The sequence below is a fragment of the Gymnodraco acuticeps genome, unplaced genomic scaffold (genome assembly GCF_902827175.1).
Source record: "Gymnodraco acuticeps unplaced genomic scaffold, fGymAcu1.1, whole genome shotgun sequence".
Classification (NCBI taxonomy): Eukaryota; Metazoa; Chordata; class Actinopteri; order Perciformes; family Bathydraconidae; genus Gymnodraco; species Gymnodraco acuticeps.
Genome location: NW_022991350.1, coordinates 52,993 through 197,171, shown reverse-complemented (window position 1 = coordinate 197,171; position 144,179 = coordinate 52,993). Strand labels below are relative to the sequence as shown.

The following is a 144,179-nucleotide window of genomic DNA, read 5'->3' as shown; positions in this document are numbered from 1 at the left end:
CTGCCCAGCCAAAAAAAAGTAACTACTTTGATTTAACTAGGCCAGTAGGTAAGGGCTTTCCACTGGATAATAACTGAAGTATAAAAGAATGCATGACTGAATTGATGGAGACCATGTTGAAGGCAAACAAAAAGAGGAAATAACAGGTCAAATCAAGCAAATCCCCCTCTCAGATTCCACAGCAACCAGAAGAACATACATACTGGCTGGTGATTTGATTAATCAGCTTTGTGATGGAATAAAAAATGCACAGTGCATTTCCTTAGCTGTGGGTGAGTCCACTGACACCACTGACAATGCTCAGTTGCTGGTGTTTGTGAGTTTTTATGATGAGGCAAAGGGGGAGTTTGTTGAAGATGTGTTGGGCCTGACGAACCTCAGTGGACACACAAGGGGGCAAGACATTTATAAAGCAATAATGGGAATGCTGAATGAAAGAGGGTGCAGCTGCCTTTATTCATAACTGTGCAGCTCTTACACTGCGACTCTGAGGGGTCAAGCACAGACACAATAACAATGAAAACTGCTGCATACAGATTATTTTTGTTTTTGCAACCTCGTGTTAAGAATCTTGTTGCAATTGTTTAAAAGTTTGAATGACCGTAATAAACGGACCTTTGTCTTATTGAAACATTTATTTTGGACCTTTAAGATTTGTATTTGAGTACCCCTGATCTAAATGCTCTCTAGCAGACTTCAGACGGGCCTGGACATGTACTGGCTTCAGCAGGGGGACACGTCTGACACTGCAGGGTTTGAGTGCCTGGCGGCGTAGTGTGTTACTGATAGTAGCCTTTGTTACTTTGGTCCCAGCTCTCTGCATTGACTAGGTCCCCCTGTGTGGTTCTGGGATTTTTGATCACCGTTCTTGTGATCATTTTGACCCCACGGGGTGAGGTCTTGCGTGGAGCCCCAGATCGAGGGAGATTATCGGTGGTCTTGTATGTCTTCCATTTTCTAATAATTGCTCCCACAGTTGATTTCTTCACACCAAGCTGCTTACCTATTGCAGATTCAGTCTTCCCAGCCTGGTGTAGGTCTACAATTGTGTTTCTGGTGTCCTTTGACAGCTCTTTGGTCTTGGCCATAGTGGAGTTTGGAGTGTGACTGTTTGAGGTTGTGGACAGGTGTCTTTTATACTGATAACGAGTTCAAACAGGTGCCATTAATACAGTTAACAAGTGGAGGACAGAGGAGGCTCTTAAAGAAGAAGTTACAGGTCTGTGAGAGCCAGAAATCTTGTTTGTTTGTAGGTGACCAAATACTTAGTTTACAGAGGAATTTACCAATTCATTCATTACAAATCCTACAATGTGATTTACTGGATTATTTCCCCCAATTCTGTCTCTCATAGTTGAAGTGTACCTAGGATGAAAATTACAGGCCTCTCTCATCTTTTTAAGTGGGAGAACTTGCACAATTGGTGGCTGACTAAATACTTTTTTGCCCCACTGTAAGTACATCAGGTTTCATAGAGCCAAAACATCTCAAGTGCTACTCAACTGGCTTTAGATAAGCCAGTCCTTTATTAGTATATAAGTGCTTTGTTAGTAATTCTATGGCTGGAAGTGGAGTCGAAAGAGATGAGTTTTCAGTCTGCGCCGGAAGATGTGTAAGCTATCTGCTGTCCTGATGTCAATGGGGAGCTCATTCCACCATTTTGGAGCCAGGATAGCAAACCCACGTGTTTTTGCTGATGGGAACTTGGGTCCCCCTCGCAGTGCGGGTGCAGCGAGCCGTTTGGCAGACACACTTTATACACACTTTATTCTACACACTTTATCTTCTACACACAGCACAATGTCTCCTATTAGTCCAGAGGGGAACATTTGTAGACACTCTATATATGTATAACGTTAGATCTTCCTGTTATAGATGACTATGTGTGACCTTCAGAGGTCCCTCACCACGCCGCGGTCCCAGACGACCGACAGCCTCTCCTCGATGCCGCTGGTGCCTTCAGGGATCAGCGTGAAGTCGTCTTTACCCACGGCCTTCTGAGCCGTAGAGAAGCTGGCCTGAGCGCTGGACGTCACCTGGAGGTCTCCACTGCAACCATGACGACAGCTTAGCAACCATGCTAACAGGCAGGTACTAATGCTAACAGGGAGGTCAGGTACTAATGCTAACGGGGAGGTCAGGTACTAATGCTAACAGGGAGGTCAGGTGCTAATAGGTACTAACTATGCTAACAGGTACTAACTATGCTAACATGTTCTAACCATGCGAACAGCTGCTAACCATGCTAGCAGGTTCTAACCATGCTAATAGGAGCTAACCAAGCTAACATGAGCTAACCATGCTAACAGGTACTAACCATGCTAACAGAGAAACCAGGCTCTGAGGCGTTGAGGGGTCTGGGTTGAGGGGGGGGCTCATGACGAAGGCAGCAGCAGTGGCCCAGTCTTTGGACCAATAGTGAGAGCCGTCAGTGGCCAGGCCGGCTGTGATTGGCTCCCCGTAGACCACCATACCTGAGGACAGAAACAGGAAAACCTTATTGCAGTGAAGGGACCTGGAGCTGAGGGGGGGGGGGGGGGGTCATTTATCTTTAAATATATTTTTTAATATACAGGTAAATCTCACGATGACCTCACCTTTCTTCCTGGCCTTGGCAATGATGTCAGCGGCGGACTTGCTCATCACCTTGGTAACGTACAGCGGGCAGTTGGCCTGTTTGGCGATGGTGATGGCCCGGTAAACCGCCTCCGTCTCCACCTGAGGACCATAATATATACAGGTGTCTTACAGGAGTAATGACAGGTGTGATGGAGCTTTAATAACAGGTGTGTTACAGGTGTTATACTGGTGTGTTACAGGTATTATAGAAGTGTTATACAGGTTTGTTAAAGGCATTGGTACCTCCTCAGGGTGAGATAAAACGTGTCCTTCAGGTCCGGTGATGCCGAGACAGAGCAGCTTCTTCTGCTCCTGATTACGGAAAAATGACTTTACTTCCTTTTACTTTACCTCCCTTCCCTTGACTCCCCTTTACTTTCCGTTGTGATTACCTCCTCTATGATGTCTCCGTTCTCAGCGTGCACCTGAGCGATGGCTCCGAGATCCCGGAGGACCCCGAACGCCTCGTAGAGCTGAGAGCAGGAGACAGGAAGTGGATTCAGGCAGAATAATAACATGGTTTATATTACATTAAAGATATTGTTTACTGAAGTGATCTGAGCGTGGCTCACCTGTGAGTCGGAGCTCTGGTATCTGTCTTTGTAGGACATGAAGAACAGGAAGGAGTTCACACCTGAAACAGAGGTATTTACCTTTTAGTAAATCTGAGATTCAGGTGTCTCACCTTCCTGCAGATAAATTTGAGGTCACGTGACTCAGCAGGAAGTCTCTCTCTAAAGCCCCTGTCACACTGTCCCGAAATTGACACCCGATGGACACACGATAAAGGAAATGTTCAAATTTGGCTCTGATCGTAGCAACATCGGGCCATTCGTGAGGGCATCTTAAGCCATCGTATGACCGCCGGTGGAGTTTCTCAGGCTCCGTCAGTAACTTCGTGAGCGGCAACTTCGTAAGGCACTCGTGAGGGCATCTTGTCAAATCGAGTCATCTTCATGTTATCATCGGTGCCATCGGGCATTCGCCCTCACTCTGATCGGGGTGAATGCCCGATGGCACCGATGATAACAAGATGCCCTCACGATGGCCTTACGAAGGGAAAAATTGACACACAAATTCAACACGAAAAATGAATCTTCGCAAGGTCCTTCGGTAATTTTTTGGCATGCCAAAGATTTTGCCACCGCTCACGAAGTTGCTGCCGAAGCCTGAGAAACTCCACCGGCGGTCATACGAAGGCTTAAGATGCCCTCACGAATGGCCCGATGTTGCTATGATCACAGCCGAATTTGAACATTTCCTTTATCATGTGTCCATCGGGTTGTTTTATTGCACAACAAAATCATGTAAATATATTATGTAAATAACCCAATTTGTGTTCTGTGAAACTAAAAAGGATATAATATATTATTTTGAAGGACAGTTGACAGGAAGTTGTTGTTGTTATGGAAACAACATTACGGAGAAAACGTAATATTTTCTACATATAACGACGGATAAAGTAAAGAACAAAGTCTGAATATATCAGTACAGTATCATAGTACTGTAACATAATTGTTTGTGTTACTTTCATTGCAGTTGTATGTCTTAAATGTAATGTAAATGTTGCCTTCGTGTGTGGTTCGGGGCCATCTTCGTGCAAAATTCACAATTCCATATTCGTGTGTCCATCGGGTGTGAATTTCGGGACAGTGTGACACGGGCTTTAAGGTATGATGGGGACCTCAGGTGTCCTACACCTGTCCAGGGACCTACAGCAGCGACGTGCAGTCAGGTGACACGGAAAAACAACTAAAGAAAAACTAAATAATAATAATAATAAAATGTCTCCACTGATCTGTGATGTAAATGTGATTTCTGTATGATTCCAATCGCTTTTTATAGTCAAAATTGGCAAATTTGCCGAACTCCGCAACAACTACATGGGAGCGATGAGAAGAGAGGCAGGGACGAGCTCTGCCTCACGTCACCCCACAGAAACTGGCTGGAGCACGGACACTAATTTAGCGCGGGCACTTATTTTGTGAGCGCGCTCCAGCCAGTTACTGTGGGGTGAGGTGAGGCACAGATGAGCTCTGCCTCACCTCAGAATGCGTCACCCCACATAAACTGTCTGGAAAGCGGTAGGTCACCAATGTAATGTTTGTAGATCCCTATATTACATTTATCCTCGCCATCCATAGTCTCTAAATAACTTATTTCACGTATGATTGTGACGGAGCGGGTCACAGAGTGACTGACTCCGCCACTGACAGCCGACACACCAAACATTTCCTGCTCTCTTCCGTCAAATGAACCATGCAATTTCTTATTTATTTTTACTTTTGTTAATTATGGGGAATGATTGTATTAAGAGGTGGTTAACCTGTTTTATGTTTGGGTCGGATTTTTATGTTGAAATGTGGTTTTGAGCTAATTGTGTCACCTGTTGACGGTAAGCCTGTGGGAGGGGCTATGGGCTCATAAGGGACGGGTTTTTTTGGACTGTGGCACTCTGAAGAATGTTGCAGTGAAGGCAACAGCTGGGACGTGTTCGGGGGTTTGTTGCAGAGAAGGCAACAGCCAGAACACGTTTACTCTGAATGAGTGATGGACGGCCTGTTTTTGTCTTTTATTTTGTTTGTTTAAGGTATGCTGGTTCGTATATATTTTTTTGGAGCGTAACCCAACCGACTAGGCCAGTGTTTGTGAACGGACAAATAGAGCCCCGTCACAATGATATTTAGGCTCACTGGTCTCATCATACAACGGCAATGAGAAAGCACCAGGGGAGGCAGCCATAACCTGTGCCGCACTGAAGGGGGCGCACGTGAGCCCACAGGTTCTTGTTGCTACTGTTATTCTACGCAGAGACGGTAGACGCGAACAACAAACTAGACTTTTGAAACTAGAGGAAGATAAGGAGGACTTTTACAAAAAAGTAATAGAGATTGTTGTCGAGAAGGATAGCATGGACTTCAAGTCAAGTCAAGGTAAGACCACCATTGTAATGAGAATGGGATCTTACTTTTTGGGTATCCTTTTGTTGAACGGTCTGTTTAAAATGAATCATAGCATCAGACTAAAAAAGCTTTTGAAAATAACAAAATATTTCGATTAAGGTCAAAATATAATATTTGTAAATCTGACTGAAAGGCTCAGTGCGTCACCAGCCATGAACCTCACCGCAGGTCATTGCTCTACAGGTATGATGGGGACCTCAGGTGTCTCTACAGGTATGATGGTGACCTCAGGTGTCTCTACAGGTATGATGGTGATCTCAGGTGTCTCTACAGGTATGATGGTGACCTCAGGTGTCTCTACAGGTATGATGGTGATTTCAGGTGTCTCTACACAGGTATGATGGTGATTTCAGGTGTCTCTACAGGTATGATGGGGACCTCAGGTGTCTCTACAGGTATGATGGGGACCTCAGGTGTCTCTAAAGGTATGATGGGGACCTCAGGTGTCTCTACAGGTATGATGGTGACCTCAGGTGTCTCTACAGGTATGATGGTGATCTCAGGTGTCTCTACAGGTATGATGGGGACCTCAGGTGTCTCTACAGGTATGATGGTGATTTCAGGTGTCTCTACAGGTATGATGGGGACCTCAGGTGTCTCTACAGGTATGATGGGGACCTCAGGTGTCTCTACAGGTATGATGGGGACCTCAGGTGTCTCTACAGGTATGATGGGGACCTCAGGTGTCTCTACAGGTATGATGGGGACCTCAGGTGTCTCTACAGGTATGATGGGGACCTCAGGTGTCTCTACAGGTATGATGGGGACCTCAGGTGTCTCTGCAGGTATGATGGGGACCTCAGGTGTCTCTACGCAGGTATGATGGTGATTTCAGGTGTCTCTACGCAGGTATGAAGGTGATTTCAGGTGTCTCTACAGGTATGATGGTGATTGCAGGTTTCTCTACAGGTATGATGGGGAACTCAGGTGTCTCTACAGGTATGATGGAGACCTCAAGTGTCTCTACAGGTATGATGGTGATTTCAGGTGTCTCTACAGGTATGATGGGGACCTCAGGTGTCTCTACAGGTATGATGGTGATCTCAGGTGTCTCTACAGGTATGATGGGGACCTCAGGTGTCTCTACAGGTATGATGGTGATCTCAGATGTCTCTACAGGTATGATGGTGATTTCAGGTGTCTCTACAGGTATGATGGTGACCTCAGGTGTCTCTACAGGTATGATGGGGACCTCAGGTGTCTCTACAGGTATGACGGGGACCTCAGGTGTCTCTACAGGTATGACGGGGACCTCAGGTGTCTCTACAGGTATGACGGTGACCTCAGGTGTTTCTACAGGTATGATGGAGACCTCAGGTGTCTCTACAGGTATGACGGGGACCTCAGGTGTCTCTACAGGTATGACGGGGACCTCAGGTGTCTCTACAGGTATGACGGTGACCTCAGGTGTTTCTACAGGTATGATGGAGACCTCAGGTGTCTCTACAGGTATGATGGTGATTTCAGGTGTCTCTACAGGTATGATGGGGACCTCAGGTGTCTCTACAGGTATGATGGTGATCTCAGGTGTCTCTACAGGTATGATGGGGACCTCAGGTGTCTCTACAGGTATGATGGTGACCTCGGATGTCTCTACAGGTATGATGGTGATTTCAGGTGTCTCTACAGGTATGATGGTGACCTCAGGTGTCTCTACAGGTATGATGGGGACCTCAGGTGTCTCTACAGGTATGATGGGGACCTCAGGTGTCTCTACAGGTATGATGGGGACCTCAGGTGTCTCTACAGGTATGATGGGGAGCTCAGGTGGCTCTACAGGTATGATGGTGATTTCAGGTGTCTCTACAGGTATGATGGGGACCTCAGGTGTCTCTACAGGTATGATGGTGATTTCAGGTGTCTCTACAGGTATGATGGGGACCTCAGGTGTCTCTACAGGTATGATGGTGATTTCAGGTGTCTCTACAGGTATGATGGTGACCTCAGGTGTCTCTACAGGTATGATGGAGACCTCAGGTGTCTCTCCAGGTATGATGGGGACCTCAGGTGTCTCTACAGGTATGATGGGGACCTCAGGTGCCTCTACAGGTATGATGGTGATTACAGGTGTCTCTACAGGTATGATGGGGACCTCAGGTGTCTCTACAGGTATGATGGGGACCTCAGGTGTCTCTACACAGGTATGATGGTGATTTCAGGTGTCTCTACAGGTATGATGGTGATCTCAGGTGTCTCTACAGGTATGATGGTGACCTCAGATGTCTCTACAGGTATGATGGTGATCTCAGGTGTCTCTACAGGTATGATGGGGACCTCAGCTGTCTCTACAGATATGATGGTGATTTCAGGTGTCTCTACAGGTATGATGGTGACCTCAGGTGTCTCTACAGGTATGATGGTGATCTCAGGTGTCTCTACAGGTATGATGGTGACCTCAGGTGTCTCTACAGGTATGATGGTGATTTCAGGTGTCTCTACAGGTATGATGGGGACCTCAGGTGTCTCTACACAGGTATGATGGTGATTTCAGGTGTCTCTACAGGTATGATGGGGACCTCAGGTGTCTACAGGTATGATGGGGACCTCAGGTGTCTCTACACAGGTATGATGGTGATTTCAGGTGTCTCTACAGGTATGATGGTGATCTCAGGTGTCTCTACAGGTATGATGGTGACCTCAGATGTCTCTACAGGTATGATGGTGATCTCAGGTGTCTCTACAGGTATGATGGGGACCTCAGGTGTCTCTACAGGTATGATGGGGACCTCAGGTGTCTCTACAGGTATGATGCTGATCTCAGGTGTCTCTACAGGTATGATGGGGACCTCAGGTGTCTCTACAGGTATGATGGTGACCTCAGGTGTCTCTACAGGTATGATGGGGACCTCAGGTGTCTCTACAGGTATGATGGGGACCTCAGGTGTCTCTACAAGTATGATGGGGACCTCAGGTGTCTCTACAGGTATGATGGGGACCTCAGGTGTCTCTACAGGTATGATGGGGACCTCAGGTGTCTCTACAGGTATGATGGGGACCTCAGGTGTCTCTACAGGTATGATGGGGACCTCAGGTGTCTCTGCAGGAAGTGTCTCTCTACAGGTATGAAAGTGAATCTGACCTTGGTCCTTGACGAGCGCCTCCACCTCCTCGGTCAGACCGTCGTGCCAGCGCGTGATGTCCAGGTGAGCGGAGAAGTCGCAGCACGCCTTCTGCTCTGCCATATCCCTCCACTGCTGGAAGGCCGTCAGTAAATTAGTTCCTGGCTCCACCAGCACGTGGTCCACTACAAACAAAGCCAGGTGAACACCAGCAGGTACTGTGTTTATATACAGTTGTACCTACAGATGGTGCAGTGTTTATATACAGGTGTACCTAGAGATGGTGCAGTGTTGACAGGTGTACCTACAGATGGTGCAGTGTTGACAGGTGTCACACAAAGTCACGTGCACTCGCGTGAGGCAGTCACAGTTTTTACAGGCTCCCACTACCTGTTAGCATCTGGCATCTGTTAGCATTTAGCTCTCCTGCTTACAAACTTTTAGCCATCCCTGCAAGTAGTAGTTTTAGTTGTCTGCGATCTGCGGAGGCCTACTCCCACCTGTAGAGTACGGCTGTGCTGAGGTGTTTTTCCCCCGGAGACGTCACGAAGAGACGGAGCGGCTCCAGCTATTGCTGCCTGCGATCTGCGATCTACGGAGGCCTGCTCGTCGCGAAGAGACGGAGTGGCTCCACCTGTTGCTGCCTGCGATCTGCGATCTGCAATCTACGGAGGCCTGCTCCCACCTGTAGAGTACGGCTGTACTGGAGAGGTTTTTACCCCGGAGTCGTCGCGGAGAGACGGAGTGGATCCACGCTTCGGGCTTGGCCTGCTTCCACCGGGCGTGTGCTGCTGTGCGGAGGAGGATTTTACCACGGCTGGGGCGTGCTTTCCACCTGTCCTGGTTCTGCTGTTGCAGAGGCCTGCTTTCACCCCGGGGTTACCACGGAGGGACCGGAGCCCTTCCACGCTGCTGTTTTTGCCTGTCCTTTGCTGCTGTGATGATTTTGCTCCAGGAGCATCGCGGATACTGTGTGCTGGTCTGGGAAAATGGCCCATATCGGGATTCTGCTGTGCCTGTTAACTGTTTTGGACTGTGAGAAGATCTCTAGTCATTCTGAGAAGTCTACTGGACTCAGGTCTGTTCTGCCACCCGCAGTGGGCATCCCTTGCAAAGGTTCGGATGTGTTGCTCAAACAATTACCGGTTGTCTTGTCACAGACACCGTTGTCTTTTTTGTTTTCCTGCGATGATGGTTCTTCAGGACTGCTTCTTAAGCTCAAATCACACTCTCGCTGACATTTCCGGTGTTTCTAAAGTAGATGACAATGTATGTGTGTCGCTTAAGAGGAAAATATGCCTTGTTTTGTTGTTGTTATTACTGTCAGGAAATGTACAACCTAACCCTGGTCCGCCCAGTAGTAGTAGTCAGATTGCTACTCCTGCTGATTTTAAAGCTAGGTCTGGTTTGGGTTTCATCCACTTGAATGTGCGCAGTCTGTTAGCTAAACTAGATTTTGTCCGCATTTGGGCGAGCTCGACTGACGCTGATGTCATTGTTTTATCAGAAACATGGCTAAACAAATCTATTTTGGCCTCTGACATTGCTTTAAATGGTTATAATGTGTATCGTTCCGACCGGCCTCATAAAGGTGGTGGCGTTGCCATTTATGTTAAGAACAAGTTCAGTGTAACCACATTAGTTTCCAAATCGATCAGTAAGCAATTCGAATTTTTAGCCTTAAATATAGAAGTGGCAAAGGGGCAACAGGTCATGGTGGTGGGCTGTTACAGACCCCCCTCAGCTGTCAAAGACTCCTTGTCTTTGCTCGCAAATCTTTTATCGCAGCTAGACTACAAGGAAATAGTGCTACTTGGAGATTTTAACTGGGACTGGTTAACTGCAGTGTCAGAGGATTTAAAAAACCTTTGTATCTCTTTGAATGTTACTCAGATTGTTGACAGTCCAACTCGCCCTAACATTAAGTCCCCTAATAAATCCTCCCTAATTGATCTCATTCTAACTAATGTTCCCCATAAATACTCATCTGTGGGAGTATTTGCGAATGATCTGAGTGATCACCGTGTTGTAGCCACAATTAGGGACACTAAGGTCCAAAAGGTTAAACCTTGTATTATTATTAAGAGAGACATAAAACATTTTGTTGAGCAGGGTTTTGTTCATGATCTGTTTGGGTTTGATTGGGGTAAAATCGATCTGTGTGCTGATGTAGAAATTGCATGGTCTTATTTTTATCTTGGTTTTATGGAGATCATTGATAGACATGCACCCCTGCGTACATTTAGAGTGAAGGGACGATACACTCCTTGGTTTTCTGCTGAATTATCTATTCTCCTACATGAGAGAAACAAGGCCTGGGCAAAGGCTAGGCAATCAGGACCAGAGGTAGAATGGCTGCGTTTCAGGCAGCTAAGGAATAGCTTCACTTCACATGTCAAAAGTGCAAAGTCGAAGTACTATCTGTCAGTTACCACAGAAAACCTGAATAATCCTAGGAAATTTTGGAAAGCCATAAAATCGATATCCACCAGTGAGATCCGTAATGAGCTACCTCCGTGCCTTACCACAGCATCTGGCACTATATCGGACAGGGCTACTATGTTACATTTCTTTAATGAGCATTTTGTGTCCTGTGGCTCTCTATTTGATTCTGTTTCTAACTCTGCTTCTGTGAACACCCTAATCCGTGACTCTGAACAATGTGGTCTGGAAAAGCCTTTCAGTTTTACTCCTTTTACTGTTGATGTTGTTCATGAAGCCTTAACCAAGTTACATCCTAAGAAACTGGCTGGCCCGGACAACGTAGAGCCTTTCTTTTTAAAGATAGCTGCAGATTTTATTGCTCCACCTCTCACTACTCTTTTTAACCTCTCCCTCAGCTCAAATGCAATTCCAAAAGTATGGAAGTCAGCGTATGTCCTTTCTTTGCTAAAAGGAGGGTAGGTCACCTTATTAAATAACTATAGGCCAATCTCTAAATGATCAGTTCTGGCTAAGGTTCTTGAACGCTTAGTGAGTGAACAGGTAAAGGAGTTTTTATGTAAGAATGACATCCTGTCTAAAGATCAGTCAGGCTTCAGAAAGCCACACAGCACCATCACTGCCACAATGAAAGTGGTGAATGATATTACGAGTATTTTAGATAATAAGCAGAGTTGTGCAGCTCTATTTATTGACCTGTCCAAAGCGTTTGATACCGTCGATCATCACATTTTAAAGCAGAGGCTACTCAGTATTGGCATATCCAGCCATGCAGTGGGTGGTTTGTGAACTACCTCTCTGAAAGGTCCCAATGTGTTCACTTTGATGGGCTGTCTTCTGAGTGGTTAAACATTACTAATGGTGTTCCTCAAGGTTCTGTTTTAGGTCCACTTTTATTCTCCATATCAACAGTTTAGGTGAAAATGTGAATGAAGCTACTTTACATTTGTATGCGGATGATAGCGTGATGTACTGTGCAGGTCCCTCCATTCAGGAGGCTGGTGTTAAATTACAGGCTGTTTTTAACATTATTCAGACTCAGCTCTCTGAACTTAAGCTTATTTTAAATGTTAATAAAACCAAGGTAATGCTATTTTCAAAAGCTAAAAAGACTCCAGAGCATGTTTTGGATATTGTTACTATGCAAGGACAAAAAAAAAGAAAAGTGGTTACCTGTTACAAATACCTTGGTATCTGGCTTGATGATTGTCTCACTTTTAAAGTTCATGTCAATAACCTGCTTAAAAAGCTGAGGGTTAGACTAGGTTTCTTTTCAGAAACAAGTCCTGTTTCTCGCTTGAGGCCAGGAAAAGGCTCTGTGACCTTTTGACCTGTGCTGGACTATGGTAATCTGGTCTATATGAATGCACCTGCCCATTCATTTCATTTCATTTCAAACCTTTATTTAGACAGATAGGTCCCTTGAGATCATGGATCTCTTTTACAAGGGAGACCTGCATCAATTTAGTTCCACATGAAACATAAAAACAACATAAAAAGAAACAATAGAGGACATCATATTTACCAACACTTACAAACACCCATAGTGTCAGAAAGCATCTTGTGCAGACGTGCCTTAAAAACATTCAGAGAAATAAAATTGCTCAATTTCAATTTGGACTGTAGGCTGTTCCAAGCAAGTGGAGCTGGGCACATAAAAGCTGTCTGACCTAAAACAGTCCTTACTCTTGGTACATCTAACAAGACTACATCCTGCGATCTCAGACAATAGCTGCTTGCAACTTTCTGCTTTACCAGAGAACAGATGTAATACGGGAGTTTGCCCAACATAGCTTTATAAATAAAAGTACCTGTGACTGAGCCTCCGTACAGAAAGTGATGGTAAACCTGCCTTGGTATACAGTGTACAGTGATGTGTAAGCGCTTTACAATTTGTGACAAATCTCAGAGCACTGTGATTCGCAGCATCCAATTTGCTCAGGTAATTGGCAGGTGCATTCATATACAACAAATCACCATAGTCGGGCACAGGTAAAAAGGTCACAGTGACTAGCCTTTTCCTGGCCTCAAGCGAGAAACAGGACTTGTTTCTAAAAAAGAACCCTAGCCTAACCCTCAGTTTTTAAAGCAGGTTATTGACATGAAGTTTAAAAGAGAGACAATCATCAAGCCAGATACCAAGGTATTTGTAACAGGCAACAACTTCAAGTTTTGTTCCTTGCGTAGTTACAATATCTAAAACAGGCTCTGGTGTCTTTTTTGCTTTTGAAAAGAGCATTACCTTGGTTTTATCAACATTTAAAATAAGCTTTAGTTCAGAGAGCTGAGTCTGAATAATGTTAAAAACAGCCTGTAATTTAACAACAGCCTCTTTAATGGAGGGACCTGCACAATACATCACAGTATCATCCGCATACAAATGTAAAGTAGCTTCATCCACATTATCACCTACGTTGTTAATATATATGGAGAATAAAAGTGGTCCTAAAACAGAACCTTGTGGTACACCATTAGACATGTTTAACCACTCAGAAGACAGTCCATCAAAATGAACACATTGGGACCTTTCAGAGAGGTAGTTCACAAACCAACCCACTGCATGGCTGGATATGCCAATACTGAGTAGCCTCTGCTTTAAAATGCGATGATCGACGGTATCAAATGCTTTGGAAAGGTCAATAAACAGAGCTGCACAACTCTGCTTATTATCTAAGATACTCGTAATATCATTCACCACTTTCATTGTGGCAGTGATGGTGCTGTGTCTCTTTCTGAATCCTGACTGATGTCTAGTCAGGATATCATTTATACATAAAAACTCCTTTACTTGTTCACTCACAAGTCGTTCGAGCACCTTAGCCAGAACTGACAATTTGGAGATTGGCCTAAAGTTATTTAAAATAGTTGCCTCCCCTCCTTTCAGTAAAGGCAACACATAAGCAGACTTCCATACTTTTGGAATTGTATTCGTGCTGAGGGAGAGGTTAAAAAGAGAAGTAAGAGGTGGAGCAATAAAATCTGCAGCTATCTTTAAAAAGAAAGGTTCTAAGTTGTCCGGGCCAGCCGGTTTCCTAGGATCTAACTTGGATAATGCTTCATGAACAATACCAATAGTTAAAGGAGTAAAACTGAAAGGGTTTTCCAGACCACATTGTTCAGAGTCACATACTGTAGCGTTCACAGAAGCAGAAGTACAGTCAGTGACAGAATCAAACAGAGAGCCACAAGACACAAAATGCTTATTAAAGCAATTTAGCACAGTAGCCCTGTCTGATATAGAGCCAGATGCTGTGGTAAGGCACGGAGGTAGCTCATTTGGGATATCACCAGTGGAAATCGATGTTATGGCTTTCCAAAATGTCCTAGGATTATTCAGGTTTTCTGTGGTAACTGACAAAAAGTACTTTGATTTAGCACTTTTTATTTGAGATGTGAAGCTATTTCTTAGCTGCCTAAAGCATAGCCATTCTACCTCTGAGCCTGATTTCCTAGCCTTAGCCCAAGCATTATTTCTCTCATGAAGTAGACTGGACAGCTCAGCAGAAAACCAGGGATTGTTTCGTCCCTTCACTCTAAATGTACGCAGAGGTGCATGTCTATCTATAATTTTCATAAAACCAAGATAAAAATAAGACCATGCAGTTTCTACATCAGCACACAGATCGTTCTATTTCGTCCCTACTGACCGCCAGAGGCGGTGCTTTAGCACTGGATATGTCCATCGCGCGCATGCGCAGCTCGAGTACCAATAACAACAAAGTCACCTGTGACCCACGTGACACCGGCTATATCAGCCGGTGTCGTCAGAGGATCTGTTCCTTTCATCTTCTCGCTGCGCGAGAGTACCGTGGCTACATTTTTGTAGCCTACAGCGTTCGCTCGGTTGGAACATTTGTCAAGGATTCTCTGCAAACAGCTGGCTGCGTGCAGCTTCGCGACTCATCCAGTCGGGGCCGCGGGCTTACCCGTCCTCCAGGAGCTGTGGCTGGCTGCGCAGAGACTTCGTTCGGACAGGTTGGTGTCGGCTTGGTTGGTGATGGCAGTGTCTCCGCTCCCTCTCCCAGCCTAGTTGTCCTGATTACTGTCTGTTTGCTTTTGGGCTTGAACTTTTTTGGTGACGGAGGTGTTTCCGCTCCCTCTCCCAGGAGTTGCCCTTGCTGTACTTGTTCTGGCCGCGGCGTTGTGCCAAAATTCATTAGCATTGAGCTGTGTTTCTTGTTTGGCTAGTTAGCAGTAGCGTCTGCAGCCACTCGGCTGACGCCGGGTTAAGCACCGGAGTTTCCCGTGCTGTGTTTTCTTTATAAGTTACCCAGCTAGGTGAAGGCAGTGCTCTCGCTCCCGCTCCCTCTGCCGGTAACGTGGGTGTAGCTACATCCCTTTTTCTGTTCGGCGAGTAGCAGCACCGCTCTACTCTTCCCGTTCAGCAGGTAGCTGGTGAAGGCTGTGTTCCCGCACCCGCTCCCGGTTACGCTGCATCTGGCATTCGTCTTTAATTTAACCAGTGAAGGCAGTGTTCTCGCCCCCACTCCTGGTAGACGCTAAACTGCCTTGTTTATTCCGTTAAGCAGGTAGCTGGTGAAGGCTGTGTTCCCGCACCCGCTCCCGGTTACACTGCATCTGGCATTCGTCTGTAATTTAACCAGTGAAGGCAGTGTTCTCGCCCCCGCTCCTGGTAGACGCTAAACTGCCTGGGTTCCGTTAAGCAGGTAGCTGGTGAAGGCTGTGTTCCCGCACCCGCTCCCGGTTACGCTGCATCTGGCACTCGCCTCTAGCTCAACCAGTGAAGGCAGTGTTCTCGCCCCCGCTCCTGGTAAACTGTCTTAGTTATTAATCCAGCTAGGTGAAGGCAGTGCTCTCGCTCCCGCTCCCTCTGCCGGTAACGTGGGTGTAATTACATCCCTCTTTCGGTTTGGCGAGTAGCTCATTCATGTAGCGCCTGTATGGCTTCTCTTGAGCCCGAGGACGGCCACGACCGCTGCCCCTCTTGCCTCGGCCTCGAGCATCTAAGGGAGGCTCTCACGGTAGGTGCCTGCATGAACTGTAGCTGCATGCCCCGGGCACTCAGAGTGGCTAGAATCACTGAGGTGGAACGTCTGGCGGCAGCCAACGGACACCTCTCCTGGTCACATCCTCCTCCAGATCAGTTCGGCCGTCCCCGGCGACTTGAGGGAGCGATGGCCATGGGGGCACCCCCCAATAGGAGGACTAGAAACAGGCTGTCCTCTAAAGTGGATCAGCTAGCTACCGACATGGACACGATGAAGTCGCTCCTCTTGGCCCTTCAGCCAGGGCCCGGTATAGGGGCTGCAAGTGTGCCGCCTGCCCCTTGTTTAGAGTTGGAGAGGTCCTGATAATTTATTCCGGTAAATTACTCTGACCTACTAATTGACCTGACCGAAGTTATTGAGTCTATGTAAGGTTGCTGCTTGGCTCAGATCCACCAACGTCAGCAAGATCTCACCTCTTCCTAACCCCCCGAAGAACCAGGTTCAATTAACTGCTGTTTCAATTCAGACAACTCTTTTTTAATCTGTTTAAGGGATCCCGAAGGATTTTGATATCAGTAAATGGAGTGTGCTCCTACCTAAGTGTGTGTGTCAGGGTGCAGTCTTACCTTTTAAGCAGGAGAGGAGGGCACAGGTGTCTTTTAAATGATCTATTATCTAGTATATTATGTTTTGTTTATACTGTAACTATAGAAAAACCTAAAATATGAAGTATTTTTCATTGTGGGTTATACAAAAATATAATTGATTATATTTGATTATAACTAACTTTCGTTTTAAGTATTAAACATACTATGAAAACTCACAACACCCTCCTTCGGTTGCCGCCCCTCCTTCGGTTGCCACACCTCTGTATGAGGATGCCTGGTCGCTAGCGGCTTCGGCTAACCCCTTCAATGAATAGACGGAGGACGAGGTCCCGCTCGAGGAGGCTTCCCTCTCCTCTGCTCAGGGGTCTCTGCAGGGCGTGGAGGATGACTCCATGGCGGCCATTATTCGTACGGCCCTGGCGCACCTGCAGATTCCGGTTCCGCAGGCCGACTTGGTTCAGGCTAGTGCCTTCTTCAGGCGTAGCCCAGCCCCTGTCCCCCTCACCGTTCCTCCTTCAGAGGAGTACCTGAGGGAGCTCCAGGCATGCTGGAGGGACACCAGGGTCCTCTGCCGCACTGGCTCTGATGCCCGGACCTTGGCTGCCATGCAGGACCCGGCGAGGGTGGGGCTGGGTGGCATGCCACCCATTGAGCCTGCCATCGCCTCCCTGATTCTGGCTCCTGACGAGGCTCTAAGGCCTGAGGTCAGGTGCCCTCGGCCTCAGTGCAGGGTCACAGATGGGCTGCTCTGTAGGGCCTACGACGCAGCGGCACGCATGGGTCGTATCGGGATCTCCCTCTCCCATCTAATGCTGGCCGTCTCCACCTCGCTGCAGCAGGCCCCGGCTGAGCCTTCTTTGCTGGGCCTCAGTGATGCATCACTGCAGGCCTTTGCCTTAATGACTGGGGAATTGGGACGAGTTATGTCCTTTCTGGTACAGACTCGTCGCCAGGTTTGGCTGGCCCAGTCACCACTAACGGAGACATGTAGGAGAGTTCTCCGTAGCGTGCCAGTCGAGCCAGGGGAGCTGTTTGGTTCATTTGCCCTGGAGGCGCTGCCCAAGCTAGGCAGACCAGGCAGCAGCTCTCGGGTCAGAATACCTCAGAGGAATCAACAGATTCCTGAAGGTATTGCCCTTCCATATGCTAACCACAGCAGACACCCTTCGTGTTGTCGCACAGGGGGAGTGGTTCACAACCGTGGACTTGAGGGACGCCTACTTCCACGTGCCAATTGCATCCCATCACCGGAAGTTCTTGAGGTTCGCCTTTCAGGGCCGACATCAGTTCCGGGTGCTTCCCTTTGGTCTCTCCCTCTCTCCAAGGGTGTTCACCAGGGTTGTTGCGGCAGCGCTCGCTCCCCTGCAGGCACAGGGCGTGAAGCTCCTGCCATATCTGGACGACTGGCTGGTTTGCGCGCCGTCCCGGGCCCAAGTGGCCCAGGATACGGCGCGCCTCTCATCCCACGTAGCCCGGTTGGGCCTAACAGTGAACACCGGGAAGAGTTGCCTGGTCCCTTCCCAACAGGTCACTTACCTGGGGATGGTCCTAGATTCGGTCGCCATGAGGGCCTACTTGACACCTCGTCGTGTGGACGACATTTCCCACCATCTTCGCATCTTCAGACTGGGCAAGAGGGTGCCTTACATCCAGTTCCTCCGGCTCTTAGGCAGACTGACAGCTGCCTCAGCCGTTGTGCCCTTGGGCCTTCTGTCACTGCGCCCCATGCAGATGTGGCTGAACAACTTTCACTTGGACGCCAAGCGGCACAGGCACAAGAGAGTCAGGGTGTCTCAGCGGTGCCTCCACTCTCTGTCCCGCTGGAGGGACAGGGCCTATCTTCTGATGGGTGTGCCCATGGGCGCCATCCCATCCCGCCGGGAGACTGTCACTGTGGATGCGTGTCTCTCAGGGTGGGGTGCGGTGTGGCAGGGCAGGACTGTGCAGGGTCAGTGGTCTGCCCAGGTAGGTGCACGCCATATCAATGTGCTGGAGCTTCAGGCGGTGTTGCTCGCACTCATGCACTTTTTACCCCAACTGGCGGGCAGGCATGTACTCGTTCGTTCGGACAACATGTCCGCCGTTGCCCAAATCAACCACCAGGGGGGCACCAGGTCCGCACAGCTGCTCCGCGTTTCACAGAGCCTCTTGCCTTGGGCGCTCCCCCGCCTCGCCAGTCTGCGGGCAGTCTTTCTGCAAGGAGACCTGAATCAGGTCGCAGATTTCCTCTCACGGCGCAAGCCTCCACCGGGGGAGTGGAGGCTTCACCCAGAGGTCGTGGAGACAATTTGGAGCCTTTTCGGCAGGGCAGAGGTGGACCTCTTTGCCTCGGAAGAGTCGAGGCACTGCCCCCTCTGGTTCTCCTGGACGGAGGTGACCAGCCCGTTGGGTCAGGATGCCCTGGCGCACGACTGGCCGGACACTCTCCTGTATGCCTTCCCGCCGCTGCCTCTGATACTGCAGACGCTTCAGAGGGTCCTTACTCAGGGGCACAGGCTCCTTCTGGTCGCCCCCTGCTGGCCGGGGAGAGTCTGGTTCCCACTGCTGCGCAGTCTCTGCTGCAGCCCACCTTGGCGTCTCCCCGACAGGAAGGACCTTCTGTCACAGCTCAAGGGTCAGATTGGGCATCCCGACCCTCACCGCCTTCAGCTCTGGGTTTGGCCTCTGCAGGGCCGAACCCACTAATGAGCGGTGTCACGGCATCTGTCAGGGAAACTATCCTGAATGCCAGAGCTCCATTCACTCGGGCACAGTATGAGTGCAAATGGAAGCTCTTCTCCCACTGGTGTGTGAGTAAGGCTGAGAATCCGGGACATTGCTCCGTGGCCACCATTTTAGAGTTCCTGCAGTCCCTTCTGGACAGTGGACGTTCTCACTCCACTTTGAAGGTGTATATGGCTGCTATCTCTGCCCGACATGTCGGAGTCGATGGCGCCACAGTGGGGCGCCACAGGTAGGTGTCCCTCTTTATAAGAGGGGCTCTACGGCAGCGTCCCCCTAGCACCGCAAGGGCCCGGCTTGGGACCTGCCCCTAGTGCTGGATGCCCCATCATCTCCTCCCTTCGAGCCCCTGGCCCAGGTCGGGCTTAAGTGGCTGTCCCTGAAGGCAGCATTTCTGCTTGCCATAACCTCAGGGAAGCGAGTCGGAGAGCTTCATGCCCTCTCCGTAAGCAGTACATGCCTGAGGTGGAACTCCGATGGCTCGGGTGTCACCCTCTGGCCGAATGTGGCGTTCCTGCCCAAGGTGCTTCCACTAGCCCACTCCAATCGGCCTATCCAGCTGGCACGCTTTAACATTCCACAGGAGAGCGGCACACCTGAGTTGCTGTGCCCTGTGCGTGCCCTGAGGGCGTATATTGATGCTACGGCCTGTATACGGCAGTCAGAGCAGCTCTTCGTTTGCCATGGCGGCACTAGGAAGGGTCGTGCTCTCTCGAAACAGCGGCTGTCCCACTGGGTGGTTGATACCATCACATGTGCCTATGGGGCCAGTGGCCGCCCCCCGCCATCAGGGGCCAGATGCCACACTACAAGAAGCATCTCAACATCGTGGGCTGCCCTAAGAGGGGTGCCCCTGGAGACCATCTGCGCCGCGGCGTCATGGTCGTCTTCTGGCACATTCTCCAGGTTATACCGGGTCAATGTCGCCACTCCTCACCCTTTGGGTGTGGTCCTGTGGACAAGCTCCGCTGCTTCCAGCTAGGTGAGTGCTTGGATTCTTCATGACATGGTTGGTATAAGTCATCCAGTGCTAAAGCACCGCCTCTGGCGGTCAGTAGGGACGAAATAGAACGATAGTTACGGCTGTAACTACGGTTCTATGAGTCCCGGATGACCGCCAGAGTATCCTGTCACTCAGAATTATTGTGTGCTCGCGAGAAGATTCTGGGAACAGATCCTCTGACGACACCGGCTGATATAGCCGGTGCACGTGGGTCACAGGTGACTTTGTTGTTATTGGTACTCGAGCTGCGCATGCGCGCGATGGACATATCCAGTGCTAAAGCACCGCCTCTGGCGGTCATCCGGGACTCATAGAACCGTAGTTACAGCCGTAACTATCGATTTTACCCCAATCAAAATCAAACAGATCATGTAAAAAAACCTGCTCCACAAAGTGTTTTTTGTCTCTCTTTGTGATGATACGTGGTTTAACCTTTTGGACCTTAGTGTCCCTAATTGTGGCTACAACACAGTGGTCACTCACATCATTAGCAAATACTCCCACAGATGAGTATTTATGTGGAACATTTGTTAAAATTAGATCAATTAAGGAGGATTTATTTGGGGACTTAATATTTGGGCGAGTAGGACTGTCTATAATCTGGGTAAAATTCAAAGAGGTACACAGGTTTTTAAAATCCTCTGACACAGAAGTTAACCAGTCCCAATTAAAATCACCAAGCAGCACTATTTCCTTGTAGGAAAGTTGTGATAACAGTTTTGCCAATGACGATAAAGAGTCCTTGACAGCCGAGGGGGCCCTGTAGCAGCCCACCACCATGACCTGTTGACCCTTTGTTACCTCAATATTCACGGCTAAAAATTCTAGCTGTTTACTAACAGATTTGAAAACCATATTAGTTACACAAAACTTATTTTTCACATAAATGGCAACGCCACCACCTTTTTTAGGCCGGTCAGTACGATATACACTGTAACCATTTATGTAAATGTCAGAGGCCAAAATGGATTTATCTAGCCACGTTTCTGATAAGACAATGACATCAGCATCAGTCGAACTCGCCCAAATACGGACAAAATCTAATTTAGGTAACAGACTACGTACATTTAAATGAATTAAACCTAGCCCAGATCTAGATATAAAATCAGCAGGAGTAGCTATTTGACTAATACTGCTAGGTGGACCTGGATTTGGCTGTACATTTCCTGATAGTAACAACAACAAAAATACCAAGCACCTTTTCCTCTTAATCAATACACATACATGGTCAGCTATTCTAGAGTCACCAGCAAACTTCGCGAAAGTGAGATTAGAGTTTAAAAAACAATTCTGAAGGACCATCGTGGCAGGCAAGTGAGAAAGACAAACATTTTCCGAAATGAATGTCCGCGACAGTGAAACCAGCAATTGTTTGTGCAACACCTCCGAAACTGTACAGGGGATGTCCACTGCGGGCGGCAGAACATACCGAATCCAGTAGATTTTTCAGGATGACTGGCGATATTCTCCTTGTCCAGCAAAGCCAAAAAAAGGCACAGCAGAAACACGACACCCGCCATTCTCCCAGTCCAGCACAACAGTATCCACGCTGTTCCCGGAGCAAGAACCACGCCAGGACAGCAGCAAGAACCAGCAGGGAGGCAGCAGCGTAGCAACTCCCCAGGTTTCTCCGCAGTATCTCAGATCAGGCCTTCGCACCCGTAGAAGCAGAAACAGGCAGGAGCAGGCTTTCACACCGGAACCAAGACAGGTGGATGACCATTGCCTGAACAAGTTAGATGCCAACTATCACAGCGCACTGAGATTTGTCACAAATGGTAAAGCACTTACTCATCACTGTACCCTGTATGCCAAGGCAGGTTTGCCATCACTAACTGTAAAGAGGCTCAGTCATTGGTACACGTTTATCTATAAAGCTTTGTTGGGTAAACTCCTGTATTATATCTGCTCTCTGATAACACGGAGAGTTGCAAGCAGCTATTGTCTGAGATCGCATGATGTAGTATTGTTAGATGTGCCAAGAGCAAGGACTGTCTTAGGTAAGACAGCTTTTATGTGCGCAGCTCCACTTGCTTGGAACAATCTTCAGCAAGAATTGAAACTGAGCAATCTCATTCCTCTGCATGTTTTTAAAGCTAGGCTAAATGAAATGCTCGTTGATACTATGGCCACTTGTAAATGTCTATAACTATGTAAATGTATCCTGTAAATATAATGTATAATGTCCTTTATTGTTTTATGTTTCATGTGGAACCTATATGCTGCAGGTCTCCCTTGAAAAAGAGATCTATGATCTCAATGGACCAATCTGATTAAAGAAAGGTTTGAAATGAAATGAAAAAGGTGTACAGATGGTGCAGTGTTTATATACAGGTGTACCTAGAGATGGTGCAGTGTTTACAGGTGTACTTAGAGATGGTGCAGTGTTTACAGGTGTACCTAGAGATGGTGCAGTGTTTACAGGTGTACCTAGAGATGGTGCAGTGTTTACAGGTGTACCTAGAGATGGTGCAGTGTTTACAGGTGTACCTAGAGATGGTGCAGTGTTTACAGGTGTACCTAGAGATGGTGCAGTGTTTACAGGTGTACCTAGAGATGATGCAGTGTTTACAGGTGTACCTAGAGATGGTGCAGTGTTTACAGGTGTACCTACAGATGGTGCAGTGTTTACAGGTGTACCTACAGATGGTGCAGTGTTTACAGGTGTACCTACAGATGGTGCAGTGTTTATATACAGGTGTACCTACAGATGGTGGTGGTTCCTCCACACAGAGCCGCTCTGGTTCCTCGCTGCAGGTCGTCTGCAGGCTGCTGGCCTCTCTGGGGGGAGAACAGGCTGGTGTTAGCATCGATGCCTCCAGGAAACACCAGCTGACCATAGGCCTCCACCGTCTGGAAACCCCCTCCTGGGACCAGGAGGCTCTCCCCCATCTGCCTGAGAGGACAACAGGAAGTCAGAGAGGACAACAGGAAGTCAGAGAGGACAACAGGAAGTCAGAGAGGACAACAGGAAGTCAGAGAGGTCAACGGGAAGTCAGAGACATATCTGAAAGAACAACAGGAAGTCAGAGAGGACAACAGGAAGTCAGAGACATATCTGAAAGGACAACAGGAAGTCAGAGAGGACAACAAGAAGTCAGATAGGACAATGGGAAGTCAGAAAAGAAAACAAGAAGTCAGGGACATATCTGAAAGGACAACGGAAAGTCAGAGAGGACAACGGGATGTCAAGAGACATATCTGAAAGGACAACAGGAAGTCAGAAAGGACAACTGGAAGTCAGAGAGGACAACAGGAAGACAGAGAGGACAACAGGAAGTCAGAGACATTTCTGAAAGGACAACATGAAGTAAAAAAGGACAACAGGAAGTCAGAGAGGACAGCAGGAAGTCAGCAATTCATAATAATGAAGGTACTTGATGATCCCGTCCTCAACGTAGATGTCGGCGTAAAACGACTGATCATCGTTCACGACTTTCCCTCCTTTGATGAGCAGACGGTCACCCTGGAAACAGAGTGCATTCTGGATAAAACATCAAACATCTGTATTTAATGTGAAAATAAAAACTGGGGGGGTAGGGTTCGATCTGACAACACTGGCTGAACAACATTTGCTTACAGTTAAATGCAAAAAAAACAGTATGCATGATGTTCAGTGAATGACCAGTCAAAATCGAAGGATCCAATGTGTTTTTAAACGGAGCAGAATTAGAACTAGTCCCCCACTTCAAGTATCTTGGAGTCATACTCGAACTTGACTTTTAAGAAACATATTAAGAAGGTATCCAATACCATTACATTTGCAACAAATTAGACCTTTCTTAAAGGTGGGGTAGGTAATTTTGGAGAAACCAGCTCGAGTGCGCTAGAATTTGAAAATACACAACCGGAACAAATCTGCCACTTCCTTACAGAGCCCCTCCTCCAACACACACGTACGCGCACATGACCAATGAGGGCATGAGATAAGTTTGTGCACAGATGGAAGGCTGACAGGCAGGTAGGCCATCCAGTTACTTTAGCCGGGCCGGCTAAAATGATTGGTCGTGCTTTTTACAGCGCCACGGCTTCCACAGATGACATTTTTTTATGGATTTTTTGTCAAAGCACTTCAGATATTCATTGCTATCGGGATGTTAAGAGCATTCCATGCAATATAACAACAAGTGTATCTCGAGCCGGTTTCTCAAACTTACCTACCCCACCTTTAACTGTCAATGCTGCAAAGTCATACCTCCACTGTATGATTCTATCCCACATGGAATACTGTTTGACAAATTGGTCGTTTGCTTGTGCCACAAACCTGAACCAATAGAACAGCTGTACAAGAGAGCTATCAAGGTGTTTGACAGAAAGCCAAATTCATACCACCACTGACTTAAAATGGTCAAAACTCAAGAAATGGTGTTTCTCCCTAGAGAAAGACCATTTCTTCAGTTTTGACCATTTTAAGTCTTTTAAAAGTGTTTGTTTTATTTATAAATGTTTACATGGACTGCCCCCCCCCCCCCTCCCTAGGGGAATTCCTCCACAAAAAACCCACTGGACGCTGCACTAGGTCAGAAACCAGAGGAGACTGTGAGGTCCACCGCAGACGGACCACTTTTGGACAACATGTCCTCTTCATTAAAGACAGCTCTTTGTGGAACAGCCTCCCAACTGAGATACGGGATTGTGCCACTCTCAATAGTTTTAAAGGACAACTCAAAGAATGGTTAAGAAACAAACAGACGTGCAATCACCGCTAAATGCACTTTAACACAGGGGCATCTCCTCTTGCCCTTTGTGTAGCTCTTTTATCTCCTCCTGCACTTTATATGTCGTAGCTGCTACATTGTACTGCCATGTGTTTAATGCATGTATGCTGCTCATGCTCTTTCTGCATGTCATGTATTTATTTTTGCAATGTATATAAATGTCATGTTCTTATATGTTGTATGTGACGGGACTCCGGATGGAAATTAGCTTAAAGCTCAAATCCGGCTCATTTACGCTTGTAAGCATTATTTTGTTTTAAAGTGTTCATCGATGTGCACTGTCCCGGTTCAAATAAATGATTCAAATGGGCATCGCAGCCATTATATGAGGGTGGGATAAGTCCCCCCCACGTTTAAAATGATTAGTTTAGACCCCCCCAAATTTACTATGCGGAAAGTCTGTGAATCGGTCTATCCACTCGCTCCTCTATGTAGAGCGCTGTGTCAGAGCTTCATTATCAAATCCATTCCACTTGCTTATTGTGAGAATGCCCAAATCAATGAAACTCCGTACCATGTTTTCACTGCTACTTTGTACCAAGGCAGATTCTCAGAGCCGTACACATGAGCCGTGCACATGAGCCGTGCACATGAGCCGTACACATGAGCCGCACACAGGCTGCGTTTTTTGCGTAGCTGTGTCTTTAGTTGTAAAATTATGCGGGCCACAGTTTCCCCGCTGCGAGGCTCCGGCGCTAACAGTTCACGATCGTGCTCCACTAGCACCTGGATATAAGGCGCTGTTATTAAAGAGGTGGAGGGGGAGTCCTCTCCTGTCAGACTGAGAGGCAGATAACTACAGCTCAGTGAGGTGAAGGACTCTCTGAGAGGTGGAGGGAGAGTCCTCTCCTGTCAGACTGAGAGGCTGATAACTACAGCTCAGTGAGGTGACGGACTCGCTGAGAGGTGGAGGGAGAGTCCTCTCCTGTCAGACTGAGAGGCTGATAACTACAGCTCAGTGAGATGAAGGACTCTCTGAGGGTTTAGAGCAGGCCCGCTTCTACGGGGGTGCATAAGGGTGCATTGCACCCTCAGTTGAGTCGTTATGCACCCTCATTTGAAAAATGAAAAGTGGAAACAAATATTTATATTAAAAATGAAAAAAATTAAAAGTGAAAAATATTATATATGTAATAATAATTGCAGTAATAATAATAATAATTAATTATTATTATATATAATAACAAGAAGAATATAGTTGAAATAAAATAAATTGTAATTGTGGTTAAATAACATTGTAATAACGTTATTATGTCAGGTGCACGTGACCGGTGCCGCTGCGCGCTCCTCATCTGCAAGGTGCTTACACAGCAGTCAATGATGGATATCAGACAATGGTTAAAACAACCAGCCCTTATCACCAGCAGTAACACTGCATCTACTGCAGACCAGTTCAGATCATGGGGACATTATGTTACCCGCGGCCACTGTCGTTGACACTAACGTCCTCCCGCCCGCCTCGCCGGCTTTGCCCGCCTCGCCCACGGAGGCGGAGCAGCCGCAGCCGTCTTCGTTGCCCCAAACACTGCCACCCCTCAGCGGCCCGCAAGTGCCAGAGGACCTCGGCAAAACAGAGCCTGCCCAGGTATATTTAAAATTATAATTCGCGAGCTATTTAGTTTTAATTGTTTTAATCCATCCGCGAGCACGACGGCATCTGCGATCCCTCGCTCTACCCCTCGCTATCGCGTGAAGGGTCTGCTTTATGCGCTCCGCACAGTAACACTGCTGCGTGCTCACTATCTGACGATGGCTGTCCTCTGTCTCCTGCTATCTGTATATTTTGCGCAGTCTATCTCTGCTCACGCTGTTGCGTCGGCGTGTTCTCCTGCGTGTTGGCCATGTGTTGCACTGGAACCAGACTGGAGCACACCACAAAGACTTCAGCCGAGCACGTACGAACTGCGCATGCGTGAGTGGCAATAACTCTCCTTACCAGCAGGCGGCGGTAGTGTGTATTCGTCATTCAAAACAGGCAACAACCGGAAAACAGAGAAGAAGAACAGACTACGTGATATAAACAAACAACAAATAGCTGTGCGTTAGCTTCACCTTAGCATGTGTTCTTTGCAGGTGTTTGTTGAGGTTTGATGATGACTGATTTTAGTAAGTAACAAAGTAACGCGTGTCAGGGCAATGTCACTAACTGTAGTGTGATTACTGAATTATAAAAGTAGCGCGTTACACTATTCCGTTACCGACAAAAGTAATATTATTACAGTAACGCGTTACACCCAACTCTGAACATAAGTATGATTAAAACGAGCTACGCCATTACCCTCTCAACAACAAATACATTATTATTAGGGCAGACAGAACAGACGTGACTAGGAACTCTCAAGTAAACACGTGTTTAGTTTAAATAAAGCCTCTCATTTTTGGTATAGACCTTTGAAATAGGGCTTTGAATTTGAAACATTAAGGCTTCTACACAATTTCTGAACACACGATGGCAGCAGTTAATGCAGAAAAAAAAGAAAAGGCACAGTAAAGCTGAGAGTCATTCACATCCCTAGAATGCGTGGGGGGCGGGGTTCATAACCCTTTAGGAAACGCCCCCTATAGGATCCGCCCCCTTTAGGATCCGCCTCCTTGCTGCGGTCTGCATCCAGACCCATCTCCTCAAAAGGTCCGGTTTATTTCATTTTAAGGATGCGCACCAAGCAACATCTCCAGGTGCTCCTTTGAGAACCAGGGCAAAAAAGTGATGTGCACCCCTGTTTATATGATCATTATAGTTATAAACAATAAGAGAATAACAGGTATGAAATAATTCCAACTCCTACTATAGGACAGTAACACAAGAAAAAGTAAAAAAGTCAATCTGTTTCCAGGTCTGTTTCATCTGGGAGTTGAGAGATGTTTCCATAGATCTCTAACGTTGCTCTCAAAGTGGAGCAGATTGATGCTTTAACTTCAATATTTAAAACACATCTTCCCGGGGGAGCATGCCCCCACACCTGCTGTCAACTTGTCCCACCCACATTGAGGATGCTTCCTACGGCCATGCCTTGTATATTCACTATGTGTCAGATTATAACACTGTACCTATTATCTGATTCATTGTATATTCACTATGAATCAGATAATAATAATAATATATAATAATATTGATCGTCCTCTCAGGCTGCAGCACCCGCAACCCGGTGCTCTCCTCCCGCTCCACCCGGTCCCCCCAAACCCGGTACCGGAGCGGCTGCACCTACCGCGGGTCTCGCGCTGCTCTTTTTGTTCTGAAACGCCATGCTGACCGGCTGACACACACACACCACACACACACACACACACACACACACACACACACACACACACACACACACACACACACCACACACACACACACACACACACACACACACACACACACACACACCACACACACACACACACACACACACACACACACACACACACACACACACACACACACACACACACACACCACACACACACACACACACACACACACACACAGCTATTGTTGCTGCCATCAGCGATGACGTCACGGCTTCTGGTGTGGAGTTTCAAAATAAAGTCCCTGAACGCGCCTGTTGTCTCAGTGTGTGTGTGTGTGTGTATGTGTGTGTGTGTGTGTGTCCAGGATTTCGTAAATACCGAGACCCAAAACATGCTAGTGGGGCTCGGGAGCATTCTTTTAGTGTTGTGAACTGCACATGCTTTTATTTTGAAAAGAGATCCCAGAAGAGTTTTTAGTGCTGGTTGCTGATTGGCTGTCACTGTACCGAGACCTGATTCCTACTGTCACGGATTGGTTTATTATTTTATGGATTTATTTTTCCTCTCCATCATTTGGAAACAGAGAAACTCTTCCAGAATCAGAGTTAGTGATTTAAATCGCATCATATTTGTGTTTCTGTAATTTACATGTTTCTGATTTAAAGGTCCCATGTCCTGCTTCTCTGGTTCTGACCCGTCCCCTTGTGTTCTGGTCTGCAGAGTCCCAACCCCTCAAAGTACACCCTGTAGCGAGTAACACTCTAACACAGACCTGTCTGTGCTGCCCCAGAATGCTTCGTTGGGGATTTCTCTTTTTGCATTTGTTTCTTCCTGGGTTCAGTGACATGCCCATACCCAAATGGACCCATTGGTACCCTATTTATATTATTCAATTATATAGAATAATATAAATCTATTCTAGTAGACCTCAACAATGGAATTATGATCAGTAGAAATGGCCATGTCATGGGACCTTTAAATAAATATCATATTGTTTTCTGATTTAAATAGGAACGTCTGTAGAGCTGCCGTTCAGATCGAGATCAAATAAGAGTTTCAGAGAAAATGATACTCTAATCAAAATGAATCTCAAAAGTAGAACTATAACTTAGGGTTGTGTTGGAGTTAACGAGGAACCTCTGCTTCTCTGATCTCACTTTCCTCTTGTTTGCTATTTTCTGTTAGACATTTTGACTCAAACCTTAAGCGTGGGCGGGACTTTCAGAGGAGCCACCCCATTGGCTACTCAGGCTGTTGAGTGACAGCACAGTTCTCTGGAGATTGGACAGTGAAACAACAGGAGCTGAGCAGGTTCCCCAGAGGAACCGACCCCGGAGGAACCGACCTCGGAGGAACCGACCTCGGAGGAACCGACCTCGGAGGAACCGACCCCAGAGGAACCGACCCCAGAGGAACCGACCCCAGAGGAACCGACCTCAGAGGAACCGACCCCAGAGGAACCGACCCCACAGGAACCGACCCCAGAGGAACCGACCCCAGAGGAACCGACCTCAGAGGGTACCGACCCCAGAGGAACCGACCCCAGAGGAACCGACCTCATAGGAACCGACCCCAGAGGAACCGACCTCAGAGGAACCGACCCCAGAGGAACCCAACCCACAGGAACCGACCCCAGAGGAACCGACCCCAGAGGAACCGACCTCAGAGGAACCGACCCCAGAGGAACCGACCTCAGACGAACCGACCCCAGAGGAACCGAACCCAGAGGAACCGACCCCAGAGGAACCCAACCCACAGGAACCTACCCCATCAGGGAACCGTGTTGTCTGTACTACACGTTCTCCGCTGGGTTCTGCTGAGTTTACATGTAGCTAAAACACATAAAAAGAGTCACCTCTCTCTTGCCGTAGTTTTCCCGGGCGTGTCCGGAAGGAAACACCACCGTCTGTCCTCCTCCTCCTCCTCCTCCTCCTCCTCCTCCTCGTCTCTGTGGACTGAATGTCAGCGTCTTGTTCTCGAACGCTCCCTCCACGCTACAGAACATTCCGCCATATTTCATCCGAGGTCGAGGGGAGTCAGAACCCAGCCGGGAGAGAAGAGAGGAGGAAGAGTCCTGAGAACACCTCCTCTCATCAGACATCATGGAGAGGAATGAGAGGAGAGGAGGAGGAGGAACATGAACATTACTAGGACACTCCTCTGAATCATTTGGGGCTTTCACACCAACACCATGCCAAGCGTGGAGTGGAGGGTGTATAGACTGGACTCTGGAGCAGTGGACACACACACACACACACACACACACACACACACACACACACACACACACACACACACACACACACACACACACACACACACACACACACACACACACACACCACACACACACACACACACACACACACACACACACACCACACACACACACACACACACACACACACACACCACACACACACACACACACACACACACACACACACACACACACACACACACACACACACAGGTCAGTGCTCATTACTTTGCTGTCTGAAGACACTGCAGTCTGAACTGGATTTCTGTGCCTGTCAAATTAACTTTATGTTCACACACACACACACACACACACACACACACACACACACACACACACTCAGTCAGTGGACCGTAACAGAGTGTGTTTCAGTGACTTCCTGTCTGACTGAATCTCAGAGACACACTGTGACAGTGTACATGTATAATATGTAGTATTATACAGTGTATAGTAACAGTGTGTAGTACAGTGTGTAGTAACATTGTCAGTACACAGTGTGTAGTGTCAGTACACAGTGTGTAGTACAGTGTGTAGTAACAGTGTCAGTACACAGTGTGTAGTAACAGTGTCAGTACACAGTGTGTAGTACAGTGTGTAGTAACAGTGTCAGTACACAGTGTGTACTGTATAGTAACAGTGTCAGTACACAGTGTGTAGTACAGTGTGTAGTAACAGTGTCAGTACACAGTGTGTAGTACAGTGTGTAGTAACAGTGTCAGTACACAGTGTGTAGTACAGTGTGTAGTAACAGTGTCAGTACACAGTGTGTAGTACAGTGTGTAGTAACAGTGTCAGTACACAGTGTGTAGTACAGTGTGTAGTAACAGTGTCAGTACACAGTGTGTACTGTGTAGTAACATGAACACCAGCAGACTGAATGTCCAGAGGAAGGGTTGACGTTTAATGATGAATACATACATAAATCATCAGCAAAGATAACAATAATTTACATGTATAATAAAAAGTAAAGAAATGTGAATCAACAGACCACCGGAGAGTTTTCACTCTCTTTAAATAAAGAAAAACATTCAAATATAAAGTGCACGTTTTAACCTTGTACTTTTCTGGAATCTATTCAATACTTTTCTCTTAAAGAGTCGTTTCAATACAGATCTCAGTTTGTGCTGATGAAGACCTGAACCTCTTCCTCAGAGGGTCTGTATGATCTGGATTCAATCTGAACACAAGGGTTAGGAAACTGAACATGGTCCAGTCTCTCAGAGACGTCTCCTCTTCAGTCTCTCAGAAACGTCTCCTCTTCAGTCTCTCAGAGACGTCTCCTCTTCAGTCTCTCAGAAACGTCTCCTCTTCAGTCTCTCAGAAACGTCTCCTCTTCAGTCTCTCAGAGACGTCTCCTATTCAGTCTCTCAGAAACGTCTCCTCTTCAGTCTCTCAGAGACGTCTCCTCTTCAGTCTCTCAGAGACGTCTCCTATTCAGTCTCTCAGAAACGTCTCCTCTTCAGTCTCTCAGAGACGTCTCCTCTTCAGTCTCTCAGAGACGTCTCCTATTCAGTCTCTCAGAAACGTCTCCTCTTCAGTCTCTCAGAGACATCTCCTCTTCAGTCTCTCAGAAACGTCTCCTCTTCAGTCTCTCAGAGACGTCTCCTCTTCAGTCTCTCAGAGACGTCTCCTCTTCAGTCTCTGAGAGACGTCTCCTCTTCAGTCTCTGAGAGACATCTCCTCTTCAGTCTCTCAGAGACGTCTCCTCTTCAGTCTCTCAGAGACGTCTCCTATTCAGTCTCTCAGAAACGTCTCCTCTTCAGTCTCTCAGAGACGTCTCCTCTTCAGTCTCTCAGAGACGTCTCCTATTCAGTCTCTCAGAAACGTCTCCTCTTCAGTCTCTCAGAGACATCTCCTCTTCAGTCTCTCAGAAACGTCTCCTCTTCAGTCTCTCAGAGACGTCTCCTCTTCAGTCTCTCAGAGACGTCTCCTCTTCAGTCTCTGAGAGACGTCTCCTCTTCAGTCTCTGAGAGATATCTCCTCTTCAGTCTCTCAGAAACGTCTCCTCTTCAGTCTCTCAGAGACGTCTCCTATTCAGTCTCTCAGAGACGTCTCCTCTTCAGTCTCTCAGAGACGTCTCCTCTTCAGTCTCTCAGAAACGTCTCCTCTTCAGTCTCTCAGAAACGTCTCCTCTTCAGTCTCTCAGAGACATCTCCTATTCAGTCTCTCAGAGACGTCTCCTATTCAGTCTCTCAGAGACGTCTCCTCTTCAGTCTCTCAGAGACGTCTCCTCTTCAGTCTCTGAGAGACGTCTCCTATTCAGTCTCTCAGAGACGTCTCCTCTCCAGTCTCTCAGAGACGTCTCCTCTTCAGTCTCTCAGAGACGTCTCCTATTCAGTCTCTCAGAGACGTCTCCTCTTCACTCTCTCAGAGACGTCTCCTCTTCAGTCTCTGAGAGACGTCTCCTCTTCAGTCTCTGAGAGACGTCTCCTATTCAGTCTCTCAGAGACGTCTCCTCTTCAGTCTCTGAGAGACTTCTCCTCTTCAGTCTCTGAGAGACTTCTCCTCTTCAGTCTCTCAGAGACGTCTCCTCTCTAGTCTCTCAGAGACGTCTCCTCTTCAGTCTCTCAGAAACGTCTCCTCTTCAGTTTCTGAGAGACGTTTCCTCTTCAGTCTCTCAGAGACGTCTCCTCTTCAGTCTCTCAGAAACGTCTCCTCTTCAGTCTCTCAGAGACGTCTCCTCTTCAGTCTCTCAGAGACATCTCCTCTTCAGTTTCTGAGAGACATCTCCTCTTCAGTCTCTGAGAGACATCTCCTCTTCAGTCTCTCAGAGACGTCTCCTCTTCAGTCTCTCAGAGACATCTCCTCTTCAGTCTCTCAGAGACGTCTCCTCTTCAGTCTCTGAGAGACATCTCCTCTTCAGTCTCTCAGAGACGTCTCCTCTTCAGTCTCTCAGAGACATCTCCTCTTCAGTCTCTCAGAGACGTCTCCTCTTCAGTCTCTGAGAGACATCTCCTCTTCAGTCTCTCAGAGACGTCACCTCTTCAGTCTCTCAGAGACGTCTCACGTCACACTAGTTCTTGGCATTTTGATATGGTTTAGTGTTAGGGTTGAGAAAAGACCCCAATGTTCACCTGAACACTTAAGTCCAACAGCTGGGACAGTCCGTCCATAACCCCTAACAGTACCTGTACCTGTAACAGCATTTTTATTTGAGTCCAGCACCACATTGGTCCAGCTGTTGTTGAACCGGCCACCTGAGACCTCCTGAGGCGTGTGGGTCCCTTCCTGTCCTGGTCTCTGAGGCGGGACTGTCCCTTCCTGTCCTGGTCTCTAAGGCGGGACGTCCCTTCCTGTCCTGGTCTCTGATGCGGGACCGTCCCTTTCTGTCCTGGTCTCTGAGGCGGGACGTCCCTTCCTGTCCTGCTCTCTGAGGCGGGACGTCCCTTCCTGTCCTGGTCTCTGAGGCGGGACCGTCCCTTCCTGGCCTGTTGTCTGAGGTAGGACCGTCCCTTCCTGGCCTGGTCTCTGAGGCGGGACCAGAGTCAGCTGACAGCCAGGCTCTGCTGTGATTGGTGGACAGCAGCAGGTGCACGGCAGTGGGCGGTGAGGTGCTGGATCTCCTGAAACCCTGTGAGGTCCATCTGAAGCAGACAGAGCCCTGCTGGACTCTGAAACACAGACCGGACCTCAGCCTCACTGTGACATCATCATACAGGTACTGAGTACTACCTGAATACTTCACCGCTACCTGAGTACTACCTGAATACTTCACCGCTACCTGAGTACTACCTGAATACTTCACTGCTACCTGAGTACTACCTGAATACTACACTGCTACCTGAGTACTACCTGAATACTTCACTGCTACCTGAGTACTACCTGAATACTTCACCGCTACCTGAGTACTACCTGAATACTTCACTGCTACCTGAGTACTACCTGAATACTTCACTGCTACCTGAGTACTACCTGAATACTTCACTGCTACCTGAGTACTACCTGAATACTTCACTGCTACCTGAGTACTACCTGAATACTTCACTGCTACCTGAGTACTACCTGAATACTTCACTGCTACCTGAGTACTACCTGAATACTTCACTGCTACCTGAGTACTACCTGCATACTTCACTGCTACCTGAATACTACCTGCATACTTCACTGCTACCTGAGTACTACCTGAATACTTCACTGTTACCTGAGTACTACCTGATAACTTCACTGCTACCTGAGTACTACCTGAGAACTTCACTGCTACCTGAGTACTACCTGAATACTTTACTGCTACCTGAGTACTACCTGCATACTTCACTTCTACCTGAGTACTACCTGAATACTTCACTGCTGCCTGAGTAATTCCTGCATACTTCACTGCTACCTGAGTACTACCTGCATACTTCACTTCTACCTGAGTACTACCTGAATACTTCACTGCTACCTGAGTACTACCTGAATACTTCACTGCTACCTGAATACTTCACTGCTACCAGAGTACTACCTGAATAATTCACTGCTACCTGAGTACTACCTGAGAACTTCACTGCTACCTGAATACTTCACTGCTACCTGAGTACTACCTGAATAATTCACTGCTACCTGAGTACTACCTGATAACTTCACTGCTACCTGAGTACTACCTGAGAACTTCACTGCTATCTGAATACTTCACTGCTACCTGAGTACTACCTGAGTACTTCACTGCTACCTGAGTACTACCTGAGAACTTCACTGCTACCTGAATACTTCACTGCTACCTGAGTACTACCTGCATACTTCACTGCTACCTGAGTACTACCTGAGAACTTCACTGCTACCTGAATACTTCACTGCTACCTGAGTACTACCTGATAACTTCACTGCTACCTGAATACTTCACTGCTACCTGTGTACTACCTGATTACTTTACTGCTAACTGAGTACTACCTGAGAACTTCACTGCTACCTGAATACTTCAGTACACCCTGATTACTTAACTACTATCCGAGTACTACCTGAATACTGAGTTCTACTCACCAGCTGCCGTTAGGACCAGAGGATGAAGGCCAGGGAGAAGAAGAGGAAGAGGAAGAGGAACTGAGGAGAGATCAGAGAACCAGGTTCAGAGAATCAGGATCAGAGAGTCAGGATCAGAGAGTAAGGATCAGAGATCTAATCTCACTTTCGCGAAGTTTTCTGGTGACTCTAAAACAGTTGACAATGTTTGTGTGTTGATTAAGAGGAAAAGGTGCTTGGTATTTTTATTGTTGTTGCTATCGGGGAATGTACAGCCAAATCCGGGTCCACCTAGTACTTTTAGTCAAATAGCTACTCCTGCTGATTTTATTTCTAGATCGGGGTTAGGTTTAATTCATTTAAATGTGCGTAGTCTGTTACCTAAATTAGATTTTGTCCGTATTTGGGCGAGTTCAACTGATGCTGATGTCATTGTCTTATCAGAAACGTGGCTTGACAAATCCATCCTGGCCTCTGACATTTACATAAATGGTTACAATGTATATCGCACTGACCGTCCTAAAAAAGGTGGTGGCGTTGCCATTTATGTGAAAAATAAGTTTTGTGTAACAAATATGGTTTCCAAATCGGTTAGTAAACAACTGGAATTTTTAGCTGTGAATGTCGAAGTCACAAAGGGTCAACAGGTCATGGTGGTGGGTTGCTACAGACCCCCCTCAGCTGTCAAGGACTCCTTATCTTCACTGGCAAAACTGTTATCTCAACTTTCCTACAAGGAAATAGTGCTGCTTGGTGATTTTAATTGGGACTGGTTAACTTCTGTGTCAGAGGACTTTAAAAACCTGTGTACCTCTTTGAACATTACTCAGATTGTAGATAGTCCTACTCGCCCAAACATTAAGTCCCCAAATAAATCCTCCTTAATTGATCTCATTTTAACAAATGTGCCACATAAATACTCATCTGTGGGAGTATTTGCTAATGATGTGAGTGACCACTGTGTTGTAGCCACAATTAGGGACACTAAGATCCAAAAAGTGAAACCACGCATTATCACAAGGAGAGATAAAAAACACTTTGTGGAGCAGGGTTTTTTACACGATCTGTTTGATTTTGATTGGGGTAAGATCAATCTGTGTGCGGATGTAGAAACTGCATGGTCTTATTTTTATCTTGGTTTTATGAAAATTATAGATAAACATGCACCTCTGCGTAAATTCAGAGTGATGGGTCGAGACAATCCCTGGTTTTCCGCTGAACTATCCAGTCTCCTTCATGAGAGAAACAATGCCTGGGCTAAGGCTAGGAAATCAGGCTCAGAGGTAGAATGGCTACGCTTTAGGCAGCTAAGAAATAGCTTCACATCACAAATAAAAAGTGCTAAATCAAAGTTCTATTTGTCAGTTACCAAAGAAAATCTGAATAATCCTAGGAAATGTTGGAAAGCCATAAAATCGATTTCCACTGGTGATATTCCAAATGAGCTACCTCCGTGCCTTACCACAGAATCTGGCATTATATCAGACAGGGCTACTATGCTCAATTGTTTTAATAAGCATTTTGTGTCTTGTGGCTCGCTGTTTGATTATGTCACTGACTGTGCTTCTGCTTCTGTGAACGCTCCAATCCTTGAACAATGTGGTCTGGAAAACCCTTTCAGTTTTACCCCTTTTACTGTTGGTGTTGTCCATTATGTTTTATCCAAGTTAGATCCTAGGAAACCGGCTGGCCCGGACAACCTAGAACCTTTCTTTTTAAAGATAGCTGTAGATTTTATTGCTCCACCGCTTACTTCTCTTTTTAACCTCTCCCTTAGCACAAATACAATTCCTAAAGTATGGAAGTCTGCTTATGTCTTGCCTTTACTGAAAGGAGGGGAGGCAACTATTTTAAATAACTATAGGCCAATCTCGAAATTGTCAGTTCTGGCTAAAGTGCTTGAGCGACTAGTGAGTGAGCAAGTAAAGGACTTTTTATGTATAAATGATATCCTGTCGAAACATCAGTCGGGCTTCAGGAAAAAACATAGCACCATCACTGCCACAATGAAAGTTGTAAATGACATCACTAGTTTTTTAGATAATAAGCAGAGTTGTGCAGCTCTGTTTATTGATCTCTCTAAAGCAATTGACACCGTTGATCATCGCATTTTAAAACAGAGGCTACTCAGCATTGGCTTGTCCAGCCTTGCAGTGGGGTGGTTTGTGAACTACCTCTCTGAAAGGTCCCAATGTGTACACTTTGATGGGCTCACTTCTGAGTGGTTGAGCATTTCTAATGGTGTACCTCAGGGTTCTGTTCTAGGTCCACTTTTATTCTCCATTTATATTAATAGCTTGGGTGATAATGTGGAGGAAGCTACCTTACATTTTTATGCGGATGATACTGTGATGTATTGTGCAGGTACCTCAGTTAAGGAGGCTGTTGTTAAATTACAGACTGTTTTTAACACTGTTCAGACTCAGCTCTCAGCGCTTAAGCTTCTTTTAAATGTGGATAAAACTAAGTTAATGCTCTTTTCAAAAGCTAAAAAGTCACCACAGCCTGTTTTAGATATTGTAACCATGCAAGGAAAACAACTTGAAGTGGTAACCTCTTACAAATACCTTGGTATCTGGCTTGATGACTGTCTTTCTTTTAAACTGCATGTAAATAACCTGCTTAAAAAACTGAGGGTTAGGCTAGGTTTTTTTTATAGAAACAAGTCCTGTTTCTCTCTTGAGGCCAGGAAAAGGCTAGTCACTGTGACCTTTTTACCTGTGCTGGACTATGGTGATCTATTTTATATGAATGCGCCGGCCAATTACCTCACCAAGATAGATGCCGCCTATCATAGTGCACTAAGGTTTGTGACAGACTGTAAGACTTTGACTCATCATTGTACCCTGTATACAAGGGCAGGGTTGCTTTCACTTACTGTACGGTGGCTAAATCACTAGTATCTTTTTATTTATAAAGCAATGTTAGGGAAACTTCCGTCTTACATCTGTTCCCTGATCTCACAGCGTATTGTAAATGGCTACTGCCTGAGATCTAAAGCTGTGGTTGTATTACATGTGCCAACTGCTACGACTGTATTAGGAAATACAGCTTTTAGATGCGCAGCGCCGCTAGCATGGAACAGTCTACAAAAGGAATGGAAGCTAAGCAGTTTGATTCCATTTCATGTTTTTAAAGCTAGGATAGACGCTATACAATCAGAAAATATTGGTGTCTGTAAATGCTACTAGTATACAAACTGTAGTATCATATAATGTCCTTTGTTTTCTGTCATGTTTGTATTAATGTTTGGAACTAATTGAAGCAGGTCACCATTGTAAAAGAGGTCTATGATCTCAATGGGTTTTAGCTGTATAAATAAAGGTTTTGAATTGAATTGAATTGAGAGTCAGGTGCCTACAAAGCAGGATTGTTGGTTAGCGAGGTAACTTCAGGGTTAACTCTAGGTTAGAGAGGTAACTTCAGGGTTAACTCTGGGTTAGAGAGGTAACTTCAGGGTTAACTCTGAGTTAGAGCGGTAACTTCAGGTTAACTCTGGGTTAGAGAGGTAACTTCAGGGTTAACTCTGGGTTAGAGAGGTAACTTCAGGGTTAATTCTGGGTTAGAGAGGTAACTTCAGGGTTAACTCTGGGTTAGAGAGGTAACTTCAGGGTTAACTCTGGGTTAGAGAGGTAACTTCAGGGTTAACTCTGGGTTAGAGAGGTAACTTCAGGGTTAACTCTGAGTTAGAGAGGTAACTTCAGGTTAACTCTGGGTTAGAGAGGTAACTTCAGGTTAACTCTGAGTTAGAGAGGTAACTTCAGGTTAACTCTGGGTTAGAGAGGTAACTTGAGGGTTAACTCTGGGTTAGAGAGGTAACTTCAGGGTTAACTCTGGGTTAGAGAGGTAACTTCAGGGTTAACTCTGGGTTAGAGAGGTAACTTCAGGGTTAACTCTGAGATAGAGAGGTAACTTCAGGTTAACTCTGGGTTAGAGAGGTAACTTCAGGTTAACTCTGGGTTAGAGAGGTAACTTCAGGTTAACTCTGAGTTAGATATGTAACTTCAGGTTAACTCTGGGTTAGAGAGGTAACTTCAGGTTAACTCTGGGTTAGAGAGGTAACTTCAGGGTTAACTCTGGGTTAGAGAGGTAACTTCAGGTTATCTCTGGGTTAGAGAGGTAACTTCAGGGTTAATCTGGGTTAGAGTGGTAACTTCAGGTTAACTCTGGGTTAGAGAGGTAACTTCAGGGTTAACTCTGGGTTAGAGAGGTAACTTCAGGGTTAACTCTGGGTTAGAGAGGTAACTTCAGGTTAACTCTGGGTTAGAGAGGTAACTTCAGGTTAACTCTGAGTTAGAGAGGTAACTTCAGGTTATCTCTGGGTTAGAGAGGTAACTTCAGGGTTAACTCTGGGTTAGAGAGGTAACTTCAGGTTAACTCTGGGTTAGAGAGGTAACTTCAGGTTAACTCTGGGTTAGAGAGGTAACTTCAGGGTTAACTCTGGGTTAGAGAGGTAACTTCAGGTTATCTCTGGGTTAGAGAGGTAACTTCAGGGTTAACTCTGGGTTAGAGAGGTAACTTCAGGTTAACTCTGGGTTAGAGAGGTAACTTCAGGGTTAACTCTGGGTTAGCGAGGTAACTTCAGGGTTAACGTTGGGTTTCCGGTCCTACAATGCTGGTTCTCTTCTTACCGGGGTAGATCCCCATGGTAACTTATGCTGAACGTTAAACCTGCTCCGGAGAACGTTAGGTTCCAGATAAGAGATTAACTCAGTGAAAGCACCGCCTGCTGACCAATCAGAGCTCACTGCCTGCTGACCAATCAGAGCTCAGTGTGCGGAGTTTACAGCTATCAAGTCATCTTACAGGATAAAGGAAATACAGTTTAAACTGCCGTTGCAGGAAAGACGGCCGGCTAAAATCACCGACTATGTGAACGTGAACATTAATAGAATATCACCTCCCATCTTCAGAGCAATCTGACTATTATAACATTAGCGTGTCCATGTTTGGACAAGCAAATATGTCCAAACTTGTTTGTGATTGGTCAAATGTTGCCCCGCTGCTTTCACGTGAACGCACTCTCAGCCGGACAGACAAACCCTGGCTTGAGTTACTGAGTTGATAACCAGCGTCGTAGGACAGTTTAGCGAGAACGCGTTTGTTAGGGTTATTTAAGATAACTCCAGGGTCTGTTGGACTGGCTTCGTAGTACAGGGCAAGGATCAGAGAGTCAGGATCAGAGTCAGGTTCAGAGTCAGGATCAGAGTCAGGATCAGAGTCAGGATCAGAGTCAGGATCAGACTCAGGTTCAGAGTCAGGTTCAGAGTCAGGATCAGAGTCACGATCAGAGTCACGATCAGAGGCAGGATCAGAGTCAGGATCAGAGTCAGGATCAGAGTCAGGTTCAGAGTCAGGATCAGAGTCAGGTTCAGAGTCAGGATCAGAGTCAGGATCAGAGTGACGATCAGAGTCAGGATCAGAGTCAGGATCAGAGTCAGGATCAGAGTCAGGATCAGAGTCAGGATCAGAGTCAGGTTCAGAGTCAGGATCAGAGTCAGGATCAGAGTGACGATCAGAGTCAAGATCAGAGTCAGGATCAGAGTCAGGATCAGAGTCAGGATCAGAGTGACGATCAGAGTCAGGATCAGAGTCAGGATCAGAGTCAGGTTCAGAGTCAGGATCAGAGTCAGGTTCAGAGTCAGGTTCAGAGTCAGGATCAGAGTCAGGATCAGAGTCAGGATCAGAGTGACGATCAGAGTCAGGATCAGAGTCAGGATCAGAGTCAGGATCAGAGTCAGGTTCAGAGTCAGGATCAGAGTCAGGATCAGAGTGACGATCAGAGTCAAGATCAGAGTCAGGATCAGAGTCAGGATCAGAGTCAGGATCAGAGTGACGATCAGAGTCAGGATCAGAGTCAGGATCAGAGTCAGGATCAGAGTCAGGATCAGAGTCAGGTTCAGAGTCAGGATCAGAGTCAGGATCAGAGTGACGATCAGAGTCAAGATCAGAGTCAGGATCAGAGTCAGGATCAGAGTCAGGATCAGAGTGACGATCAGAGTCAGGATCAGAGTCAGGATCAGAGTCAGGTTCAGAGTCAGGATCAGAGTCAGGTTCAGAGTCAGGTTCAGAGTCAGGATCAGAGTCAGGATCAGAGTCAGGATCAGAGTCAGGATCAGAGTCAGGTTCAGAGTCAGGATCAGAGTCACGATCAGAGTCAGGATCAGAGTCAGGATCAGAGTCAGGTTCAGAGTCAGGATCAGAGTCACGATCAGAGTTTGATCTGACAGTTGATCTGTGTTTCTGGTCTGTACCTTCTCTTCAAGCTCTTTGATCTGTCGCTTCTGTGCTTCTATAAACTCCTCCAGATCCTTGATCCTCTGAAACAGACACAACAACACCTGTCAGGTAAACACAACAACAGCTGTGAGGTAAACACAACAACAGATGTGAGGTAAACACAACAACACACGGCATCTATTGCACGTCTGTCCGTCCTGGGAGAGGGATCCCTCCTCTGTTGCTCTCCGTGAGGTTTCTCCCATGTTCCCCTTTAAACTGTGGGTTTTCTTTGGAAGTTTTTCCTTGTACGATGTGAGGGTCTAAGGACAGAGGGTCTGAGGACAGAGGGTCTGAGGACAGAGGGTCTAAGGACAGAGGGTCTAAGGACAGAGGGTCTAAGGACAGAGGGTGTTGTATTGTCATACTGATATTCTGTGCAAACTGTGAAGTCCACTGACACAAATGTAACATTTGCGATATTGGGCTATATAAATAAACATTGATTGATTGAACAACACCTGTGAGGTAAACACAACAACAGCTGTCAGGTAAATACAACAACAGCTGTGAGGTAAACACAACAACACCTGTGAGGTAAACACAACAACAGAGGCCTGTACTACGAAGATGGTTCAACCTAACCTGGATATGTTTGAGTTAGCCGGTTGGCCTAATCCAAAACATACGCGCCCTCGCTAAACGGTCCTACGACGCGGGTTATCAAGTGGATCGCTCAAGCCAGCCGTGTCCTATCTAGTTAGGCGTTCACATGAGAGGGGTGGTATCTGGAGCATTCGACCAATCACAGACATGGAGAAGCGTACTGACAGCGCAGCGTCATACTTCCTGAATGAAAAGTCAAGTATAATATTAGACATATGAAGAAGTTAAACTTTAAACATCCATGACTTAAACACTTGATCCAGGATCAAAGCCACAGAGCTGCACCTGCAAGGTGAATACAGCTGGGAACAGAACAAGTGTTTGAATGCGTACATTAACAGCTTTATGATATCACTGCCCGTCTAAGACACCATCTGACTTTCATTACATTTGACTCCAGTGTTTCCTCAACTTAATGTGTTGCTTAAAATAATACTTCTGCATCCAGTCTGTGACGCTGTGAGTGTTGCACGGCCAGATACGGCTCAGCTGACTCAGATCAGGAGATATATGATACATTATGAAGTGATATGCCGCGGACTGTACTTAATGTGACTCTGATCCGGTTACTTGTGTTGTGGCAGATATTTCCGTAAGCTTTCTTAACGCTAATGTTCTAATAGTCAGATTGCTCTGAAGATGGAGGTGATATTCTATTCATGTTCACGTTCACACAGTCGCTGATTTTTGCCGGCCGTCTTTCCTGCAACGGCAGCTTGTTTGTTAGCGTTATTTAAGCCATATACCTCAAAGATATCCATGTTGAAAGGGCTTTGTCACACAGGCCTCTGTTGTTAACATGTTTACTTGTTTACCTGTTGTTTACTTGTTTACCTGCTGTGTGAGTGTCAGCAGCTCCATTCTCTCCCGGAGGATCTGGGCGTCCCTCTCTCTCAGCTCACACATTACGGAGCGTTTCCATTGGTCCATGGCTCTTTTAAGGCCGTCCCTCTGCTCGTCCGTCAGAGTCTCTGAGAGATGACCCCCCTCCATCTTTAACCCCTCCATCATGAAGGCCTCCTCCCGATGCAGAGCCTCGAACAGCATGGCCTCAAGCTCCAGGATCCTCTGTCACACGCAGAACAACAAACAAAAACACAATACATTTTATATAAGATCCCCTGACCCACCTTCACCCTGCTCTATAACCCTGACCCACCTTCACCCTGCTCTATAACCCTGACCCACCTTCACCCTGCTCTATAACCCTGACCCACCTTCACCCTGCTCTATAACCCTGACCCACCTTCACCCTGCTCTATAACCCTGACCCACCCTCACCCTGCTCTATAACCCTGACCCACCCTCACCCTGCTCTATAACCCTGACCCACCCTCACCCTGCTCTATAACCCTGACCCACCCTCACCCTGCTCTATAACCCTGACCCACCGTCACCCTGCTCTATAACCCTGACCCACACTCACCCTGCTCTATAACCCTGACCCACCCTCACCCTGCTCTATAACCCTGACCCACCCTCACCCTGCTCTATAACCCTGACCCACCCTCACCCTGCTCTATAACCCTGACCCACCTTCACCCTGCTCTATAACCCTGACCCACCCTAGAGAGAATGGACGTCCATTCTCAGGAGACGTCTGACAATGGTGCGGTTACCCAAAGTGACAGACCTAATTTTACCTCTAATTAGAGGACAGGCTGCTTCACAGTACTATGTAACCCAGAAAATAAGCTTGAAACCTGTCCATTTCATCCACATTTGACTCGTGAAATGTACAAGAACATAAGTACAGCAGAGTTACTGCTGTAAGCAGGGTCCCACACTCACAGGCAGAGATCAAGGGTGATGCACATGGCTTTCTTACCCAGGAATAAGTGTGTGAAAGCTGGGTAAAAGTTATGTGAATACAGGGAGAGAGCAGCAGCAGGCTGTGACCCAGAGAGCTCCTTCCAGCACCTCGCTCTCCCACCCAGAGGACAGGCTGCTTCACAGCACTATGTAACCCAGGAAATAAGCTTTAAACCTGTCCATTTCATCCACATTTGACTCATGAAATGTACAGGAATCTGTCCATTTCATCAACATTTGACTCGTGAAATGTACAGCAGAGTCACTGCTGTAAGCAGGGTCCCACACTCACAGGCAGAGATCCAGGGTGATGCACATGGCTTTCTTACCCAGGAATAAGTGTGTGAAAGCTGGGGAACAGTGCTGTGAATACAGGGAGACAGCAGCAGCGGGCTGTGAACCAGAGAGCTCCTTCCAGCATCTGGCTCTCCCACCCAGACAGGCTTTTTCACAGCACTATGTAACCCAGGAAAGCAGCTTCAATCCTGGATATGTCAGTGTTAAAAAGTGCATTAAACTGGTTTAATTACCCAGGAATGAGTGTGTGAAAGCTGGGTAAAAGTGCTGTGAATACAGGCAGAGAGCAGCAGCGGGCTGTGACACAGAGGTACACAACGATTTGTACACTGGGTCATTCAGAATGTGCTATTTCTGCATAAATAGCACATTCTGAACATATGTCAAACAGAGATTCCTATTAAAAGTTATCAATTAATAGCAAGATTTGACATGGGCAAACAGGCTATTTCACAGGACACAGGCTATGTCAGACTTCCATGAAATACACCGGGAAAAGCACCTCACTGTGGCGGCTCACAGAGGCCCAAATGACGGACTAAGCAGCTCCAGCATCGCTCCCTGACATGAGCAAACAGGCTATGTCAGACTTCCATGAAATACACCGGGAAAAGCACCTCTCTGTGGCGGCTCACAGAGCCCCAAAGGACGGACTAAGCAGCTCCAGCATCTCTCCCTGACATGCGTACTTCCAGAACCTTGCGCACCTTGGGCCCCCGAACTTAAGCACTCCCCCACGGACTAAACCCAGATGATCACACCCTCAAGAACCTCGTACCCCTGGGAACCTTAAAGGGGGGGTGGAGTTTGCAGTGCTTTATCGTCCGCCCACCAGCATCCATATTCGTCCTTATTCACAGCACCACCCACCCTCCTGTGGAGGATGTTCTCATCGCCCTGGTAACCCTTTAAATAAAATAGTCGGATACTACCAATGCACTTTACAAGCCAGAAATAATGTTTAAATTGTCGGGAAAAGTGATTTTAAACGTTTGGAAGAGATTTTTAGCCTGTCATTTTGCAAGATATCATTTAACATTGAAGCTCTCCTGGAGAAGGACAGAATATGTCAATTTACAGGAGAGCTTCAATGTTAAATCATATCTTGCAAAATGACAGGCTACAACCCAGAAATAAGTGTTTCAAAGGCGGGAAAAGTTGTTTTAAATAGTCTGATACCTCCAGGGCGCATCACCACATTTTACAAGCCAGGGAAGGTGTCTGAATCCTGGGTAAACTGTGTTTAAATAGTCTGATACCTGGCACTGTATCAACCCCTGGGAATCTTAAATGTTATTAAAATGTTTTTTTATTTATTTAATTATCACACCATTTTTACAAAAACAGTATACACAATAAACATAATAATAACATGATAAAAACATGATTAGCGGGGGCCCGGGGGCCATATTAGCCGTCTAACTTGTACGGTGCACCGAGGGAAACAGGCTGAGTCCACGGCCTCTGCCCCCACATTAGGAGTATCAACCGGCCCAGAAGAAGAGGTATCGCTGCTATCCGCCCCTGAGCCCTCTTCGGAGGTATCTGACGGCGGTAGAACTCCTTCCGATGATGCTGCTGCTGCTGCTGCCGCCCTGAACATGGAGCGGATCTTCAATCCCTCCTTTATTCCAGGCGTATTCGCGTAGAACCGGTCTGCAGTGCTTACGTCGTGACACATAAACCTGGCGAGAATCGACCTGCTTTCTGGATCTTTGGGGATGCTTGATATTGTCTGCCAGGGCAGTGCGTAGGATTGTGAAGGTGACGGCTGTTTCTAGCCCAGCATCAGCCCAAGCCCTCTTCAAGTGAGCGTTCAGGTTCCTGGACGCATGCTTCCCCGTTGTGAAAAGGAAGAATTCATTCTGAGCCAAGCCCTCTTTTATCCCCATCCACAGCATGACCCAGCTAAACTCCTTTACTGTAAGCACCAGCTGTGCTTCGCCAAATGTCTTGGCAGTCTTGTGATCCTGCACATGGATGATGTAGCCCTCAGCAGTGCCCCTTATGTCCGCCTCTAACACCTCAATGTTGGTCATATTTGCGTACACACCCGGACGGTGGCCATACAGGAGGCTCCAATGGAGGGATAGATAGCCATATAGCAGGTACTGGGTGATTGAGGTCGGGTTGCAAGCCATCAGGTCAAGTAAATCAGGGATGCGCTTCTCAGCGGCCGCCATGGCGGCGAGAAGCTCCGCCTGGCTCGGCAGACGATCCAGCTTGTTTCTCTTCATCTTGAACTGGTGGACAGTGACAGACTTTTTCAAGTCGTTCATGTTGAATTTCACCTCTCTGATGATGTGGGTCATATCAGACTGGGTGAGCCTGCACCCCCGGAGCTTTGACTCAGACAAGTACCCCCAATCTGACAGCCGGTTAACACCATGGGCCATGAATAAGAGGAAGTTCTTTATCCGGCTGATATTGGACAGACAACTTTCTTTCCGTTTTACTGTCGGTGCGACACCCTCACAATGATGCCTGTATGTCTGAATGTACGTCTCCATGCTTTGAGGCAACGTGATTTCACGCATGGTATTCCCCCGTCCCTTCCCAGTGGACCAGTGAGGAGAGGGCCAGTCCTCATTACAGGAGGCTGCTGGGGGCCGCATGACAGTCTTGACCGGGGTCTTGAGAGGGGTCTGACTACCGGAGGCTGCTGGAGACCGCATGACAGTCTTGACCGGGGTCTTGAGAGGGGTCTGACTACGGGAGGCTGCTGGGGACCGCATGACAGTATTGAGAGGGGTCTGACTACAGGAGGCTGCTGTGTTTATGCCGGAGGTACTTGAGATTGCCAGGCCCTTAAATCGTATACATTCTTCCTCTTCCTCAAGCACAGCAGCAGTGGCACTCTGCTGCCTGGGTTTTAGCCCCTTTTTCAGCCTGGAGCGCAGGGTCTTCACCTCATCAATGAGGGCATCCTTCTGAGCCCTCAATGCCACATTTTCCAGCATCACCTGCCTGCAGTCCTCTTCGTCACACTCAGTATGTGGGGAGAAGGGTGGAGGGTGCACCGGGTATTCCTCCTCATTGTCTATATCCAATGATGTAGCCATTCCAATGATGGGATTAGTCTCTCTGAGGTCATGGAGCAACTGCAGGGCCACACTATGCTTCAGCCTTGCCAGGACCTGATGTGCTTCATCTCGGGAGAACTCAGGGTGGCCATGAGTCACATGACGGTCCAGTTTATTCCCAGCATACGAACACCCTGTGATGGGACAGGGTTTGGTCCGAACATTTATTCTGCCACTAGCCATTTTAAGAATGATTCCTCTTTCCTCCAAGTTACGCACTGCATGTTTGTGTTTAAGGTGCTTGTTCAAAGCCAGATAGAAGAGTCTGCACACCGGGCATTCGGACGACATCCTTACTGAAACAGAGAATTGTATTTCAATTATTTTGTGTTTCTCCGTTTATATGCGTTAGCGTTACCGGTGATTGCAACAATGGGTTTGATGCTTCAATGCCTGGTACACGGACCAAGGGAGGACTTGGGTTACCACCGGGTTAAATGGTCCCACCTCCGCACCAACGCGGGGCTGGTGATGGCAACATTGGGTCCGATGCATCAATTCATGGTGCCCCGACCATGAGAGGGTTTGGGGTGCCCCGGAACCAGGCAGTACCCCAGCAGGAAACACGTTTTATGGTCAAAGGAGGAAAGAGTGATAGAACAGGGGTAAAGCAAAGAAAGGGTCCGAAAATAGTGACTTGTAACCCGGGTAGAGAGTGTGTCATCTCTTGGTCCTATCCTCCAGACAACATGGTAACGTGGGGACAACAGTACCTCCGGGCGCTCCATCCCGCTCCGGCATTCGCCGCAGCGGGGGGAAGAGGCATTGAACCCCTCACACCTGCCCCCGGAGGAGGCAGGGGAGTCAGGTACCCGGAGGGCGCACGGTGGACGGCCAGGGCGAGGCCGCCACACCGCGCTGGAGTCAGAGTTCCGAGTGTTGGAGCCGGGTCCCGGTGAAACGCAGGACGGAGCACCCGGCAGGAGCCTCCAGCAGACCCCCCCGCGCGGTTCCCTCGTCCCTCGGAAGAGTCGGAGAGGTGGGTGTTTTTCTTCTGCTGGCGGACTGCCGGGGAGAACGCGCTGCTCGGGAGCCAGGCTCAGAGTGAGTGGCAGTGGGTGCCCGCGCACCTGCCTTTTACAGCGGGAGCACGAGCTGGTCTCGGGGAGGGAGAGAAGAGAGGAGCGGAGGCTGCCGAAACAGCCAGGGCCCTCCCCTCAAACACACCCCTACATTTTGACAAGACAAACAGCAAGAAGAGTCCCTTTTCGACTCCCCTTGCATTCCTCCTGAGACCAGTTTGGACTTAAAGTTAAGAACCAGGCTGGGGGGGTCTCCAGGCATCATATATATCTGAGACATAGTGCACTTAGAGAGGGTACTTTCATCCAGGGTATCAGACAGCCATTTTTGTTTATTGTGTGGTGGACTGGCTGTCAGCACATCATAAAGTATTATTAGAAGCAGTGTCAGCTAGAAAATGTTCTGTCAATCCTTTCCGTGTCCGGGCAGGGTGAGGTTGCCCGAGTCAAATTAAGCCGCAGGCTCCACTCCTGGTGGTGCGCTTCCGTCAATTCCCCAACGCAGCACATCCTCCCGGCCATCAGAGTCGAACCCTCAGTTCGGAGGAACCGACCGCCAGAGCACCGACACGAGGCCGGGCCGGCGGAGGCCCTCCGATGGCGGGTCGCGTTTTTCATTCGATCAGTGAGAAATCAGGAAAATACTCTGTTATATTTTGGGAGAACCAGAGGAAAGGGGTGAAAATGGAGAAATTGTATCCCAAAATAGTGTCTCATAATTCCCTGACAACTCCCCTTGCATTCCTCCAGAGACCAGTTCAAAAACTTAAAGTTTGGTAAGAACCATGATTGGGGTCCTCCAGGCAACAATTGTATCCGAGCCAAAGCACTCATGTAGCGGACACATTCCTCCATGATGTGAAACAGCCGTTTTTTTTCTAAGTGCTCTCAAAAACCGGGTTTCCGATTTCGTGCAGATGGTAGCTTGGAAAAGATGAATGCATTTTTGTTGACAGATGAAGGGAGGTCTCGATTCCCCTCTCCGTTGTAAAGTGCAACAGGGGAGTGAAAATGTGTCCGGGGCTTCCGCCCTAAGCGCCGAAGACTTGCGCTTTTTTGAGCCCCTCCTCCGTTGGCACTTATCCGTTTTTTCGAGAATTTCTAAAATCATGAAATAGACCGGGCAAATCACCTATTTGTAGCCCCTCACAGAGCCCCAAATGACGGACTAAGCAGCTCCAGCATATATCCCTAACATGCGCACTTCCATAACATCGCACACCGTGAGACCCCGGGCCCCCGGACTTAAGCACTCCCCCACGGACTAAACCCAGATGTTCACACCCTACAGAACCTCATGCCCCTGGTTATCTTAAAGGGGGGGTGGATTTTGCCGTGCTTAACCGTCCGCCCATCGGCATCCATATTCGGCCTTATTCACAGCACCACCCACCCTCCTGTGGAGGATGTTCTCATGGCCCTGGTAACACTTAAAGGTGGTGGATTTTGTGGTGCTTTACCGTCCGCACACCAGCATCAATATTCGGCCTTATTCACAGCACCACCTGCCCTGCTGGAAGTTCACACTTTAACTTTTTTTTTTACCCTCCTCTGCCTTACACATCCTCCCACACTTGAGCACTCCTCACTCGGACTAAACCCCTCCATGCACACCCAGACTGCACCCAGAGAACAGGCTGCTTCACAGCACTTTGCAAGCCAGGAAAAGTGATTGAATCCTGGGTATACATGTTTTAAATAGTCTGATACCTCCAGGGCGCATCACCACATTTTACAAGCCAGGGAAGGTGCCTGAATCCTGGGTAAACATTGTTTAATTGTTTTTAAATGTGTGAAAACAGTGTTTTGTCACTTTCAAAACTCTCCCGTCATTGACCGGATAAATTGGGTCGATGTTGTATTCCATCTGACCGTTAATATTCCAGTGAGATGAAGTACGTACAATGACCGGAGTGATCCCATGTTAATTTTGTCCCAATACCGGAGCATTCCCTGACCCACCTTCACCCTGCTCTATAACCCTGACCCACCCTCACCCTGCTCTATAACCCTGACCCACCCTCATCAGGAAACCGACCTTATGGGCCTGGTCCATGGACTGCTTCCTGTAGTCCAGCTCTTCGTCCAGGTAACCCTTCTGTCTACTGAACAGATCCTGGAACACAGAGAGGTCAGAGGTCTTATATTTTGCACAAATGTTATAAACATGCCATCTGAGACCGAAGACAGTCTTCTAATCTACTTTACCTTCTCCGTCTCAATGTCCAACATCTTCTGCTGCAGAGACCCCTTCGTCACCTCGATGGACTCCAGCCACTGATAGAAACAGACAGACAGACAGACAGACAGACAGACAGACAGACAGACAGACAGACAGACAGACAGACAGACAGACAGACACAGGTCAACTGAGATGATGTATCAATAGTTTTGTTGGAATTCAGCACAGGGTCAGAGGTCAGCTGAGTACCTTCTCTGCTAGAGTGAGCACCGTCCGGGCCTGGATCACCACCACCTGCTCCTCGTTGGACAGAGTCTGCAGGACAACAACAACAACATGACAACAACATCATGAAGGTTTCCCATTTCTCTCATTTCCCCTCCTCGACTCCTCGGTCCTCCGGTAGTGACCCGGAAAAGGATTTCAGCGTGCCATTTTGAAGGACATCTCATTTCTCTAAATGCACATCGAGGACCGAGGATCGAGGAGGCTCTCTGGAGGAGCTCTAACGGCCCGTCCACACAGCGGCTTGCGTTGAAAGCGTCACCATTCACTTTGAATGGGGTGACGGCACTTTTTAGCCGAACTGCATTGTGGGAAGCGAAGCAGAGCTTTGCTGGCGTGGCTCGCTGCAGAAGTTGAGCAATGTTCAACTTTTGAAGCCTCGGCAGAAGCGCCAGCCAATCAAATCATATGCCAGTACAAGCTCTAGCCAATCAAACCGCTGCTTGTTGTCAGGGGCGGGAGATTCATGTGATTGGTTGTTGGTCGAGTTTCAGACACGCCCGCCGGCAAGCTTCAACGCACGCCGCCGTGTGGACGGGCCGTAACTGAGGAGACAGGAGAGAGGAGAGAGGAGAAAGGTGAGAGGAGGGAGGAGGCTCTCTTGAGGAGCTATAACGGAGGAGTAGGGATGTGTATCGTCTGAAATGTATCGATTCCGGTTCTTATCGATTCCCCGTTTCTATTCCAAAATTGTAAAAGAAAGAGGTCAAACGTTTAGAAAACAAAAATATCTTTATTCGTTTAAGCTTTAACTGATATTTTTACAAATAAAAAATATACATGCAATACAAATGTATTACACAATAGCTGTGCTTTATTTTAACTGAGCTATGCCTGTGGCCAGCTATTAACAGGCATTACACTGTGCCTTGTCTTTCTCTTTCTTAGTGTAGTGGAGCCTCACTTCAGAGCGTTTACCGCGACCCGTCTTTGGTGTTATGAAGTTATGAGCACGTGAACTGTCTACGGGAGGGCGGGGGGAGCCTCGCTGCGGGGCAACTGTGGACCTCTGTCGCCGCAACTTACATGATGGCGTTTAAAAAAATTAAGGGCGGTGCCGGCCGTCAGCCTACCGAGCCGGCCGTGAACGGCCCGCTGAAGACTGGTGTTATGCCGTAGGTTGAAGCCTTGCCGTAGATTGATGCCCTGTTCGCGGGGACGCGCAAAGGTGACGTCAACCCGCTTATTGAGCGTTCGCCTAGTTTTCTAAGCGGAAAAACGAAAGATATAGAGACTATTTACTTTCTCTCTTTTGAATGATATATTTCCCATCAGATTAAACAGCAAACGGCTGAATACATAATGTGCATACAATTGCAAGGAGGCTCGTTTTAAGGACACTTTTCAGATAACCACAATCTTCGTATTGGAACAAACTTCCGTTTTTGAGTGCAGTCCCACTCTGTTATGTTCCTCCTTCCTACAGAACAGACAATGACAGGAATATACTGACAAATGACATATTATCCAATTTCTTAAAACCTTCTCTGTTGTTTAAGTGTCTGATAACCACGAATAGTAAGCAATGATATGACAGTAATGATATAACATATGTCAGACACTGTTATTTTCAATCAAGCCTAAAAGATAATGTGTTCAAACTGGCTTCACTCACTTTAATTGCTCCTTTGAATGTCATTTTCCTCTGTGTTTTCCTACTCAACACATGTTTGTATTGTAATGCCACTCACATTTAATTTTGTATTGTATTATTATTATTGTGACATTGAATGTTTTGAAAGGTGCCCTAAAATAAAGTGTATTATTGATCTTATATCTGTGCCTCCATCACACTATTAATGTTCCTTATTTTAGACGAGGTTAATCCTGGTGTCAATAGGGAAGATCTGCACTGTTCTCTATAACAATATGGCACCCCCTCTACAACTTTGTCCAAGACAGTCACAACGTCACCAAAATCAAATATTGCCTGTTCCCCTCTAGTTTATTCTCACCAAAGCATGTTACTCTGGGCCCAGCAGGTGAACAACTAAAGAGGGGCTTCCATATCCGGCAGAGAAGGTGTTGTAGCTGCCAGACAGCGAAGGTTTTAAGAAATAGGACTATACTGACTATACTAAATAATGACATCTTATCCTTTCATTGTCTGTCCTTAAAACGAGCAACCTCGCAATTGTATGCACATTATTTATTCAGCCGTTTGCTGTTTAATCTGATGGGAAATATATCATTCAAAAGAGATAAAAACGCTTTGAAAAATGGGGCGAAGCCTGCGAGCTAGTTCAGGCAGTCAACTCGAGCACTTATGCTGCATTCATACATAACGCCCCCTTGCCACTCTACAACCAACCAAACAAACAGAGTCTCCTTAATATGCCGCTCTATTTAACCTGCCAGATCTCTCTCCATGCATTGCTTGCTGCTGCTATTGCTGTAGCTACCTCGCTGCTGCCACTGCTGCGTTCACTTGCTATTGCTGCGTTCATGTTCCTGCTGCTGTGTTTCATGTTGCTGCTGCTTGCCTGCCGGTGCTGTCCTTGCAAATGTCTATTGCAATCTCCGACTCTGGAACCGAATCATCATACACAAGAAGCCGTAAGAAATGCCTCATTCCCGAAACACAGGCTAGCTCAGAGCATGGTTCAGATGCCGCTGGAACGACACACAGCTCCCACACGACACACATTCAGGTGTCCCACTCCCTTCCGTCCTCATCTGGAGTAGCTTTTAATATCCTTTGGGCCAGAGGAAGTCACAAGTTCTACGCCAGCTCCGGTAACAACCCCTCTCTTGTGTGTCAGCTAATGGCGCATTTCCACTGCAGCGGGTAGCCCCGTTTAAGCGTCCTTAACCGTCCTCAAGCGGCCAGGCCAGTTTTTGGTGGCCTTTCCATATAGCCTAGTACCGGCTAGCGGGTACTTTTTCCCTCTTTTTCCGGCCCCATAAAATCGTGGTTCTATCCGACCAGGGCCAGGGCTGAACTAGTGACGTCAACACTCTCGACTGCTGATTGGTCAGAGAGAATTGGAAATGGGGGACCCTGATGTAAACAAGACAAAAGTCTTTCTCTGGTCTGCATCCCCGTAACAATTGTATGTTTTGAGCTGTACTGTACTGTACTCAATATACAAGCTGTTAATAAACTTTTCAATCAATCAATCAATCAAGAATCGTCACAAGATCGCACGCGAGTTCATCCCTAGCGTCGCATATATATATTTAGAAGCAAGCTTGCAGCATTTTTATAAACAGCATTTTGTAAACGGATGAGCTACAAAAATGGCTACGTCTAATAAGAAAAGCACACCGTGGTCGTCCGAGGAGGTGACGACGTTCCTACATCTCATTGGGGATGATCAAATCCAGCGGGAGCTCGACGGAACAACTCGAAATGTGAACAAAAACAAAGCCGATCGCCCCGCCTACACTGCGTTGCTACCCCAGGTCCTAAACTGTAATGGAAATGCGCCACGGCCTGGGCCGGCCAGCGAGGCAGCCCGAGGCCTGAGCGAGGACGCTTAGGGACGCTTAAACGGGGCTACCCCGTTGCAGTGGAAATGCGCCATAAGAGTCATACGGTCTCTCGGTCGGCGGGTATTTAAACAACAAAAGGCAGGAGCAAGCTGACTCCGGCATTCCCAAAGTACCTGCCATCCTGTCCTACCTTCTCGAAGTAAAATCAGCGCTTGAAGCCTTTAATTCCATGATATTCCCGTGAACAAACTCGATTTCCTCTGCCTGCAATGTAAACAAATGTTTATACTTCCGCGTTCAACCACGTTGTGCCACTGACGTCACACCCCCAAGGATTCTGGGAATTGGAGTCCCAGATCCAGTCACAAGTTCTAGCTTCCTGCCCCCTTCAGCAGCAATTCCTTGTGCGAACGCAGCATTAGGAATCGCATCTTGGCAGGTATATAATACTATTCTGCATAAGCAATGTTTTATTATGGAAATATTTGGCCTGCAGTAACTTAGTCATATTTGAGGCAATTATACAGAAGTTGTAACCAAACAAATGAGAGCACCACAGACCGTGGAGGCTTTTAAAAAAGGCCTCCAAACCCATCTCTTCAAAAGAGCCTTTGCCTAGACCTTTTTATCACCCTTTTATTTATTTATTTTGATTGCTTTTTATTAATTCTACCGTGTTGTGTAATGTTTATTTATATTGTTTATGCTCACTACTTGTAGCACTTCGGGATTTGAAATCAAATATGAAGTGCTTTTATAAATGGAACCCATTATTATTATTAAGTGTACAAGTATTCTACTATAAATGGAAATAAATGAATCATTTCCGTTACGTGAATATGAAGGGAAGCGCAATACATATTTGACCATCATTTTAGACTTCAATCAGCTGTGACTTCAGGTGTTCATGCTGCCGACATACCCGTTTCAGATCCTCGTAGCAGATATCAAGCAAGAGCGAGAGGAGAAGACCTCAATCCGCGGAAACACGGGTACGTCCGGCCGTCTCGGCATAAGCGAACAAGCCGATCCGGCATCAGAACCGAGTCGAGGCCCTTCGATCAGCTGATCCGTGAACACGGAAGTCGCATTACGCACAAGCCGACTGCGTGCAGGCCCTCTACGCCGCATTCAATCCCTCCCAGGAAATTCAACAAGCAGAAAAATGACTTTTATCCGTGTTCACAGCACGTTTAGGCATGATCGCCACTTTCCTTGACGATCGCTCCGTGTCTCATCAAATTCGTATCTCGGCACCCCTTTGGGTTGGGGGAGTCCGGATAAAATAATTATATATTGAAAAATGAATAATATAAAAGAAAGAATGCACAGGTGCTCCCTCATACTTTCATGCATATAACTGGTGGTGGTGCAAACCGTGCTTGCTTTAATGATCGTACGATCCCCTCTATCTGGTACCTCACTAGCATACCTCAGCTAATGTCTCAGTGCACACTTTTCCGTCAAGCATAAGGAATGGATGCAATATAAACAACTCATGCTCAATGTAGTCTTGCAGCGTATGTCTCTCACAGCAATGAGTCACTCACTCGGCTCACGTTTTAATCATCTGCAGAATAACTTCATTGCATTACATTATTCATTAATCAGCACTTCTCCAGAACGGTTTCATCTAATTGCATCCCTGTCCTGTCATTCTCTGTTTTATAATGATTGCTTATTCTGCCCTTGTGCGTGTAACCACACGTATGCCCTATCCGACCTGATATCCGCACCGTACTGGCTAACCAAAAACTGTTAAACTCCTACGGTAAGCTATGCATATAACTGGTGGTGGTGGTGTATCACATCCTTCTAAGATAATGTTTTACCACATGCTATGCCTCTCTCACTTATTCCAGCAGACTGCCTGAGCCATCAAATCTTGCAATAGCAGCAGACTGTCTGAGCATCAGAAGTCTCACAATAGCAGCAGACTGTCTGAGCATCAGAAGTCTCTCAATAGCTGCAGACTGCCTGAGAGATCAGAAGTCTCTCTATAGCAGCAGACTGTCTGAGCATCAGAAGTCTCTCAATAGCTGCAGACTGTCTGAGAGATCAGAAGTCTCTCTATAGCAGCAGACTGTCTGAGCATCAGAAGTCTCTCTATAGCAGCAGACTGTCTGAGAGATCAGAAGTCTCTCAATAGCAGCAGACTGCCTGAGCATCAGAAGTCTCTCAATAGCAGCAGACTGCCTGAGAGATCAGAAGTCTGCCAGATCTCTCTCCATGCATTGCTTGCTGCTGCTATTGCTGCAGCTACCTCTACGTCGCTGCTGCCCCACCACCACCCCAGCTTCCACCCCAGCTTCCACCTGTAGGCTCGGGGGTTAGTTATTTGATCATCACTCATCGTGCTATGTATATCTATGGAGTGATGATGCCCGAGCCTAGACGCCAAACTCAACTATATGCTGCTTCTAATAAACATGTTAAAGGAACACGTGAGTTGTCTGACTGAACTAGGCGAACGCTCAATACAGGCGATGACGTCACCTGTGCACGTCCCCGCGAACAGGGCTTCAATCTACGGCAAGCCTTCAACCTAAGGCACAACACCGGCCGTTCTGTGATTCTCCAGAACACACAGATGGCCAGTCTGCCCTTACCCTGTATACCAGGGGTCTTCAACTAATATTCAATGAGGTCCAGTTAGAGAAAATCTCCCCATGCAAAGGTCCGGAACATCAAAATGTCTAAGTTGCTTCATGAATTAATGTGATATATATTGAAGTGACCTGTAGCTTTATCAACGTCTGCATGTAATCAACAACTGAGTGCCAATCAAATAAAGAAAGTACAATTCAAAAACAACAATATTTATTGTCAATTAACATTGAACTACAGATATACAGTAAGTACTGTGGATATGTGTAATGTTCCTCTCGGGCTGCATTTAAAAATAAAATAGAGAAAATAAATAAAATAGCTTTTGAAAATGTGTGCATCTTAAAAGTGCTTAATTTTAGATAAATAAAATTAAGTGTAGCAGCAGCTTGAGTGTCTCTTTTTCTTTGTTAACCGTTTGACATCATGACATAACAGTTTCAGCCGATTATAGAACAATATCAGTCTTTACATCATAACAACTGAACAGTTTAAAGTTTCTCTTTCTTTCCCTCTTATATTGCAGTCCCTCACTCACTTTGTTTACATTCAGTGTGAGAATTGAGCTCGAGCTTGTCCTGCCAGGAGTTTGTAAATCTGGGCTGACATGGAGTCAGGGCCATTCTCACACACATGCAGGTGCTCATTGGTTTCAGTGATGCAAACACAGGTAGGTGAAAAAAGAGAGAACTATAAGAGGCAGAAAAAACAACGTAATACCATCTGACAAAGGCCTGTGCTATAATGCTTCAATGAACTGTTCTTCATAATATACTCAGATCAATAGAGACAGAGATGTTAAGTTATAAATCAAGGGTTTTTATTATTATTTACAGAAAGGGTGGGGAACCTTTTTCCTTTCAATTTTTACAACATCCTCTGAGGGTCGTACAAATGATTGAACTCAACCTCTGCTTAAAAAAACTAAAATCACAGCCCATTCATTTCACCTTTCTTTCATGCTGTGCAAAGAACAAGTAACCAATCCAGATATATCACCATGACTCACGTGCACGGTGTGGCGTGACCACCAAAACAGAAAGATATGGACACAAGATGTGTGCAAATGTATTTAGTATCCTATCCATGTGAACATGATTTGTGTGCATCTGGACCCGGTGACGACATTACCTATTGACGCAGCAACCACTGTAAGTTATATTCTTGTTTAATTAGACTTCTCGGTTTCATTTATTCGACTCTGTATAATTGTTACTGTAGCTTAAACAGCTAAATCGCTTTTGAGAGATTTTAAATCTCAGATCTGCTCAGGCGAAACCTGCTTTACTGGTCTCAGCACTCAAGCCTGCATTATTAACATAGGCAGGGCCAGTCTATTGTCGCCCATCAGCTGTAGATAGTTAACTAATTAACTTCAGCTGTGAGAACTGAGCAATCAGGCGTCCATTTCGGGTAGCTCTTTCCTGGAGCGTCAGCTTCAGCGTCAGACAGGCTAAGACTGACAAAGACATTAGAGTCCTACAGGAGTCAAGACTGACAAAGACATTAGAGTCCTACAGGAGTCAAGACTGACAAAGACATTAGAGTCCTACAGGAGTCACGAGGGAGGCAAAGAGGAGGCAAATCCTACTTTGATTGAGCTAAGTATCGCTGGTGTTTTTATTTTCTATTTTGTTTCATTTTATTTGGTTGTTTAGCCCCTCATGCTATAATCATATGTATTTTCTCCATTCCTGTTCATGTGTCTTCTCGCAATTATCACTGGCCCCGTGTATCTCGTAATCGATATAACCGGCCTGCTCTCGTCTATCCCACATGCTCCACTGAGATCCAACATCTAGTTTCAGGCGGCCTGTGGAACTGCCAGTCAGCTGTTCCTAAGGCTGACTTCATCTCTGGCTACGCCTCCCTGCAGTCTCTGGATTTCCTTGCTCTCACTGAGACCTGGATTACTCTATCCAACACATCCACCCCAGCAGCTCTCTCCACTGCATATTCCTTCTCCCATACACCCAGACCCACTGGCAGAGGAGGTGGCACTGGTCTCCTGCTCTCTCCCAAATGGAGCTCTTCCCTCTTCAAGCTACCTAACTTCACTCCTTCCACCTTTGAGTTCCATGCCGTCACAGTAACCCATCCTATACAGTTAACCATTGTTGTTCTCTACCGTCCACCAGGCGCCTTGGGGGACTTCTTGGAGGAATTAGATCATCTCCTCTCACACATCCCTGAAACTGGCCCTCCCGCTGTACTTCTCGGAGACTTCAACCTCCAGATGGGGAAGATAGACGAACTAACATCTCTGTTAACCGCCTTTGCTTTCTCACTCTCTCCGTCCCCACCGACTCATAAAGCTGGCAATGTCCTTGATCTCATATTCTCAAGGAACTGCGCTACTTCTAACCTCTCTGTAAACCCCGCTCCACACATCCGATCACTTCTTCATTTCATTCTCTCTATCCCTTTCCAAACATAACAAACTAATCTCTTCCCATCCTACACTTATCCGCCGTAACCTTCGCTCCCTCTCTCCCTCTACCTTTGCCTTGTCGGTGCTCTCAGCCCTCCCTTCCTCTGACTCGTTCCAACTCCTGCCTCCAAACTCTGCTGCAGAAACTCTCCTCTCTACTCTCTCATCCACTCTGGACTCGCTCTGTCCTCTGACATCTCGGCAGGCTCGTCAGTCCCCTCCGGCTCCCTGGCTAAATGATGCACTGCGTGCTAATAGAACCGTCCTTAGGGCAGCAGAGCGGAAATGGTGGAAATCCAAACACCGTGACGACCTCCTAACCTATCAAGCTCTCCTCTCCTCTTTCTCTGCTTTAATCTCTCAGGCAAAAAGCACTTTCTTTCAAGATAAGATCCAATCTTCCTATTCCAATCCTAAAAAAACTATTTTCCATCTTCTCCACCCTCTTGGACCCTCCAAAAGCTCCTCCCCCCTCCTCACTTCTGTCAAGCGACTTTGTTACCCACTTTGAAAAAAAGGTTAATGATATTCGCTCTTCTTTTTCTGACTCACCGCTGGGTCACCAGACCTTCCTTCCACCAACACACTAACCTCCTTTTCCCCTCTCTCTCCAAGTGAGGTTCTTACCCTCATTACTTATGCCCGCCCTACCACCTGTCCTCTGGACCCTATCCCTTCAAACCTCCTTCAGACTATCGCTCCTGATATTCTACCGTTTCTCACCCATTTCATCAACACTTCTCTAACTTCTGGTCACTTTCCAAACAGTCTCAAGGAGGTAAGAGTAAACCCTCTCCTAAAGAAACCCACTCTCAACCCGTCTGATGTTATAAACTACAGGCCTGTCTGTCTCTCTCCTCCCGTTCCTGTCTAAATCACTTGAACGCGCTGTCTTTAAACAACTCTCCTGTTATCTCAATCAGAACAACCTTCTGGATCCGCACCAGTCTGGTTTCAAGGTAGGTCACTCCACAGAAACTGCTCTCATTGCTGTCACGGAGGAACTGCACACTGCCAAAACTGCATCCCTCTCCTCTGTCATCATCCTGTTGGACCTGTCTGCTGCATTCGACACGGTGAATCATCAGATCCTCCTTCGCACTCTCCAAAAACTTGGAGTTTCAGGCTCTGCACTTTCCCTCCTCACCTCATACCTGAAAGACCGTACCTACAGGGTGACTTGGAGAGGGTCTGAGTCCGACCCTTGTCAATTAACTACGGGGGTCCCTCAGGGCTCTGTTCTTGGTCCCCTCCTCTTCTCCTTGTACACAAACTCGCTCGGATCAGTCATTAGCCCGCATGGTTTTTCTTACCACTGCTACGCTGACGACACCCAATTAATTCTGTCCTTTCCCCGCTCAGAGACCCAGGTCGTCGCACGCATCTCTGCTTGTCTAGCTGACATCTCTCAGTGGATGTCTGCTCACCACCTCAAGCTCAACCTTGACAAGACTGAGCTGCTCTTCCTCCCGGGAAAATATTGTCCAACTCTTGACCTGACAATCAACATCGGCACCTCAGTTGTTTTCCCCGACTCAGACTGCAAGGAATCTGGGTGTGACCCTAGATAACAACCTGTCCTTCACTGCAAACATCGCTGCTACAACCCGTTGCTACAGATACACGCTTTACAACATCAGGAAGATACGTCCCCAGCTGACTCAGAAAGCGACTCAGGTTCTGGTCCAGGCTCTCGTCATCTCACGCCTAGACTACTGCAACTCCCTCCTGGCTGGTCTACCTGCATGTGCCATCCGACCTCTGCAGCTCATCCAGAATGCAGCGGCTCGTCTGGTTTTCAATCTTCCTAAATTCTCCCACACCACTCCGCTCCTCCGCTCCCTTCACTGGCTTCCGGTAACTGCTAGAATCCACTTCAAGACACTGGTACTTGCTTACCATGCTGCGAATGGATCTGGCCCTTCCTACATCCAGGACATGGTTAAACCGTACACCCCAGCGCGTGCACTACGCTCTGCATCAGCCAAACGACTCGTTGCGCCCTCGCTGCGAGGGGGACCCAAGTTCCCATCGGCGAAAACACGTGGGTTTGCTGTCCTGGCTCCAAGATGGTGGAATGAGCTCCCCATTTGACATCAGGACGGCAGATAGCTTGCACATCTTCCGGCGCAAACTGAAAACTCATCTCTTTCGACTCCACTTCGAGCGTTAGAACGATTAACGAAGCACTTTTATACTAATAAAGGACTGGATTACCTAAAGCCAGTTGAGTAGCACTTGAAATGTTTGGCTCTATGAAACCTGATATACTTATATGATTCTGTTTTCTTCAAGGTTGTGTCTTCCTGGTCGAATGTACTTATTGTAAGTCGCTTTGGATAAAAGCGTCAGCTAAATGCAATGTAATTTAAGTGGGGGGGACCTAACCTCATGCTCCCCCGGGAAGATTACATATTGAAGTTAAAAGCATCAATCTGGTGCACTTTGAGAGCAACATTACATATACATTATATATAATATATAATATATAATATATTATAATAATAATTATATATAATATATAATATATTATAATAATAATATATATATATTATATATATATAATATATACATCTCTCAACACCAGATGAAACAGAACTGTAAGCAGATTCTTCTTTTTGGATATTTTACAAATCCCTCCCCTTTCAAACTCTATTCTTGTTGTTTTTAACAACTTTTTTGTTTCTGTCATATAGTATTTTATACCTGTTTTTCATCTAGTCTCTAATGTCTCATTAATAACTAAATGATCATATCAAGGTGTGCCTTAACCTCACTGAGCTGAGGTTATTTGAGCCTCTCAGGAGAGAGCTCTCTTCCACCTGGTTGTAGAAAAGCTCTTTAAGTTCGTTAGCATAGCTAGCTAACCAGATGCTAATAACAACAGATCGCCACTGTGCTTACAACTAAAGACACAGCCACGCAAACACTGTGGCATGTGTACGGCTCCTTATGGGTAGCCTTACTGCAATATTTGAAGGGCTGGAGCGGCGTTCCGGTGCTCTCTGTCAGCACTCCTTTCAGACGAGACATACCACGTGAAGACACGTTACGCTCGTGTTGTGTTCATGGAACCTGTCCTTGGCCAGGAAAAACAGGTACTCGCTTGTTTAATTATTTTTGCGGTCTAGATTTCTTCTTCTTTTTTGAAGTGAGAAGTCTTCCGTCAGTCGGACTGACGGACGGACGGACTCCCCCCCCCACCCCCAAAACGAAAACTCTTCGGTTCTCCAAGAATTACACAAGTCACCCAAATCAGCATTAAAAAAGCGGGAGGCGCCGAAAATCCCCTATTAATGTATTGATTATAGCTCCGGGTCCGTATAGGTCGGCGTCCGGATCCGGACCGCGGTCCGCCTGTTGCCGACCCCTGCTGTATACCATCGGGTCACCACGGCGCAGACGGACCCGGTGGAATACAGACAATACAACGTAAAGCTGTCTCCATCTCCTGGTTCTTCCTTTCAGTCTGACCGTTGGATTGAGGATGGAAACCGGATGGCAGACTGACCGTGGCCCCAATGAGCGTGCAGAATTCCCTCCAGAACACCAAGGTAAATTGGGGACCACGATCGGAAACCACATCGGTAGGTAGCCCAAGGAGCCGGAACATGTGGAACAGGACCAGCTCCGCCGTCTTTTTAGCTGAGGGGAGCTTGGGTATCGGCACAAAATGAGCCATCTTACTGAACCGGTCTACCACCGTCAAGATGGCAGTTTGCCCGTTGGACGGTGGCAGACCAGTAACAAAGTCCAGAGAAATGTGGGACCAGGGGCGATGAGGGATAGGCAGAGGTTGTAGGAGACCAGCAGGAGCCTGGTGAGAAGACTTGTGTTGATTGCACACAGGGCAGGCATTAACAAATTCCCTGGTGTCCTCCTTAAGTGTTGCCCACCAGAACCTTTGCTGGACTATCTCCCGGGTACGTTGGATACCAGAATGGCAGGTGAGTCTGGAGTTGTGGGCCCACTGGATAACATCAGACCTCAACATCTGCGGAACGAACAGGCGGTTCGGAGGACAAGCACTGGGTCCCGGCTGGCCCTCCAGGGCGGCCTTGACCCTCTCCTCCACTTCCTAGGTGAGGGCGGCGACGAGCTGAGGAGTCGGAAGGATGGTGTCCGAGCCTCTGGGAATATTCCCTCCCTCCCCAAACTGACGAGATAGAGCATCAGCCTTAATATTCAGAGAACCTGGGCGGTAGGAGAGAGATAAATTGAACCGAGTGAAAAAGAGGGCCCATCTAGCCTGTCGGGAATTCAGTCTGCGGGCCGACCGGATGTAGTCCAAAAAGAGAGACAGAGGATGTGTGAAACTCACACTTCTCCGTTTTAACAAACAGCGAGTTCTCCAGCAATCTCTTGAGAACCGCCTGGACGTGGTGCACGTGTTCTTTCAGAGTCTTGGAAAAGATCAGGATGTCATCCAAGTAAATAAATACGTGCCAGTCCAACATGTCACGGAGCACGTCATTTACCAACGCCTGGAATACTGCAGGGGTGTTGGTAAATCCAAAAGGCATCACCAGATACTCGTAGTGCCCCGAGGCGGTGTTGAAGGCGGTCTTCCACTCATCCCCCTCGCGAATACGTACCAAGTGGTATGCGTTACGCAAGTCCAGCTTGGTGAATATGGTTGCTCCCTGCAGCAACTTGAATGCAGAGGAGATAAGAGGCAGTGGGTATCGATTCTTTATAGTAATGTCATTAAGACCCCGAAAGTCGATACAGGTCCTTAGGGTCTTGTCTTTCTTCTCGACAAAGAAGAACCCCGCTCCAGCGGGTGATGAGGAAGGGCGAATAATCCCAGCCGCCAGAGAGTTATTGATATACGTCTCCATGGAAACTCTTTCCGGAGCAGACAGGGAGTACAATCGACCCCTGGGAGGGCTGGTGCCGGGATGCAGGTCTATGGCACAGTCGTAAGGCCGGTGTGGTGGTAGGGAAGTAGCCCTCGTCTTGCTGAATACTTCCTTGAAGTACAGATATTCCGGTGGAACCCCTGTAACATCCGGAACTTGGCTGGGGTTCACCGAACGCTGAGGCACGGCAGCCTGTTTCAGACAGATCTGATGATAAGAGGGGCTCCACCCCCAAATGGCTCCCGTCTCCCAGTCAATGTTAGGATTGTGGCAGCGGAGCCATGGGTAACCCAGGATAAGCGGGATATGTGGAGACCGGAGAACATGAAACTGAATAGTTTCGTGATGGTTCCCGGACAGGAGCATGTGAACGGGTACAGTCTGATGAGTCACTGTCCCCAGCAGGTGACCGTCTAAGGCGCTGTCTGGAACAGGGCCAGATAAGGGAACCCGGTCTATTCCCAACTGCAGCATAAGCTCTTCGTCCATAATACTCGCGTCCGAACCAGAGTCAATAACAACTGCATGAGCCTGAGAGCTATCCGGTAATAGCAACCTGCCGTGGCTCAATGGTCTCTGAGCGGGAACAAATCCAGGGGTTTGGCTCACCAGTATGTTCCCCATTACTGCTGAGCCTTGCCTTTTACTGGGCAGCGAGGAACAAAATGGCTAGCCCGGCCGCAGTAGAGACATAAGTCACTTCGTCTGCGATGTTCACGCAGGCAAGGCAGGATAGTCCAAGGACAGGCAGGATCAGGGATCAGGCAGAGCAGGCAGGTCGGGGACAGGCAGGGTCGGAACCGGGTAGGCAATCTAGTAACAAACGTGTGAAAGACTAGCATAAGGCAAAGTACGATCTGGCAACGGGTGTGTTTCTGGTGAGGATTTAAATACTGGCAGTAAAGCTAATGGGTGCAGAAGAGAAAGAGAGTGAGAACAAACGTGGGTGTTGTGTAGTGGAAATGTCCACTCTATCCTGATATGTTTAAACCAAATGCTTCTCATTTGGTTAGATGTGCTGTTTTCCTCTATCTACTCTACTTCAAGGCCACAGAGCTGTTTTGGCTACTGGGTTGAGACTCACACAAAGTCACACGAGAACTTCTACAGCTCAAGGCCAGGTGTCTAATAACAATGTGACCGTGTGAAGACAGATTTCTTACCTTCTCATCATTTCTGCTATATAAGCTTTGCTGCCATATTGAACTGCGCACACTCGCGCAGATTATTCTATACTCTGTGGGACCTGTGTCTATATTTATTGTATTGTAATATATATATTTGAAGCTTCAAATAAATACCAGAAAGACAACTCTGTCTGATTCAGCATTTATTTGATTTGATCACTCTGACTTGTACTCTACAGTATTGGGGTTTTTAGATTTCCATAACAATTGGCGCTGCGAGCAGGGTCTCTGCAAGTTTGATTGGGAACACCTACGAACGCTGGTTGGTCGCTCCAGGATCCTCGGATTCCCTCTACTCCGCGACAAAAACAGTACGGGACGAGAGGACCAGCGGCGGGGGTGGAACTGATTGACTTCACGAGATCAAACGAACTCGAAAGGCTTCCAATACTGGGTGAGAAGTGCAGTGTCTAAATTGTTTAAAGTTAAACGTAATTAAAACTCCATGACATTTATGCGAGGGACTGCTCGAATCAGGGTTTATCCCGTCGTAGATCGTGGGTTTACGATCAGTTTTTGCGTGATTTGTACTGAGAAACAAATATCACATCATCGACGGATGAAAAAAAAAGAAAGGTGTTTAAACACCCCTTGTTTTGTCAGGGGTGGTTTGGTAACATCTAGAGACTTTGTCATGGGAGCAAAGCAGAGGGGACGAGTACACTCTCCTGAGGGTCCAATTGTGGATGTTGTCATGGCTTGGCTCTCAGCCACAACAAACGCGCGACAGAACACGAGGGCGTGAATAGGAAACAAGAGTTTATTCACTGCTGCTGAAGGACACAAACAGGCGAAACAAACTACGAAACAAGAGGTCAGCTGGTCTTCGCGCTGCGTCCTCCTGCCAGAGAGAGAGCGAGAGCGAGATCCGGCCCGGTCCTTTATCCGGCTAGCTCCAGCCGCCAGGTGTCCTCAATCCCAGCTGATAGACCAAAGGGAAAACCTTAAAGGAACATACACACACCAGAGATAACAAGGCAGGGGTCGTCACACCCCCCCCCCCTTAAAGTCGGTGTCCCCAGGACCACCGGCAGACCAACCCTGACAAAACAAAAAAAACACCAGTAATGAACAACAAAAATACCAGACATACGGAACCCCACTTCCAACAAAACCAACAATTGCAACATACAACCCTCACACTGCCAGCCGCTCCTCCCACACCCAGCCACATCTTTAGCAACACAGGTAAGCAACCTGAGAAGCACACTTTAAAAGGATGGGCAGAGCGAGAACGGTTTATTAAACAGTATGACAGACAATACATTACCGTCACGGCCCATGCTTCCTCAGTTGTAGCAGTTAGTTTCACTGGCTTTACTGCCATGCACCGCCACGTGGCCAATGTCGCCACACCTGTAACATTTCACCCTACTGCAACGTCTCTGGATGTGACCAAGCCCACCGCAGGAATAGCACTTCCGGTCGTTGGCATGCCCACAATCGCGAGCCATGTGTCCTTGGTCTCCACACCGATAGCAGGACATTTCCTTGCCTCTTCCTCGACCCCTGTTGCCGCCGCCACGACCACCATCAACGCTGCCGCCACCACGACCACCATCAACGCCACGACCACTTTGACTAGTGGGACAATGTTTGGTCTTCTGTTTTCTAAACATGTTTTTGTCCATAGCACGAGTGATCACACCAGAGGGCGTGACGTCTGCCAACACTGTAGAGCTCTCTTCAGACCTTGACTCAATCGGACCGCCAGTCACTAAAAGCACAGGGGGAACATCAGTCCAGACTCTGCTACCTGCCAAACCGTTGCCCAGGATGAACTGTATCCCCTCGATTGGCAAAGCTGGACGTACACCAACAGCCACCTCACCCTTAAAAAGACCACAATCAATATACATCCTATGAACAGGAATAGGAAGAACTTTTAATCCCAGTCCCCTACTCAGAAGGGTGTCACCAGTGTCACTTTCATAAGACAGAGGCAAAACAGAGTCAACAATATAGGAGTCAAAAGCCCCTGTGTCTCGCAAGATTTTGATTGGAACTCTGACATTACTACCTACCAATGACACCAAGCCGTCTCGTATAAATGGAGCATAAGATGCCAAAATCTCAGATCCACCTAAGTGGGATGTAAGCACATCGGCAACACCGCTGCTTTCCACAGGCGCAGCCAACGCAACAGGCCCAACAAAATATCTTCCTCCCTCAGATTTTGCTCTAAGCGCAGGACAGTCTGCCTTCCAATGGCCTTTTTCGCGACAGTAGTGGCAAATATCATTATTATCCACCTCAGATTTGACCAAACCCAAGTTCCTTGGCTCCATCCCAAATGAACCAACCTTTCTACTTCCCTCAAAAACAGCCATGGCCCCAGAGCGCCCTCCGAACCTGCTCTTATGAAGCAACACAAACTCATCAGCTGCCACAGCAGCTTCAGCCGCAGAAGTGACCCTGTGTTCTGTTATGTAAGTAGCAATCTTGTCTGGAAGAATATTTTTGAACTGTTCCAAAGTCATGAGCTCACACAAATCGTCAAAAGTAGTGACGTCAAGAGCAGTTAACCAACGCTTAAAATGAACAGACAAATCCCTCGCCATCTCCACATATGTTTGATCTTGTTTTTGCTCAAAGGACCTAAAACGCTGTCGATAGGCCTCTGGCACCAGTTCATATGCTCTAAGCACCGCCGATTTTATTTTACTATAGCTAGAGCTATCCTCAAGACATAAGGAGGAATATGCTGACTGCGCTCTCCCTGTGAGAACACACTGAAGCATCAGAGCGCAGTCCGCATCAGGCCAATCTCTAGCCCTAGCGACACAATCAAAAAGCAAAAAAAAAGTGTCAGGATCACTTTCATTAAATTGCGGTAACAAGCGTAAGTTGTTAGCATCGAACCGATGAGGAGACCTGGGCACCTGTTCACCGTGCCACTCACCCAACACCGCACCATCTCTGACCATAGAAAGACGTTGTCCTTCCATATCCAGTTTGGCTCTCTCAGTCTCCTGCCGCATCCGCTCAACTGCAATTTCCTTTTCACACTCCATCTCATACCTCATTTTGTCATGACTCAGCTGCAACAATAACATCTCCTTCTGCTGCTCAAAGGACAGTGAGCTAGCCTGAAAAAGAGGTTTTAACAAAACCCCCTCTTCCTTTGCAGCAAACACTCCTGTCTCACTTAATGTCGACACTATAGAGTCTTTTATGTTGTCTTTCACCCTTCTATCACCGACAATAGACACAGAGAAATGCTCAGCAATTAAGAGCAGCTGCTCTCTTGAGAAAGTGGCAAGAGACTCCTGAGACGGAGCTTCAATAAATGCCTCTACGTCAGCCATCTTAATTTACACCGACCCCTCACCGGAACACAACACCGGACCTTTAAACCGAAAGAAGAGAACAAAAACAAAAACAAAAACAAAAACCAACCGGACAGATACCACCACGTTTATTATGCGTCCAAAGTGGAACACTAATTTTTTGATTGGAGTTTCCCCACTAACTCACCATCCCACTGACTAATCTCCTCCCTAGTCTTCATGCAGTTACTTGTGGTGGGTATTTATGCACTGGAGACCGCTAATCCAGCAAAGCGACTAGCAAGCTAGCAACACTACTGAGACCACGGCCATGCTCCCAAGCCAAGGCTTCAACCACTTTCTCCGCAACACTACACACCCCACTCAACAATCCCAAGGGAACCGCCGCTTAACCTGCCAGGGAAAACTCTGCACCGTTTCGCACTGCTCCACATGCAACGCACCAACCAACCCACACAAATCTCACCTATCCGTTGCTGTATCACAGATAAAAAGAAGTGGACGAGCCACCAGCTGTCATGGCTTGGCTCTCAGCCACAACAAACGCACGACAGAACACGAGGGCGTGAATAGGAAACAAGAGTTTATTCACTGCTGCTGAAGGACACAAACAGGCGAAACAAACTACGAAACAAGAGGTCAGCTGGTCTTCGCGCTGCGTCCTCCTGCCAGAGAGAGAGCGAGAGCGAGATCCGGCCCGGTCCTTTATCCGGCTAGCTCCAGCCGCCAGGTGTCCTCAATCCCAGCTGATAGACCAAAGGGAAAACCTTAAAGGAACATACACACACCAGAGATAACAAGGCAGGGGTCGTCACAATGTCATGAGAGTAAAATATGGTGAGGACAGTCTGTCTAAATTAAATATATGGACGGAAATGTTCGGATTTCCAAAGGGAGGTTTTTGAGTAAATTAAAAATCAAGAACCTAAAGAATAAATTACAAGAAGAAGTAGAAATACAAATAAAGTTAAAGTTAAATACTTATATAGAAAACTGGACACTCACAGAAAGTGTTTATAATAAATACTGGGAGGATTAAGCAGAATGCCGTGAAAGAAGGCAGTTGGCCTTGGGCATTAAAGAAAATATTAAGGTTGAAGATGAATGTGAAGAAAAGAAGGAAAATAAATTATTTCCAAAACCATGTAAACCCCAGACATCTCTGTGTTCTTCCATTGCAGGCCTGAATGACCTCTCCTCGACTGGGTATCCTTTCCCTCCCCCGGGGTACAACCCTGGCAATCCGGCTGGCCCACCTCAACCACCTCCACCGCCACTACAAGTCCCAGCCATGCAGTCAACAAGCTCGTCCACCCCCATCAGCCCCAAGTAGATGGGGACAACAGCGGGATAAACAAACCCAAGCCCAAGCAGGTGTTTGGGCAACACACCTCAGTAATGCCTTTCTCAACGGACTCACAGACACAGCGCAAGCTACGCAGAATGCTGGTCGCTCACAATACCGAGGGAGAGGCAGAAGAGGTTTTCCGAGGCAGAAGACGAGAAGCAAGACCTTCATTTGAGAAAGATGTTTCAAGTGTGGCAGTGTTGAACATTGGATTATGGGACTGCTCACAGAACACTGGCGAGTGGAGGCAGAGAGGGGGACAGCAAGGACGGGGCCATTCACAATCAGACTGACCTACACCAGATGGGGAGGAAGGGACCCGATCGAGCGAGACGGAAATTCAGCCAGCAGCATCGAACCAGGGAAGTGACACACACACACACACATCATGCTATTGAGTAAAATGTAGAAGACATGCCTGTGGTTTTATATATATATTTGAAATATGACAGTGAAACAGCATTTGAGAAATGTCCCACACTAACTTTAGCTATCATGGGTGTTGATGTTCTATAGTAAAAAGGGCAGATTTGCCTGATTGCAAATTTAGTGGTAGATGTATGCACTCAATAGGAGCGGCTGGGGTGACTGTAAAGGAGAAGTTTTTGTATCACTTCACAGTAGAGATAACGGTGATGATAGTCAATCCATTTCCCACATCAGTAAAAAAACAGTTTCTTTTATCATCTGTCTGCCCTATAAATACTGGGCAGAGATCTGATTCTCCGGTCCGGCTTAGATCTCATTTTTCAACAAATGAGGGGTTTAAAGTCCGGCAGCCATCTCCTACGATGGTTCAAAAACTGGCATTTGATGATAAAGAACTGTGTGAATGTGTATCTAATGGCTGCTGACATATCCTGATTCTCAGGCGTTGTTGCGGTTTGACTGATCAACGTGTTTTCCACCTGCGGTGTTCATGGAAGCTTCTTTCTCCATTGTACTAACGTTGTTGATGATCCGTGTAAATGCTACTGTATGATGAGAGTTTTCTGTTAGAATGTGTGAATGAGGAGCTCATGCTTAAAACTATGCTTGAAGTTTGCTGCGCAGCTGGTTCCTGTTGCACTCGCACCCACACAACACAAACTGTGTCAAATCCCAGGGGCGGTCCACACATTTCACTAGCCAGGGGCCCCACTGATAGATAGAGGGATTTGGGTCTAATCGTTAAAGATTTGGAGTCAGTCACTGATTGGACATCTACACACACAGAATATGTCATGTACACATGTACATGTGTCACGTGACATGTATCAAATGAAAATGTGCACGAACGTAGCTGTTCTGCGCACATTGCTGTTGGTTGAGGATGATGAGGTCATTCTCATATCTCTGAGCTTCCTGCCGCATTATCAGATGGGCCATGCTCACTCTGTGCAGCTCAGAGATATGACGTAGGTTTAATGTCCACGTTGATGGACTCAGTGTTTACCTCTCTGCTTAAACAAGGGGTAATTATTCCGTGTAACGATTCCGGTACGCACTCCAGTGTTTCCTGTCAAAAAGATCAGAGACAAAACCTCCTGACGAGTGGAGATTTGTCCAGGATTTACAGCTGTAAATGCTATGCAGCTATGCACGCTCGTCCCAAATCCTTATCTGATTCTTTCCCAAGTTCCAGTCTATGCAGCATTTTTTTTTTACTGTCATAAGATCTCTCAAATGCATCTTTCAGTGTTCCTGTACATAAAGACAGTCAATTTTGTTCACATTTGAATATAAGGGTAAACCTTACACATTCACACGTTTGTGTCAAGGCTACTGTGTACAACCAGGCATTGTGTACAAGGTTGGCCTCTCTCCAAGTTTCTAAAGGCACCGCTCTCATACAAGGTCAGTTTGATGACCTCATGATTTATAGCACCCACAGCAGAACAGTGTGGAGCTGATACCATTTCCTTGTTAAAATACCTCGCAGCCGAAGGCCAGAAGGCTAGTTTGTCTAAACTCCAATATGTACAAAGAACAGTTACATTTTTGGGTCATGTCATTTCAGGAGAGGGGAAAACGCTTTCAGATAAGCGTATTGCATCATTGGCTGCTCTGCCAAAACCTGTCACTAAGCGACAGATGATGTCATTCTTGCGTATGTGTTCATAACACACGGCTGTTGTTATGCTTGCTGTGATGTTACATTAGTCCGTTCTCTGCTTGTAATTATGCCGTTACAAGTTTAATATTCTGAAAGCCATTACTTTGTTTATTCGAAAACAGATGAAAACAAACCGTCTTTTATACAAAATGGAAGTATTATACAAGTAAAACTACATGTTGCTTTAATCCCATGTAATTGTAGAATGAACACAGTCTTCCTTTGTATAAGTCAGGTGTCTTAAGTAGTCAAAATTACCTACAAATCATTGTACACATTGGTAAATATTATTTTCCACTTGTTACCATTGTGAGGCTATTTTTATGCAGCTCTGCGTGATTTTGTAGCTACAATTCAGACTAATACACTACTAGAGGTGGAATAAGTACTCAGATCTTGTACTTGAGTAAAAGTAGAAGTACCAGAGTGGTACAGTAAAAGTCCTGCATTCAAAATGTTCCTCAAGTAAAAGTAGAAAAGTATTCTCATCAAAATATAGTGAAAGTAGCGACAGTAAAAGTATTAATTGTGCAGATTGGTCCATTTCAGAATAATATATATGATATGTTTTATAATGATTGATCATGAAACTGTTCTCAAAGCTGGTAAAGGTGCAGCTAGTTTGAAGTACTTTGTATACTGCAGGGTAGCTGGTGGATTTACTCCAGGTGGAACTAAAGTCTGATTTAACACTTGATTAGATTTCACATCATTCATCCAGATCTGTGAAGTAACTAAAGGTATTAAATACTTGTAGTGAAGGAAAAGTACACCATGTACCTCTGACTTATGTTCACTGCCAACCTAAAAGTACCTAAAAGAATAGTAATCAATGATGTTTTGAAAAGTTATTTGGCTGATTGTTTTTATATCGGCTCAGCCAGGTTATATGGGAGCCCAGTCTACGTACACTCTAAAAACAAATGCTTGGCTTAACAAAGAGAATCAAGGCAATAGGTTGCATCGATGGTTATTGAGTTAAGACAACTTCTAATGAAATGTTGTTAAAGCAACAAAGTTATTTGAGTTAGGGGAGAAGGCGTTTCCTCTACAATCAGGTGTTTTCAATTACCACTTACTTAATCATTGGTAGCATAAACACAAGTTTTAAGTTGATTACTCCAAACGTTCCAACTTGTGTTACCGTAGGATTTAAATGTAATCTTAAGTTGTGTATACTTAATTACCACATGTTGAACATGGACAGATGTTTTTAATTTGACAGCCATTTGTAAATTAAGTTGCTCCAAATAATATTGTATTCAATGGGGTTTTTCTCTTAGCTTATTCATGTTTTTGCCTTTAAAGAAAGAAATTAATTGATTCCACAACAAAAATATTAGGCAATTCACTTTTTATTTTTGAACTGCAGTTGTTTATTTCAACACATGATGTTTCAATCAGGAGAGTTTGAATTTCAAGTTGTATTTGAATGACAAGAGATGACACTCACCTTAAAATGTCCTTTGTATATTTCTATTTGTCTTAACTGTGGGAACTTATCCAGTCATCTTAAGTGGGAGTGGACTTGAAATCCTAAACTCAAGGTGTAGAACAATAAGTTATCAAGCCAATTGAATTACAATACCTCAACTTCAATTTAGTTTGAAGTCAATTAACGCAGAAATCAGAGTTTAAATAACACAATATTAAGTTGATGTAATTACCAACATTATTACGTCAACACAACTTATAAATTAATGTTGCAACTTCAACTGTTTATCTAAATCAATTAACTCACATTTTTATCTTGCAACCAGTGCATTTAATTAAGTGGAGGTGAAAGGTCGCTTGAATTCGTTTTTAGACGTACAGATCACTCATTTTGATATTAATATTAAACTTAGTTTTATTTTCTTTAATTTTTCATCCTCGTGTAGAATGCTATCACGAAACACACATTTGGTTGTTTATAGCATAAAGAACATCTGAGTTAATGTGAGGTAGGGAAATACTCATTTGAGTATGTGCATATAAATATGTAATTTACAACAGCTATAAGATGCTTGAAAAGTGCTTGAATTTGATTTTGGAAAAGGTGTAAGAACCCTCTTATGCCTTTGCCTGAAGACGGTGACGAACTTCTCATGGTGTGCACACCTAGACCGGACTTAAAAGACGTTCCTCTGACCAACGCTGACCTCATTTTGTATGATGATGGGTCTGCCTCTCGCGACCAAGGGGGCACTAATCGGGTGTTTTTTTCCTGTTGTTTCAGATTCTGCTGTACTCCGTTCCGGACCAATCCCATGTCACCTCTCAGCACAAGCAGCAGAGCTCATCGCACTAACTGAAGCCTGCACGTTTGCAGAAGGCAAAACCGTGACTATTTACACTGACTCACGCTATGCTTTTGGGGTAGTGCACGATTTTGTGGCTATTTGGAAGTGTAGACAATTTCTGCAAGCAGTACAGACCCAGTTTCCCTAAGAAATTGGGTCTGCTAATTTTATCTGCTGACTCAGCCGCAAAGGCAGCTGCTCTGATTCCTCTCGCACCTCACGCACAATCATTTGTTAGAATCCCTGTCTCCTCCTTCACTGACAACATGTCGTCACTTCAGCAGCTAGCTACACCAGTTGAGAAGGCTCGGTGGAAGGCTGTTGGGGCTGTTTTTGACACATGGGTTGGACAATGTGTCAAAAGGGGGGATGTTAGAGGCTATAAATCAGGAGTGGTTCTGAAGGGGGGTGAAGCATGCCTAATTTGCATTATGCAAAATTCATTTGAGCACCTAATGCTGGATTTCATTGAGTTTAGCCCATCAGAGAACATCTTAAATTAGAACAACGGTTCACATTTTGCTAAAGAGGGAACTGCACAATCAAAAACAAACTATCAAAATGCTGTGCAGACACAGGTCTGTCATGGACACGAGCTCTGCCCATTGTGCTGATGTACATGCGGATGTGGGAACGAACACGGAGCCAACTCAGCCATTTGAAATCCTTTTTGGGGCTCCTCCACAGATTGGACTCAAGGCTCCAGGATGTCCTCTTCCCTCCACAACTTTGTGTGAGGATGCTATGTTGCTATGTTGTATGTTAACCTGTCATCCACTTTAGCGACTGCCACTGGTCCACTTAACCATCTCCGACCCGGCGACTTCGTGCTGGTCAAGGATTTCCGGAGAAAGAGCTGGAAATCCAATCGTGGGCAAGGTACCTACCTGCTTCTGGTCAACCAGACAGCGGTCAAGGTCGCCGAGAGAGCTACGTGGGTCCACGGCAGCCACTGCAAGGTCGTAGTCACAGGAAAGGAGAAACGGTAGAAGCAGAAGACAACAAGTGACGTGTCCTAGTCACCAACGGAAGCAGACGACAACAAGTGACGTGTCCTAGTCACCAACGGAAGACGACAACAAGTGACGTGTCCAAGTCACCACCAGCACCACACTTGCACTACATACACCAAAACACACTACACACAAGGTGTCACGAGCGAGTGCCAGCTGAGCGGTTCCATATGCTCTCTGGTTCCTCGTTTGAGTCTGACTGTCCGTGTCACAAAATCAACCGAGGGAATACACACACACCCCATGGAGCATTCCCACCTCGTGATGACGGCTCGCCTGGGAAAACGACAACGCAACCGTGAGCAATACTACCGGAGAGCCTGGACAATCATAAAATGGTTCCTCTGCATACTTGCCATGATAGTTGTGTTAGGACTAGTCCTATATTTTATGTATCCATGGTCAGCACACAGCATGTCAGCCAAATCGAGGTATCTAAGAGGTACATGGGGAGAGCAGGGCGAACCACATGGGCAGAGGGGCTGGTCAAGACAGGGATTGGTAACATTACTCTAAGGGATGGGGAAGATAGCACAGTGCAGTTACGATGTTTACAATATCTCGTATTGTCGCATATTCGGTGCCCCTGGAAGAATCCTTTCTAACGTAGCATTCCCTGCTCTATCAAGTTCTGGCTCCCCTCTGGATAGGTACATGCACTCTAGTGGATTTGAATCCAGCCATCACTGTCCTCATGTCCTTAATGTACACGACACATCATTACCCAGAGTTCCAACACCACGAACACCACAAGGTAAAAAGCCCATAACATAGATACCTTACACGTTCGGCTAGAGAACCTCACTTACGAGACGACGCAAGGCTTCCAGGTCATGCCCCATTCATAATAGCCTCTAGGAACATGCTCATGCAGCACCAATTTGCTCTTGACCTGTGTCATATTATATGTCTGTTTGATTATCCCAATACTGAAGAAGTGCGTTTCCAGCATGGTATCCTCAGCTTTCGTTCAGTATACTGCTATTCCATTACATGACAATCCTTTGCGCCACAGTGAGATAGACCAGCTAGAATCAGAAGAGTCTGATTCCGACACTACAATATAATCAATATAATCATGTGAATCGAGTGTACTCTCCTCCTTGTATGCTTACATTATATTGGAGTCTGTCCTCCACAAAAACAGCCAATTTTCTATGATATATTTGTGATGTGTTTACTTAAACCAGCGATGGAGTGTATTCATTGATGTGTTATATCAGTCTATCCTGTCATTTTTTTTTTTTATTGATCAAGTATGATCAAAAGGGGGGAATGTAGTGGAAATGTCCACTCTATCCTGATATGTTTAAACCAAATGCTTCTCATTTGGTTAGATGTGCTGTTTTCCTCTATCTACTCTACTTCAAGGCCACAGAGCTGTTTTGGCTACTGGGTTGAGACTCACACAAAGTCACACGAGAACTTCTACAGCTCAAGGCCAGGTGTCTAATAACAATGTGACCGTGTGAAGACAGATTTCTTACCTTCTCATCATTTCTGCTATATAAGCTTTGCTGCCATATTGAACTGCGCACACTCGCGCAGATTATTCTATACTCTGTGGGACCTGTGTCTATATTTATTGTATTGTAATATATATATTTGAAGATTCAAATAAATACCAGAAAGACAACTCTGTCTGATTCAGCATTTATTTGATTTGATCACTCTGACTTGTACTCTACAGTATTGGGGTTTTTAGATTTCCATAACAGTGGTTAACAGGTGAGACAGGTGAATGGAAAACTACTGGTGAATGATGGAGCAGACTGTGACAGCTTCAGGTGATGGAGCTTCAGGTGATGGAGCTTCAGGTGATGGAGCTTCAGGTGATGGAGCTTCAGGTGATGCAGCTTCAGGTGATGGAGCTTAAGGTGATGCAGCTTCAGGTGGAGCTTCCGGTGATGGAGCTTCCGGTGATGGAGCTTCCGGTGATGGAGCTTCAGGTGATGCAGCTTCAGGTGATGCAGCTTCAGGTGATGCAGCTTCAGGTGATGCAGCTTCAGGTGATGCAGCTTCAGGTGATGCAGCTTCAGGTGATGGAGCTTCAGGTGATGGAGCTTCAGGTGATGGAGCTTAAGGTGATGGAGCTTAAGGTGATGCAGCTTCAGGTGATGCAGCTTCAGGTGGAGCTTCCGGTGATGGAGCTTCAGGTGATGGAGCTTCAGGTGATGGAGCTTCAGGTGATGGAGCTTCAGGTGATGGAGCTTCAGGTGATGGAGCTTCAGGTGATGGAGCTTAAGGTGATGCAGCTTCAGGTGATGCAGCTTCAGGTGGAGCTTCAGGTGATGGAGCTTCAGGTGGAGCTTCCGGTGATGGAGCTTCAGGTGATGGAGCTTCAGGTGATGGAGCTTCAGGTGATGCAGCTTCAGGTGATGTAGCTTCAGGTGGAGCTTCCGGTGATGTAGCTTCAGGTGGAAACTAGACTCTGATCTGCTCCTCTTAAGGAGCTTAGGTCCAGAATACATGAATATGAAACACGTACAGAATAAATTCAACATACACTTACGCCGTTATCTCCCAGGATGTCCAGCTTCTTCATCAACTCACTGATCACAATGTCCTGAGGAACAGGAGAAACGTGAGTCAGCAGAAATACCAATGACTCAGCGATGTGCCATGGCGATGTACCTGAGTCAGAAGTGAAGTACCGTCACACCTGAGGATCACCGCGAGTTATTAACAGGTTGCTGTCACTCACCGGGACGCCCTCTGCCTCGCAGTAGATCTGAAGAGGACTGAGGCCTTCTGGGAAATTTAGTTGATGGAAGTTAATGGCAGGTGAGCGTCGCTCCCTCTCCTGAAGAATAATAACAACAAGGTTAACTACCTAGTTAACAGCATGTTGTTTACCTCAGTGTAACGGTTTAGTGTGTTGCCGTTTACATCAGTATGACTGTTTAGTGTGTTGGTGTTTACGTCAGTCTGACTGTTTAACATATTGTTGTTGTTTACATCAGTTCTTACCTCCAGCTCCAGGATCCTGAACTCCAGCAGTTCGTTCTGGTCTCTGATGTCCTGGATCTCGTTCTCCAGCTGCATCTCTTCAGCTTCCATCTGCCTCACCTGAGAACCCCCCCCCCCCCCACATGGAGTCAGTTACCTAACACTGCTATGAACTACATCCAGAAGGTTTTGAGACTGCGTGAGCTTCAGTGTATAGTGTGCGTTAGCTTCAGTGTATAGTGTGCGTGAGCTTCAGTGTATAGTGTGCGTTAGCTTCAGTGTATAGTGTGCGTTAGCTTCAATGTATAGTGTGCATTAGCTTCAGTGTATAGTGTGCGTTAGCTTCAGTTTATAGTGTGCGTTAGCTTCAATGTATAGTGTGCATTAGCTTCAGTGTATAGTGTGCGTGAGCTTCAGTGTATAGTGTGCGTGAGCTTCAGTGTATAGTGTGCGTGAGCTTCAGTGTATAGTGTGCGTTAGCTTCAGTGTATAGTGTGCGTTAGCTTCAGTGTATAGTGTGCGTGAGCTTCAGTGTATAGTGTGCGTTAGCTTCAGTGTATAGTGTGCGTTAGCTTCAGTGTATAGTGTGCGTTAGCTTCAGTGTATAGTATGCGTTAGCTTCAGTGTATAGTGTGCGTTAGCTTCAGTGTATAGTGTGCGTTAGCTTCAGTGTATAGTGTGCGTTAGCTTCAGTGTATAGTGTGCGTTAGCTTCAGTGTATAGTGTGCGTTAGCTTCAGTGTATAGTGTGCGTTAGCTTCAGTGTATAGTGTGCGTTAGCTTCAGTGGATAGTGTGCAACTCGATTTTGACAGGAAAGCAACTGGAGACTTCTAGAATTGTGTGAGTAACATTCTGTTTTTAGACTTCTCTGTTTCAGTGTGTGTACTCTTTATCAATGCTCTGTAGTTGATCTGACTGAAATTGTGATTTTAAATCTCAAAACCGCTACAGTATCTGTCAGGCAGAAACTTGGGACAAGTAATTTGACTGAAACCTTAAAACTGAACTAACTGACTGCTAGGGTTAACTTTGATTTAAACATTTGTAGAATACTAAGAGCTTTATTGAGTAGGTGTAACTGTATTAAGGGTTAAACTCATAACTTTATAACTTAGGGTTTAATGTAATTGTAAAACCATTGGGCCACAATAACAAGTCAGGAGGGAGCCAGTCTAGATTTCCTTTTGAGGGCCACCAGCTGCAGAGAGTTAACTAATTAAAGGGACGTGGCCCCACAGCTGTGAGAACTCAGCAATCAGGTGTCCATTTTAGGTAGCACTTTCCTGGAGCATCAGCTTTAGCGTCAGACAGGCTAAGACTGGCAAAGACATTGGAGTCCTGCGGGAGTCACGAGGGAGGCAAATCCTACTTTGATTGAGCTAAAGTATCGCTGGTGTTTTATTTTATTTGGTTGTTTAGCCCCTCATGCTATAATCATGTGTATTTTCTCCATTCCTGTTTATGTGTCTTCTCGCAATTATCACCCGTGTATCTTGTAATCGATATAACCGGCCTGCTCTCGTCTATCCCACATGCTCCACTGAGATCCAACATCTAGCTTCAGGCGGCCTGTGGAACTGCCAATCAGCTGTTCCTAAGGCCGACTTCATCTCTGGCTACGCCTCCCTGCAGTCTCTGGATTTCCTTGCTCTCACTGAGACGTGGATTACTGCATCCAACACATCCACCCCAGCAGCTCTCTCCACAGCATATTCCTTCTCCCATACACCCAGACCCACTGGCAGAGGAGGTGGCACTGGTCTCCTGCTCTCTCCCAAATGGAGCTTTTCCCTCTTCAAGCTACCTAACTTCACTCCTTCCACCTTTGAATTCCATGCCGTCACAGTAACCCATCCTGTACAATGAACCATTGTTGTTCTCTACCGTCCACCAGGCGCCTTGGGGGACTTCTTGGAGGAATTAGATCATTTCCTCTCACACATCCCTGAAACTGGTCCTCCCGCTGTACTTCTCAGAGACTTCAACCTCCAGACGGGGAAGATAGACAAACTAACATCTCTGTTAACCGCCTTTGCTTTCTCACTGTCTCCGTCCCCACCAACTCATAAAGCTGGAAATGTCCTTGATCTCATATTCTCAAGGACCTGCTCTACTTCTAACCTCTCTGTAAACCCACTCCACACATCCCATCACTTCTTCATTTCATTCTCTCTACCCCTTTCCAAACATAACAAACTAATCTCTTCTCATCCTGCACCTGTCCGCCGTAACCTTCGTTCCCTCTCCCCCTCTACCTTTGCCTCATCGGTGCTCTCAGCCCTCCCTTCCTCTGACTCGTTCCAACTCCTACCTCCAAACTCTGCTGCAGAAACTCTCCTCTCTACTCTCTCATCCTCTCTGGACTCTCTCTGTCCTCTCACATCTCGGCAGGCTCGTCAGTCCCCTCCTGCTCTCTGGCTAAATGACGCACTGCATGCTAATAGAACCGTCCTTCGGGCAGCAGAGCGGAAATGGTGGAAATCCAAACACCGTGACGACCTATCAGGCTCTCCTCTCCTCTTTCTCTGCTTCAATCTCTCAGGCAAAAAGCACTTTCTTTCAAGATAAGATCCAATCTTCCTATTCCAATCCCAAACAACTATTTTCCATCTTCTTCTCCCTCCTGGACCCCCCCAAAGCCCCTTCCCCTCCTCCCTTCTGTCAAGCGACTTTGTTAACCACTTTGAAAAAAAGGTTGATGATATTCGCTGTTCTTTTTCTGACTCACCTCTACTCACCGCTGGGTCACCAGATCCTTCTTTCACCCACACACTGACCTCCTTTTCCCCTCTCTCTCCAAGTGAGGTTCTTACCCTCATTACCTCTGCCCGCCCTACCACCTGTCCTCTGGACCCTATCCCTTCAAACCTCCTTCAGACTATCGCTCCTGATATTCTACCATTTCTCTCCCATTTCATCAACACTTTTCTAACTTCTGGTCACTTTCCAAACAGTCTCAAGGAGGCAAGAGTAAACCCTCTCCTAAAGAAACCCACTCTCAACCCGTCTGATGTTATAAACTACAGGCCTGTCTCTCTCCTCCCGTTCCTGTCTAAAACACTTGAACGCGCTGTCTTTAAACAACTCTCCTGCTATCTCCATCAGAACAACCTTCTGGATCCGCACCAGTCTGGTTTCAAGGCAGGTCACTCCACAGAAACTGCCCTCCTTGCTGTCTCTGAGGAACTGCACACTGCTAAAGCAGCCTCCCTCTCCTCTGTCATCATCCTTCTGGACCTGTCTGCTGCATTCGACACGGTGAATCATCAGATCCTCCTTCGCACTCTCCAAGAACTTGGAGTTTCAAGCTCTGCACTTTCCGTCCTCACCTCATACCTCAAAGACCGCAGCTACAGGGTTACTTGGAGAGGGTCAGAGTCCGACCCTTGTCAATTAACTACAGGGGTCCCTCAGGGCTCTGTTCTTGGTCCCCTCCTCTTCTCCCTGTACACAAACTCGCTCGGATCAGTCATTAGCCCGCATGGTTTTTCATACCACTGCTACGCTGACGACACCCAATTAATTCTGTCCTTTACCCGCTCAGAGACCCAGGTCGTCGCACGCATCTCTGCTTGTCTAGCTGACATCTCTCAGTGGATGTCTGCTCATCACCTCAAGCTCAACCTTGACAAGACTGAACTGCTTTTCCTTCCGGGAAAAGATTGTCCCACTCTTGACCTAACAATCAACATTGGCACCTCTGTTGTTTCCCCGACTAAGACTGCAAGGAATCTGGGTGTGACCCTAGATAACAACCTGTCCTTCACTGCAAACATCGCTGCTACAACCCGCTGCTGCAGATACACGCTTTACAACATCAGGAGGATGCGTCCCCAGCTGACCCAGAAAGCGACGCAGGTTCTGGTCCAGGCTCTCGTCATCTCACGCCTAGACTACTGCAACTCCCTCCTGGCTGGTCTACCTGCATGTGCCATCCGACCTCTGCAGCTCATCCAGAATGCAGCTGCTCGCCTGGTCTTCAACCTTCCTAAATTCTCCCACACCACGCCGCTCCTCCGCTGCCTTTACTGGCTTCCGATAACTGCTAGAATGGACTTGCGTACCATGCTGCGAATGGATCTGGCCCTTCCTACATCCAGGACATGGTTAAAGCGTACACCCCAGCACGTGCACTCCGCTCTGCATCAACCAAACGGATCGCTGCACCCTCGCTGCGAAGGGGACCCAAGTTCCCATCAGCAAAAACACGTGGGTTTGCTATCCTGGCTCCAGGATGGTGGAATGAGCTCCCCATTGACATCAAGACAGCAGATAGCTTACACACCTTCCGGCGCAGACTGAAAACTCATCTCTTTCGACTCCACTTCGAGCGATAGAACTATTAACAAAGCACTTATATACTAATAAAGGGCTGGCTTATCTAAAGCCAGTTGAGTAGCACTTGAAATGTTTTTGCTCTATGAAGCCTGATGTACTTTATGATTCTGTTTTCCTCAAGTTTGTATTTTGTTGGTCGAACGCACTTATTGTAAGTCGCTTTGGATAAAAGCGTCAGCTAAATGCAATGTAATGTAATGTAATGTGTGCGTGAGCTTCAGTGTATAGTGTGCGTTAGCTTCAATGACTGTCGTCATAGATAATGGTGATAATACTGAATGATCATATGATCATGTAAAGTTTGCCTCACCTTCTCCACCAGCTGCTGGTTCCTCTGATACAACGCCTGCTTCTCCTCCACCCACTGCACATCCTGAGGGACAGAATATTGAATGCACAATATTCACATCTCGAACCTCTCAGATTACTGCTCTACGTTCTATGTTCTAAGTTTTTCGTCAGATCAGTCAGGCAGAGCCAAGAGTCTGTATGTTTTTCTGCAAACTGAAAAAAATTAGCTCTAAGTTTCCCAGTCTGTGTGGGTGTGTGTGTGTGTTACCAGTCCTTGTTGCTTCAGTGCTGACTCCAGATCGGCGACTCTGGTTTGATATCGACTGATTTCACTCAGCAGCTGTTCTCTGTTCTGAAACACAGAGTGAAAACCATTCACCTGCTAGAACCCTGTATGTTACAACACTGTCTGTTAGAACCCCGTTTTTTCACAGATGTTAGAACCCTGTCTGTGTCAGATCATAGATGTTAGAGCGCCTGTGTCGGCGCGCCGCTGTGGGAAGATGGCGCCTTTGTCGGCTCGCCGCTCCCTCAGCTCTCTGCTTTTGTTTTATGTTTGTCAGAATGTCTTTGCTCTGCTCGTCTACGATCGCCAAGCTCTCCTCCACCTCAGACCCTCACTGGAGTTTATACTGCTGCCCAAACCTACATCTGGCAACCGTAAATCGACTCCCCCCCCCTCTACTGTCAGATATTCCCACCTACCTGCGCCGGTTGCCCTGCATCCTGCCTCGCCGAAAGCGCTTTAGACGACGGGGAAAGCGTGGTGGCGCGCTCGTCCATCAAAAAGCACACCTGACGGCTTCTTCTGGGACTTATCCACGCATCAGATGTCATGGCCCTCCCGCTGCACGCTATGTGAGGGATTGATGGATTCGCCTTGTCTTTCCGGAGCTGCGGCCTCTGCTGGGCCCGCTGGCAGCTCCTCCTGCCCGACTGACTGCTCCCGGTCCGCGCGGCGTTCAACACGCACATCTTCGTCAGCTGAGACGCGCTACACCTTCGGCCAGCCCGGAGAGAAAACTCTGCATGGCTTTGCTAAATGCTAGGTCAATAGCAAACAAGACGTTCCTGTTAAACGACTTCTTCACCTCTCATGATCTGGATTTGATGTTCCTGACGGAGACCTGGGTCCACACCGGCGAGTATGTACCGTTTTCTGAACTTCTTCCTCCTGACTGTACTTTCTTCAGCTCCCCCCGTACCACCGGCCAGTGTTTAGAGCTAGCCTCCAATGCCGATTGCTTCACCCTGTAACTAGCTACGCTAGCTTTGAGTTGCAGCTTTTTGAATTGAACCTAGCCTCACCTATACTCTGCGCAGTCGTGTATCGTCCGCCAAAGTGCAATAAGGATTTCATAAATGACTTTTCTGACTTTCTGTCCGGGATCATGGTGAAATATGATCGTGTTTTGATCTGCGGAGACTTTAATGTCCATGTGTGCTGCGAGTCTAAACCTCTGGTTAGGGACTTTTTAAATCTCCTTGATTCTTTTGGTCTCATTCAGTCTGTGGCTGGTCCAACACATGATAAAGGACACACCTTAGACTTAGTATTATCGTTTGGACTGTCTATCTCTGTGGATGAAATCTGTGCAGGAAGGCGTATCTCAGACCATTTACCGGTTCTGTTTACAACCTCGATCCCTTCTGCAGGAGTCGAATCACGTTCCCCTGCGCGTCGCCTGCGTTCAATTAACCCCTTGACTGCCTCACAGTTCTCTGATGTTTTTAATGCTTCTTCGATCAGTAAATTAGAGGTGAACTGTGTTTTTAGTGCGGATGAGCTGATCTCCATGTTTGACTCGACATGTACCCTAATACTGGATTCTGTTGCTCCTTTTACGCTTAGACAAAACAAAGATCTCTCAGAGCCGTGGCTCAATGACTGTACTCGTGCTCTTAGACGAGCTTGCAGGCGTGCAGAGAGAAAATGGAAAAAGGATAAACTCCATGTCTCCTTAGAAATTCTTCGTGCTTGCCTCTCCGATTATCAGACGGCAGTCAAAGCCAAAACAGAGCACATTTCTCTGTTCATCTCCAAAAACAGCCATAAACCTCAGGTTATTTTTTATGTCCTCAACTCGATCATTAATCCCTGTGATGCTTCTTCAATTGTGCCATCAACTAGTTTCTGTGATAAGTTTCTTACATTTTTTTATCAAAAAAATATCTGCTCTTAGTCTAGCCCACACTAATGCTACCCCAGCCCTGGAACGAGTAGTCTACGGCCAGCTGCAGTCTTTCTTAACCACGCATGGAATCCACGAAAAGTTTCAGTCTGGCTTCAAACCCATGCATAGTACTGAAACAGCCCTTTTAAGAGTTTTTAATGATCTGCTCCTAGCCGCCGACTCAGGTAGCTCAGCTGTCTTGGTGCTGTTGGACCTGACAGCTGCCTTGGACACTGTGGACCATAGCATCCTGTTGTCGCGGCTCGAACAGTCCGCAGGCATCACAGGCTCTGCCCTTGCATGGTTCAGGTCTTACCTGACAGACCGTAGCTTCTCAGTGCAGCTAGGTGCCTTCTCCTCTGCCAAAGCCCCTCTTACCTGTGGGGTTCCCCAAGGCTCGATCCTGGGCCCCATCCTCTTTTTACTGTACATATTCAATTCTTACAAAACACAATATTCCCTTCCATTGTTACGCCTACGATGTACAGATCTATCTGCCTCTCAATTCAAATGTCAAACACTCACTACAGCAGTTGATGGACTGCTTGATAGAGATCAAATCCTGGCTGAGCAACAACTTCCTTAACCTCAACGAGAGCAAGACTGAGGTCATCTTTTTTGGACCCCAACCTCCAGCCTCTCCGGTTGATATTCTGGGCTCTCTCAATAAAAACATCCTCCCCTCTCTCACGAACCTTGGAGTGACCTTCACTAGCACTTTCAAATTCGACAAGCAGCTCAGCACCGTAGTCAAATCCTGCTTTTTTAAAATAAGACTATTGGCCAAAACCAAGTCGTATTTATCTTTATAATACCTAGAAAGGGTTATTAATGGCTTTGTAACCTCGAGACTGGACTATTGTAACGCTCTGTACATGGATATGGACCAGGCCTCAATTAGACGCCTGCTGCTAGTTCAGAACGCAGCTGCACGTCTTCTGACTGGCCACAAAAAGCGTGACCATATCACCCCAATTCTGGCCTCACTACACTGGCTTCCAATTAGTTTCCGAATTGATTTTAAAATCCTTTTATTTGTTTTTAAAGCCCTAAATGGGCTGGCTCCGGCCTATATAGCTGAACTCCTCCATCGCTACACCCCAGGCAGAGCCTTAAGATCGGCTGATCAGCTACTGCTGGTAGTGCCCAAGACCAGGCTCAAAACCAGAGGGCACAGAGCCTTCGCAGCAGCTGGCCCTAGGCTCTGGAACACTCTGCCCCAAATCCTCACTAAAAACACACTTCTTCTCCCTGGCCTTCTAGTCAGAGTGGAGCATGACACCTGACTATTCCCTGTGTTTTTGTTTTTTGTATTTATTTTATTGTGATTCTAGTAATGTGTTTTTATTACATGTACAGCACTTTGGCTCGACCAAAAATTGCTTTTAAATGTGCTTTATAAATAAAACTTGATTTGATTTAGAATCCGGTTCTTTGACCACAGGTGTTAGAACCCACCCGGATCTCCTTCTCAGGATCGTAGGTTCCCCCGCTGGTTTCTGCCAGCAGAGCGTAAGCTCTCTGCAGAGCTTGGTACTCCTGAGTCAGCTGACGGAAACGGAACTCCGCCTCCTCGCGCACACACACCTGGAACAGGAACATGGGAGTGAGAAGGCGGGTTCTCTGTGGCTAATCCTGTTAACAACAATGTGTGTGTGTGTACCTCCTCTGGCTCTGTATCTGGAGTTCTGTCGGTGTGAAACGACAAAGACGATCCATCAGAGTCCACAGAAGCTTCTTCATCGTAGCCGTAGAACGTCTCTATGACCTGAGAGGGAGACAATGTTACTGGGACTGGAACCTCAAGTCCCTACAGACGCGCCTAGTAACAGCAAAAGTATTAATGTTAGTTGGAATAGTAGTACTATCAGTATTACTGTGAACCCTCACCCTGCAGGCTCTGAAGGTCCGTTTCCTCCTGACTGAATCCTGGCGTCTGTACCTCAGCAACATGTCTCTCTCCTGCAGGAAACACACAAACACACACCCCTAGTATTTACAGTCTCCTTTGTTTGGGTTGATTGAATATATTTTACATAGTAATTAGAGTAATGTTTTTTTTCTGTAGTTTTCTTTGTGAGGAAGTGAAATACTAACGATAACATTCTTCACATAACCCGCTGTCTCCAGAGCCTGGAACGCACACACAGAGGTTAGAGCTGTTGTTATTATAACAGTATATAGCAGTAATGCTGTGAGTACTCTAGAACAGAATGTAGAAGTAATACTGTGAGTACTGTACAACAGAATTTATATGTGTGTAACAGTACTTCACCTTTGACAGGTCGTCAATGACGTGTTGTTGCTCCAGAACTTGTAACCGTAGAAACTCCATCTCTCTCTCGTCCTGGCTGTAACCATGGTAACTGGAGCGGCTGCGGTCCAGGTCATTCAAAGAATTCGGTCTCCGCTGAAATATGTAAATAAATCATAAACATGTCGATAAATCATAACAACCTACAACCCTTCTGTGCAGGTGTGAGGTAAAGGGTGAGGGGTTACCATAGCTACCATCTCCATGTTTTCCTGCGTGACGAAGCGCAGCTTGTTGTCGAGGCGACGCAGCGATAGCGCCATCTCCTCGTTCTTCCTGCTCAGACACCGGTTCTTATCCAGCAGAGGCAGGAACTGACTCTCCGTCTCCCGCAGCCGCTTCAGCTGCACACAGTAGACACAAAATACTGCAAATACTGCACACAGTAGACACAAAATACTGCAAATACTGCACACAGTAGCCTACTCACAACATACTGTAAACACTGCGCACAGTACACAGTGAATACTGCACACATTACACACAAAATACTGTCAACACTGCACACAGTACACATAGTGAATACTGCACACATCACACACAGTAAACACTGCACACAGTACATAGTGAATACTGCACACAGTACACACAAAATACTGTCAACACTGCACACAGTACCAGTTCGTTGCGTTCCTCCGACAGCAGAGCGTTCCGATCCTCCAGCTTCCTCACCACGGCGCTGAGCTCAGCGATTTTTAACTGAAACCTTCTAGTGTCCCGTTCCTCCTGAGACTACAAACACACAAACACACACACATAGTTACAAGAGTAGGAGATTAAACTACTACTCCCATGGTGCATCTCAGTCAGTCACTGAGCTTTAGGGAGTGCAGGTGATGTCGTCGTAAACTTTGACTGCAGACGAATACTTTAGTCAAATAACTAACACCTGGGTAATTAAAATGAGCCCAGGCCGTAAACTTTTTTCATCACCTGGTAACCCAGTGAGTAGGAAGGTTAAACAGGAAGTAGAGTTAGGATGCTGTGGTTAAACAGGCAGTGGGTGGGGTTAATGCAGTAGGAGGCGGGGCTTACGAGGTGAGGACAGGTGTTAGGGTCGGGGTTAGTGTTGGGGCTGGCCCCCCCCCTCTGAGCATCTCTCAGCGCTGCGATCTGCTGCTCAGCTGCCTGCGTCTGCAGCTGCAGGCGGTGGGCGTGACCCGCCTGCAGACCCAGAGCTTTGTCCAGAACACTGACTGCTCGGTCCTTCAGCTTTATTTCATCCATCTGCACACAGACAGGCACATAGACAGGCACACATACTTTCTTTTATTTTTTTATTTAACCTTCATTCAACCAGATAAAAGCATTGAGATAAAATCTCATTTACAAAGCTGACCTGGCCAAGAAGGCAGCAACGTGACACAGAACACAGACATATAAAATACAGAGAACACAACTAAGTAAACAACAAGACATAAAGCAGTCACTACATTGAGCACATTAGGGACAGTAAGAAAGGTACACTACTTATTACTGCAAGAGCAGCTGGTGGTAAGGACCTCAGACAACTTCAATTTAAAACAGTACCGTACAGGCAGGCAGGTTAGAGACAAACAAGTTGGACAAAGATAGGTAGACAAGCAGATAGAGAGATGAACAGGTAGACAGACAGATGAGTGTTTTATTTGACGCATGATGGCCGGCCTCTCTGATTGGACGAGGAACAAGTGACTGTTTTTTTAAAGTAAATGCTTTTGGGGTTTCTATTGGCTGAAAAGGCGTTACACCACGCAATAAGCAGTATAAACAGGAAGTCTGGGACGGTGGTGCAGCAGGAGAGACGAACGGTGGACTCAAACCGCCCGACACAGCGCCAACCACACGTTAATTTAAACAAAGAGTGGTGGGAACCATAACCTCATCGTGGTGCAGAGGTTCCTCTAGGAACCATAACCTCATCGTGGTGGAGAGGTTCCTCTACACCAGGGGTGCCCAACCTGTCGATCACGAGATGTGTCTAAAAATAGAACAACAATATTCTGTTTTATCGTTAATGTCCTGTAACACAATCTTCCTGTGCCAGAATAATGCACTTGAACACATCAAAGCTTTGTGATTGGCGTGACCCCATGTGTCGGGGCGTGGCTGGTGGGCACTAGTTCGCTGACGTTGTCCGAGGCAACAGGAGTGACAGTCCGCACACACACAAGACCGCAATTATGGCAGAAGCAAAAAAGCCCAAAATATATAATTTTCACTCCGAGTGGGAGGATGATTATTTTTGTATCTATTCCAATTCAAAGTCCATCTGTTTCATCTGCAATGCGAGCGTGGCTTTATCGAAGAAGGGTCATTTAGGAGCGGCATTTCAAAACAGTGCACAAACGCTACGAGACGGAATTCCCTCCTAATTCTGCCCTACACTCTTCTGTTCGTTGCGTGCATATGTAACAGAGTTAAACATGTGAATACATCATTAGGCCTATAAGTTTGTTAATGTTTAATTCATAATAAGTTGTGAATTTTAAGAGATGAGATTGTTTCATTTAATATTTTAAGTTTTGTTTCCCGTGGGAACACCGTCCCGTTGCACGTCTTTTTTTACTTCCGGTATGTATTTTCCACCCTCCGGACTGGCCATCTGGAGAATCTAGAGAATCACAGAACGGCCGGTCGTCAAGGGCCGACTCAATTCGCTGGCCGTCACCGCCCTTCATTTTTTATGTTTTTAAAAGGCACCATTGAAGTTGCACCGAGAGGTCCGCCGTTTCCCCGCAGTGAGGCTCCCCCCCAGTTGACAGTTCGCTAGCACCCCAGCCCCCCCCCCCCACTTCTCTATTTGGACTGGTAGATCTCGGCAGACTGGCATCTTTAAAAGTAGCTCTTGGTTAAAAAAAGGTTGGGCACCCCTGCTCTACAGGAACCATCACCTCATCGTGGAGAGGTTGCTCTACAGCAGGGTTGCCAACTCTCACGCATCTGGCGTGTGACACATGCTTTCACTCTCAATCTCACGCTCTAACGCTGCCCAAACTCACGCCAAAAACAAGATGAACCGGTGTTGCGACCTGGCTCAAAAGGCCACAACAAAAAGGAGACACAACATGTCAACGGGTAGGTAAAGGTGTTTATTTGCACAACACTGGTCAATTCAACACATTGGTTATACTCATCAGAGCCGGGTGCCTGCAGGAAAACAGAGCGAGAGCAGACAGGAGCAGAGAGGCTTTAAAATAGCTGCAGAGCACCAGACCCAGGTGCCCTGAGTTAATGCAATCACTGCAATCAATGCAGCCAAGACAGGACAGCCACACCCTCTCCACTGATGAACCCACAGGGGCATCACAGCCCCCCCCTTAAGACGGAGGCCCCAAAGGGATCCCCGAAACAACACCAAATATCCAGAGCCAGAGAGACTCCCTACCCCACCGGGGCACGAGAGAGAGCATCCGCCACAACGTTGTCCTTCCCCTTAATGTGCCGAATGTCCAAACTATAGGACTGCAGGAACAGGGCCCACCAAGTCAATACAGTCCTCCATCCGTGGCAACGGGTAAGAATCTGTTTTTGTCACCTTATTAACCTTACGATAGTCGTTACAAAACCGCGGAGACCCATCTGATTTGCCAACCAGCAGACTAGGCGACGCCCAACTGGAGAACGACTGTACGGCAATCTGATTGTCCAACATGTACTGGACCTCAGCCTCCAGCACCCTACGCTTATCTGCAGGACAACGGTAAAATCGCTGCTTAATTGGAGGACTGTCCCCCACGTCGATATCATGCTCCACGAGAGTTGTGCACGATGGCGTATCGCCGAACAGTACCACAAACTTCCCGATTAAAGTCGCCAATTCATCTCTCTGTGCTGCCGGTAAGTGACTCAACAAGCGATCCAATTGGCATAACGACTCCGAATTCCTCAGCCTACCAGACATAACAGGTTCATCTGGTGCCTTAACATCACACTCCTCAGCCAACCCTCGATCTGAAAGCACAGAATCAACCATCATTATGGGGCCCACACCCAACTTTTTAACCATGAACATAGTACGGTTTCAGGAGGTTGACGTGACACAGTTGAGACAACTTCCTCCCATTTGGAGTAGCAATCAGGTAATTTTGATCTGACACTTTACTCTCAACAGTGTACGGGCCGGCAAACTTGGCTTTGAATGGTGAAACCTGCAGTGGCATCAAAGCCAACACCTGATCCCCTGGGCTGAATTCACGATACTCGGCTTTACGGTCATAGAGTCTCTTCATATTAGCCTGAGCACCAGCTAAATTTTTCCTTGCCATTTCCACCGCTACATACAGGCGATGACGAAAGCCCTGTATATAGTCCACTAAATTTTTAGGTGGCTCACCCTCAACCAAACCATCCTGGAGAACAGATAACACCCCACGCACCTTATGCCCAAAGACCAAATCATTAGGGCTGAACCCTGTACTTTCCTGAACGACTTCCCTGGACGCCAACATGAGCCATGGAAGTCCCTCCTCCCAGTCCTTCCCCATTTCCATACAATAAGCACGCAGCATGGACTTCAATGTTTGATGAAACCGCTCTAGCGCCCCCTGGCTTTGGGCATGGTAAGCCGACGCACGGTTATGCCTGACCCCCAGCTGCTGTAGAATCTGTTTGAACATATGGGAAGTAAAGTTGGTACCCTGGTCGCTTTGAATCACACGTGGGATCCCAAATGTGGAGATGAACTGGGTTAAAGCCCTAACTACTGGCCTCACTGAAATGGAGCGCAAGGGAAACGCTGCAGGATACCTTGTAGTCTGGCACATTATAGTAAGCATGTACGCACAACCGGACTTAGATGGAGGCAACGGCCCCACACAATCTATGATCAAATGCTCAAAAGGTTGACCAAGGGCTGGAATGGGACTGAGGGGTGCAGGCTTCACCACCTGACTTGGTTTACCAGTGAACTGACATATGTGGCATGCTTTAATATAACTTGCAACATCGCGCTTTAACCGAGGCCAGAAAAAATAGCGTAGGACACGGTCATAGGTTTTTTTTATCCCCAAATGTCCCCCACTATCATGCGCAGTTTGCAATATCACATCACGAAAGCTACTCGGCACCACCACCTGAAAAATTGCCTCCCCCACAGCATCACCAACACAGGGCACCCACTTACGCACCAGCAAGTCCCCCTGAACAAAGTAACCCTGGGCTATGTCTCTGACCTTCTCTGCCGGCAACACTTCAGTCCACAGAGCAGAAAGAGATGAATCGTCCCTCTGACTCCTGACCCAGTCCTCCTTTGACACCGACGAAGGGAGATCAGGCAGTGAGACCACATGTACCACATTACTTTTGCTACACTCCGAAACATGTGGGTCAGCAGACATTTTACGGCTCTGTGCACGTGTCACAGCACAAACTGGAAACACACTTGGAAACTGCAAACCACTCTCATCTGGCTCCCCAGATGCCACCGGCCTGGAAACCACCACAGGCGGTGGAACACCAGCCCACACAGCACTACCAGCGAGATCGTTGCCCAAAATCATATGTATCCCATCGAGTGGCAATGCGGGACGCACACCGATAGACACAACCCCCCGCACCAGTTCGCAATCCAGCACTATTGTATGCCGTGGCACAGGGATCAAGCCCATCTCCATGCCCCTCATCAGCATAAAATCCCCCGTTTCTGTCTCTGACGAAAAAGGCAACACTGACTCAACAATGAATGAGTATCTAGCCGCTGTATCACGCAACACCTTAATCGGCACATATTTGTCACTACCGACTACTGATACTACCGCTTCAGTGATGAACGGCTCAAAACCAGAACCCGCAGCCGGGTCGGCACAAACCGGCTTCTTATCAGGCACCATGCCCGAGCCTACACCCAACGGTTTTTTATCCACCACGGCAGAACAACACATGGCTGGAGCATGTGGTGACAAACGAGGCTTCCCCTTCGTTTCCAGCAATGGACACTGCTCCTTCCAATGACCCCCACCTTTGCAATAGTGACATTGGTCCACTTTGGCCCCCTCGGGTCGCCCTGTACCTGCAAATCTACGGGAGGAGCCTGGTGAAAACTTTGCACGGGCATCTCCATTGTCTTCTCCACGTTTCCAATCACCCCTAGAATATTTCTCCGCAAAACTGCCCTTATGTGTCAACACAAAATCGTCCGCTAATTCAGCAGCTCTAAACGCGGTGGGAGGGTTCTGTTCATTCACATACGTGGCCACACGCTGAGGGAGAATGTTTTTAAATTGTTCCAAGACAATGAGCTCACAAAGACCGTCAAAACTTGCAACCTTTGCTGCCGCGCACGACCGCTGAAAATGAGAAGTTAAATCACGGATAAACTCCACATGTGTCTGCTTATCTCCCTTGACCCCACTTCTGAACCTTTGACGATACGCTTCAGGAACCAGTTCGTAAGATTTCAACACCGCTGATTTTACTCTATCATAGTCCAAAGTATTTTCGCCACAAATAGCTGAATAGGCTTCCTGTGCTCGCCCAGTGAGTACACACTGAAGTAACAGCACTCTGTCCGAATCTGACCAGTTTCTTGCCTCTGCTATGTGTTCAAATAGAGTGAAAAAAATGTCCGGGTCACGCTCATTGAACTTTGGCACCAATCGCAAGTAAGAAATGATATCGCCACTGCCTGATGCTAACCTAGCACCACCATCCTCCCCTGGAGAAAACTTGCCCTCTCCCATCAGCCGTAATCTAGCATGTTCCACCTCACATTTCATCTTTTCCACCTCCAGCACCTTCTCCACCTCTAAACGCTTCTCTACCTCCTGCTGCTGACCCCTCATTTCCAATTGCAATCTCTCCTGATTAAACTGCATGGCCAAAAGCTCCTTTTGCTGTTCGAATGTCAAACCAGCTGTCTGAACCACTACTGGCCCGACCCCTGCCACACCAGACTCACTCTTCTGTAACACTCCCCGCTCAAACAAAGATGACACGATGACAGCTTTAATGTCATGTTTCCGCTTGCTCCCTACAACAGCAATTTCATAATGCTCTGCTATTTCGATCAACTGCGCCTTCTGGCAACCATCCAAGAAAGATACTGAGGGCGCATCCACAAACGCTGACAAAGAAGCCATAATATATTGCCTATACCCAATCAGAAAGCAAAGTACTCAACTGTCAACACGCCTGGGCGAAAAGACAAAACCCAACAGAGAATTCCCCCCTAACTGCCTTACCAAAATCTTCCTAATCTCACCTAGTCTTCATGTGGCTTGCGGCGGGTAATTACGCACTGGAACCCGGCGGATTTATGGAGCGACCTGCACGCAGGTAACACCAAGAAATCACGCGGATGTGCCCCCGAGACAGCTGTCCGAAAACAGCTGACACCAACCACGTTAAGCCTAGCGGGGAAAATCTCTTTTACAAAAGCGTAACAAACAGCAATATCTTACCTTCTGATTGGCACACAAAACCTGATGCCATGTCAAACACTAAAGCATCCTGAAACCCAAAAGACATGATGTGTCCCCCAAATAGCAGTGCAGAGCCAGCACACAGCTGGACCACAACAATGATTCAGCTGCTCAATGAGCACTACACAAACTTTTTAAATAAATAACCCGTTGGACGAGCCCCCATTTGTTGCGACCTGGCTCAAAAGGCCACAACAAAAAGGAGACACAACATGTCAACGGGTAGGTAAAGGTGTTTATTTGCACAACACTGGTCAATTCAACACATTGGTTATACTCATCAGAGCCGGGTGCCTGCAGGAAAACAGAGCGAGAGCAGACAGGAGCAGAGAGGCTTTAAAATAGCTGCAGAGCACCAGACCCAGGTGCCCTGAGTTAATGCAATCACTGCAATCAATGCAGCCAAGACAGGACAGCCACACCCTCTCCACTGATGAACCCACAGGGGCATCACAACCGGCGATCGTCTTTGGTTGGTTATTTACAATGTTGAGTTGACAGCTGCTCAATCTGTCGATCCGCCCCCACCACTCTTAACAACGTTAACAGACAGCAGAGCAGTGGGAGCCGGTTGGTCAATCCGACCCGTACTGTGCATGCGCAGATCTAAGATCCAGTAGAAATGATAAAAAGTAAAAGTCTGCTGCTTATTGTTCTACTAGGCCAAAATAGAGTCAAAGAGTATATGAGAGTGAGAGTGTGTTAATTAATATATTTGGCAGTTTAGAGTAACTCTGTAGATTTGTTTGTGTGTGTGTGTTTCATGTATAGGCCTCTCACGATAATTAATTTTGTTGGATACATTTTCCCAGAAATTATTGCGATAAACGATAATATTGTCAGCACCGTTGTATGACCATTTTAGACCACTGACATAATTTCATTTAATTTCAAACCTTTATTTAACCAGATTGGTCCCATTGAGATCATAGATATCTTTTTCAAGGGAGACCTGCAGCATATAGGTTCCACATGAAACATAAAACAATAAAGGACATCATAAATTATATTTACAGGATACATTTACATAGTTAGACATTTACAAGTGGCCATAGTATCAACAAGCATTTCATTTAGCCTAGCTTTAAAAACATGCAGAGGAATGAGATTGCTCAGTTTCAATTATTGCTGAAGACTGTTCCAAGCAAGTGGAGCTGTGCACATAAAAGCTGTCTTACCTAAGACAGTCCTTGCTCTTGGCACATCTAACAATACTACATCATGCGATCTCAGACAATAGCTGCTTGCAACTCTCTGTGTTATCAGAGAGCAGATATAATACGGGAGTTTACCCAACAAAGCTTTATAGATAAACGTGTACCAATGACTGAGCCTCTTTACAGTAAGTGATGGCAGACCTGCCTTGGCATACAGGGTACAGTGATGAGTAAGTGCTTTACCATTTGTGACAAATCTCAGTGCGCTGTGATAGGCGGCATCTAACTTGTTCAGGCAATAGGCAGGTGCATTCATATACAACAAATCACCATAGTCCAGCACAGGTCAAAAGGTCACAGAGCCTTTTCCTGGCTTCAAAAGAGAAACAGGACTTGTTTCTGAAAAAGAAACCTAGTCTAACCCTCAGCTTTTTAAGCAGGTTATTGACATGAAGTTTAAAAGTAAGACAATCATCAAGCCAGATACCAAGGTATTTATAACTGGTAACCACTTCAAGTATTTGTCCTTGCATAGTTACAATATCTAAAACAGGCTCTGGTGTCTTTTTAGCTTTAGAAAAGAGCATTACTTTGGTTTTATCCACATTTAAAAGAAGTTTAAGTTCAGAGAGCTGAGTCTGAATAATGTTAAAAAAAAAAGTAATTTAACACCAGCCTCCTGAATGGAGGGACCTGCACAGTACATCACGGTATCATCAGCATAAAAATGTAAAGTAGCTTCATCCACATTGTCACCTAAACTGTTGATATGGAGAATAAAAGTGGACCTAAAACAGAGCCTTGAGGAACACCATTAGCAATGTTTAACCACTCAGAAGACAGCCCATCAAAGTGAACACATTGGGACCTTTCAGAGAGGTAGTTCTCAAACCACCCACTGCATGGCTGGATATGCCGATACTGAGTAGCCTCTACTTTAAGATGCGATGATCGACGGTATCAAACGCTTTGGACAGGTCAATAAATAGAGCTGCACAACTCTGCTTATTATCTAAGATACTCGTAATGTCATTTACCACTTTCATTGTGGCAGTGATGGTGCTGTGTTGCTTTCTGAAGCCTGACTGATGTTTAGACAGGATGTCATTTTTACATAAAAACTCCTTTACCTGTTCACTCACTAAGCGTTCAAGAACCTTCACCAGAACTGACAATTTAGAGATTGGCCTATAGTTATTTAAAATAGTTGCCTCCCCTCCTTTTAGCAAAGGCAGGACATAAGCTGACTTCCATACTTTTGGAATTGCATTTGAGCTGAGGGAAAGGTTAAAAAGAGTAGTAAGAGGAAGAGCAATACAATCTGCAGCTATCTTTAAAAAGAAAGGTTCTACGTTGTCCGGGCCAGCCGGTTTCCTAGGATCTAGCTTAGATAAGGCTTCATGAACAACATTGACAGTAAAAGGAGTAAAACTGAAAGGGTTTTCCAGACCACATTGTTCAGAGTCACGGATTGGGGTGTTCACAGAAGCAGAGTTAGTGACAGAATAACATAGAACCGCAGGACACAAAATGCTCATTAAAGAAATGTAACATAGTAGCCCTGTCCGATATAGTGCCAGATGCTGTGGTAATGCACGGAGGTAGCTCATTACGGATCTCACCGGTGGATATCGATTTGATTGCTTTCCAAAATTTCCTAGGATTATTTAGGTTTTATGTGGTAACTGACAGATAGTACTTCGACTTTGCACTTTTGACATTTGAAGTGAAGCTATTCCTTAGCTGCCTAAAACGCAGCCGCTCTACCTCTGAGCCTGATCTCCTAGCCTTTGCCCAGGCCTTGTTTCTCTCATGAAGGAGACTAGACAGCTCAGCAGAAAACCAAGGATTGTCTCGTCCCTTTACTCTAAATGTACGCAGGGGTGCATGTCTATCAATGATCTCCATAAAACCAAGATAAAAATAAGACCATGCGGTTTCCACATCAGCACACAGATCGATTTTACCCCAATCAAAATCAAACAGATCATGAACAAAACCCTGCTCAACAAAATGTTTTTTGTCTCTCTTAATGATAATGCGAGTTCTATTTTGTCCCTACTGACCGCCAGAGGCAGTGCTTTAAGCACTAGATATGTCCATCGCGCGCATGCGCAGCTCGAGTACCAATAACAACAAAGTCACCTGTGACCCACGTGACACCGGCTATATCAGCCGGTGTCGTCAGAGGATCCTTTCATCTTCTCGCTGCGCGAGGGTACCGTGGCTACATTTTTATAGCCTACAGCGTTCAGGTTTGAACGTTTGATCTGAGGGATTGCTCTGCAAGCAGCTGGCCGCGTGCAGCTTCGTGACTGACAGTCGGAGCTACGGGTCGTTAACGCGTCCTCCAGGAGCTGTGGCCGGCTGTGCGCTGTGCAGAGCCTCGACAGACAGGTTGGTGTCAGCTTGTTGCTGGTGATGGCTGTGTCCCCGCACCCTCTCCCAGCCAAGTTGTCCTGATTGCTGTCTTATTTTTTGTTTGGCTTAGACTTTCTGGTGACGACAGTGTTCCCGCTTCCTCTCCCATAAAGTTGCCCTTATGCTCTTTTGAAAGTTCTGCTTGTGGCGTTGTGCCCGAGCTATCATTAGCATTTGAGTCCCAGCTTTGGCTGTGTCCCTCATTCAATTTAGTATGGAAAGCCCAGAGTGTCATATTTTAAACCCGTTTTTCATTTAGATGCAGAGAGTAAGGTAAGTACTTTATATTTCTTAGAAGCTATTATCTGGTCTTAACATTTGTGTTCTGACTTGGTCGCTTGATTGTTAGCAGCAGCCGCTTGGCTAACACCTTGTTGTTAAGCTTAACTATTAACTATTACTGCTCCTAGTACTAGACTCCTAGCACTAGGATGATATGCAGAGAACATATTCACTGCGGGTGCTGTGTGCTCCGCATGTGCGGTTACTACTGTAACCATGGCCTACGGTTCTATGCGGGCTGTTCTCTTTCTTAGAAGCTAATTATCTGGTCTTAACATTGTGTTCTGACTTGGTTGCTTGATTGTTAGCAGCAGCCGCATGGCTAACACCTTGCATGTACTGTTAAGCTTCATTATTTAACTCGCTCCCGGTAAACGCATGGTATGGTTGCAGTAGCGCTATATCGTTGTATTTACTGCTCCTAGTACTAGACTCCAAGCGCTAGGACGATATGCAGAGAACAATCTTCACTGTGTGTGCTGTGTGCTCTGCATGTGTGACCAGTTAAGCCCGAAGGTCCCCCCAGTGGACCCCTCCCACAGTTTTTTTTTCTCACATGTCTCAGGGCTTCTTAACATTTATGAAACTATTAATGTTTCATACCCTTTTAAAGGTAAGAAACTCCGCTAACTGACAATAAGAACAATTGTTAGCTAAAAAAAACACAAGAGTAATATCAAGCCTTTGAATTAGCATTGAGCGAACAAATGCTAACTAATGCTAACGCTTTTTTACACACAACACACGGTAGAAATGCCCTTATTACTATCTTAACTGCACAAACAAGATATACGATTTAAAGCTGAGACTCCACAGATTCCACACATGTAATATCATCACTGTAAGACCTCGAATTCCTGGAGCTATCAGCCAGAAAAGAGAAAGTAAACAACATCCGGTTCCAAAAATATTACAATAATTACGTCTTACCTTTTTTGATTTGTGATCAAAAGTTGTGTTCAACGGAATAAAAACGCATCTCAAGGTTAATCCAATGTCTTTGTGTCACGTAGAATTTTTTACTGATAACCAATCATCATATTTATGGCAATATACTCGGTATAAAGTATTGCCGTCCAGGCTTGCACTTTCAGATATGCTTCGTTTGCTTCTCTATTACGTCTGCTATGGTAATGTTTACGTAGATTTGGGAACTGCCCATCGATTCTATTGGTTCTGATGGTTAAGAAAAAGGTGTAAATCACACGAATCGACCAATGGGTTCCAGAGATATGGTCCTGCGTAAAGTATAAAGAATGCCAGCCAGCTTAAGTACATTACGCAGCCGACTTCATTTATTGTTTACAACGTAACGAAGCAGGAAATGCAGCAGGACCCAGAGCGCACGGAGCACAGAGCGGACAGCAGATAACGGAATTGCAGTTTTATTGCTTATAGATTATCAGAACATTTCAAAGGGGACACAGCCCCATTGGATATTAATCTATGGATTAACTACATCATCGTTTTTATCGTTTTAATGCCATTGAAGACCAGTTTAGACCAGACAACGAGGAAGGTAAGTCATTGTTAGCCTAGCGCATTAGCGCTAGCGCCATTTGTTGGTAACGTCGCGAGTTTGTATCTTTCAGTGTTGGGCTGTTCAGGTGGGCACCGTTAGATTCTGTGTCTCCTTGCGATCATAAACAATGTGTTGGATGTGCAGCTAGGATAAGTAATAAGGGAGCGAGGAGTGATTTTCGGTGCTGTAATAGGCTAGCATTTTTCGCTCGGGGCTAATTCAGAGGATAACAGAGTAGGCCTATGTTTTATTTTATTTTATTTAAAAAAAAAATTCACAACAGTTGTATTTGGATGGAATGAATACCTATAGTGATAATTCAAAGTAATAAAATGATTTTTACAGTGAAAAAGTTCAAATGGAACCGATGGTTCCCAAATTACCCAGAGGTGAGTCCGCTTAGACTTTATTTTTCTAAATCTCTCTAAAAAGGTCAAATTTCACTTGTTTTGCATCAATCTTGATACAGGGTACTTATTATATGTTATAGTTTGGATTCCTAAAGCTTTTAGTCTACTAACCCATCATGCAAGGGTGGTTTTCACTATAAGTAAAGGTTTTTTTTTAGGTGGACATTAGAATTTACATGTTTTTACTATGTTCCATCTGAATTTACTTTAAAATAAAAACATCTATATTGATTCTGACACTTCTACATCCAACTCACAGATGTAACCTTGCTTTGAGAAAAATAATTATTAATTTACCCCTTTTAGAAGTGAAGATATATCATTTGTTGTGTTAGTGGCATTTTCGAGCCTGAAACCTGAAAAACAGGCTCAGGGCTTAACTGGTTAAGGAGGATTTCATCCTCCCAATATTATATTATCTAGTGGGCAGCCGTTTGGCTGACACTTTTTGGCACCGGCCACAGTTACTACTGTAACTAAGGTTCTAAGCCGTAAGTACTGGCCATAATTACTACTGTAACTACGGTTCCAAGCCGTGTAAGTACTGGCCATAGTCAATACCGTAACTACGGCTCTATGCTGTGTAAGTACTGGCCGTAGTTACTACTGTAACTACGGTTTTAAGCCGTAAGTACTGGCCATAGTTACTACTGTAACTACGGTTCCAAGCCGTGCAAGTACTGGCCATAGTCAATACCGTAAACAGCTCTATGCTGTGTAAGTACTGGTCATATTTACTACTGTAACTACGGTTCCAAGCCATGTAAGTACTGGCCATAGTTACTACTGTAACTACGGTTCCAAGCCATGCAAGTACTGGCCAGAGTTACTACTGTAACTACGGCTCTATGCTGTGTAAGTTCTGGCCATAGTTACGACTGTAACTACGGTTCTAAGCCGTGTAAGTACTGGCCATAGTTACTACTGTAACTACGGTTATATGCCGTGTGAGCACTGGCCATGGTTACTGCTGTAACTACGGCTCTGTGCTGTTCTCTTCTTTAGAAGCGAGTTATCTGGTCTTAAACATGTGTGTTATTTGACTTGATCTCGCTTGATCGTTAGCAGCAGCTGCTCGGCTAACGTCTTGCATGTACTGTTAAACTTCTTTATTTTACCCAACTAGGTGAAGGCAGTGCTCTCGCTCCCGCTCCCTCTACCGGTAATGCGGATGTAGCTACAGTACATCCCTTTTTCTGTTCGCTGAGTAGTAGCACCGCTCTACTCTTCCCGTTCAGCAGGTAGCTGGTGAAGGCTGTGTTCCCGCACCCGCTCCCGGTTACGCTGCATCTGGCATTCGTCTCTAACTTAACCAGTGAAGGCAGTGTTCTCGCCCCCGCTCCTGGTAGACGCTGAACTGCCTCGATTTTCCGTTAAGCAGGTAGCCGGTGAAGGCTGTGTTCCCGCACCCGCTCCCGGTTACGCTGCATCTGGCATTCGTCTCTAACTCAACCAGTGAAGGCAGTGTTCTCGCCCCCGCTCCTGGTAGACGCTGAACTGCCTCGTTTTTCCGTTAAGCAGGTAGCTGGTGAAGGCTGTGTTCCCGCACCCGCTCCCGGTTATGCTGCATCTGGCATTCGTCTCTAACTCAACCAGTGAAGGCAGTGTTCTCGCTCCCGCTCCTGGTAGACGCTGAACTTCCTCGTTTTTCCGTTAAGCAGGTAGCTGGTGAAGGCTGTGTTCCCGCACCCGCTCCCGGTTACGCTGCATCTGGCATTCGTCTCTAACTCAACCAGTGAAGGCAGTTCTCGCCCCCACTCCTGGTAGACGCCAAACTGCCTCGTTTTTCCGTTAAGCAGGTAGTCGGTGAAGGCTGTGTTCCCGCACCCGCTCCCGGTTACGCTGCATCTGGCATTCGTCTCTAACTCAACCAGTGAAGGCAGTTCTCGCCCCCGCTCCTGGTAGACGCCAAACTGCCTCGTTTTTCCGTTAAGCAGGTAGCCGGTGAAGGCTGTGTTCCCGCACCCGCTCCCGGTTACGCTGCATCTGGCATTCGTCTCTGACTCAACCAGTGAAGGCAGTGTTCTCCCCCCGCTCCTGGTAGGCGCTGAACTGCCTTGTCTTTCCGTTAAGCAGGTAGCTGGTGAAGGCTGTGTTCCCGCACCCGTTCCCGGTTACGCTGCATCTGGCATTCGTCTCTAACTCAACCAGTGAAGGTAGTGTTCTCGCCCCCGCTCCTGGTAGACGCGGAACTGCCCTGTTTTTCAGTTAAGCACGTAGCTGGTGAAGGCTGTGTTCCCGCACCCGCTCCCGGTTATGCTGCATCTGGCATTCGTCTCTAACTCAGCCGGCAGTGTTCTCGCCCCCGCTCCTGGTAGACGCTGAACTGCCGTGTTTATTAATCCAGCCAGGTGAAGGCAGTGCTCTCGCTCCCGCTCCCTCTGCCGGTAACGTGGGTGTAATTACATCCCTCTTTCTGTTCGGCGAGTAGCAGCAACGCTCTACTCTTTCCATTAAGCAGGTAGCTGGTGAAGGCTTTGTTCCCGCACCCGCTCCCGGCTACGCTGCATCTGGCTACCTACAGAATGGCTCATTCATGTAGCGCCTGTGTGGCTTCTTTTGAGCCCGAGGACGGCCACGACCGCTGCCCCTCCTGCCTCGGCCGCCTCTGGCGGTCAGTGGGGACGAAATGTGAGCATCTGAGGGAGGTTCTCACGGTAAACGCCTGCATGAGCTGTAGCTGCATGCCTCGGGCGCTCAGAGTGGCTAGAATCACTGAGGTGGAACGTCTGGCAGCAGCCAACAGACACCTCTCCTTGTCACATCCTCCTCCAGATCAATTCGGCCGTTCCCGGCGACTTGAGGGAGCGATGGCTATGTGTGCTCCCCCCAATAGGACTAGAAACAGGCTGTCCTCTAAAGTGGATCGGCTAGCTGCCGATAGGGGCATGATGAAGTCGCCTCTTGGCCCTTCAGCCTGGGCCCGGTGTAGGGGCTGCTAGCGGGCCGCCTGTCCCCCCCCCCCCCCCCCCCCCCCCTTCGGTTGACGCCCCTCCTTCGGTTGGCGCCCCTCCTTCGGTTGGCGCCCCTCCTTCGGTTGGCGCACCTCCTTCGGCTGACGCACCTCCTTCGGCTGACGCACCTCCTTCGGTTGACGCACCTCTGTATGAGGACGCCTTGTCGCTGGTACAGACTCGTCGCCAGGTTTCGCTGGCCCAGTCACCACTAACGGAGGCATGTAGGAGAGTCCTCCGTAGCGTACCAGTCGAGCCAGGGGAGCTGTTTAGGTCAGCTGCCCTGGAGGAACTGGAGCGTGCCGCCCAAGCTAGGCAGACCAGGCAGCAGCTCTCGGGTCTTCGCAGACCTGTGCCCACTCCCAGCAGGCCCAGGGGCCGCTCTAGCAGCCGCACTCAGCCGCCGGATTACAGGGGTGGTCTGCAGAGGTCTTAGCGGTGCGACCCAATGACTTTCGTGCCCCAGGTCGCCCGCCTTCCAGGCGGCCTCGTGCCCCAGAGCCTTACCGGCGCCCCCCAAGAGGCTTCAGGGGCCAGGGATCTGGGCCCTGAAATCCCGGGGGCGGTCGTCGGCTGCTTTCCCAGCAGCAGCTCAGTTACTGGGCGGTCTGTACTTCCGCCCCTTGGGTGGTTTTCACCTTAACCCAGGGGTACGGACCGCAGCTCCAGCCCCTAGCCTTCGGCTGGGTCTAATTGACAGTCGTCAGCGATCCGGCAGGGACCCTAGCTCTGGCCCAAGAGTTGGCCGTCCTTCTGTCCAAGCACGCAATCAAGCCAGTAAGACCCTCTGCTTAGCCCAGGGGGTTCTACTCGGTGTACTTTCTCGTGAGCAAGAAAGTCGGCGGATTTCGCCCGATCTTGGACCTCAGAGGAATCAACAGATTCCCGAAGGTGCTGCCATTCTATATGCTGACCACTGCATATGCACAGGTGGAGTGGTTCTCAACCGTGGACTTGAGGGATGCCTACTTCCAAGTGGGCCGGGCAAGATGGTGCCTTATATTCAGTTCCTCCGGCCCTTGGGCAGACTGGCAGCTGCCTCGGCCGCTGGGCCCTTAGGCCTGCTGTCGTTGCGTCCCATGCAGATGTGGCTGAACAGCCTTCACTTGGACGCCAAGTGGCACAGGCACAGGGAAGTCAGGGTGTCGCAGCATTGCCTCCACTCTCTGTCAAGCTGGAGGGGCAGGGCCTATCTCCTAGTGGGCGTGCCCATGGGCGCCATCCCATCCCGCCAGGAGTCCAACACCATAGGTGCATGTCTCTCAGGGTGGGGTGCAATGCGGCAGGGCAGGACCGTTCAGGGTCAGCGGTCTGCCCAGGAGAGTGCGCGCCAGGTCAACGTGCTAGAGCTTCGGGCTGTGCAGCTTGCACTCACGCACTTTCTACCCCAACTGGGGGGCAAGAATGTGCGTGTTCCTTGGGGACAGCATGTACGTTGTTGCTTAGACAACAGTCCCTTCTAGATAGTGGACGTTCTCACTCCACTCTGAATTTATGTGGCTGCGATTTCTGCCCGACATGTTCGGGTCGACGCCGCCACGGCGGGGTGCCACAGGTCGGTGTCCCTCTTTATGAGAGGGGCTTTACGGCAGCGTCCCCCTAGCACCCCGAGGGCTCCGGCTTGGGACCTGCCCCTGAGTTGCATGTCCTGTCCATAAACAATACATGCCCGAGGTGGGACTCTCAGGCGTTGCCCTTTGGGCAAATGTGGCATTCCTGCCCGGGGTCCTTCCACAAACCCACTTCAATCAGCCTGCCCAGCTGGCACGCTTTGACATTCAGGAGTACGGCACGTCGAAGTTGCTGTGCCCTGGGGGTGCCCAAAGGGCGTATATCAAGGCTACTGCCTGTATACGGCAGTAGGAGCAACTCTTGATTTTGCCCTGGCGGCACTAAAGGAGGTGGCTGCCCCACTGGGTTGTCGATACCATCTCACAGGCTTACGGGGCCAGTGGCCGCCCCCTGCCATCAGGCTGAGATGCCACTCTACAAAGAGCATCTCAACATCTTGGGCTGCCCTGAGGGTGGCGCCCCTGGAGACCATCTGCGCCGCGGCGTCGTGTGCGTCTTCTGGCACATTCTCCAGTTGTCATCAGGTCAATGTCGCCACTCCCCATTCTTTGAGCGTGGTCCTTTTGCCGAGCTCCGCTGTTTCCAGTGGTGAGCAAGGGCTTGGATTCTTCATGACATTGTTGGTATAAGTCATCCAGTGCTTAAAGCACCGCCTCTGGCGGTCAGTAGGGACGAAATAGAACGATAGTTACGGCTGTAACTACGGTTCTATGAGTCCCGGATGACCGCCAGAGTTCCCTGTCACTCAGAATTCTTGTGTGCTCGCGAGAAGATTCTGGGAACAGATCCTCTGACGACACCGGCTGATATAGCCGGTGTCACGTGGGTCACAGGTGACTTTGTTGTTATTGGTACTCGAGCTGCGCATGCGCGCGATGGACATATCCAGTGCTTAAAGCACCGCCTCTGGCGGTCATCATAGAACCTTAGTTACAGCCGTAACTATCGGTTTAACCTTTTGGACCTTAGTGTCCCTAATTGTGAATACAACACAGTGATCGCTCAGATCATTTGCAAATACTCCCACAGATGAATATTTATGGGGAACATTAGTTAAAATTAGTTCAATTAGGGAGGATTTATTAGGGGACTTAATATTTGGGCGAGTAGGACTGTCAACAATCTGAGTAACATTCAAAGAGATACAAAGGTTTTTAAAATCCTCTGACACTGCAGTTAACCAGTCCCAGTTAAAATCTCCAAGTAGCACTATTTCCTTGTAGTCTAGTTGTGATAAAATATTTGCTAGTGAAGACAAGGAGTCTTTGACAGCTGAGGGGGGTCTGTAACAACTCACTACCATGACCTGTTGACCCTTTGCCACTTCTATATTTATGGCTACAAATTAAAATTGCTTACTGATCGATTTGGAAACTAATGTGGTTACACTGAACTTATTCTTAACATAAATGGCAACGCCACCACTTTTATTAGGCCGGTCGGTACGATACACATTAAAACCATTTAAGGCAATGTCAGAGGCCAAAATAGACTTGTTTAGCCATGTTTCTGATAAGACAATGACGTCAGCGTCAGTCGATTTTGCCCAGATACGGACAAAATCTAGTTTACCTAACAGACTGCGCACATTCAAGTGGATGAAACCCAAGCCAGACCTAGCTTTAAAATCAGCAGGAGTAGCGATCTGACTACTACTACTGGGCGGACAAGGGTTAGGTTGTTAATTTCCTGACAGTAATAACAACAACAAAAAACAGGCATCTTTTCCTCTTAAACGACACAAATACATTGTCATCTAATTTAGAAACACCGGAAAAGTCTGCGAGAGTGTGATTAGAGCTTAAGAAGCAGTCCTGAAGAACCATCATCGCAGGAAAATAAAAAAGACAAACATATTTTGTCGAGCAGATTGTCTGTGACAAGGCAACCGGTAATTGTTTGAGCAACACATCCGAACATTTGTAGGGGATGCCCACTGCAGGTGGCAGAACAGACCTGAATCCCGTAGTCTTCTCAGAATGACTAGAGATCTTCTCATAGTCCAAAACAGTTAACAGGCACAGCAGAATCCCGATATGGGCCATTTTCCCAGACCAGCGATATCCGCGATGTTCCTGGAGCAAAATCAGCACAGCAGCAAAGGACAGGCGAAAACAGCAGCGTGGAAGTGCTCCGGTCCCTCCGTGGTATCCCCGGGGTGAAAGCAGGCCTCTGCAACAGCAGAACAAGGACAGGTGGAAAGCAGGCCCCAGCGGTGGTAAAATCCTCCTCCGTACAGCAGCACACGCCCGGTGGAAGCAGGCCAAGCCCGAAGCGTGGATCCACTCCGTCTCTCCGCGACGACTCCGGGGTAAAAACCTCTCCAGTACAGCCGTATTCTACAGGTGGGAGCAGGCCTCCGTAGATCGCAGATCGCAGGCAGCAAACAGGTGGAGCCGCTCCGTCTCTTTGCGACGTCTCCGGAGGAAAAACACCTCAGTACAGCCGTACTCGACAGGTGAGAGTAGGCCTCCGCAGATCGCAGACAACTAAAACTACTACTTGTATAAGCAGGGATGGCTAAAAGTTTGTAAGCAGGAGAGCTAGATGCTGCTAGATGCTAACAGATCCTAACAGATGCCAGATGCTAACAGGTAAGTGCGAGCCTGTAGAAATTGTGACTGCCTCCAATGACAGCGTATGTCAAAATGTGGGATAATGATAATATATAATCAGCGACGTGCAGTCAGGGGAGGTAGAGCCTCACCTGTCATACTCCAATGTAATGGAAAAACAACTAAAGAAAAACTAAATAGTAATAAAAATGTCTCCACTGATCTGTGTTTTAAATGTGATTTATATTTGATTCCAATCGCTTTTTATAGTCAAAATCAGCAAATTTGCCGAGCTCCGCTACAACTACATGGGAGCGATGAGAAGTGAGGCGGGGACAAGCTCTGCCTCCCGTAAGCCCACAGTAACTGGCTGGAATGCAGGCTCTAATTTAACGCGGGCAATTATTTTGTGAGCGCGCTCCAGCCAGTTACTGTGGGGTGAGGTGAGGCACAGATGAGATCTGCCTCACCTCAGAATGCGTCACCCCACAGAAACTGGCTGGAAAGCGGGCCCTAAACGCATGCCTGCACCATCTCACTGTATGTCAACAATGTAATGTTTGTAGATCCCTTTATTACATTTATCCTCGCCATCCATAGTCTCTAAAGAACTTATTTCACGTGTATATGATATTTAGGCTCGCTGGTCTCATCATACAACGGCAATGAGAAAGCACCAGGGGAGGCAACCATAACCTCTGCCGCACTGAAGGGGGCGCACGTGAGCCCACAGGTTCTTGTTGCTACTGTTATTCTACGCAGAGACGGTAGACGCGAACAACAAGCTAGACTTTTGAACCTAGAGGAAGATAAGGAGGACTTTTACAAAAATGTAATGGAGATTGTTGTCCAGAAGGAGAGCATGGACTTCATCTTCAAGTCAAGGTAAGACCACAATTGTAATGAAAATGGGATCTTACTTTTTGGGTATCCTTTTGTTGAACGGTCTGTTTAAAATGAATCGAAGCATCAGACTAAAAAAGCTGTTGAAAATAACAGAATATTTCGATTAAGGTCAAAATGTAATATTTGTAAATCTGACTCTGAAAGAGTCAGTGCCTCACAAGCCATGCACCTCACCGCACGTCACTGTATATAATAATAAATCAAGTACATCCTTTCAAACTGCTAGTCACATCCTCATGTAAATGGTAATTTATCGAGTTAATTTTTATTTATCGTACGATAAGTCAATTCATTGCTTATCGCGACAGGCACACAATAAAACAGTGGAAACAAACATGTTGTTTGTCGTGGCTTCCTTCCTTGTTTTTTCACCGAGCCACTAGATGCCTTAAACAGACAGTTCTAACTCGTTTCTTTCCTTAAAGTACTCACAGTTTGAAGTGTTGCTTGGCCTCCGATGGTTTAGAAGATGTTGCAATGTATTTGCTCAAAATAAAATAACAAACTTTTGCACATGCAACAAAGAAAAATAGGCCTTTACAATATTCAAAAGAAATAGGCAAAACTCAAATAAAACAACACAACTTAGGTATTCTTTCTTTCTTGATAACTTCACAACTTAAAGGGTACTTGTACGGTTTGTATGTACGGTTACGATTAAGTACGGTTGAGTACGGTTAAAAAAAAAAAACGGTTCCTCGACGGCGTCTCTCAACAGGTTGCCCATCACTGTGGCGTTAGCACAGGCGCCGTGGGAATTGTAGTCCTTTATAGTGCGTTGACTACAGACGTCACAATTAGGTGGCCTTTCTTATCAAATCAAAATACTGGCTCCTATTGTTATGGGCATCTTTAATAACAATAAACAAACATTCAAAAAGAGCCAGACAAAGTCAGTCTTCATATTCTATTTGAGATAGACAGGGTGTCTTAATGTCCATCCTCAGTTATTTCCTTATTCTAAGGCAGGCACCAGTAGGCATATTTTGCTTATTGGTCTTTCCAGCGTGTTGGTTTTTGTCTTAAGAAGAACACTCCGAATCAGTCCTCCAGATCCAGGACGCGTCTCCATAACTCTTGCCATTAACCAGGATCCACGCGGTGCATTTGAATCCATGATTAATACGATGTCTCCAGGTATGAAGTTCCTTTTAATGCGATTCCATTGCTGTCTTTCTTGCAGAAGTGGTCGATATTCTTTGATCCATCTGGTCCAGAACAAATGAGCTATGTACTGCACTTGTCGCCAGCGGCGTCTTGAGTATGTATCTTGCTGATGGAATAAGCCTGGGGGCAACGAAGGTTTGACATTGAGCTGCAGCAAATGGTTTGGTGTGAGAGGTTCCAAATCATTTGTAGTTATTGGTCAGCTGTTGAGAATTCCTTCAACTTCACACAGAACTGTTGAAAGGCTTTCGTCATCAAGTGTTTGTTGCTTTGTGATGGATAGCAGAATTTTCTTTACAAGCCGGATTAGTCTTTCCCATACTCCGCCATGATGTGCTCCGTAAGGAGGATTGAAGGTCCATTTCACATCCTTTTGCTGGAGGGCTTGTTCTATTCTGCTCAGATTCCACTCTTTTATAGATTCCTTCAGCTCTCTTTCAGTGGCAGCGAAACGAGTCCCATTGTCTGACCTCATCTCCAATACTTGTCCTCTTCTGCTGATGAAACGTCTGCAGGCATTAATGCATGAATCTGTATCTAATGAATGAGCTACTTCCAAGTGCACCGCTCTGGTTGTTAGACAGGTAAAGATAACTCCATATGGTTTCACAATGCTTCGTCCTCTTTTCACTACCAGTGGGCCAAAGTAATCCACTCCAACATATGTGAATGGTGGTAGGTCTGGTGTAACTCTGTCTTTTGGCAGATCTGACATGTTTTGTCCTCCTGCGTTTCCATGCGTGCGTCTGCACACGGTACATTCAGATATATATATATATGATATATGTTTTTCTGGCTAATGCATTGGCACATGGTATCCAGTATTTTGTCTTAACCTGGATAACATATGATTCCTTCCACTGTGACCAACTTGTTGATGAATATCTCGAAGTATGGTTTTAGAGACATGGTGGTGTCTTCCAAGAATGGTTGGGTGCTTTGCTTTCTCAGGCATTGCCATTTTATTTAGCCTTCCTCCAACCTTTATCAGTTCATTCTCGTACACTGGATCCAATGTATACAGTGTGCTACTTCCTTTGATAGGTTTCCCCTTTTCAAAGTTTCCACTTCCTCTGGAATAGACTGTTTCTGACAGAAACACAACAATGCTGCTTCAGCCTTATCCAAGTTATCCTTAGAGAGAGTGAGACCTCTCATCGAGTCTTTAAACACTCATCTCCTTCTCAATCAGCTTTATTCGATTTGGTTCTTTTGCTCGAGTAGAAGTAACTTCCTTCCTCTTCTTACTTGAAAGCAGCAAGAGATGTTTTACTTGAAGGAACCATGCAGCTGCTCTTTTCAGTTTCCTCCCGTCAGAGTAGTGATGCCCTAGCTTGCTTGGATCATCAGGATAGCTGTCGTTGACCAGTTTAAGTGCGTCCGGAAACTCAGGACATTTGTCTTCAGGTTCTTTCAGAAACAATGGACCATTTATCCAAGTCTCACATTTCAAGAACGATTCTGCTGCCAATCCCCGAGATGCATCATCTGCTGGGTTCAGTAGAGTGTTGATGTATTTCCACTGTGATGTTGCTTCTCTGATCAGACTTATTCTGCTGGCTACAAATGTCTGAAACCTCAGTGTTTCATTCATGATGTATCTCAGAACAGATGTACTGTCAGTCCAGAAGACCGATTTGCAGCTCGGTTCTGATCATCTTGTCCATGCGTACTGCCAGTACTGCTGCTGTGAGCTCCAATCTACGGACAGTGACTTTTTTCAGAGGCACCACACGTGACTTTCCTGACATGAAGGATATGTGAACGTCTTCATCTTCATTTGTCATCTTAAGGTAGGCGACAACACCGTATCCAATCTCGCTTGCATCACTGAGATGGTGCAGATTTAATTTGTCCATAATTCTTTGGTTTGATACATCGATCAATCTTGAAGCTTTCTATCTGCTTTAATCCCATGAGCCATCTTTGCCACTGTTTCTTGAGAGCCTCCGGGATTTCTTCGTCCCACCCACAATTGAGTTTGCACAACTCTTGTAAGACATGCTTTGCAGTGAAGATAAATGGTGAAAGAAATCCAAGTGGGTCATACACAGAGCAGACTGTTGAAAGGATGCCTCTCCTTGTGGCTGGTTGAGATTTGAAGCAGACTTGAAACTTGAAAACATCTTCCTCCACATGCCACTGTATCCCTAGGGCTCTTTCTATTGGACGATTGTCTTGGGTCTCTAAGTCCAGGTGTTTTACCTCTTTGGGTTTTTCACTCTTTAGGATGGATGCCAGCACAGTTTTACTGTTGCTTGTCCACTTTGTCAGATTGAATCCTCCCTTTGCACAAAGATCATTGAGTTCTTCACATAACTTCACAGCTTGATCAGCAGAAGCCACAGATTTTAAGCAGTCATCAACATAGAAATGTCTTCCGACAGTGTCAACAGCTTCTGCAGAGAAATCATCTTTGTTGTCTTCAGCGGTTTTAGTGAGAGCATAGGTTGCACAACTTGCTGATGAAGTGGCACCAAGTAGATGTACTGTCATCCTGTACTCAGCGAGAAGTAAACTGACATCTCCTCCTGGCCACCAAAGAAAGCGAAGATAATCCTGATGGGCAGGAGCCACCATGACCTGATGGTACATCCCCTCCACATCAGCCATGAAAGCTATCTGTTCTTGTCTGAATCGAATGAGCACACCAACTAGCGTGTTGGGAAGACTGGGACCCTGAATAAGCTCGTCATTTAATGAATATCCTTGATAAGATGCGGAACAATCGAACACTACACGAATCTTGCCCTTCTTTGGGTGATGAACCCCATGATGTGGTATGCACCACACCTTTCCACTCTCAGGGTTGAGCTGCTCTTGGGGCAGTGGCTGAGCGTGACCTTTTGCTCTCACAGCCTCCAATAATGTTTTATATTCATCATGGAAAACTGTGTTCCTTTTGAATTTCCTTTTGAATGATTCTGCTCTCTGCTCTGCAAGTTTGCGATTGTTTGGCATCATGATATTCTTCTGTTTGAATGGAAGTTCAAGCTGATAATGTCCCTCTTTGATTTGAGCTGAATCTGACATCTCTTTCTTCTCGTCACAGCCTTTCTCTGGAAAGTCATGATTGTATTGCTGCTCCAGCAGCTCACCTAAATCTGTCACTGATATCCGATTAACAACCTGAAGTATTCTCAGATTCAGTGGTTTCCTGATTCAGTCCATTCACAACCCAACCTAGGACTGTCTTCACAGCAAAGGGTCCTCCATTTGGACTGTTGTTTTCCACGCCTCCATTAGCTTTGGTGCCTTTGTTCCTATAAGCAACCCGAACTTAATCTCTCTCAGATATTTCCATTGATTGATGGTCTCTTGGGAATGTGCTCTTTTCCAGCAGGACTTTCCTCTTGTGTGTTGACTTTAGGCAGCTGATAAAAAGCATTGCCTTCGATGCAACTCACTTCAAGACCTTTGACAAAGGAAGTGTCATTTTCTCCTGACCCATTGTTTTTAAGAGGATCTTTGTTCTCTTGGCTTTGGCATGCACATCTTGTTGAAGGGCTTCAGTACAGAAACGTGCAGTGCTTCCCTGGTCCATAAATGCGTAAGTCTGCACAGTCTGGGTCGAGTTTGACAACTTGAGTTGAACTGGGATAATTGGTAGTTTGTTGCCCACCGGCCCCAGTGTGGTTTCTGCCATCTAAAGAGACTAATGCTTACAGAAGCTGCTTGGGTGTATTTATCAGAGCTGTCTTTTTGTTCAATCCTTTTCTTGTAGATGTTTAGATATTGTTGGATGTTTCATTGAACAAACTTCACATGTCATTCCTTTCTGACAGTCTTTGCTTAGATGTCCTTTCGTTAGACAGCCAAAGCAAATTCCTTGTGCTTTTAAGCAGTCGATTTTTTCATACTGAGATGTTTTGTTCATCTTACATGTTTCAGAGGTGTGTTTTCCTGCACAAAGTACACAGCGCTTCAAACAGTAATGCCTTTATGGTCTGAGTTGATGTTTTGGAAAGGTTTTTGCTCTTCATTGACTCCTGGGCTTGTCACAGTAACAAAACTACTTCCCTTATAACCATGAGCAGGCTTATTGCTGCGTGACTTGTACACTTTGTCCCTTTTTGGCATGACATCCTGTATGTCTCCAAACATGGGGTCTGATACAATGCGAGCATGCTTTTCAATGAAGTCGACCAATATTGGAAACTTTGCTTCTGTCTTATTGTGTTCATAATATGCATATGCAGTTGTTCTCCACTTTTCCCTAAGTTTAAATGGGAGTTTCATGATCACATTCCTCATGTTTGATGTGCTATTCATTTCATCCAAAAACTCAACCTCTTCCATTGTGTTGCAACATCCACGAAGACAGATAGCAGAAGAATGCAGTGCTTTTCTATCTTCACTCTTGATGGCATTCCAGTTCAACATGTTGTCCAAACAAGCTGCTGCGATTAAGAGCTGATGTCCATAGTTCTCTTGGAGCAGGCTTTTGGCTTCCAAAAAGCCCTTTTAGATTCCATGGTCTTCAGCCTGGCCTTCTGTGTCCTGCTCCAGAAAGAACAGCCTGTCTTTGTGTCAGTGTTATCTTCTATTGTATGCTGGAACATTCTGATGAATGAAAGGTACTGTGATGGCTCTCCTTTAAAGATGGGTATTTCTCTGGATGGGAGTAATGTTAAGCGTTGCTCCTTCATCAGCATTTCAGTGATTTCGTTTTGCCGCTGCATTACTTGAATAAAGTCATTGCTTTCTGTCCGAGAGCTTTGTCTGACTTGGATGGAGTGATGCTGCTGTGCTGATGCTGCTGTCCTTGTTGTGGGCCCTGGTTGTAATACTTGGACATGACCACTAGGGGCTGCATGATTTGAGTTCATTGAATTTGAGTATACGAAACTTTTTTTATTGTCCTTCTCCACAGGTTTTCCTTGGTTCTCTTCATCCTGGAAATCATCACTTTCATCTGGCTGACCCGTGTCATACTGCTCCCCCCCCCCCCCCCCCCCCCCCCCCCCCCACACGAGGGTCAGAGTCATCATCCTCAGAAGCTTCCAATGTTTTAATTTTGGCTGTTGCAGCATCAATATCAGTTTGAAGCTCAAGCTTTTCCATGTCAGCTCTGATATTGGCTTTCATTGCTTCCAGGTCAGCTTCTTGTTTTTCAAGTGAGTGTTTCTGTAATAAGGCAGCAGCGCGTGATCTGAGCGCAGCTCTCTCTGCCTCTGCCTTTCTTCTTACTGATGAAGCTGTTGATCTGAGCACAGCTCTCTCTGCCTCTGCCTTTCTTCTTACTGATGAAGCTGTTGAAGATGTATTGCTGCCACTAGAACTTTTACCTTTTTTGCTTATCATGCCCACTGATGTTGCTTTATGTGGACTTGATGTATGTGCAGTATATGAGCCATGGTCAGAAGGAGGCACATGCTCAAAGGAGGCAGCTCTCGATTACCATTTCTTCATCACATCTTGAAACTCATTGAAATATGCAATTTTTGGGAGATACCAGTCAACATGATCACTTTCTTGTTCTTGCTCTGAGTAATGTGAGTTTGAAAACTCTTTGGAGAATATTTGAAAAACCCCATGACAACCTTGCATCTCAATGATATTCCCATAATCAATCATGAGTGAATCAAATCTCGTTTTCTTTCCTTGAGACTTGACCCAATTTCGTTCTCCTTTTTTAAATTAACTGCGCCAGTTTATCTTCTAAAGCCTTTTCTGTAGGTCTTATTGTTCTTTTTGGTCTGACGTCAGCATTTTCCACGGGCACACGTTCATTCCCGTTTGGGTCCATAGGACTTTCATTCGTTTCCACATTTTCTTTTTCAGCCATTGTTATGCTTTATCGTCATTAAACATCCACTTGTAAACAGCTGTCCTTATTTTAATGTTGCGCTTTGTTATTGTGCGGCTGGGATCCGCGGCAGTAAGCCAGATAGACAAACTTATTAAAGCGCTTTTCAAGATGCGCTCCTTGAGTTACGTTCCACACTTTATTCATAGGCAAATTTATTCCACTTCCAGCATTAGATTATAGTGTATTGCAACATCCACAACATGCGGCACAAGCCTTTTTCCACAGAAATCCACGTTGTCACAATCCAGAAAGTCAATGCGGTCCTTCCTTGTTCACTATAAAGTCCGTGATTTGTAAACTCACGATTCACATCCGCTCGTATCCATTCATTTACAAGAGTATTTCATTCATTATAATAAGATGGTGGCAACCATTTAATTCCACACGGATTTGTCCGTCACGAGAGATTTTAACAATGTCGTGGCTTCCTTCCTTGTTTTTCCACCAAGCCACTAGACGCCTTAAACAGACAGTTCTAACTCGTTTCTTTCCTTAAAGGTCACATGTCATGGCCATTTCCACTGATCATAATTCCATTGTTGTGGTCTACTAGAATATATTTATACTGTGCAATTTTCCAAACTCACATTGGTTTCGCATACAGCATCTCTGTATAGTATGTATATTCAGCAGTATTCACTCTCTCCACTAAACGGCTCGTTGCAGCTCTTGCCCCCCCCCCTCCCTGTGAGCCCAGTGTGCTCCGATTGGTCGGGACCAGTCGGGACGTTGTGAATCGCGCTGAGCTCCGTGGAGGTGTTATTTCCTTGTTTAGCGATACACAGCCAAACACAGCCAAACTCACCCTGAGCACACACAAAGTCACAGCCGAAGTAAAAACAATAAGTGTGTCTTGAGATTGAGTAAGAAAAGGGTTGATAAACGCTGTGAGAATGGGTCTGCAGAGAGAATGGGTCTGCAGAGAGAATGGGTCTGCAGAGAGAATGGGTCTGCAGAGAGAATGGGTCTGCAGAGAGAATGGGTCTGCAGAGAGAATTTCGCCGCGATCCCAACTGTCTGTTATCAACCTGCAGCCCGGGAGGAGAAATCAGCAGAGCTGCCTGCAGCACTGAGTGTTTGAGGAAGTCCGTGGATTGGTCAATTTGGACCAATCAGCGGGGGCTTAACGTAACGGCTCCGCGGACGTAACGTAACGGCTCCACGGATTGGTCCATTTCGTTCTGGGGACGACATGACATCATGATGTACCCGGAAGAATCAAATGGACAGTGACGTATCTCCAACGAGGCGTTTTGGGGAGGTATTTTCTGCTTTAGAGTTTTACTCCCTACATGGTGTACTTTGAGGGTTTTGACTCTGCACACCGTTTACATGCATAAAAACCTTCATAACACAAGGGGACGGGTAATAACCGGAAAAGCATGACATGTCACCTTTAAAGTACTCACAGTTTGAAGTGCTGCTTGGCCTCCGATGGTTTAGAAGATGTTGCGATGTATTTACTCAAAATAAAATAACAAACTTTTGCACATGCAACAAAGAAAAATAGGCCTTTACAATATTCAAAAGAAATAGGCAAAACTCAAATAAAACAACACAACTTAGGTATTCTTTCTTTCTTGATAACTTCACAACTTAAAGGGTACTTGTACGGTTACGAGTACGGTTGAGTACGGTTAAAAAAAAAAAACGGTTCCTCGATGGCGTCTCTCAACAGGTTGCCCATCACTGTGGCGTTAGCACAGGCGCCGTGGGAATTGTAGTCCTTTATAGTGCGTTGACTACAGACGTCACAATTAGGTGGCCTTTCTTATCAAATCAAAATACTGGCTCTAACATACCGGCTCCTATTGTTATGGGCATCTTTAATAACAATAAACAAACATTCAAAAAGAGCCAGACAAAGTCAGTCTTCATATTCTATTTGAGATAGACAGGGTGTCTTAATGTCCATCTTCAGTTATTTCCGTCACAATTAGGTGGCCTTTCTTATCAAATCAAATTACTGGCTCTAACACATGTGTTTGACTTTCATTAGTGAATGAAACTTTGTGCCCTTTATAGTCTGTGTCCAATATTGTGTATTTGTATATATTGTATATATATATCCTATATATATGCTAAGGTCCCGCTGCTGACACGATAGCAGTCATTTAGTGCGCATATGTGTAATTAAACCCATGATATCAAAATCTCACTCCAGCCAGGTACCCAAAGTTGGCAACCCTGGTCTACAGCAGTGGTTCCCAACCTTTTTCAACTAAGGGTCCACTTAAGAATAAAAAAAAATGTGCGGCCCACATTCAACCATAATAATACGGAGGCTAAATAAAGTTCTGATTGGTTGATTCAGAACATGTGACCGTGTGTACATGTTGTAAATCCAGTAGAACAGACCGCTGTCAAGGACTGTAATGACCGTTGCTAAGGAGCATCAAGAAAGAGAAAGGAAAAGAGGTTAAAAAAAAAAAATCTTAATAATGAAATTTTTCCACACAAATCATAATGTTTTGCAAATTATTTGGCAGCAAATATTGAATTTACATTTACACCCTTTAATATTTTATTTGGGCTTTTAGATGAAGACCGCACACAGTTAATAAATACAACTATTCTTCTGGCTAAAATATATATGTTTAAAAGTCAATCAAGGAGTAATCTTAATTGAAGGTGTTTGAAGAGTAGATTAGTAGTGGCTCAACACGCCATGAAATGGGAAATAATGAGCTCTAACGAAGAGTGAGATTAAAGACTGAGAACCAAGATGGCTGATGGTGTGTGTTGTGGCTTGGTAGCTCCTGATTCAAACCACCGGCCTCGACTAAAACCTACAATATACAAGACTGTTGACGGCCTAGTTATTGTAGAGGATGAGTTACTCAACTTCCTGGCTGTTAAAATTAAAACTATGACCCAGGACGAGCTAGTCCTTGTAGCCTCTAACAGCTTTGATTCCGAATGGATTGAGACTTCTAAAAAGACGTTGTTTGAACTCTGTCCTGAAACCAAGCAGCGGTGTGTGGCCTTTAAAGGCAACCAGAAGGATGCAAACAATATCAAAAGCTGCCTAAAAGTGCTGAATGAGTGAAAACATCCCAGTGTTGTCTCCCACTACCTGGATGAGCTGCCGCCTGTTACGTTTAACAACCTGGATGTGTCCAACCTGCTGAGCAAGATGGAGCGACTGCACAGCGAGGTTTGCGCATTAAGACACGTAGTGGAAGTTCAGGCAGATATCGGTAAGGACCTGCGTGCTGCGGCTGCGACCATGGACAGCAGAGTTGCTGCCGTAGAACGCCAGTTGGAGCCGAGTCGTGGTGGAGAACTGGCTGTACCAAGTGACGCTGAAACTGCCTGTGGGAGCGCTCAGGGTGATGGCCAGGATGGTGCGGTGTCGGTGAAGGATGCGAGCCCCCCCGGCTCTTCTACTGATGTACATCCCAACTGTGTTGACCCGGTCGCTGCGTCAGGGACCGAGAGTGCCTGTGTGAGCCCTGGAGGAAATGCGATAAATTGGCAGGTATGGAGTCAAGTTGTGAAACAGGGCCGAGGTCGGAGGAATAGGGCCGAGGGCCAGTCTGCCTTATCTAAACAGCTTGTTTGGAAACCTGAACGGAGGATGCCTAAGCCTATTGGTGGCACTGCTGCACAAGGGAATATAAAAGTGATCCGTACGAAGTTGGTGAGTGTTTTTGCTACCAAATTCTCGCCAGACCTTGATGCTGAGACACTGTCCGAATATCTACTGAACAACTCGGCCGTGACATTAACTGTTACCGTATTGACACAGCGAGCAACAGATATAGCTCGTTTAAAGTGTGTGCTGAGTGCAATGAAGTTACGGAGATGTTTAACCCAGAACTCTGGCCTGAAGGCTCAGTTGTGAGGCGATACTATGAACCAAGTAAAGCGGAGGTGATAGGGGCTAGCAGAGCTAGACCTTTTGCTGGTGCGAGGGTACTGAATGGGGCAACGGCTGAGCTGCTTAGCTAAACGTTATGCGGGTTGGATCATTGAACTGTCGCGGGCTGCGCCTGGGCAACAGCGCTGCTGATAGGATCCGACGTGTAGTGGTGGACAACTTGCTACAAAAATGTGACATTTTATGCTTGCAAGAAACTTTCTCACCAAAGCAGGACTTGGGAAAGTTGAACTCTCTTAATGACAATTTTCACGGGGCTGGTGAGTCCACTACGGACCTCTCTCTGGGAATAGTGAGAGGAAGGATAGCAGGGGGCGTGGCTATCCTGTGGCACAAAAAGCTGGACGCGGTCATTAATGTCATCAGGCTTGAAGTTGACTGGTGTATTGCTGTACAGATCAAAATGAATAACAAGGAGTTTAGCATTCTCAATGTATATACACCGTATGAGTCACAGCATAATGAAGATGAATACCTGAACAGACTTGCTTTTATACATTATTTTATTGCTGATAATCATTCCACCAGTGTTTATGTAGTGGGTGATATGAATGCTGACATATCAGACAAAAGGTCCTTGTTTGCTAAGCATATGCTACAGTTTTGTGATGATAACAATATTATATTATCAAGCCAAATACTTCTGCCTACTATAGCTATTCATATATAAGCGAAGCCTGGCATACAACTTCATGGCTGGGCCATTGCAGAAGCACTGCTAATGCCCATGACACTGTAAGATTAATTGAGATTGTGTATGAGGCATCAATGTCAGATCACATTCCTTTTGTAATGTCACTAGATTATGATAGTCTCCCTGAGATGTCTCAGGAGGTTAAAAATGCCTGTACCACTAAAGTGGACTGGTCCAAGCTCACAAATGAGGATAGGCTATTGTACTATGGGAGAACTGATGTCCTATTGAGTGATGTTTATCTACCCAAAGTGGCAACTCTGTGTGTTGATGTGGGTTGTAATGAAAGATCTCACCGTGAAGACCTCTGTAACATGTATGATTGTATTGTGGGAGCTGTGAAGCCAGTAGACCGTGCTATACCTACTCTAGGAAGAGACACAACGTCAAGCCAGGGTGGAATAAACATGTGGCTGATCAATACGCTGAATACAAGAATGCTTTTGGGGCCTGGGTCCAGGCAGGAAGGCCCAGAGAGGGGCCTGTTCTGGATCTCAAAAAGCGTACAAATGCTAGATATAAATATGCAGTTTGTTATGTCAACAAACATACAGAAACATTGAGAGCGGACTCTATGGCTTAAAAGCTCCTTCATAATGATGTGACTGGCTGCTGGAAGGAGGTGAGAGCTCTGAACAGGGCTAGTACATTATTACCGTGTACCATAGAGGGAGTATCTGGAGCCGATAACATAGCTGAGTTGTGGAGGCAACATTACTCTACTATACTTAATTGTGTTAAAAGTGACCCCTACAAAGTTGGTAATGTTGTGAAAAGTGACACAGTGGGAATCACAGCTAAAGAGGTTTATCGAGCAATTGCAGCTAGCTGATAACAAAGCATGCGGCTCTGACCGAATTACTGCAGAGCACCTTAAACTGGCAAGCCCGAAGGTTTCAGTTCTTCTTGCCATTTGTTTTACCGGCCTCATGACTCATGGTATGTTGCCAGACTCCATGTTGACTGTTACTTTGGTCCCTGTCATTAAGGACAAGGCGGGCAAGGTAGGGAGCTTGGATAATTATGGACCAATTGCTCTAGCCAGTGTGTTATCCAAAGTCCTGGAAAGAATGCTGTTAGATAGACTATGTTCTTATTTATGTACCTCAGATAACCAGTTTGGCTTCAAGGCTAAGCATGGTACTGAGCTATGCATCTATGCTTTGAAGGAAATGGTAGAAACATATAGAAGACAGAATTCCACTGTTCTGATTGGTTCATTGATGCCTCTAAGGCTTTTGATCGAGTTAACCATCATAAACTGTTTTTAAAATGGAGACAAAGGGGTGTGCCTAACAGTATAATTAGGATCCTGGCTTATTGGTATGCCAACCAGAGCATGCGGATCAAATGGGGGAATGCAGTCTCGGCGCCATTTCGTGTTGGTAATGGAGTCCGCAAGGGGGGGCTCCTCTCACCGTGCCTTTTTAATATATATATGAATGATCTATCAGATGATTTAAGTGTCTGTAAAACAGGGTGTGTGATTGGTAATGTGATTGTAAACCATCTCATGTATGCCGATAATCTGGCAATTGTTTCTCCTAGCAGTGCTGGTTTTCAACAGTTGCTAAAAGTTTGTTCTGATTACGGAGTCAAATTTGACGTTAAATACAATGCTAAGAAGAGCGCTGTAATGATCTGCAGAGCAAAAGGGGATAAGAACCTTTGTTTTCCAACATTCTACCTATCAGGACAGGTGCTGTCTGTTTGCTGTAACACTAAGTACCTGCTGTCTGTTTGCTGTAACACTAAGTATCTGGGACACATCATCACAGATGAAATGGCTGATGATGATGACAGTGTACATCTGACCGGTGACAACATTTCCTATTGACGCAGCAACCACTGTAAGTTATATTCTTGTTTAATTAGACTTCTCTGTTTCATTTATTCGACTCTGTATAATTGTTCTGTAGTTATTGTAGCTAAAACGGCTAAATCGCTTTTGAGAGATTTTAAATCTCAGATCTGCTCAGGCGAAACCTGCTTCACAGGTCTCAGCTCTCAATCCTGCATTATAATATAGGCAGGGCCAGTCTATTGTCGCCCATCAGCTGTAGATAGTTAACTAATTAGAGGGGCGTGCCCCTACAGCTGTGAGAACTCAGCAATCAGGCGTCCATTTTAGGTAGCTCTTTCCTGGAGCGTCAGCTTAAGCGTCAGACAGCCGAAGACTGACAGACATTAGAGTCCTACGGGAGTAAGACTGACAAAGACATTGGAGTCCTACGGGAGTCACGAGGGAGGCAAATCCTACTCTGATTGAGCTGGTGTCTTATTTCTCTTTTCTTTAGTTTTCTAGCCCCTCATGCTATAATCATGTGTATTTTCTCCATTCCTGTTCATGTTTCTTCTCGCAATTATCACTGGCCCCGTGTGTCTCCTAATCGATATAACCGGCCTGCTCTCATCTATCCCACATGCTCCACTGAGATCCAACATCTAGTTTCAGGTGGCCTGTGGAATTGCCAGTCAGCTGTTCCTAAGGCTGACTTCATCTCTGGCTACGCCTCCCTGCAATCTCTAGATTTCCTTGCTCTCACTGAGACCTGGATTACTCCATCCAACACATCCACCCCAGCAGCTCTCTCCACTGCATATTCCTTCTCCCATTAACCCAGACCAACTGGCAGAGGAGGTGGCACTGGTCTCCTGCTCTCTCCCAAATGGAGCTTTTCCCTCTTCAAGCTACCTAACTTCACTCCTTCCACCTTTGAATTCCATGCCGTCACAGTAACCCATCCTATACAGTTAACCATTGTTGTTCTCTACCGTCCACCAGGCGCCTTGGGGGACTTCTTGGAGGAATTAGATCATCTCCTCTCACACATCCCTGAAACTGGCCCTCCCGCTGTACTTCTCGGAGACTTCAACCTCCAGACGGGGAAGATAGACGAACTAACATCCCTGTTAACCGCCTTTGCTTTCTCACTGTCTCCGTCCCCACCGACTCATAAAGCTGGCAATGTCCTTGATCTCATATTCTCAAGGAACTGCGCTACTTCTAACCTCTCTGTAAACCCGCTCCACACATCCGATCACTTCTTCATTTCATTCTCTCTACCCCTTTCCAAACATAACAAACTAATCTCTTCTCATCCTGCACTTGTCCGCCGTAACCTTCGTTCCCTCTCCCCCTCTACCTTTGCCTCGTCGGTGCTCTCAGCCCTCCCTTCCTCTGACTCGTTCCAACTCCTGCCTTCAAACTCTGCTGCAGAATCTCTCCTCTCTACTCTCTCATCCACTCTGGACTCTCTCTGTCCTCTCACATCTCGGCAGGCTCGTCAGTCCCCTCCTGCTCCCTGGCTAAATGATGCACTGCGTGCTAATAGAACCGTCCTTAGGGCAGCAGAGCGGAAACGGTGGAAATCCAAACACCGTGACGACCTCCTAACCTATCAGGCTCTCCTCTCCTCTTTCTCTGCTTCGATCTCTCAGGCAAAAAGCACTTTCTTTCAAGATAAGATCCAATCTTCCTATTCCAACCCGAAAAAACTATTTTCCATCTTCTCCACCCTCTTGGACCCTCCAAAAGCCCCTCCCCCCTCCTCACTTCTGCCAAGCGACTTTGTTACCCACTTTGAAAAAAAGGTTGATGATATTCACTCTTCTTTTTCTGACTCACCTTTACTCACCGCTGGGTCACCAGACCCTCCTTCCACCAACACACTAACCTCCTTTTCCCCTCTCTCTCCAAGTGAGGTTCTTACCCTCATTACCTCTGCCCGCCCTACCACCTGTCCTCTGGACCCTATCCCTTCAAACCTCCTTCAGACTATCGCTCCTGATATTCTACCGTTTCTCACCCATTTCATCAACACTTCTCTAACTTCTGGTCACTTTCCAAACAGTCTCAAGGAGGCAAGAGTAAACCCTCTCCTAAAGAAACCTACTCTCAACCCGTCTGATGTTATAAACTACAGGCCTGTCTCTCTCCTCCCGTTCCTGTCTAAATCACTTGAACGCGCTGTCTTTAAACAACTCTCCTGTTATCTCCATGAGAACAACCTTCTGGATCCGCACCAGTCTGGTTTCAAGGCAGGTCACTCCACAGAAACTGCTCTCATTGCTGTCACTGAGGAACTGCACACTGCTAAAGCAGCCTCCCTCTCCTCTGTCATCATCCTGTTGGACCTGTCTGCTGCATTCGACACGGTGAATCATCAGATCCTCCTTCGCACTCTCCAAAAACTTGGAGTTTCAGGCTCTGCACTTTCCCTCCTCACCTCATATCTGAAAGACCGTACCTACAGGGTGACTTGGAGAGGGTCTGAGTCCGACCCTTGTCAATTAACTACAGGGGTCCCTCAGGGCTCTGTTCTTGGTCCCCTCCTCTTCTCCCTGTACACAAACTCGCTCGGATCAGTCATTAGCCCGCATGGTTTTTCATACCACTGCTACGCTGACGACACCCAATTAATTCTGTCCTTTCCCCGCTCAGAGACCCAGGTCGTCGCACGCATCTCTGCTTGTCTAGCTGACATCTCTCAGTGGATGTCTGCTCATCACCTCAAGCTCAACCTTGACAAGACTGAACTGCTTTTCCTTCCGGGAAAAGATTGTCCCACTCTTGACCTAACAATCAACATCGGCACCTCAGTTGTTTCCCCGACTCAGACTGCAAGGAATCTGGGTGTGACCCTAGATAACAACCTGTCCTTCACTGCAAACATTGCTGCTACAACCCGCTGCTGCAGATACACGCTTTACAACATCAGGAAGATACGTCCCCAGCTGACACAGAAAGCGACGCAGGTTCTGGTCCAGGCTCTCGTCATCTCTCGCCTACTGCAACTCCCTCCTGGCTGGTCTACCTGCATGTGCCATCCGACCTCTGCAGCTCATCCAGAATGCAGCGGCTCGTCTGGTCTTCAACCTACCTACATTTCCCCACACCACTCCGCTCCTCCGCTCCCTTCACTGGCTTCCGGTAACTGCTAGAATCCACTTCAAGACACTGGTACTTGCTTACCATGCTGCGAATGGATCTGGCCCTTCGTACATCCAGGACATGGTTAAACCGTACACCCCAGCGCGTGCACTACGCTCTGCATCAGCCAAACGACTCGCTGCGAGGGGGACCCAAGTTCCCATCGGCAAAAACACGTGGGTTTGCTATCCTGGCTCCAAAATGGTGGAATGAGCTCCCCATTGACATCAGGACAGCAGATAGCTTGCACATCTTCCGGCGCAGACTGAAAACTCATCTCTTTCGACTCCACTTCGAGCGATAGAACTTTTAACAAAGCACTTATATACTGATAAAGGACTGGCTTATCTAAAGCCAGTTGAGTAGCACTTGAAATTTTTTGGCTCTATGAAACCTGATGTACTTATATGATTCGGTTTTCTTCAAGGTTGTGTCTTCCTGGTCGAATGTACTTATTGTAAGTCGCTTTGGATAAAAGCGTCAGCTAAATGCAATGTAATGTAATGTAATAATGTAATAGACAGCGGCGTGTCTTATATACACAAGCCAACATGTTGGCTAGAAAATTCTCTTGGTGTTCAGATAAGGTTAAGGTGAACCTCTTTAGAGCTTATTGCACTCCTCTCTATACTGCCCCCTTGTGACTCAAGTATAAGAAGGCGAGCCTCCGGAAGCTCCAGGTTGCTTATAATGATTGTTTGCGCATACTGCTTAGAAAACCAAGGTGGTGCAGTGCAAGTGAAATGTTCTGTAATGCACGAGTCAACACGTTCCATGCTCTTTTGAGAAATCTAATGTACAAATTCATCTGTCGATTGAATGTTTCTCATAACTCTGTAATTATGCTGCTCTCAAATCCGTGTTTCAGTGCTGTACGATACCAGTCACCTCTGTGGAAACATTGGTATAACTGCCTTTTTTAATTTATATTTGAGTGTTGTATTTCTTTTAATAATGGACCAAGAAATAAAGCAGATGATGATGATGATGATGAAAGGAACAATAAATATGCCATGTTGTGTTTTTGGTGGTTTTTGGTTGTCAACCTATTTTTGTTTGTGAAATGTTGAAGTGATCCAGCTGACTGTATCTCTATTTATTCTGTTTTTGTTTTGTTTTTGTCTGAGATGGGAATCTCATCTCCTATATGTTATTGTTATGTCCATGTTTGTGTCTTTAGCCCCTACAACATTTTTCTTTTAAGTAAATAAAAAAATGTAATAAAAAAAAAATTGGCGGCCCACTTGCAACGCCTCCATGGACAACTAGGGGGCCGTGGCCCACAGGTTAGGAACCCATGGTGATGGAGAGGTTATGAACCTGGGTTCTGCGTTTGTCACTGACGAGGGGCCAGAATAAGGGCCGTTGCGATAGGAGTGCGGTTGTGGGTTTGATCCCAGCCCGTCAACATGTGGAAGTACAGTCTATTTAACACTAGAACCGCCAACGGGGTCAATTTGACCCAGAGCTGTTTTTTATTGTATGTAACTTTTTTTCAATAACATATTAAAGTCTCCCAGTCCGTGACTTTTCCTGAAAGTATGTTATGTAGCACCCTATGTTGTTAAAAATTGTCAATATGAAGTCAGATTGAAGAAATCGGCAAAATAATTATCATTTATACCTATTTCCGCCAAGCGGGTCATATTGACCCCACCCCTTTTCGCGCTATTGCGTGTAAACAAACATGACGTGTTGCTATAGCAACGCCTTTTGTCTACTGCAGTTCCTTATAGATTGAGAGATAGATTGAGAGAGAGAGAGAGATAGATTGATAGCGACAGTCTGTAGTGAAGGAGCGGGCTCCCGCTCACGGGAGACTGCCTGCACTGCGCTCCGCAGCAAACAGCTGTTTGTTTTTCACCCAACAAGGACAACCGCCTCACGAAACCCTATGTTGTACCGTTAATAAACGAAACAATTTAACAAAATTGCTTGTCAAAATACCAATACCACAGGACCATTTTTCTTTGAAAAGCAATACATTCTAATGCTGGGTCAATTTGACCCAGGTGGCGGTTTTAGGTATTACATTACATTACATTACATTACATTGCATTTAGCTGACGCTTTTGTCCAAAGTGACTTACAATAAGTACATTCGACCAGGAAGACACAACCTTGAAGAAAACAGAATCATATAAGTATATCAGGTTTCATAGAGCCAAACATTTCAAGTGCTACTCAACTGGCTTTAGGTAATCCAGTCCTTTATTAGTATAAAAGTGCTTCGTTAATCGTTCTAACGCTCGAAGTGGAGTCGAAAGAGATGAGTTTTCAGTTTGCGCCGGAAGATGTGCAAGCTATCTGCCGTCCTGATGTCAATGGGGAGCTCATTCCACCATCTTGGAGCCAGGATAGCAAACCCACGTGTTTTCGCCGATGGGAACTTGGGTCCCCCTCGCAGCGAGGGCGCAACGAGTCGTTTGGCTGATGCAGAGCGTAGTGCACGCGCTGGGGTGTACGGTTTAACCATGTCCTGGATGTAGGAAGGGCCAGATCCATTCGCAGCACGGTAAGCAAGTACCAGTGTCTTGAAGAGGATTCTAGCAGTTACCGGAAGCCAGTGAAGGGAGCGGAGGAGCGGAGTGGTGTGGGAGAATTTAGGAAGGTTGAAAACCAGACGAGCCGCTGCATTCTGGATGAGCTGCAGAGGTCGGATGGCACATGCAGGTAGACCAGCCAGGAGGGAGTTGCAGTAGTCTAGGCGTGAGATGACGAGAGCCTGGACCAGAACCTGAGTCGCTTTCTGAGTCAGCTGGGGACGTATCTTCCTGATGTTGTAAAGCGTGTATCTGCAGCAGCGGGTTGTAGCAGCGATGTTTGCAGTGAAGGACAGGTTGTTATCTAGGGTCACACCCAGATTCCTTGCAGTCTGAGTCGGGGAAACAACTGAGGTGCCGATGTTGATTGTCAGGTCAAGAGTTGGACAATCTTTTCCCGGGAGGAAGAGCAGCTCAGTCTTGTCAAGGTTGAGCTTGAGGTGGTGAGCAGACATCCACTGAGAGATGTCAGCTAGACAAGCAGAGATGCGTGCGACGACCTGGGTCTCTGAGCGGGGAAAGGACAGAATTAATTGGGTGTCGTCAGCGTAGCAGTGGTAAGAAAAACCATGCGGGCTAATGACTGATCTGAGCGAGTTTGTGTACAAGGAGAAGAGGAGGGGACCAAGAACAGAGCCCTGAGGGACCCCCGTAGTTAATTGACAAGGGTCGGACTCAGACCCTCTCCAAGTCACCCTGTAGGTACGGTCTTTCAGGTATGAGGTGAGGAGGGAAAGTGCAGAGCCTGAAACTCCAAGTTTTTGGAGAGTGCGAAGGAGGATCTGATGATTCACCGTGTCGAATGCAGCAGACAGGTCCAACAGGATGATGACAGAGGAGAGGGATGCAGTTTTGGCAGTGTGCAGTTCCTCCGTGACAGCAATGAGAGCAGTTTCTGTGGAGTGACCTGCCTTGAAACCAGACTGGTGCGGATCCAGAAGGTATAACAATTCTCTGGCGGTTCTAGTGTTAACATGTTTACTGTTGTGGTCGGTTCATCCTCTATAGAAAAAACATGTATTATTATTATCGTTGTTATCTTTGCTATTGTTGAATGTCCTCATAAAGAAGAACAGCAGCTTCCTGTTTCCTGTCCAGCTGTGAGAGTCATCACAGTCTGTACCAGTCTGTTCATTGTGCTTTACCAGTGTGTGTGTGTGTGTGTGTGTGTGTGTGTGTGTGTGTGTGTGTGTGTGTGTGTCTGTCTCACCAGTCTCCTGATCTCTCTCTCACACTCCCTCTTGGTTCGGTTCAGCTCCTCCTGGTGTTGGTGATAAGCTGATCTGAGCTCTGCTGCTCTGGTCTGTCCCGCCTGTTGAGCCGAGCTCAGAGCTTCCTCTGCGCTCCTCTTAGCGCCCCTCAGGTCCTGGATCTCCTGATGGAGGCGACATCGCTCCGAGTCCCAGATCCTTCTGGACTCCTCCGCCTCCAGGTAGGGGGGCCTCACCTGGGGGGGGGGGGGGGGGGTCAGAAAGGTGAGAGACAGACAGGTAGAGGGATGGGGGGCCTCACCTGTGGGGAGTCAGAAACATAACAGAAAGACAGGTACAGGTGTCTCACCTTGTCTGTAGTCCTGTCCCTCAGAGTCAGAACCATGGCAGACAGACAGGTACAGGTGTCTCACCTTGTCTGTAGTCCCGTCCCTCAGAGTCAGAACCATGGCAGACAGACGGGTACAGGTGTCTCACCTTTTCTGTAGTCCCGTCCCTCAGAGTCAGAACCATGGCAGACAGACAGGTACAGGTGTCTCACCTTGTCTGTAGTCCCGTCCCTCAGAGTCAGAACTATGGCTGAGAGACAGGTACAGGTACAGGTGTCTCACCTTGTCTGTAGTCCCATCCCTCAGAGTCAGAACCATGGCAGACAGACAGGTACAGGTGTCTCACCTTGTCTGTAGTCCCGTCCCTCAGAGTCAGAACCATGGCAGACAGACGGGTACAGGTGTCTCATCTTGTCTGTAGTCCCGTCCCTCAGAGTCAGAACCATGGCAGACAGACAGGTACAGGTGTCTCACCTTGTCTGTAGTCCCGTCCCTCAGAGTCAGAACTATGGCAGAGAGACAGGTACAGATACAGGTGTCTCACCTTGTCTGTAGTCCCGTCCCTCAGAGTCAGAACCATGGCAGACAGACAGGTACAGGTGTCTCACCTTGTCTGTAGTCCCGTCCCTCAGAGTCAGAACCATGGCAGACAGACGGGTACAGGTGTCAGTGTGCATCTGGACCCGGTAACGACATTACCTATTGACGCAGCAACCACTGTAAGTTATATTCTTGTTTAATTAGACTTCTCTGTTTCATTTATTCGACTCTGTATAAATTGTTATTGTAGCGTAAACGGCTAAATCGCGTTTGAGAGATTTAAAATAACAACCTAGATAACAACCTGTCCTTCACTGCAAACATTGCTGCTACAACCCGCTGCTGCAGATACACGCTTTACAACATCAGGAAGATACGTCCCCAGCTGACACAGAAAGCGACGCAGGTTCTGGTCCAGGCTCTCGTCATCTCTCGCCTACTGCAACTCCCTCCTGGCTGGTCTACCTGCATGTGCCATCCGACCTCTGCAGCTCATCCAGAATGCAGCGGCTCGTCTGGTCTTCAACCTACCTAAATTTCCCCACACCACTCCGCTCCTCCGCTCCCTTCACTGGCTTCCGGTAACTGCTAGAATCCACTTCAAGACACTGGTACTTGCTTACCATGCTGCGAATGGATCTGGCCCTTCGTACATCCAGGACATGGTTAAACCGTACACCCCAGCGCGTGCACTACGCTCTGCATCAGCCAAACGACTCGCTGCGCCCTCGCTGCGAGGGGGACCCAAGTTCCCATCGGCAAAAACACGTGGGTTTGCTATCCTGGCTCCAAAATGGTGGAATGAGCTCCCCATTGACATCAGGACAGCAGATAGCTTGCACATCTTCCGGCGCAGACTGAAAACTCATCTCTTTCGACTCCACTTCGAGCGATAGAACTTTTAACTAAATCGCGTTTGAGAGATTTAAAATCTCAGATCTGCTCAGGCGAAACCTGCTTTACAGGTCTCAGCACTCAAGCCTGCATTAATATAGGCACGGCCAGTCTATTGATAGAGTGAAGTACAACCGCGTGACTCAGTCATTGTGTACCTTAAAAAGCATTTAAATACCGCATTTAAAATCTGATGAACTCAGTGTGCATCTGGACCCGGTGACGACATTACCTATTGACGCAGCAACCACTGTAAGTTATATTCTTGTTTAATTAGACTTCTCTGTTTCATTTATTCGACTCTGTATAAATTGTTATTGTAGCGTAAACGGCTAAATCGCGTTTGAGAGATTTTAAATCTCAGATCTGCTCAGGCGAAACCTGCTTTACAGGTCTCAGCACTCAAGCCTGCATTAATATAGGCACGGCCAGTCTATTGTCGCCCATCAGCTTTAGATAGTTAACTAATTAGAGGGCCGTGGCCCTACAGCTGTGAGAACTGAGCAATCAGGCGTCCATTTCGGGTAGCTCTTTCCTGGAGCGTCAGCTTCAGCGTCAGACAGCCGAAGACTGACAAAGACATTGGAGTCCTGCGGGAGTCACGAGGGAGGCAAATCCTACTCTGATCGAGCTGGTGTCTTATTTCTCTTTTCTTTAGTTTTCTAGCCCCACATGCTATAATCATGTGTATTTTCTCTATTCCTGTTCATGTGTCTTCTCGCAATTATCCCTGGCCCAGTGTATCTCCTAATCGATATAACCGGCCTGCTCTCGTCTATCCCACGTGCTCCACTGAGATCCAACATCTAGTTTCTGGTGGCCTGTGGAATTGCCAGTCAGCTGTTCCTAAGGCTGACTTCATCTCTGGCTACGCCTCCCTGCAGTCTCTGGATTTCCTTGCTCTCACTGAGACCTGGATTACTCCATCCAACACATCCACCCCAGCAGCTCTCTCCACTGCATATTCCTTCTCCCATACACCCAGACCCACTGGCAGAGGAGGTGGCACTGGTCTCCTGCTCTCTCCCAAATGGAGCTTTTCCCTCTTCAAGCTACCTAACTTCACTCCTTTCACCTTTGAATTCCATGCCGTCACAGTAACCCATCCTATACAGTTAACCATTGTTGTTCTCTACCGTCCACCAGGCGCCTTGGGGGACTTCTTGGAGGAATTAGATAATCTCCTCTCACTCATCCCTGAAACTGGCCCTCCCGCTGTACTTCTCGGAGACTTCAACCTCCAGACGGGGAGGATAGACAAACTAACATCTCTGTTAACCGCCTTTGCTTTCTCACTGTCTACGTCCCCACCGACTCATAAAGCTGGCAATGTCCTTGATCTCATATTCTCAAGGAACTGCGCTACTTCTAACCTCTCTGTAAACCCGCTCCACACATCCGATCACTTCTTCATTTCATTATCTCTATCCCTTTCCAAACATAACAAACTAATCTCTTCTCATCCTGCACTTGTCCGCCGTAACCTTCGCTCCCTCTCCCCCTCTACCTTTGCCTCGTCGGTGCTCTCAGCCCTCCCTTCCTCTGATTCGTTCCATCTCCTGCCTCCAAACTCTGCTGCAGAAACTCTCCTCTCTACTCTCTCATCCACTCTGGACTCGCTCTGTCCTCTCACATCTCGGCAGGCTCGTCAGTCCCCTCCTGCTCCCTGGCTAAATGATGCACTGCGTGCTAATATAACCGTCCTTAGGGCAGCAGAGCGGAAATGGTGGAAATCCAAACACTGTGACGACCTCCTAACCTATCAGGCTCTCCTCTCCTCTTTCTCTGCTTCGATCTCTCAGGCAAAAAGCACTTTCTTTCAAGATAAGATCCAATCTTCCTATTCCAATCCTAAAAAACTATTTTCCATCTTCTCCACCCTCTTGGACCCTCCAAAAGCTCCTCCCCCCTCCTCACTTCTGTCAAGCGACTTTGTTACCCACTTTGAAAAAAAGGTTGATGATATTCGCTCTTCTTTTTCTGACTCACCTTTACTCACCGCTGGGTCACCAGACCCTCCTTCCACCAACACACTTACCTCCTTTTCCCCTCTCTCTCCAAGTGAGGTTCTTACCCTCATTACCCCTGCCCGCCCTACCACCTGTCCTCTGGACCCTATCCCTTCAAACCTCCTTCAGACTATCGCTCCTGATATTCTACCGTTTCTCACCCATTTCATCAACACTTCTCTAACTTCTGGTCACTTTCCAAACAGTCTCAAGGAGGCAAGAGTAAACCCTCTCCTAAAGAAACCCACTCTCAACCCGTCTGATGTTATAAACTACAGGCCTGTCTCTCTCCTCCCGTTCCTGTCTAAATCACTTGAACGCGCTGTCTTTAAACAACTCTCCTGTTATCTCAATCAGAACAACCTTCTGGATCCGCACCAGTCTGGTTTCAAGGCAGGTCACTCCACAGAAACTGCTCTCATTGCTGTCACGGAGGAACTGCACACTGCCAAAACTGCATCCCTCTCCTCTGTCATCATCCTATTGGACCTGTCTGCTGCATTCGACACGGTGAATCATCAGATCCTCCTTCGCACTCTCCAAAAACTTGGAGTTTCAGGCTCTGCACTTTCCCTCCTCACCTCATACCTGAAAGACCGTACCTACAGGGTGACTTGGAGAGGGTCTGAGTCCGACCCTTGTCAATTAACTACGGGGGTCCCTCAGGGCTCTGTTCTTGGTCCCCTCCTCTTCTCCCTGTACACAAACTCGCTCGGATCAGTCATTAACCCGCATGGTTTTTCTTACCACTGCTACGCTGATGACACCCAATTAATTCTGTCCTTTCCCCGCTCAGAGACCCAGGTCGTTGCACGCATCTCTGCTTGTCTAGCTGACATCTCTCAGTGGATGTCTGCTCACCACCTCAAGCTCAACCTTGACAACACTGAGCTGCTCTTCCTCCCGGGAAAATATTGTCCCACTCTTGACCTAACAATCAACATCGGCACCTCAGTTGTTTCCCCGACTCAGACTGCAAGGAATCTGGGTGTGACCCTAGATAACAACCTGTCCTTCACTGCAAACATCGCTGCTACAACCCGTTGCTGCAGATGCACGCTTTACAACATCAGGAGGATACGTCCCCAGCTGACTCAGAAAGCGACTCAGGTTCTGGTCCAGGCTCTCGTCATCTCACGCCTAGACTACTGCAACTCCCTCCTGGCTGGTCTACCTGCATGTGCCATCCGACCTCTGCAGCTCATCCAGAATGCAGCGGCTCGTCTGGTTTTCAACCTTCCTAAATTCTCCCACACCACTCCGCTCCTCCGCTCCCTTCACTGGCTTCCGGTAACTGCTAGAATCCACTTCAAGACACTGGTACTTGCTTACCATGCTGCGAATGGATCTGGCACTTCCTACATCCAGGACATGGTTAAACCGTACACCCCAGCGCGTGCACTACGCTCTGCATCAGCCAAACGACTCGTTGCGCCCTCGCTGCGAGGGGGACCCAAGTTCCCATCGGCGAAAACACGTGGGTTTGCTGTCCTGGCTCCAAGATGGTGGAATGAGCTCCCCATTGACATCAGGACGGCAGATAGCTTGCACATCTTCCGGCGCAAACTGAAAACTCATCTCTTTCGACTCCACTTCGAGCGTTAGAACGATTAACGAAGCACTTTTATACTAATAAAGGACTGGCTTACCTAAAGCCAGTTGAGTAGCACTTGAAATGTTTGGCTCTATGAAACCTGATGTACTTATATGATTCTGTTTTCTTCAAGGTTGTGTCTTCCTGGTCAAATGTACTTATTGTAAGTCGTTTTGGATAAAAGCGTCAGCTTAATGTAATGTAATGTAATGTGTCTCACCTTGTCTGTAGTCCCGTCCCTCAGAGTCAGAACCATGGCAGACAGACAGGTACAGGTGTCTCACCTTGTCTGTAGTCCCGTCCCTCAGAGTCAGAACTATGGCAGAGAGACAGGTACAGGTACAGGTGTCTCACCTTGTCTGTAGTCCCGTCCCTCAGAGTCAGAACCATGGCAGACAGACAGGTACAGGTGTCTCACCTTGTCTGTAGTCCCGTCCCTCAGAGTCAGAACCATGGCAGACAGACAGGTACAGGTGTCTCACCTTGTCTGTAGTCCCGTCCCTCAGAGTCAGAACCATGGCAGACAGACGGGTACAGGTGTCTCACCTGGTCTGTAGTCCCGTCCCTCAGAGTCAGAACCATGGCAGACAGACAGGTACAGGTGTCTCACCTTGTCTGTAGTCCCGTCCCTCAGAGTCAGAACTATGGCAGAGAGACAGGTACAGGTACAGGTGTCTCACCTTGTCTGTAGTCCCGTCCCTCAGAGTCAGAACCATGGCAGACAGATGGGTAAAGGTGTCTCACCTTGTCTGTAGTCCCGTCCCTCAGAGTCAGAACCATGGCAGACAGACATGTACAGGTACAGGTGCCCCACCTTGTCTGTAGTCCCGTCCCTCAGAGTCAGAACCATGGCAGACAGACAGGTACAGGTATCCCACCATGTCTGTAGTCCCGTCCCTCAGAGTCAGAACCATGGCAGACAGACAGGTACAGGTGTCTCACCTTGTCTGTAGTCCCATCCCTCAGAGTCAGAACCATGGCAGACAGACAGGTACAGGTGTCTCACCTTGTCTGTAGTCCCGTCCATCAGAGTGAAAACCATGGCAGACAGACAGGTACAGGTACAGGTGTCTCACCTTGTCTGTAGTCCCGTCCCTCAGAGTCAGAACCATGGCAGACAGACAGGTACAGGTGTCTCACCTTGTCTGTAGTCCCGTCCCTCAGAGTCAAAACCATGGCAGACAGACAGGTACAGGTACAGGTGTCTAACCTTGTCTGTAGTCCCGTCCCTCAGAGTCAGAACCATGGCAGACAGACAGTTACAGGTGTCTCACCTTGTCTGTAGTCCCGTCCCTCAGAATCAGAACCATGGCAGACAGACAGGTACAGGTACAGGTGTCTCACCTTGTCTGTAGTCCCGTCCCTCAGAGTCAGAACCAGCCCGTTGAGTCGTTGTATTTCTGCGTCTTTGATCTTGATGACCCTCATTAGCTCCATCTCGTGTTGCCGTAGTAACGTCTCCCGGGTGATTGACAGCTCCCTCGTCCTCTCCTCGTGCAGTTTGGTCTTCAGCTCCGTCAGAGCCAATGAGGATCGATGATGCTCCGCCTTCAGCTCCTGGCTCTTCTCCCGCTCCAGACGGCTCACCTGTGGGAGGGAGGGGTTAGTGCTTGTCATATGACCCGGGGAATTCTGGGACTTGTAGTCCTGACCTTGTTCTTCTCGTGCTGGAATTCTATCTGGATGTCCATCAGTTTGGCCCTCAGCTCCTCATTGGCCACTTGGAGAGTTGCCATGGCGTCAGGCCGCTCCCCCTTCCCTCGCCCCCCCACTCCTCTCTTTGACATCACCCCCACCTGCAGGCTCCGCTCCCAACACCTGTCCGTCAACCTTAGCTATGACTACATCTGAACACCACACACACACACACACACACACACACACACACACACACACACACACACACACACACACACACACACCACACACACACACACACACACACACACACACACACACACACACACACACACACACAACACACACACACACACACACACACACACACACACACACACACACACACATTACAGTACTACAGCAGTACAGCAGTGTATTATGGTACCATGGTACTATGAGTACTACAGCAGTGTGTTACAGTATTATGGTACCATAGTACTGTACTACAGCAGTGTGTTACATTATTGCGGTACCCTAGTACTGTGATACTACAGCAGTGTGTTACAGTATTATGGTACCATAGTACTATGATACTACAGCAGTGTTTTACAGTATTATGGTACCCTAGTACTGTGATACTACAGCAGTGTTACAGTATTACGGTACCCTAGTACTGTGATACTACAGCAGTGTGTTACAGTATTACGGTACCATGTTACTATGATACTAGATCAGTGTGTTACAGTATTACGGTACCATGTTACTGTGATACTACAGCAGTGTGTTACAGTATTATGGTAACATAGTACTATGATACTACAGCAGTGTGTTACAGTATTATGGTACCCTAGTACTATGATACTACAGCAGTGTGTTACAGTATTATGGTACCATAGTACTGTGATACTACAGCAGTGTGTTACAGTATTATGGTACCATAGTACTATGATACTACAGCAGTGTGTTACAGTATTATGGTACCCTAGTACTATGATACTACAGCAGTGTGTCACAGTATTATGGTACCATAGTACTGTGATACTACAGCAGTGTGTTACAGTATTATGGTACCATGTTACTATGATACTACAGCAGTGTGTTACAGTATTATGGTACCATAGTACTATGATACTACAGCAGTGTGTTACAGTATTATGGTACCCTAGTACTATGATACTACAGCAGTGTGTTACAGTATTATGGTACCATAGTACTATGATACTACAGCAGTGTGTTACAGTATTATGGTACCATGTTACTATGATACTACAGCAGTGTGTTACAGTATTATGGTACCATAGTACTATGATACTACAGCAGTGTGTTACAGTATTATGGTACCATAGTACTGTGATACTACAGCAGTGTGTTACAGTATTATGGTACCATAGTACTGTGATACTACAGCAGTGTGTTACAGTATTATGGTACCATGTTACTGTGATACTACAGCAGTGTGTTACAGTATTATGGTACCATAGTACTGTGATACTACAGCAGTGTGTTACAGTATTATGGTAACATAGTACTATGATACTACAGCAGTGTGTTACAGTATTATGGTACCATAGTACTGTGATACTACAGCAGTGTGTTACAGTATTATTGTACCATGTTACTATGATACTACAGCAGTCTGAGAGTCAGCAGTATCCGAGGCTCTGCAGCAGAGTTCAGCTGAGAGGAAAGGTAACACACACTACATGACTGTTACCAAGGCAACACACACACATACTCATACACACTGACAGTTCATGCCAAACTGAACATATACACACACACACACACACCAAACACTTACCGGCCAATAGTCAGCCTGCAAATCTTCATCGCTGAGTGTGTGTCTCTATAAATGTGTGTGTGTTTGTTGCTCTATAAATGTGTGTTTGTCAATAGGTTAGCTTTATATCCTCAGAATGCTAACCAGCTAGCTTCACTGCAGCCATCTAAGTGTGCGTGTGTGTGTGTTGCCAGCATCAGACTCCCTCCACCTGTCTTTCTCTCTCTGTGTGTGTCTGTCTGTTAGCAGTTAGCTCCTTTCAGTGTGTGTGTGTCAGTGCATCTCTGCAGCCTCTGCTGCCGTCCTCCTCTTCCTCCTCTTCGTCCTCTTCCTCCTCCCAGCATGCTTCAGGGTGACTCACAGCTGCTGTCTGTCTCCCTCTGCTGTATATCTGTGATATACACATGACCAATGATAAACACACACACACACACACACACACACACACACACACACATCATGTATACATCACTTCAGGGGACATTACATTGACTTACATGCATTTCCTGGAGACTTATCCTACCCTTAACCATAACCAACACATGCCTAACCCTATATAGAGGCAATGGACGTCCACTCTCGGGAGACGTCCGAGAGTGGTGCGGTTACCCAAAGTGACAGACCTAATTTTACACAGGAAAAGGGTTTGAAACGTTGGGAAAAGTGATGTAAATAGAGGCAGAGTGAACCTGTGAACCCAGAGAGCAGGCTGTGCAGAAAATGTAAAAATGTATCCGAAAATAGTGCCTCATAAGGCGGGTAGAGTCCCCTGTCAACTCCTCTTACATTCCTCCAGAGTCAAAATAGTCAAATTCACTTTTTGGAAAACCAGTGAGACCCAGGAAAAAGGGGGGGGGGGGGGGGGAAATGAACAAAAGTATACGAAAATAGAGCCTCATACACACACACACACACACCCATGGTCCAGGGGAGAGGCTTTTGAAATCGTGCATTATGGCAAAAATTCAGAAAAAAAGATGAATCAAACCTCGCTCTATCCTGTTGAGGTTGACGCGAGACACATGTGTGTGACTCGAAGACACATGTGTGTGAAAGTACAAAATGTCACTTTTTTCAGGAATAAGTGTTTGAAATGCGGGGAAAAGTGCATCAAAGGACGGACTAATGACCTCCAGCATGCCTCCATAACTTGGGCATTTAGGTTATTTCACACCTCCAGGAGAGAGACCGCGAAAACCACCTCTATGTGGCCCCTCACAGACCACCAAAGGACGAACTACAGACCTCCAGCATGTCTCCCTCACATGGGCACTCTGCTTATTTCACACTACCAGGAGAGAGACCAGTAATGGCACCTCTATGTGGCCCCTCACAGAGCCCCAAAGGACGGACTAATGACCTCCAGTATGTCTCCCTCACATGCGCACTTCCCTGGGCCCCCAGACTTAAGCACTCCCCCGCGGACTAAACCCAGATGATCACACCCTCCAGAACCTCATGCCCCTGGTAACCCTAAAAGGGGGATGGATTTTGCGGTGCTTTACCGTCCGCCCATCGGCATCCATATTCGGCCTTATTCACGGCACCACCACCCCCTCCTGTGGAGGATGTTCTCATGCCCCTGGTAACAATTAAAGGTGGTGGATTTTGTGGTGCTTTTCTGTCAGCCCATCAGCATCCATATTCGGCCTTCTTCACGGCACCACCACCCCCCCTTCTGTGGAGGATATTCTCATGCTCCTGGTAAACCTTTAAATAGTCTGATACTACCAGGGCTCATCACTGCACTTTACAAGCCAAAAATAATGTTTAAATGGTCGGGAAAAGTGTTTTTAAACGTCTGGAAGAGAGTTTTAGCCTGTCATTTTGCACGATATCATTTAACATTGAACCTCTCCTGGAAATGCACAGAATATGTGCATTTTCAGGAGAGGGTCAATGTTAAATGATATCGTGAAAAGGACAGGCTAAACCCCAGGAATAAGTGTTTGAAAGGAGGGAAAAGTTGTTTTAAATAGTCTGATACCTCCAGGGCGCATCACCACATTTTACAAGCCAGGGAAGGTGTTTGAATCCTGGGTAAACATTATTTAATTAGTCTGAAAACTGGCACTGTATCTGCCCCTGGGAACCTTCAAGGTTATATTAATGTTTTATTATTTATTTAATTATCACACGATTTTTACAAAAACAGTATACACAATATACATAATAAACATAATACAAACATGATTAGCGGGGGCCCGGGGGGCCATATTAGCTGTCTAACTTGTACGGTGCACCGAGGGAAAAAGGTTGAGTCCACGGCCCCTACCCCTCATCAGGAGTATCAACCGGCCCTGAAGAAGAGGTATCGCTGCTCTCCGCCCCTGAGTCCTCTTCTGAGGTATCTGACAGCAGTAGAACTCCTTCCGATGATGCTGCTGCAGCTGCTGCAGCTGCTGCCGCCCTGAACATGGAGCAGATCTTCAATCCCTCCTTTATTCCAGGCGTATTTGCGTAGAACCGGTCTGCAGTGCTCGTTGTGACACATAAACCTGGCGAGAATCGACCTGCTTTCTGGATCTTTGTGATGCTTGATGATGTGGGTCATATCAGACTGGGTGAGCCTGCATCCCCTGTCCCTTCCCAGTGGACCAGTGATTTGGGGGAGAGGGCCAGTCCTTAGCCAGATTAGCTTTCAGCTTATTGTAGACAGACGCACGGGTCTTCTGGCATACAGGGGTCTCACTACCGGAGGCTTCTGCGGACCGCATGACAGTCTTGACCGGGGTCTTGAGAGGGGTATTGCTGCCGGAGACTGCTGGTGAATGCATGACAGTCTTGGCCGGGGTCTTGAGAGGGGTCACACTACTGGAGGCTTCTGGGGACCGCATGAGAGTCTTGACCGGGGTCTTGAGAGGGGTCTCACTACCGGAGGCTTCTGCGGACCGCATGACAGTCTTGGCCGGGGTCTTGAGGGGTATTGCTGCCAGAGGCTTCTGGTGAATGCATGACAGTCTTGACCGGGGTCTTGCTGCCGGAGGCTACTGTGTTTATGCTGGAGGTACTTGAGATTGCCAGGCTCTTAACCCTTCTCTTGCGATAGGTCATACCCCCCTTCCCATGCTATTTTCGGTCAAAATTGACCGGTGTGTTTTGCACAGTGATATCTCTGGAACCCCTTATCCAATTTTGATGGTTGACATCTCATTTGAACAGTCAAAGCAAGTAGAATCAAGGGGTGACAGACAGAATGACACCAGGGGTGAATTTCATATTATTTTTGGCAGGAAGTTAAAAGATAGTGCTTATTTTACATTACTGTATATTATAAAAATGCTTGCCATGTAGGCTGTGTTTACTGGAGATGGAAATGCTTTAGTTGGTGTTGTGGCTGATATTCTTCCCGTTCCAATGATGTATGGGATGTATTGATTTGATACAAGCAAGCCAGTGTTTCATGTCATGGTCCGGACCCACCGGTGGGCCCATCAAGTTCAGCATTCACTGTGATGAATATAAAATAAGACACTGATACCGTTTTCCTCAATGAACATTTATTGAAAGAGAAATATACCATAACAGAACGTGTGTGTGTGTGCATGTGCGTGCTCACGCGTATTCACGCACATAGTTGGCAATGCAAAATTGTGGAATGTCATCTCAGGCTCCTCTCCCTCAGGGGCTTCTATCTCAGGGGCCCTCTACCTCCTCTCCCTCAGGGGCCTCTCCCTCAGGTGCCTCTTCCTGGTCTTTTGTAGGCTCATACTGTGGGGGGTGTGTGGGCTGTGGCTAAGTGGATAGAGTGCTGGACTTCGAATCAGAGGGTAGCAAGTTCGAGTCCCACTGCAGTCAGCATGTCGTTGTGTCCCTGGGCAAGACACTTCACCACAAATTGCTCCTGTGGGGATTGTAAGTAAGTCACTTTGGATAAAAGCGTCTAACAAATTACATGTAATGTAATATAATAGTCTGGATCGCTGTTGTCTTCCATTTCTGAGACATCTTCCTCTATCTCCTCTTCATCTGGTTCGATCTCCTCTTCATGTGGTTCAAACTTTCTTGCGCATTTAGCGCGAGAAAGTGAGAGGTTTGTGTTTCTCGAGGGGCACAGAGCTTGCACCTGTGAGAAGGTATGATACATTGTATCATACAGCCCGAGAAAGGGAGAGGTTCCCGTAACGCGCGTGTGTGTGTGTGTATATAGATGTTTTCCATCTGCAGGATGAACATAATACACTCAAACCCATGCGTTTTCTATGGCGGTCAATTCTGACCAAAAACATCAAGGGTGTTTCACTGTTGAATAAATCACTCAACATTCAATGCCAGTGATGATCATCAAGTGTATATGTTCAGATGCCTAGTGTGGAGGATAACATAAGGTATTGAGGCAATTGGATGAAAAACACAATATTTATGATTAAAACAAAAGTAATTCGGTCACTTTTGACCAGAAACGCAAGAGAAGGGTTAAATCGTATACATTCTTCCTCTTCCTCAAGCACAGCAGCAGTGGCACTCTGCTTCCTGGGTTTTAGCCCCTTTTTCAGCCTGGAGCGTAGGGTCTTCACCTCATCAATGAGGGCATCCTTCTGTGCCCTCAATGCCACATTTTCCAGCATCACCTGCCTGCAGTCCTCTTCGTCACACTCAGTATGTGTGACGAGGGGCCGGGATCCCACCTCAGCCGGTGCGCGCCGGCCCTCGCTTTCATTGCGCCACGGGGTTTTGAATGCACCCTCTGACTCGCGCGCGCGTTAGACTCCTTGGTCCGTGTTTCAAGACGGGTCGGGTGGGTTGCCGACATCGCCGCAGACCCCTGAAGCCTTTTACGTGAGCCGATCCCCACTGTGACGGCACGACGCGGTCGGAGCGCACTGAGGACAGTCCGACCCGGTTGATAGTCGCACCGGGAACAGGGGGCCCCGTCCCTCCCCCAGAGGGGGAGAGAGGGCGCAGCGAGCACTTAGTCCACGGCCCCAGGAAGCGGCGAGGTCCGGGCGGAGGGCGCTGTAAAGCACGCGGCCGGAGCCGCCTTCGCCCCGAGCCTTTCCAGGCCGACCCAGAGCCGGTCGCGGCGCACCGCCGCGGAGGAAATGCGCCCGGCGGGGGCCAGCCAGCACCGGGGAGAGGTCCCACGAGGAGATCCTCCCACACCGAGCGGCCGACCCTAACCCGCCGAGTTGAATCCCCCCGGGCGGACTGCGCGGACCCCACCCGTTTACCTCTCAACGGTTTCACGCCCTCTTGAACTCTCTCTTCAAAGTTCTTTTCAACTTTCCCTTAAGGTACTCGTGCCGGTATTTAGCCTTAGATGGAGTTTACCACCCGCCAGAAGGACTCAGGCGGGTGGTAAAAAAAAGGGGAGGAAAAAGGGGAGCCAGTCCCCCAGATATGTATTTTTGGGAAAATAACTCATTTTCTCTGTTTTCATCATGAAAAAAAACAGCAGTTTCATGTTTTCAAAATGGCATTTAAAGGGTTAAAATCCTGAGAATGATTACATTTTTGGTATTTTCTATTAGGGCGGAAGTTGCTTTAAAGATTGAACCCAAAAAAGTTGTGAAAAAAATATTTTTATATAATGTTTTTATCAAAGTCTTTTGCAGTGGACATTTTTGTCTCGAATGACTAATTTGCGTAGTCCAATCGAATGATACCGGAGGGTTAAATCACCTTTTAAATGTATTTCTTCTAAAATGGCACCCATGTGTTACATATCAAAATGTTCAGGACAATCTCTAGTATTGCTATATATGCAAATTACTCACCTTAGAGCACTGTTTGATGAGATAAGTAGCTCAAAAGCTTAACATTTGACATCCGATTTTCGGAAAATCTTCAAAACTCTTGTGAAAACACAAATTTACTCATGTGATCGAATTGTTTTGGTGTTTTAGATTTGGTTACCAAAGTCTTAGGATTACAAAAGTGGTGAAATATTTGAATTACACTGTATATAAATGTGTTATTCATGTCTAAAATGACATTTTATAAATTCGCATTCTGAGTAAAACAGCTGTCAATCACTCTACTTTCACCACAGCAGGGACTGAGATATATCAGGACTGAATAATGACTTCATATTACATAACAAGGTTCATGTGATGTGTAAAAAAAAAAAGAATTGAGCATTAGAACTTTTTTTTTCAACCAACAATTTATTATAATACCAACAATGTATATAAATATAACTGCAAAATCTCACTATTTACAATATTGAACATCAGAACTTTTTTTTCTTCAACCAACTATTCATTATACACTGACAAAATGATCCTTCCTCCAGTAGTCCAATATATTGTCCAGTTTCAGCAGCCCCATGTATTTATAGAAATCCTCTACAGT

At 46.8% G+C, this 144,179-nt stretch overlaps 2 protein-coding genes across 15 annotated transcripts in view; both read right to left on the bottom strand.

Moving 5' to 3' along the window:
* Positions 1-30,412, bottom strand: part of dpysl4 (dihydropyrimidinase like 4) — a 40,560-nt gene extending 10,148 nt beyond the window's left edge. Inside the window, exons 1-10 of one of the 4 annotated variants that reach the window (XM_034240621.1) lie at positions 30,175-30,412; positions 23,742-23,830; positions 23,073-23,260; positions 8,662-8,826; positions 3,192-3,253; positions 3,012-3,092; positions 2,863-2,931; positions 2,598-2,718; positions 2,318-2,474; positions 1,908-2,049 (exon numbers count right to left, since the gene is read on the bottom strand). In XM_034240621.1, the coding sequence (XP_034096512.1) occupies positions 1,908-2,049; positions 2,318-2,474; positions 2,598-2,718; positions 2,863-2,931; positions 3,012-3,092; positions 3,192-3,253; positions 8,662-8,826; positions 23,073-23,260; positions 23,742-23,830; positions 30,175-30,339 (1,239 nt within the window). In that variant the 5' untranslated portion in view covers positions 30,340-30,412. Of the gene's footprint in view, positions 1-1,907; positions 2,050-2,317; positions 2,475-2,597; positions 2,719-2,862; positions 2,932-3,011; positions 3,093-3,191; positions 3,254-8,661; positions 8,827-23,072; positions 23,261-23,741; positions 23,831-28,288; positions 28,379-30,174 lie in introns of those variants that run through there. The other 3 variants (XM_034240623.1, XM_034240624.1, XM_034240622.1) reach the window with 3 other exon arrangements.
* Positions 30,413-31,457: 1,045 nt separating this feature from the next.
* jakmip3 (Janus kinase and microtubule interacting protein 3) lies at positions 31,458-138,226 on the bottom strand. 11 transcript variants are annotated; one of them, XM_034240626.1, is made up of 25 exons: positions 137,907-138,226; positions 136,138-136,332; positions 135,863-136,072; positions 129,993-130,025; positions 129,119-129,355; positions 88,733-88,924; positions 88,316-88,429; positions 87,886-88,041; positions 87,659-87,793; positions 87,481-87,516; positions 87,274-87,345; positions 87,047-87,151; positions 86,842-86,970; positions 83,478-83,561; positions 83,229-83,291; positions 78,601-78,699; positions 78,335-78,433; positions 78,137-78,196; positions 51,045-51,110; positions 50,822-50,890; positions 50,652-50,729; positions 43,234-43,467; positions 41,769-41,834; positions 35,536-35,595; positions 31,458-34,190 (listed from the first exon to the last, which is right to left on the bottom strand). In XM_034240626.1, the coding sequence occupies exons 2-24, from the start codon at positions 136,270-136,272 to the stop codon at positions 35,545-35,547; spliced, it is 2,523 nt and encodes an 840-aa protein (XP_034096517.1). In that variant the 5' UTR covers positions 136,273-136,332; positions 137,907-138,226; the 3' UTR covers positions 31,458-34,190; positions 35,536-35,544. The 11 variants fall into 11 exon arrangements, 8 of the variants coding, with proteins under 8 accessions (XP_034096517.1, XP_034096516.1, XP_034096518.1 ...); XM_034240625.1 differs by lacking the exon at positions 129,993-130,025 and having other exon boundaries at positions 135,830-136,072; XM_034240627.1 differs by lacking the exon at positions 129,993-130,025 and having other exon boundaries at positions 78,143-78,196; positions 135,830-136,072.
* Positions 138,227-144,179: the final 5,953 nt, after the last annotated feature.

Excerpts from the sequence above, each read along its gene's own strand:
- jakmip3 (XM_034240625.1), bottom strand. The coding sequence starts at position 136,272 with ATGTCAAAGAGAGGAGTGGGGGGGCGAGGGAAGGGGGAGCGGCCTGAC. Across the intron at positions 88,925-129,118 it reads AGAGAGAGATCAGGAGACTG|ATGGATGAAATAAAGCTGAA; the intron begins GTGAGACAGACA and ends GTCTGTGTGCAG. Across the intron at positions 50,891-51,044 it reads TGCTCACTCTAGCAGAGAAG|TGGCTGGAGTCCATCGAGGT; the intron begins GTACTCAGCTGA and ends TGTTTCTATCAG.